This window comes from Oncorhynchus masou, chromosome 31, assembly GCF_036934945.1.
Source record: "Oncorhynchus masou masou isolate Uvic2021 chromosome 31, UVic_Omas_1.1, whole genome shotgun sequence".
Taxonomy (NCBI): Eukaryota; Metazoa; Chordata; class Actinopteri; order Salmoniformes; family Salmonidae; genus Oncorhynchus; species Oncorhynchus masou.
The window spans coordinates 32,128,761-32,238,896 of record NC_088242.1 but is presented as its reverse complement, the minus strand read 5'-3'; the positions used below and the strand labels follow the sequence as shown (position 1 = coordinate 32,238,896).

At 44.0% G+C, this 110,136-nt stretch overlaps 3 protein-coding genes and 1 long non-coding RNA gene across 6 annotated transcripts; 3 read left to right on the top strand and 1 right to left on the bottom strand.

Moving 5' to 3' along the window:
- Positions 1-28,282: 28,282 nt before the first annotated feature.
- LOC135523811 (LIM domain-binding protein 3-like) lies at positions 28,283-44,161 on the top strand. Of its 2 annotated transcripts, none has more exons than XM_064950739.1 (10): positions 28,283-28,513; positions 28,715-28,989; positions 35,658-35,809; positions 35,992-36,067; positions 39,745-39,767; positions 41,617-41,814; positions 42,116-42,145; positions 43,240-43,409; positions 43,606-43,642; positions 43,731-44,161. In XM_064950739.1, the coding sequence occupies exons 2-10, from the start codon at positions 28,894-28,896 to the stop codon at positions 43,834-43,836; spliced, it is 888 nt and encodes a 295-aa protein (XP_064806811.1). In that variant the 5' UTR covers positions 28,283-28,513; positions 28,715-28,893; the 3' UTR covers positions 43,837-44,161. The 2 variants fall into 2 exon arrangements, with proteins under 2 accessions (XP_064806811.1, XP_064806812.1); XM_064950740.1 differs by having other exon boundaries at positions 28,679-28,989.
- Positions 44,162-47,400: 3,239 nt separating this feature from the next.
- Positions 47,401-56,007, top strand: LOC135523810 (alpha-synuclein-like). 2 transcript variants are annotated; one of them, XM_064950737.1, is made up of 6 exons: positions 47,401-47,920; positions 51,915-51,956; positions 52,029-52,120; positions 52,926-52,949; positions 53,746-53,784; positions 53,896-56,007. In XM_064950737.1, exons 1-6 carry the CDS (start codon positions 47,800-47,802, stop codon positions 53,914-53,916), a joined length of 339 nt encoding a protein of 112 aa, XP_064806809.1. In that variant the 5' UTR covers positions 47,401-47,799; the 3' UTR covers positions 53,917-56,007. The 2 variants fall into 2 exon arrangements, with proteins under 2 accessions (XP_064806809.1, XP_064806810.1); XM_064950738.1 differs by lacking the exon at positions 52,926-52,949 and having other exon boundaries at positions 47,404-47,920.
- A 9,271-nt stretch (positions 56,008-65,278) lies between these two features.
- LOC135523808 (glutamate dehydrogenase, mitochondrial-like) lies at positions 65,279-109,757 on the bottom strand. The gene is made up of 13 exons (XM_064950735.1): positions 109,137-109,757; positions 103,694-103,774; positions 103,396-103,451; positions 92,574-92,637; positions 90,386-90,480; positions 87,876-88,055; positions 71,208-71,345; positions 70,910-71,047; positions 70,704-70,784; positions 70,372-70,495; positions 68,383-68,474; positions 68,219-68,281; positions 65,279-67,894 (listed from the first exon to the last, which is right to left on the bottom strand). Exons 1-13 carry the CDS (start codon positions 109,522-109,524, stop codon positions 67,775-67,777), a joined length of 1,620 nt encoding a protein of 539 aa, XP_064806807.1. The 5' UTR covers positions 109,525-109,757; the 3' UTR covers positions 65,279-67,774.
- On the top strand, positions 68,468-70,022 carry LOC135523809 (uncharacterized). The gene is made up of 2 exons (XR_010452872.1): positions 68,468-68,907; positions 69,055-70,022. It is a non-coding gene; the product is annotated as an uncharacterized LOC135523809 (long non-coding RNA).
- Positions 109,758-110,136: the final 379 nt, after the last annotated feature.

The following is a 110,136-nucleotide window of genomic DNA, read 5'->3' as shown; positions in this document are numbered from 1 at the left end:
TATGGAGTAGACGTGCTTTGCTAGAGCTCTGCTCCAGTTTGAAACAAATTAGTATTTATCTTAACCTCTCACGACCTATATCTTCAAACAAATATGACAAAGGGAAAAGGCACCAGGAAAGGGAGCGCTAAACAAGATAGACATCGAACCAATTTCAACGTCGCCAACCCACGAGGAGTTAGCTGAAGAGGCTAGCTTCCAAGAGTCTCCCACAGAGCCTACGCAAAGTGACATACTGGCTGCCATAAACTCACTAAGCAAGAAGGTGGACACAAGGTTGGCTGATATCTCAAAGAGTATTGGGACTTTGGCCGAAACTGTGAAGGCAACTCAGAGAAGGGTGCATGAGGTTGAGCAGACGACAGTCGATCATGGGGCCAGGCTACAGGACATAGAGAAACAGTGCGCAACGTTCAAAAATGACAACAAAACCCTGAAAGCCCGACTGGAAATGCTCAAGTCGCATTCAAGACGCCAGAACATCTGAATATGTGGCATCCAGGAGCACACTGAGAAAGGGAAACCCACTGAATTTGTCTCGGAGCTGACACTCCCTGCTGGGGAGTGAACACTTCAAAACGGCCATCCTGATCGACCGTGCACACAGATCTCAGGCAACGAAGCCGACCAAGGGCGGGCCACCAAGGCCATTCATTGTACGGCTGCACTATCCCCAGACCAGGGTTCTCATCCTCAAGCTGGCTAGTCAAAAGGTCCCCCTTAACTTCAACGGAGCCAGGGTGTCTTTCTACCCAGATCTTACCTTGGAGGTGAGGAACCAACGGAAAGAGTATGATGAGGTACGCAACAAATGCAGGGCGGCCAACATCCGATATGGATTCCTCTTCCCAGCCCGGTTTAAGGTGACAGTCGAAGGATCAACACGTACGTTTGACAACCCAAAAGAAGCCGATCTGTTCTTGACAAGCAAGCTCCCTGGCTGAGGATACAGAACGGCTGTGTCAGCCGGCTAAATGACCAAATACAGGCCAGGAATGTGTTTGGATTTCCGGGCTAAAGCTTTTCGATTAGAAGATCAGAATTTGGGACTTATGATTGGTGAGATGTTGTGGCTAATATAGAATTGTTTGGCACACATCATGTTTTAGCGCCACTCACCCCCTAACGTGAGAGTTAAGTGTTACGTGTTATTTAATATTAGCGTATATGCGGAGCATCTATAGACGATGAGTTAGTTCAAGCTGTATGTCTAGACACCCTAAGGGTTGTGTGTTAGCCAAGGAGTGCTTCGTTTGGGGAAGTCACTCAGTAAAGGGACGGGAGGGGGGATGGTGTATGTGTTTTATGTTCACGTTTATTATTAGTACAGGTGGCATGACAAGCTCCCGCACGGCGGGACGTTTTTCTTCTGAGTTTTGTATGACAGTAATAATTTGCTCTAAAATAAGAAATGCCACATAGTGACAGAGCACAGAGTAGACCAGGTGGATTTAAGATAGTCAGCTGGAACTGTAATGGCTTAGGGCATGTGGTGAAACGAGCTAAGGTTTTTTCTCATCTTAAATCACTGAGTGCTGACATAGTGTTAATTAAACGCTCCACTCAGGCCAAGCTACGAGTCGGCTGGATCGGTCAGATATACCAGTCTAACTTTGATGCAAAATCGAGAGGGGTAGCAATCCTGATAAGGAAAAACATTCCGTTTTTTTACTCATCCTCGATTTCAGATCCTAATGGTCGGTATATTATTGTGGCTGGTACACTGAATTCGAAACCAGTAACATTGGTCAATTTATATGGACCCAACTTCGATGATCCATCATTTTTTCAAAGGGTATTTAAGGACATACCAAATATCTCGGATACAAGTGTTATTGTTGGAGGGGACTTTAACTGTACGTTAGATCCTCTTTTAGATAAACAGCTATCAAGGTCACTTCAACAATCAAATGCCAGTGTCTGTCTAAATACATTGATGACAAACCTTAACATTGTCGATATTTGGAGACTGACGCACCCAACAGACAGGGATTACTCTTTCTTTTCATCAGTTCATAAATCATATTCCAGAATTGACTATTTTTTGTTGGACTCCAAACTAATTTCAGCAGCTGAGTCGGTTACCTATCACCCTATTCTAATTACGGACCACTCTCCTGTGTCCATGGTGCTGAACCTCGACAATATGTTGACAGGTCGGCGACCGTGACGCTTAGACGCATACCTGCTGAAAGATGAGGCTTTTTGTCAGTATTTGAAGGAGCAGATTGCCTTTTTCCTCTGAACTAACGACACGGGGGATGTTGACGACTCCACCCTTTGGGAATCTCTAAAGGCTGTGATTAGAGGTTACATTATTTCTTATACATCAGAGAGGAAGAAATGCGCCAATACGAGGCTAAGAGAAATTGAAAGAGAGTTAGGGGAACAGGAGAACGTTTTTAGGACGAATTCCTCGTATACAGTCCTTGAGAAGATCACAAAGTTAAAATATGAATACAATACCATCCTTTCAAAACGGGTGGGCTCTTTACTTGCTAGAACGCAACAAAGTTATTTTGAACTGGGTGACAAACCACATAAATTATTAGCAAGACAGCTAAGGCATGTACAGGCATCTAGAGCTATTCACAAAATAAAAGACAAGAAGGGCAAAATAGTAACAGATCCGCAGGATATTAATAAATGCTTTGCGCAGTTTTACTCAAAGCTATACCAATCAAAATGCGATGCTACTAATCCACAAACTATGGAACGCTTTCTCGCTGAATGTGAACTTCCTAAACTAGACAGGGGGGCAGCTTCTGCACTCTTTGGAGGAAATTAACACAGCGATAGCACATTTTCCAAACAGCAAGGCCCCTGGGCCCGATGGATATTTAATAGAATTCTATAAGAAGTACTGCGCCAGTCTAGCTCCACTTATGTTGCGAATGTTTAAACAATCCAAAGAAAATGCCAAACTCCTGCAAACACTGTATGAGGCTACAACAGCACTGATCTTGAAAAAAAGATAAGACGACATCTCCATGGAATCTCTATCGCCCCGTGTCGTTACTCCCCATAGAAAAGAAGGTGTTGACAAAGATATTGGCAAACCGATTGAAAACATATATTTCTGACATCATACACCCTGACCAGACAGGTTTTATCCCGGGCCGACATATACACTACAATTTGAGACGTCTTTTCAACGTAATGTATCACGATCATAAGGTTGAGGCAGTGGTAATAGCTCTTGATGCAGAGAAGGCGTTTGACCGGATTGAGTGGAAATATATGATGTCGGTTCTGGAGCACTTCGGGTTCGGAAAGGAATTTATTAATTAGATAAGAATTATTTATGCACACCCAATGGCGTCCGTGGTAACCAATCAAGAAATATCGCTTGTTCAAGGGGTGCCGACAGGGGTGCCCTATTCCGCCTGCTCTCTTCGCTATAGCCATGGAACCCCTTGCTACTCGCATTCGGGCATGTGCCGATATAGCTTCTGTTAAAATAAAGGACACACAGCATAAAATGTCCCTATATGCAGACAATGTTCTTTTGTTTTTGTCCAAACCTAAAACTTCTATTCCACCCTTACTTAACTTGATAAACACATTTGGCTCCTTCTCTGGCTACAAGATAAACTGGCAAAAAAGTGAGTTGATGCCAATATCACAGCCTGTGGATATGCAATTTCTGCAATCTACCCCGTTTAGAACAGTGATGGACAAGTTCACAAGCCTTGGCATTGTAGTGACAAGAGACCTTGATCAGCTATTGAAAGCGAATTGGGACATGAAAATATATCAGCTTAAACAAAATATAGATTTTTGGAAAACTCCTTGGTTGGTCGTATAAACGCTATTAAAATGGTTGTCCTACCCAGGTTTCTTTACCTCTTCCAACGTCTACCCAATTTCATACCACAAAGCTATTTTAAGAAACTGGATTCAATAGTAACTCCATTTTTATGGGATAACAAGGCAGCCAGAATTTCAAAGAAGCATTTATGCAAGTACAAAATAGCGGGGGGCTTTGGCCTTCCTCACTTTAAACTGTATTATTGGGCTGCTAATCTGAACATTGTGTTTTTCTGGAGGGAAAGTTTACCTGCGATGAGACAGAATGATATGCCTTCATGGCTTTTGATTGAGCAGGCCTCCTGTCAACGTTCCTCACTCCCTGCACTTGTTAATAGCCCATCATATGTGAAAAAATCCACTTATGACTCTAACCCAGTCATTTGTCTTACGCTTAGGATCTGGAAACAGATGAGGTATTTTCTTAACATACACACTGTATACATTGACAGCCCGATTTGCCTGAATCATGCTTTCCACCCCGCATTGGATGATGTGGTGTTTTCACAGTGGAGGGAGAAGGGGCTCACAACAATTGGTAATCTATACATAGATGGTCAGTTAGCTTCATTTCAACAATTACAGGGAAAGTTCAACATGCCAACAATACATTTTTTCAGATACCTCCAAATCAGGAATTTCGTAAGGACACATATCCCACAGTATGGCATGAAGCCAAATAGTCCTACATTAGATAGCTTGATCCTTGTCAAACCCCATTCAAAAGGGTTGGTCTCTAGACTGTATGATGTGCTACAGGCCCACATAGAGGTATCCACAGACGCCATTAAAAGGGCTTGGGAACAAGAACTTGGGTCAGAAATCTCAGATGAGGACTGGGTAGAAGCTCTCAGGAATATAACCCACAGTTCAGTGAATGCCAGACCCAACCTTGTACAGTTTAAGGTGATACACAGGTTACATTACTCAAAAGTAAAACTGCATAAAATATTCCCGGACACCTCACCACTGTGTGAGAGGTGCAAGCAGGATGAGGGGACATTGACCCACTTATTCTGGACATGTCCTAAGTTACATGTTTACTGGGCTCTCATTTTTGATTATTTATCTAGAGCCTTTGATAGAGTTCTAGCCCCAGACCCATTGACCGCTCTGTTTGGTACAGTTGATGGGAATAACCACGAAGGTAAAGCTGTCTCTCTTTGTACTCTATTAGCCAAAAGGCTCATATTGCGATTTTGGAAACTGGAGACTGTACCCACCTTTGAAATGTGGTTACCGGATTTAGGGAATGTAAGACATATGGAAAATATTTGATACAATACCTACAATAGAAGTCCAATGTTTGACAAAATATGGCAGCCGATACTGGATAAATGGTCTAGTCCCGCTTCATAACTGGGTTGACGATCTGTTGCTACTCTGTGCTGTACTCCACTCAATATTTATTTTTGGCTTAACTACACTGCTTGTAATGACTTTATGCTGTCTTCTTATACATGTACCACCTAATAGGATTTTGTTTTATTTTGTGTATGTGTGAGTTAAGTTTTGTTTTGTCCTCTAAATTGGCCATCCCATTCAACAGTACAATGAATGTCATTGTTAGTATTGCTGTCTTTTTTATTTGATTTTTTATTGTAAAATAATAAACATGTTATAAAAAAGGATCTGAGAATTAATCTACTGAAAGCATCAGCTACAGCGAGCTAGCACTACAGTGTATAAAATGCAGCGAGCAGTTGACTCAAAGAGAAAGACAATAGTTGAACAGTTTTGAACAAATTTAATTTCTTCCAAAATGAAGGAGAAGCAAGACCGAAATAGAGACAGAGATGGTCATTTTTTTTCAGTTTAACTTACTTAGCTAGCAAATGCAGCTAGCTAGTTTAGCCTACGGAAACACCCTGCTTAAACAGAGGGATGCTATGACGTTCCACCACAACACAAACTCTTCCATGTCAAGGTAAGCTTTTGGTATTACTAATTTATTGCCACAGACTCGCCGGTGTCACTGCTTACTGACTGTACACTAACATTACTGCAGGCTTACTAATGCCTTAATTCTATTAGCTATGCTGACTATGATGTTACTTTAGATAATATGGTGACAACGATGTACACTTTTTTTAGCGGTTTGGCTTGGAAAGGTTTTTTCACCAGGTCACATACAGCTGATGTGTTGGCATTGAAGTCCACAAGCGAAGGGAAGAGGTGAGAGGAGGAGAGCGCATGGATGCGAGAAGGAATACAACGTGGCTGCTATGAAAGTGACCTGTGTTTACGCGTGATCCGGGGTGTATACATTCTGCCGATTCTGTTGAAAAACGTTTCTTAAACGGAAGAAAACCGGGTAAGCACACATTAATTTGTTCAATATCAACTCTCGTTTGCAGCTGTTGGACTAATGATTACACCCTATATCAGCTAGATGCAGGTAAGAGAGTGCAAGGCAGTATTGAATGTCACTGTCTGTCACCTCAAACCTGTGTGCACCTACATTGTAGACTTTCATTCGTAGGCTAGGTTGTAGCAACCTCATGATGGGTATAGTCAAAATTTGAGTATCATGTAGTAGCCTAAACCTATCGCTGTTCCATTGAACTGGGTGAATGGAATATGAATGACAGTCATCCAATATGCTGTAATAGAAATAAGGTAATGCTCATAAATCATTTTCCTTTCTCTTAAATGGCACTGACCATAAACGGTTGCATTCATGAGTTTTATTGGCAAATGTTGAAACCTGATAAAAATGAATTTATATGAATGCTGTAAGTACAGAAATTGTTTGCTCAGTAGGATATGAATATCCAACTAGTCAGTGACAACTGTGGAGTACTAATGAATGCAGAAGAAATCGACTAATTCAATGGCACAACCAATAAGTCTGTAGGTCAAACGTGATGTTGAATACAATGTTTAAAAGGCGGTAGAGGTCAAAATCGTGATGGTGTCTCATTGAGTTAAATACCGTGAAACACACTTAAAGAGGAGCAAACACTTCATATTTTCTTTAGGAAATGTACTTTTGTAGTTTCTATTAGTTTCATAAATACAATCCCGTCTCTTACACTCTAGGTCGCAATGCTGGCTCGGTGGCCCTTCCCAACGATGGACGTCCCAGACCACCACCATCACACCCTTGGCTCCGTCATCCTCGCTGTCGGCAACACAGGCATGTACATCTTCTGCAGACAATAACCATCAACCAATCAACCAATATGGGTGCTATATCACTTTGTTGATACCACCTTTAATAGGCTTGTTATGAAACAGGTATGCACCTTCATTAGAATGCTTTCGTGTTTCTTTAACCCATCAGAGTCTAAGCCGGGGGGGTTGTTCGACTTAGCTACATGGAAGTATTAAACAAATATATAAAATACAAAAAATTGATGAAAAAGTATTTCTGGCCTTAGTGTTATAAGCCCATACAAACGCATTAAATAACAGATTCACTACATGGAACAACAGATAATCCCCCAAATATATCAAAAGGAAGTTTGTTCTGAAGTGTTTCTCCTATGGCTGAGAGATACACTACATGACCAAAAGTATGTGGACATGTGCTTGTCGAAAAAATCTAATTCCAAAATCATGGATATTAATATGGAGTTGGCCCCCTTTTACTGCAATAACAGCCTCCGCTTTTCTGGGAAGGCTTGGCACGAGATGTTGGAACATTGCTGCAGGCACTTGCTTCCATTCAGCCACAAGAGCATTAGTGAGGTCGGGCACTGATGTTGGGCGATTAGGCCTGGCTCGCAGTTGGCGTCAGGGCTCTGTGCAGGCCAGTCAAGTTCTTCCACAACAATCTCACGAATCTCGCGTTGTGTAAGGGGGCATTGTCATGCTGAAACAGGAAAGTGCCACTGTTGCGTTAAGATTTCCCTTCACTGAAACTAAGCGGCCTAGCCCGAACCATGATAAACAGCCCCAAACCATTATTCCTCCTCCACCAAACTTTACTGTTGACACTATGCATTCGGGCAGATAGCGTTCAACTGGCATCTGCCAAACCATCCGTCGGATTGCCAGATGGTGATGCGTGAATTACTACTCCATCATCATCATCATTTGCCAGCATCTTACCACTCTCCATCCCAACTGCTGGCTTGCTTCTGAAGCTAAGCAGGGTTGGTCCTGGTCAGTCCCTGGATGGGAGACCAGATGCTGCTGGAAGTGGTGTTGGAGGGCCAGTAGGAGGCACTCTTTCCTCAGGTCTAAAAGAATATCACAATGCCCCAGGGCAGTGATTGGGGAAGCTAGGGTGCCATCTTTCGGATGGGACGTTAAACGGGTGTCCCAACTCTCTGAGGTCATTTAAGATCCCATGGCACTTATCATAAGAGTAGGGGTGTTAACCCTATCCTGTTAACCCTGAGTAGGGGTGTTAACCCTAAATTCCCAAGCTGTCCCTCATACCATCATGGTCACCTAATCATCCCCAGCTTACAATTGGTTCATTCATCCCCCTCCTCTCCCCTGTAACTATTCCTCAGGTTGTTGCTGTAAATGAGAATGTGTTCTCAGTCAACTTGCCTGATTAAATAACGGTTTGAAGAAAATAACTCCTGAGAACGTGATTCCAAGGTCCAACGGTGGCGAGCTTTACACCACTCCTGCTGATGCTAGGCATTACACATTGTGATCTTAGACTTGTGTTATGGTTGCTCGGCCATGAAAACCCATTTCATGAAGCTCCCGACGAACAGTTATTGTGCTGACGTTGCTTCCAGAGGCAGTTTGGAAGTTGGTAGTAAGGTTTACATCCAAGAACAGACTATTTTGACATGCTACATTCTTTAGCACTCGGAGAGTCCCGTTCTGTGAGATTGGGCGGCCTACCACTTAGCGGTTGAGCAATTGTTGCTACTAGATGTTTCCACCTCTCAATAACAGCACTTACAGTTGACCGGGGCAACTCTAGCAGGGCATACATTTGACAAACTAACTTGTTGGAAATGTGGCATCCTATGACAGTGCCATGGTGGAAGTCACTGTGCTCTTCAGTAAGGCCATTCTACTACCATTCACTTAGGTAGTTTTTTGTGAAGGATTCAGGAATAGAAGTTGAACGCTACAACCATGTCTCTGTCACTAACAAACAGTCATTGGTGGGTATCTCTCATCTTAATTTGAAAGGCATGCTGAGAAATATACAGCTTTCCACCCTACAGTGTTAAAACAACACCCCCAGTGTTTTTTTATTATTATTATTTAAAAATATATATTTTATTTTTGGGGGGTAGATCAGCTTTAAAATGTGCAATATGCAGAAGTCACAGGTTGTAGAAATTCTAATAGTTCACCTAATTTCACTTATACCATCTAAACTCCTGTTAAATATCCTTTAAATAACCAAAAGTATTATATTTTCAGCTGTTTGAAGCTGGTATACAAAACCGAAAGTAAAAACTTAAACTTAAACAGGAAGCATAGAAATAGCTCACATAGAACAGGTCTACCGCTTCTTAGATTTTCTTTCAATGAGTGACAGATTTATAATTCAAATTTCTATGTGAATTTGGTCAGGTCACCCAAAAAGTGACATATTGCAGACAGATTGTAGGATCTATCAATTGAATTGTTTGCATAATTTCTAGTCCCTCTAATTTAAAAAATATTTTTATATATACTTTTCCCCCCTGCCCTACCATAATTGGAGTAAACTAACGGCGAACAATACTTCTACTGCTACCTCCAATGTCCACAGATTAAGCAATCTTTCCCAGTATAATTCCATTTTGCTATTTCCTTTTGCAATAAATACATCCATTTTACTATATTTTACGAAGGTCCTGAACCTTTCTATTTGTATTTTTTCCCCGATATTGCCCTAAAAATAAATACCCAAAAGTATCATGATATTTACCATTAACTGATTGTGGTTTCTCAGATCCTCTAACAATACTGTTTGACATAACGTTGAGATCCTCAGACCCCTTCTGAGACCATATGCTGGTGCGGTTTGCCCTGGGTTCCTCCATGCAAGACAATGCTAGACCTCGTGTGGCTGGAGTGTGTCAGCAGTTCCTGCAAGAGGAAAGCATTGATGCTATGGACTGGCCCGCCCGTTCCCCAGACCTGAATCTAATTGAGCACATCTGGGACATCATGTCTCGCTCCATCCACCAACGCCACATTGCACCACAGACTGACCAGGAGTTGGCGGATGCTTTAGTCCAGGTCTGGGAGGAGATCCCTCAGGAGACCATCCTCCACCTCATCAGGAGCATGTCCAGGCATTGTAGTGAGGTCATACAGGCACGTGGAGGCCACACACACTACTGAGCCTCATTTTGACGTGTTTTAAGGACATTACATCAAAGTTGAATCAGCCTGTAGTGTGGTTTTCCACTTTTATTTTGAGTGTGAATCCAAATCCAGACCTCCATGGGTTGATAAATTTGATTTCCATTGATAATTTGTGTGATTTTGTTTAAAGCCGGATTTGGATACAAAAACATTTCCCAAGCTTTAAACATCCCAAGGAGCACTGTGCAAGCGATAATATTGAAATGGAAGGAGTATCAGACCACTGCAAATCTACCAAGACCTGGCCGTCCCTCTAAACTTTCAGCTCATACAAGGAGAAGACTGATCAGAGATGCAGCCAAGAGGCCCATGATCACTCTGGATGAACTGCAGAGATCTACAGCTGAGGTGGGAGACTCTGTCCATAGGACAACAATCAGTCGTATATTGCACAAATCTGGCCTTTATGGAAGAGTGGCAAGAAGAAAGCCATTTCTTAAAGATATCCATAAAAAGTGTCGTTTAAAGTTTGCCACAAGTCACCTGGGAGACACACCAAACATGTGGAAGAAGGTGCTCTAGTCAGATGAAACCAAAATTGAACTTTTTGGCAACAATGCAAAACGTTATGTTTGGCGTAAAACCAACACAGCTCATCACCCTGAACACACCATACCCACTGTCAAACATGGTGGTGGCAGCATCATGGTTTGGGCCTGCTTTTCTTCAGCAGGGAAGATGGTTAAAATTGATGGGAAGATGGATGGAGCCAAATACAGGACCATTCTGGAAGAAAACCTGATGGAGTCTGCAAAAGACCTGAGACTGGGACGGAGATTTGTCTTCCAACAAGACAATGATCCAAAACATAAAGCAAAATCTACAATGGAATGGTAGACAAGTCAAAGTCCAGACCTGATTCCAATCGAGAATCTGTGGAAAGAACTGAAAACTGCTGTTCACAAATGCTCTCCATCCAACCTCACTGAGCTCGAGCTGTTTTGCAAGGAGGAATGGGAAAAAACTTCAGACTCTCGATGTGCTAAACTGATAGAGACATACCCCAAGCGACTTACAGCTGTAATCGCAGCAAAAGGTGGCGCTACAAAGTATTAACTTAAGGGGGCTGAATATTTCTGCACGCCCAATTTTTCTGTTTTTGATTTGTTAAAAAGTTTGAAATATCCAATAAATGTTGTTCCACTTCATGATTGTGTCCCACTTGTTGTTGATTCTTCACAAAAAAATACAATTTTATATCTTTATGTTTGAAGCCTGAAATGTGGCAAAAGGTCGCAAAGTTCAAGGGGGCCGAATACTTTCGCAGGGCACTGTATATACAGTATTTCCATTGTTGAGAGGTTAGCTTTTCAAGGCTAGCACTGTGTTAACCGTCCATGGGCAGCAAGTGACCTAGCATTTGGAGAGGCAAGCTGGCGGATTGCCAGTTCGAATCTCGGGTCTGACATGAAAAATCTGTCTGAAAATGAGCTGGCAAACATTGGGTTTCTGGTATCAAATCCTATATGCAATTGCCTGCCGTTGTGCATCCGCACCTCTCCAAAAACGTCATGTACACAGTGCCGTGAAAAAGTCTTTGCCCCCTTTCTAACGTTTGCATATTTTTGATCAGATCAAACACACAATCAAGTCTACATGAAAATGGATAGTTTTTTATTGGCCTGGTCTAAGTCCCAACTGAGATGTTGTGGCAGGACTTGAAACGAGCAGTTCATGCTTGACAACTCACAAATGTCGCTGATTGTCAAGCAGTTCTGCATGAAAGAGTGAGACAAAATTCCCCCACAGCGATGTGAGAGACTGATCAACAACTACAGGAAGCATGTGGTCACAGTCATTGCAGCTAAAGATATTTAGCATGTCCGTAAACTCTTGCACATGAACTGAGGACGCGGCTAGGGATGCCGTCTGGGCCGGCAACCTTGCGAGGGTTAACACTCTTAAAATGTCTTACTCACGTCGGCCATGGAGAAGGAGAGCCAAAAGTCCTTGTTAGCGGGCTGCGCCCGTGGCACTGTGTTTGTTTCGCTTGAACGTGTTTAGCTTGCCGGAAGCCAGATGTCCACGACGTGGCTGGTTTTCCCTTTGTAGACCGTGATTGTCTGTAAGACCCTGCCACGTATGTTTCATGTCTGAGCCGTTAAATTGCGACTCCAATTTGTCTCTGTACTGACGTTTAGCCTGTTTGATTGCCTTATGGGGGGAATAACTACACTGTTTGTATTCGGCCATATTCACAGTCACCTTGCCATGGTTAAATGCGGTGGTTAGCGCTTTCAGTTTTGCACGAATGCTGCATTCTAGCCACGGTTTCTGTTTTTTCTAGTTTTTAATAGTCACAGTGGGAACGACTATACACTTCCTGATGAACTCAGTCACCGTATCCGTGTATTCCTCAATGCTATTCTCAGAGGGTACCCGGAACGTATCCCAGTCCACATGATCAAAACAATTTGAAGCATGGATTCCAATTGGTCAGACCAGCTTTGAAAATACTTTAACAGGGATACTTCCTGTTTGAGTTTCTACCTAAATGGAGTACTGATCAGATTTGCCGAAGGGAGGGCGGGGGAGGGTCTTGTAGGCATTCTGTAGCAGTAGTCCAATGTTTTACCAGCGCGAGTACTACAGTCAATGTGTTGGTAGAACTTCAGTAGTGTTTTCCTCAAACTTACTGTGTTAAAGTCCCCAGCTACTATAAATGCAGCCTCAGGATATGTGGTTTCCAGCTTGCATAAAGTCCAGTGTAATTCTTTGAGGGCCGTTGTGGTATCGACTTGAGGGGGAATATACACGGCTGTTACTATAACCAAAGAGAATTCCCTTGGGAGGTAATACGGTCAGCATTTGATTGTGAGGTATTCTAGGTCAGGTGAAAAAAAAGACTTGAGTTTCTGTATGTTATCACAGTCACACCATGAGTAGTTAATCATGAAACATACACCCCCGCCTTTCTTCTTCCCAGAGGGTTGTTTATTCCTGTCTGTGCAATGTACTGAGAACCCAGATGGCTGTATGGATGGGGACAGTATATCTCAAGAGAGCCATGTTTCTGTGAAAAAGAGTGTTACCATCTCTGATGTCTCTCTTTATTATCCTGTGACTGAACATTAGCGATTAATATACTATGAAGCAGTGGATGGTGTGTATGCCTCCTGAGTCAGATTAAAAGTCCACTCTGAATACCTATTGTCCGCTGGCTGTGTTTTGGAGCAGCCTCCGCAATAAGCTCACTTGCCCTGGGGGGTACGAACAAATGATCCAATTCGGGAAAGTAGTATTTCTGGTCGTAATGCTTGGGGAGTTACCGAGTGTATGTAGTAGAGGTCGACCGATTATGATTTTTCAACACCGCTACCGATTTATTGGAAGACAAAAAAAAGCCGACGCTGATTAATCGCCGATTTTATAAAAATTTATATATATATATATATACACATTTTTGTAATAACGACAATTGCAACAATACTTAATGAACACTTTTATTTTAACTTTATATAATATATATTATGGGCTTTTGTATGGGTTTTCTTAAGGTGAATCCACAGATTGGTGGTATTTCTTGAATTAGCCGTTGCTGACCCCATGCTTATCTTTATCACAAATAAGACACCTTGCTTTCCCTGGTGCCAATTCCATTTAATAGTCCCGCTCTGCTCTGCTTTTCTCTGCCATCTGTAAAACACACACACAGCTCTGAAGTGACAATGTACTGGAGAGTCTGCTTAGGAGACAAATACTCTCAACTGTTTGAGTACAAATATAGTTTAAGTTGCCTGTGATGAATGTTGAAAACAAAAACTAAATTCTATATGCAGGAAATCCTATTTTAATAATGGACATGGTAAGAATTGACTACCAAAGTGCGAGTCATAATTCCCATGACACCTAGCAAAATCTGAAAAGCGGTTCCTTCATTAATTTATTCCATAGGATATTTTTAGATTCACTTAAAATAAGGTCTGTGTTTCGCGTAGGCTTACACCACCGTGCCAATTTTATAACTGTGTAGATACCCATAGGACAAGGTAACTCTGATCAATATTGGCTAAATATCTAGTTTTTTTCCCTCTGGTTGCATATGTGACATGCTGGTAGAAATGAGGTAAAACGGATTTAAGTTTGCCTGCATTAAAGTCCCCGGCCACTAGGAGCGCTGCTTCTAGATGAGCATTTTCATGTTTGCTTATGGCCTTATAGAGTTGGTTGAGTGTGGTCTTAGTGCCAGCATCGGTTTGTGGTGGTAAATAGACGGCTACGAATAATATAGAGGAGTACTCTCTTGGTAGATAGTTTGGTCTACAGCTTATCATAAGGTTCTCTACCTCAGACTTCTTTCAAATTAGACATTGCGCACCAGCTGCTATTGACAAATAGACACACATCCCCACCCCTCGTCTTACCATACGTAGCTTCTCTGTCCGGCTGGTACATGGAAAATCCCGCCAGCTCTATATTGTCCATGTCGTCTTTCAGCCACGACTCAGTGAAACATCAGATATTACAGTTTTAGAATAATCTTGATCGTAGGTCATCGATTTTATTTTCCAATGATTGCACGTTGGCCAATAGAACGGATGGAAGTGGGAGATTACTCGCCCCCCTACAAACTCCCAGAAGGCAGCCTGACCTCGTCCCCTTTTTCACCATCTTTTCTTCACGTAAATGATGGGGTTCCCGAGAAATCAGTATATCCTTTACGCAGTGGTGTAAAGTACTTAAGTAAAAATACTTTGAAGTACTACTTAAGTCGTTTTTGTTTTGGATCTGTACTTTACGTTACTATTTTTATTTTTGACAATTTTTACTTCACTACATTCCTAACGAAAAGTATGTACTTTTTACTCCATACATTTTCCCTGACTCCCAAAAGTACTCGTTACATTTTGAATGGTTAGCAGGACAGCAAAATGGTCCAATTCACGCACTTATCAAGAGAACATCCCTGGTAATCTACTGCCTCTCATCTGGAGGACTCACTAAACACAAATGCTTGGTTTGTAAATGATGTCCGAATGTTGGAGTGTGCCCCTGGCTATCCGTAAATAAAATAAAAAACAAGAAAATGTTTCCTTATATTGCTTACTATAAGGAATTTGAAATGAACTTTTGTGTGCTCACGCCGAACGTACTGTCCCATTCTATTCGTCCAGGCGACTGGTTCAAGTCATTTATCAGAAATTGACAGAGGGAAAAAAAGAGAATAATGTAAATGTGCATGTAGGATTACTAATCCCCTTCCTTCCTTCCTCCCTCTCTCTCCCCATCCCTGTCTCCTCTACCTCCACTCTCTCTTTCCCCTCCTCTCTCTCCCCATCCCTGTCTCCTCTACCTCCACTCTCTCTTTCCCCTCCTCTCTCTCCACATCCCTGTCTCCTCTACCTCCACTCTCTCTTTCCCCTCCTCTCTCTCTCCCCATCCCTTTCTCCTCTACCTCCACTCTCTCTTTCCCCTCCTCTCTCTCTCTCCCCCCGTACCTCCCTCTCTCTCCCCATCCCTGTCTCCTCTACCTCCACTCTCTCTTTCCCCTCCTCTCTCTCTCCCCCCGTACCTCCCTCTCTCTCCCCATCCCTGTCTCCTCTACCTCCACTCTCTCTTTCCCCTCCTCTCTCTCTCCCCATCCCTGTCTCCTCTACCTCCACTCTCTCTTTCCCCCCCTCTCTCTCTCCCCATCCCTGACTCCTCTACCTCCACTCTCTCTTTCCCCTCCTCTCTCTCTCCCCATCCCTGTCTCCTCTACCTCCACTCTCTTTCCCCTCCTCTCTCTCCCCATCCCTGTCTCCTCTACCTCCACTCTCTCTTTCCCCTCCTCTCTCTCCCCATCCCTGTCTCCTCTACCTCCACTCTCTCTTTCCCCTCCTCTCTCTCCCCATCCCTCTCCTCTACCTCCACTCTCTCTTTCCCCTCCTCTCTCTCTCTCTCCCCCCGTACCTCCCTCTCTCTCCCCATCCCTGTCTCCTCTACCTCCACTCTCTCTTTCCCCTCCTCTCTCTCTCTCTCCCCCCCGTACCTTCCTCTCTATCTCTAGGAGTAAGAGTTTGCGTACTCCGGCCAACATGTTCATTATTAACCTGGTGTTAACAGACTTCCTCATGTGTGTGACTCAGAACCCCATCTTCTTCATCAACAGCATGCACAACAGGTGGATCTTTGGAGAAAAAGGTAACCATAGAAATAGGATTATGAAGGTAACACCTTAGGAGAGAAGGGCAAATGACTTATTGGAGGTTTAATGTCAACTAATGAAGTCTATCTATTCATGAAGTTTAGACCGTAACCTTGTTTGGAGTCCTCTCTCTCTCTCTCTCTCGCGCTCTCACTCTCGCTCTCGCTCTCTCTCTCTCTCTCTCGCTCTCTCTCTCTCTCTCTTTATCAATCTTTCTTATTCTCTCTTTCCCTTTCTCTGGGGAGGACAGTGTATTGATGCTAAATAACAGGCCTCTACTCTTCCTTCTGAATTAAATCACTAATCAGTTGTATTGTGTTTCTTTGATGAACGTCATGCTATAAACCGACTAGAAGAGGCATTGTTTTCCTCCTACATCATTGAATGCATGATAGAACATAAAGATAAGTACTGCAATTGTTCACATTGCTGGATGCTCCTTGTCTTAAAACTCATACTGTCTATCGCTACGTGCATGCAGTCTGAGACTACCATCGTAGAAGTTGTAAAGTTGTAAAAACAAGTAATCAGCGATTGAATCGTCTCAAACCATCACTAAGCTCATGGCCTCGGGTCTGAACCCCACCCTATGCAACTGGGTTCTGGACTTCCTGACGGGCCGACCCCAGGTGGTGAAGGTAGGCAACAACACCTGAACCACGCGGATCGGGGTGCCCCACGGGGTGCCCCACAGGGGTGTGTGCTCAACCCCTTCCTGTATTCCCTGTTCACCCATGTATGTCACCAACTCAATCATCATGTTTCCTGTTGACACAACAGTGGTAGGCATGATTACCAAATACGACAAGAGAGCCTACAGGGAGGAGGTGAGATCCCTGGTGGAGTGGTGCCAGGAATATAACACATCTTGTTAATAAAATAATGATAAACAACACTCTTTCAAAATGCAATGTTGATTTAGTTATGGATCCATAACGAATTGCTATGGGAATAAATATCACTGATTTACAGAAATATTGGAACAAAGTTGTCTAATGAAGGCAAACCATTTAGAATCCTCCAATCCTGTAGCCTACGCCCAACTGTCACGTTGTACAGCGCCATATTTTCCATTCCATTCTAATGGAACCCTGAGGGTTTTGTCTTGTCATGGAATAGAAACACCATAATATTATTCTAATTAATTAAGCAAGTACCAGTCAAATGTTTGGACACACCTACTCATTCCAGGATTTTTCTATATATTTACTATTTTCTACATTGTAGAATAATAGTGAAGACATCACAACTATGAAATAACACATGTGGAATCAGTTAAGAACAAAGACAGCCTTCTCCTTCCTCCCTGTTGGGGGATTGAACCCCGGTCTCCCGTCCGCATGATACAGGGATGTTTTAGCTAAACTGTACTGCCGACCGTCATGTTGTTCAGCACCATATTTTCAGTTCCATTCTAACGGAAACCGTTAGGGTTTCGTTGTTTTTTTTTCTGAATAGAAACACCATAATATTAAAACTAGTTAGGGATAGGTGGGACGCAAATGTCTCAACTGGCCAATTGCCAGGGAAAATGCAGAGCGCCAGATTCAAATAAAATACTATAAAATTCAAACTTTCATTAAATCACACATGTAAGATACTCAATTAAAGCTACACTCGTTGTGAATCCAGCCAACATGTCAGATTTTAAAAATGCTTTTTGGCAAAAGCATAAGAAGCTATTATCTGATAGCCTGCACCATCTGCACCAACAGTAAACAAAGGAGTTAGCATATTCAACCCTGCAGGCGCTACACAAAACGCTGAACTAAAATGTAAAACATGCATTACCTTTGAGCTTCTTTTGTTGGCACTCCAATATATCCCATAAACATCACAATTGGTCCTTTTTGTTCGATTAATTCCGTCCATATACAGTGCCTTGCGAAAGTATTCGGCACCCTTGAACTTTGCGACCTTTTGCCAAATTTCAGGCTTCAAACATAAAGATATAAAACTGTATTTTTTTGTGAAGAATCAACAACAAGTGGGACACAATCATGAAGTGGAACAACATTTATTGGATATTTCAAACTTTTTTAACAAATCAAAAACTGAAAAATTGGGCGTGCAAAATTATTCAGCCCCTTTACTTTCAGTGCAGCAAACTCTCTCCAGAAGTTCAGTGAGGATCTCTGAATGATCCAATGTTGACCTAAATGACTAATGATGATAAATACAATCCACCTGTGTGTAATCAAGTCTCCGTATAAATCCACCTGCACTGTGATAGTCTCAGAGGTCGATTAAAAGCGCAGAGAGCATCATGAAGAACAAGGAACACACCAGGAAGGTCCGAGATACTGTTGTGAAGAAGTAAGACGTTTAAAGCCGGATTTGGATAAAAAAATATTTCCCAAGCTTTAAACATCCCAAGGAGCACTGTGCAAGCGATAATATTAAATGGAAGGAGTATCAGACCACTGCAAATCTACCAAGACCTGGCCGTCCCTCTAAACTTTCAGCTCATACAAGGAGAAGACTGATCAGAGATGCAGCCAAGAGGCCCATGATCACTCTGGATGAACTGCAGAGATCTACAGCTGAGGTGGGAGACTCTGTCCATAGGACAACAATCAGTTGTATATTGCACAAATCTGGCCTTTATGGAAGAGTGGCAAGAAGAAAGCCATTTCTTAAAGATATCCATAAAAAGTGTCATTTAAAGTTTGCCACAAGCCACCTGGGAGACACACCAAACATGTGGAAGAAGGTGCTCTGGTCAGATAAACCAAAATTGAACTTTTTGGCAACATTGCAAAAAGTTATGTTTGGCATAAAAGCAACACAGCTCATCACCCTGAACACACCATCCCCACTGTCAAACATGGTGGTGGCAGCATCATGGTTTGGGCCTGCTTTTCTTCAGCAGGGACAGGGAAGATGGTTAAAATTGATGGGAAGATGGATGGAGCCAAATACAGGACCATTCTGGAAGAAAACCTGATGGAGTCTGCAAAAGACCTGAGACGGAGATTTGTCTTCCAACAAGACAATGATCCAAAACATAAAGCAAAATCTACAATGTAATGGTTCAAAAATAAACATATCCAGGTGTTAGAATGGCCAAGTCAAAGTCCAGACCTGAATCTAATCGAGAATCTGTGGAAAGAACTGAAAACTGCTGTTCACAAATGCTCTCCATCCAACCTCACTGAGCTCGAGCTGTTTTGCATGGAGGAATGGGAAAACATTTCAGTCTCTCGATGTGCAAAACTGATAGAGACATACCCCAAGCGACTTACAGCTGTAATCTCAGCAAAAGGTGGCGCTACAAAGTATTAACTTAAGGGGGCTGAATAATTTTGCACGTCCAATTTTTCTGTTTTTGATTTGTTAAAAAAGTTTAAATATCCAATAAATGTCTTTCCACTTCATGATTGTGTCCCACTTGTTGTTGATTCTTCACAAAAAAATACAGTTTTATATCTTTATGTTTGAAGCCTGAAATGTGGCAAAAGGTCGCAAAGTTCAAGGGGGCCAAATACTTTCGCAAGGCACTGTATATCCAAAATATCCATTTATAAAACGCGTTTGATCCAGAAAAAAACAGCTTACAAAAAACGCAACGTCACTACAAAATATTTCATAAGTTGCCTATAAACTTTGTCAAAATATTTCAAACTACTTTTGTAATGCAACTTTAGGTATTTTTAAATGTTAATAATCAATCAAATTGTAGACGGGGAAATCTGTGTTCAATACAGGAATGAAAACAAACCAGCGCCACTTTTCACGTGTTGCGCAACTCACAAAAGTGTACCCAGTTCCTAGTTAGCCTACCTCTTCATTGCACAAAGGAATAACCTCAACCAATTTCCAAAGACTGGTGACATCCAGTGGAAGCGGTAAAAAAGAGATTCTTAACAGTTAGTCCTCCGGGTTTTGCCTGCTACATAAGTTCTGTTATACTCACAGACATGATTCAAACAGTTTTAGAAACTTCAGAGTGTTTTCTATCAAAATCTATGAATAATATGCATATCTTATATTCTTGGCATGAGTAGCAGGAAGTTGAAATTGGGCATGCTATTTATCCAAAAGTGAAAATTCTGCCCCCTAGCCCCAAGAGGTTTTAATCAAATGAATTCAGCCAAATTTCTTAAAATCAATCCCATATACTATGTTATTACAAAAATGTTTTTTTTTAATTCTCTGGTAATGCCAATATGGAATACTATCAAATGCTTCTCAAAGATGCCCTTTGAGGGTCAAACTAGCAATAACTTGCAGTAACAGAAAAAATGGTTGAGAATTAAATGACGTGCCACAGAATGCTGCGGCAGCATGCAACTTTTAATGGAGGAACCACTATAGTTCACTTTCATAGCAGCCACATAAAAACAGTATGATCACTTTCATCATTGTATATATAATTCCTTCTCACAACTATATACGCACTCTCCTCCTCTCACCTTTTCACTTCGCTTGTGGACATCAGTGCACAACACATCAGTCGGTGGCAATAAATTAATAAAACCAAAAGCTTACCTTGACTTGAAAGTGTTCCAGTGTTAGATAGCCATAGCCAGTTAGTTAACATCGCTCTCCGTTTGAGCTGGGTGTTTTCTTTTAAACTAAACTAGCTAGCTACATTTGTTAGCTAAGTGATAGTGAAAGTTTAAAAAAATACAACCAAATATAGCTAGCTCTCTCTCTTATCCATCTTGCTGCTCCTTAATTTTTGAAGACATTAACTTGTTCAAAACTGTTCAACTATTGTCTTTCTCTAACTTTGAGTCAAATACACATGTTATGCACTGCAGCGCTAGCTAGCTGTAGCTTATGCTTTCAGTAGTAGATTCATTCTCTGATCCTTTTATTTGGTGGACAACATGTCAGTTTATGCTGCAAGAGCTCTGTTAGGCTGGAGGACATCCTCCGGAAGTTGTCATAATTACTGTGTAAGTCTATGGAAAGGAGTGAGAACCATGAGCCTTCTAGGTTTTGAATTGAAGTCAATGTACCAGGAGGAGGACGGAAACTAGCTCTGGATTGATTGGATTGAAATGCAGCCCCTGCAAATAAACAGATCTCTTGCTGAAACTGACAGATTTTGATCGGGATTTATTTTTGTATTATATTACTTATATTGAGGTTAGGGTTAGGAGTTAGGTTAAGGTTTAGGAGAAGGGTTAGCTAACATGCTAAGAAGTTGCAAAGTAGCATAAAAGGTAATCAAAGTTGCTAAATTGTTGTCCGTGATGCGATTTCAACACTTAACCTTTGGGTTGCTAGACGTTCACATTATATGCTTACCCAGTTTTTCCTGATCTGGTAGTAGGCTAACCAACTCCGGACCCTAGTTGTAGCGTATGACATAGTAATACATCAGCTGTAAAATAATTCTATGGGCTATTATGGGAGCAGATTATGCTTCTATTCAGTAATGGTACTGTTATTTTAGTATTTTATTAGGATCCCCATTAGCTGTTGCGAAAGCAGCAGCTACTCTTCCTGGGGGCCCACACAACATAAAACATGACACAATACAGAACATAAATGAACAAGAACGGCTCAAGGACAGAACTACATACATTTGGTCATATGGTTTAAAACAAACAACAGCAAAAAACCCACCTGGACAAACATTACCCAAGGGAGGATGAAAACATTAGAACTCTTTACACAGACCGAGACCTCCGCTGTATGCAGGATTGCATCGTGTAGGCCTATCTATCTGTAATTAAAAAGGTTCTCATACAGTCTGTCATCACTACTGTAATAACTGATTCATTCCAGTCAATCGTTTTGGATGAAAAAGGCCTATCCACCGTAAGTGTGACTATAAACCACATTTGATCACTTTCACATTTTCTCCGGACACAAATAAACTGGCCTATTTTAGGCTATAGATACATAGCTTTGGTTATAAAAGCATGCTAGTTTCCCCTGGCCAGGCCTGGATGGGATCAGAGTGCATAGGCTACCTGCAGCTGTGGTTGTTGTCAATAGGCTACAGTTGAGCAGACTGAAGCACAGATTATTATGCACATTGACAAAGCAATTTATATTTTTTGGGGGGTGGCGGGAATTTCCATATAAAAAAAGCTTGTCACATTTATATTGGTTACCACAGACACAAAATCAAATTTGTCTAAATCATAAAAATTAATAAAAAATTCTTTAGCTTTTTGGTCTTAATTTAAGGTTAGGGTTAGGCATAAGGTTAGCAGTGTGGTTAAGGTTAGGGTTCAGGTTAGGGTTAGGTTTAAAATCCCATTTTAACCTCCCTCTCCTCCATATCTCGTAGGGGGAACAGGGCTTCAGTCACAGAGATCACTTCGTCTCGTCTCGTTTGAGTCAACTGAAATATAAAATCCTTTGTGTTTAGTCATAGTTTTGTTCTGGGTCTATTTAGCCAGTTATAGTCTCATCACTTGCCACTGAATAAAATGTAGAATATTTCCGTCACTAAGTTTGCATCTGCATTTTAATTGCTCCAAGGCTCCGGCTGCCAAGTGGACACAAGGCTGTTTGGCTCATCTCAGTCACAAAGAGGAATAACTTTGCAACTATTTCTGATTAATGAACAATGCCATGCTTGTGGTCGTAACGTTCAAATAAAAAACCAGCCCTGACACGAAACATAGGCTGAAATCAGACGGATCTACGTGAAGTGGGCAGTTCGGATCCTACTTTGACGTAAACAATGACTTTTTGAGCCACATTTCACAATGTGTATTTAAATACTGTCTACCCAATATAGCTCATCATAGTATTTCTACTACTGTATATTGTATTATTGATTCTTGACATAGCTTACTTTAATATAAATACTTCTATAGATATCATTCTTAGTTGATCTTGTGTAAATTATTATTGTATACATATGTACAGACCACAGGAAGCTGCTGATGGGAGGACGGCTCATAATAATGGCCAGTATGGTGGGAATGGAATGGCATCAAACACATGGAATCCATCCATCCTCACTCTCTCTCTCACACACACACACACACACACACACACACACACACACACACACACACACACACACACACACACACACACACACACACACACACACACACACACACACACACACACACACACACACACACACAGGCAATCAGTAAGTACATCCCATGTATGGGTGTGTTGCTGTGTGTTCCTAGCAGAGATCGTTATAGCAGCTTCATGTGCTTCACCCGTCGTTCAACCCTCACCAGTACATCTGACCCCTGCAAGACGGTCAAGCGCCGCTTCTCCTCCCTGTACAACAGTGAATCAGTCAGTCTTCCTGCCTCTCTCTCTTTAAACTTTAGGAACGTGGAGTCCTCTTGGCTCTCCCACCCCTATGAGGGTCCAGCTCCCGCTCATCCCAGTCAAAGCTGTTCTCTTTCCTCGCACCCCTACGGTGGAATGAGCTTCCCCCTAAATCAGGACAGCTGAGTCCCTGCCCATCTTCTGAAAACTTCTGAAAACATTTCTTATTAACATTGACTTTGTTGGTAGTGGCTTTATCGAGGACACATTTTACTTGCTATGACTGTGGTATGTTGTAGTCTTACCTAGCTTTAAGAGGAATGCATTGTCTGATAACTGACTAAAATGTACATGGAAATGAGTGCAACATCGAATGTATATCTTTGAATTGTTTGTGTGGGGGGGGGGGCTTTGGATGGGGGTTCTGTCTGTCTGTGTCTCAGGGCCTTGCGGAGGCGGAACTCTCCTCTCGTCCGGCCAGTCGTCAGGTGTCCAGTGATGTCACCCAGCTCCACCCTGCCTTCTCTGAGGTCAAAAGTTCATTGCTCCCTGAAGGTGAAAAGTCGTGACTCAGGGGTGTTTGAGAAAACCGACTCTCAGTCCCCCTCTGACCCTGCTTTCTTCAGCCTGCATCACATCACTGTGAGTGGCAGAATGTGTGTGTGTGTGTATCTAGGTATTGAACATATATTTACTGTGTGTTTCACAATCACAATAGCCCACTTAGCTAAAGCTCCCCACTGCTTTCTCTCGCCATATAGGAGATGGGACATGTCAGTTTCTTTATTATAGATGTCTATATTTAATCCACACACACACACACACGATACTCCATTAGTTGTTCTGTAATCTGGTGCTTGTAATCCCCATGTGATGCTTAACATTTACATACATCTATCACACGACCCACATTGCACTGTTAGGGTCTTTGTTCTTCTGCGTGTGTGTGCGTGTGTGTATGCTGACCATGTCTTTCCTTTCCAGACTCTGACAGAGCCAGAGGACATCTCCATATCTGAAATCATTGATTTTACCATTGTCCTTCCTGCCACTGTAAGTATACTGGCCAATCAAATAAGTTGTCTCAGTGCCCTGTGCAAATCCTGTAATGATAGTTCTGTCCAGTGGCCTATCCCATTAGTGAGTGCAGACGTATATACATGTACTGTATAGTTTAAACACTTTAGCAATCAACCAGTCAATCAATTAATCAGTATTATGCCGTGAGAATGACACCACACTGTCTCTCTCTGCAGCTGGAAGATATCAGAAAGGAAAAGTCTAAAGGCATAAGTGGGCGTGTCCCTTCCACATGCCTAAACTACGCAATCCCTGCCATCATCGTCACCTCTATGGAAATCCCCTAAATGGGTGGGGTCTGTTGTGAGAGAACTGCTGGATGTTGTGTGATTGGACAATGTAGGACACAGCTCTGTGTGTCGTTTCTCTCCTCCTCTACAGGGATCTACACTACCAGCATGGTATCTAGTGTCTGTGTGTCGTTTCTCTCCTCCTCTACAGGGATCTACACTGCCAGCATGGTATCTAGTGTCTGTGTGTCGTTTCTCTCCTCCTCTACAGGGCTCTACACTGCCAGCATGGTATCTAGTGTCTGTGTGTCGTTTCTCTCCTCCTCTACAGGGATCTACACTGCCAGCATGGTATCTAGTGTCTGTGTGTCGTTTCTCTCCTCCTCTAAAGGGCTCTACACTGCCAGCATGGTATCTAGTGTCTGTGTGTCGTTTCTCTCCTCCTCTAAAGGGCTCTACACTGCCAGCATGGTATCTAGTGTCTGTGTGTGTAACTGTATTGCTTCCATTCCGCTCCTCGCCGCAACTTGGGCTTAAACCAGGGACCCAAGAAGCATGGTTACCTATCGCTCCACAAAAGCTGCTGGGAAAACAACTACTTCAAGGTCTCAGAGCGAGTGACGTCACCGATTTAAACACTAGTAGCACGCACTGCTAACTAGCCAGCCATTTCACACCGGTTACGTGTGTGTGTTTTGTATTTGTGGATTTAGAGACATTTTCCATTGAGCTTGTAGAAAACACATCATCTGAAAACAGTTTCAGTCGATGACTTTCCTTTTTATGTTTTTAAACATGGAGGATTGTCAATGTTTTCCTCTCCACATTCTCTCCCTCCTCCTTTTCCCTCCCTCCTCCCCCACATTCTCTCCCTCCTCCTTTTCCCTCCCTCCTCCCCCACATTCTCTCCCTCCTCCCCCACTTTCTCTCTCCTCCCTCCTGAATTTATTTACACAAAGTGCATGTGGCCATTTATCCCCGTCTCCGTGAAGAATACACCGTTTTGCGGCCCCTCATGGAATTAAAGGCATTGTGTTGGTATTATTATGGGATCGAGGGAGTTTTTTACAATATTCATTCTCATTTTTTACCGTTCTACATTTCAAGGGAGAATGGCAGAATGGGTCATTGTCTATTGCTTATCACCATTTAGACCTGTCACCTAACTGTGTGTGTGTGTGTGTGTGTGTGTGTGTGTGTGTGTGTGTGTGTGTGTGTGTGTGTGTGTGTGTGTGTGTGTGTGTGTGTGTGTGTGTGTGGGGGGGGGGGGGGGAGAGAAGTTTCTACTGTATATGGTCCTAACCCAGTGCCCCAGACAGCACCATGTCGATAAGACAATAATGATACAGTAAGTGTATGTGATAAGGTGTGTGTGTACTCAATTGTTTTAATCGTAATTTCGGCACCATACACGGCCCTGCCCCAATTAATGTTTGTATGTGTGTGTGAGCACACATAGCCCTTATGCAACACATAACAATCCACAACATTTGAGCAACACTGTTCTTTTGGGAAATGTCCATTTTTCTAAATGGCACCCTATTCCCTAGTGTACTACTTTTAACAACAGCCCTATGTAGGGAACAGGGTGTTATTTGGGCCAGTGTATTTCTCTGCTGCGCGTTGACTCTATGGTTGTAATGATCTCTCTGGTGTGCAAATACAGATTTAGTTGTGGTTCTGAATATTGATGAGCTGATTGATTTGTTATATCTTATATTGAGGAAAATACAACTTTTCAGCTGTTATATCATTGAAATATTATTTATTTTTCTTTTATTTAACTATGCAAGTCAGTTAAGAACAAATTCTTATTTTCAATGACGGCCTAGGAACAGTGGGTTAACTGCCTGTTCAGGAGCAGAACGACAGATTTGTACCTTGTCAGCTCGGGGGTTTGAACTTGCAACCTTCCGGTTACTAGTCCAACGCTCTAACCACTAGGCTAAACCTATGTTCTAAATTAGGTGATGTTTTTTTGTAGATTTGTGATGGATGTGTAAAACGGTTTATTTTAGTGGTTTTTATGTATTTTTCTAAACAAATGTATTACTGGCAGCTGTGTGTTGGTATCTGGTTGGTTATAGCCTATGCACCATCAGCAGTATATGTGAGTGTTGAGAGAAGTTGGATAGAAAATAAAAGTTTGCTGATGTGGGATCAGGACTTTGAAAACACACCTTGTCATCGGCACAGTGAACTGTACACGTCAGCACTGTCTCCATGAGGATTAGCATGTGCCTCTCCTTATTAACCTGAGTGCAAGTTATTACACATTATAATCTATCTCTCTGTGTGTGTGTGTGTGTGTGTGTGTGTGTGTGTGTGTGTGTGTGTGTGTGTGTGTGTGTGTGTGTGTGTGTGTGTGTGTGTGTGTGTGTGTGTGTGTGTGTGTGTGTGTGTGTGTGTGATGTATTCTGCCACAGCATGACATGGGCAGAGAGATATGCACTTTCCATTGTGTATGTGTATACAATATCACAGCCAATCACGACATTGGTGGGTAAGTAATACTGTCCAACGCTATCATTCCAAAGTGTTCAGGGCAAGCAAATTGGCTTGTCCCACTAGTGGTGAGCAGAGTTGTTGTGACATATTTAGAGATATCTATCTATTATTTTGAATGCTAAAAAGTAAAGTATGTCATATATTGTATACAGATGTTTTTTTTTAAATTGCAAATATGTGTCGCTAAAATGTTTGTAATTGCTGCTACCGCCTTAAAATAATTCATTACAATGGTATAGAAGGACCTTGAGCATTCACACCAGTGGAAACTGTAATTGGGGGAGGGTCTATATTAAAGAATAGTATTAGCTAATCACACCCTTTTAGCATGTCATCAATTTGAGGATCCTATTGTTCATTTGGTCTGTCTAAATAATACGTGTCCCTGGAGTTAATCTGTTTAAATTAAGGTAACGGTCATTGTGAGCAAAATTATTAATCATAGCACTTCATGAGCAATCATTTTTAAAGGGTTAACGACCTTAGAGTTGAGCATCTGTGGCCTCAATTTATGAAAATCCTCAATAACCCACAATGTGTCATCGGTGTTACGATCATTAGTGTTACTTACTAATCCTACGCTATCATAATGGTAAAACACATTAAAAATCATTAAGCTGCCATAGTAGTGGATTAAGAATGGGAAGATATACCCACATTTCAAGACCTACCCTTTTTTTCAACTTTCTAAGTACACAAAAAAGCATGTACAGTAATCCAACATGTACAATTTTGAAATGTAATAGTTGAATGTCTTAACATACTGAGCTGTCAAAGGGTGGTAAAAAAAAGAAGCTTATCCTTTATCTTGTTGATCATGGAGACTGTCTCCTGGTAGAGGTGCTTCTCGGGAATCAGACATCAGACTTTGGTAATGTGTTGCTTCCCCTGGGAGAGAGAACACAGAGAGAAAGGGAGAGAGAGCGAGAAATAGAAAGAGAGAGTCAAGGAGTGAAAAAGTGATGCAAAGGGATATTGTGACACATTGAGAAGGTGAGATCACAGCAAAACAGAGAGAGAGAGAGAGAGAGAGAGAGAGAGAGAGAGAGAGGAATTGATTGATGCGAGGGACAGATAGAGGTAGAGCTAGGGGAGAATGTGTGAGGCTAAGAGGAGTCTATATCTGTATGTGTGAGTAATGCAGGGTGATCAGAGTGAGGCATGCTGGGGGTAGGATTACAGGCCTTATAAGGCCCCTGTGCCATCCGTCTCCGTCTCTGCTCCACGCAGCTATTCTTGTCCCGTCTGTCCCTTACCCTCAACTAAGGCAAGACCTCTCTAACAACACTTTTATACACATTTTAATGCATCATTCAGGTTTTCAGTTTTAGGTGTATACTAGACTAGCTGTTGTGTGGTTTAAGTTTGAATTCGTTTTGAGTGTGTGTGAGTGTTTTTAACACCTGTGTGTGCGTGTGTGTGTGTGTATCAGAAGCTTTTCAGCGCCTGCCCTTCCTCCCCCTATCAGGTGTTTGTCCCAACCGTCTGGAAATAACAGGGGGGGAGAACTCCGGGACGAGACTGAAGGAGGGAAATCAGAAAGCGAGTGCAAGAGGAAACAAGTACAAAGAGGACAGCGAGTGAAAGAGTAAAGCGCTTTCAGGAGGAAGCAGTGTGTGTGTGTGTAGGTTTTATCCAAAGCTGAAGATGGCTACATACACAGTATCTCTCAATGGCTCCGCGCCATGGGGTTTCAGACTACATGGAGGAAAAGACTTCAATATGCCACTTACCATCTCCAGGGTAAGACACTACACACTTTAAGCTTTTCCTGTGTTAGAGAAACAGACTTTGAGTGTGATAAATAGTGGTTATGGTTCGTTGCTGTGTGTGCGCGCACATGCTAAACGTGGGTCTTATTTAATGACGTAATGATTGATGACAGATGACGAGGGGTGAGGAATGACCTGCCAACTAGAGTTCTAAAACACACTCCGCTCCCTCTCTGTCACACCCCTCCTTTTTCCATCTAGACCTGTTGCTGTAGTTGTGTGTTATTGCACCTGCCAGTTACAATGACGTATTTCCAGTGGATCTGGAAATGGCAAATGGCAGTAGGGGGAGGAGGCACCAGAGAGGGAGAGAGAGGAGGAGAGGTGTGGTCATATGGAAAGCTGTGTGCTACCTAAGGCGTCCTGCTGGGCCTCTCGGATGCCATGTGTGTCTCTAAAGACATCCTCTTTGTCCATCTCTGGTCCTCTTACTATCTCCGGTCAGGTCTGAAGAAAAAGGTTACATAATGGTTGGTCCATTTCGCAGACCTTCTGGCTGCTTTGGAGCTGTGAACTCCCAGTCATCTCAACTCTGTCCTGTAGTCTGCGTCAGCTACCTGATGCTGTGTGAGGAAAGAGTGTGATCTCTGGAGAGTCTGATCTCTCCTCATTACTGTAATGATTTGGCAGAGGTGAGGTACAGAGCTAGCTAAATAGCCAGCTAGTGAGTGCTAGCTCATTTTGAGACTTTACCTTCCCTGAAACCTGAAGTGGTGTTCTAGTGTTGATGTTGATGAACATGATGGCTTCTGGAGCATAACGTTTTGTTGTGAATAGAGGATCACACTCAGTTTCCCCTTGACTGTGTGTGTTTCTGTCACGAGGGGGAAAAGCAACAGGTTTTGAGAATCTGGGTTGAGCAGGCAACGTGAAATAGAGGCAGACAACAAAGGAACAGTTTTTTTAAAGCATTTATTTTAGAGCATGATTCTTTCCATAACTTTGTTATTTTAAGTTGTACCAATAAAAGATTAAAACACACAAAACATAAGGGAGGAAAGAAACAAAAAGCACAGGAAGGGATACGGACCAGGAGGCAGGCGTCCATTTTCTATATGCTTCCGTTGTCCTCCAAACCAGAGATATGGATATAACGATGTGATACTTATGTCTCCACCCTAACAATGGGATTCGCTGTCCACAGAATGGAACCCATCAAGTTCCCGCCTATTCCTCTCTTTGGATTGGTGGATGCATCTCGTTATTTGAATACTTTTTTGAAAATTCGATGAGGGGTGTTGACCTCAACCGCCTACATTCAATGGAGAGTTAATATGCATAGACCTAAGCATCACAAAAGCTATATTGGATCAAATAGGCCTCATGTAGCAAATGAGCAATTACATTTTATTTTGACACTATTATTAACCTTCTTATAAAAAATACCCAGTTCCACTGCATCACTCTTTATGTTTCACACAGGCTGATTTTGGAGTGGAGTCAGTTCCCTCACTTCATCTCCACCTGTTTTTCAAAATCCACTTTGTTAACTCTCCCTCCTATAGAGCAGTGGGATTGGGTAATGGAAACACTATAGTGTGATGCTATTGCATGATAGCTACAGTATTAGAATGTGCGATTAGGCAATAGCTACAGTATAGAGTCATGTGATTGGTTTAGAGTAGCAATGTAGTGTCATGATTGGCAGCAGTTACTCTTCCTGGGGTCCAGCAAAATTAAGGCAGTTATACCATTTAAAAAACATTACGATACACTTCACAACAATCTTTTGGGGGCAGCAAGTAGCCTAGTGGTTAGAGTGTTGGACTTGTTGGACCGCAAGATCAAATCCCTGAGCTGACAAGGCAAAAATCTGTAATTCTGCCCCTGAACAAGGCAGTTAACCCACTGTTCCTAGGCCTTCGTTGAAAATAAGAATTTGTTTTTAACTGACTTGCCTAGTAAAGTAAAAAATATATAAATAAAAACAACACATTTCCAAACACATTAAGTGTGCACGCTCAGGCCCCTAATCTACTACCACATATCTACAACACAAAATCAGTGTGTGCATGTGTCAGTGACGGTTTGTGTTGCTTTATACAGTCCCCGCTGTTCCATAAGGTGTATTTTTATATATATATTTTAAATCAAATGTTATTGCTTGCATGAGTTACTTGATTTGGAATAGAGTTCCATGTAGTACTGGGCACCGACCATAGTCTATTCTGGACTTGGGGACTGTGAAGAGACCTCTGGTGGCATGTCTTGTGGGGTATGCATGGGTGTCTGAGCTGTGTGCTAGTAGTTCAAACATGTCATTGTGCATTCAACATGTCAGTACCTCTCACAAATACAAGTAGTGATGAAGTCAATCTCTCCTTCACATTGAGCCACCAGAGATTGACATGCATATTATTAATAGCTCTCTGTGTACATCTAAGGGCCAGCTGTGCTGCCTTGTTCTGAGAAAATTGCAATTTTCTTAAATCCCTCTTTGTGACACCTGACCACACGACTGAACAGTAGTCCAAGTGCGACAAAACTATGGCCTGTAGGACCTGCCTTGTTGATAGTGCTGTTAAGAAGGCAGAACAGTGCTTTATTATGGACAGACTTCTCCCTCTGGTCAAACACATTTTTTTCCAAAACATTACTAAGGGTTGGTAGCAGGCTGATTGGTCGGCTATTTGAGCCAGTAAAGGTGGCTGTACTATTTTTAGGTAGTGGAATGACTTTTGCCTCCCTCCAGGCCTGAGGGCACATACTTTCTGGTTGGCTTAAATTGAAGATATGTTACATACGAGTGGCAATATTGTCCGCAATTATCCTCAGTCATTTTCCATCCAAGTTTTCAGACACCGGTGTCTTGTCATTGCTGATAGACAACAATATCTTTCTCTTCCACACTCACTTTACGGAATTCTAAATTACAATGCTTTTCTTTCATAATTTGGTCAGATATACTTGGATGTGTAGCGTCAGCGTTTGTTGCTGGCATGTCATGCCTAAGCTTGCTAATCTTGCCAATGAAGAATCATTACAGTAGTTGGCAATGTTAGTGAGTTTTGTGATGAAAGAGCCATCTAATTTAATGAATGATGGAGCGGCGTTTGCCTTTTTGACCAAAATTTTATTTAAGATGCTCCAAAGCTTTTTACTATCATTCTTTATGTCATTTATATTTGTTTCATAGTGTAGTTTCTTCTTCTTTTTATTCAGTTCAGTCACATGATTTCTCAATTTGCAGTACGTTTGCCAATCAGTTGTGCAGTCAGACTTATTTGCCATTTATTTTGCCTCATCCCTCTCAACCATACAATTTTTCAATTTCTCATCAATCCACAGGAATTTAACTGTTTTTACAGTCATTTTATTGATGGGTGCTGCTTATTAGTAACTGGGAATTATTAGTCATTTCATAAATGTGTCAAGTGCAGCGTATGGTTGCTTCTCCTTAAACACCACGGACCAACACATATTCTTTACATCAACAACATAGGAATCACTACAAAACTTATTGTATGACCTCGTATAAACTATATTAGGCCCAGGCTTTGGTTTTCCTAGATATGGCTACTACATTGTGATCACTACATCCGATGGATTTGTAAACTGCTTTCAAGCTAATTTTTGCAGCCTCAGTAAAGATGTGATCAATACATGTTGATGATTTCATTCCTGTGCTGTTTGTAACTACCCTGGCAGGTTGACTGACAACCTGAACCAGGTTGCAGGCATTAGTTACAGTTTGAAGCATTCTCTTGAGTGGGCAGTATGATGAAAGCCAGTCAATATTTAAAAATCACCCAGAAAATATACTTCTCTGTTGATATCACATTCATTATCAAGCATTTCACACATGTTATCCAGATACTGACTGTTAGCACTTGGTGGTCAATAGCAGCTTCCCACCAGAAAGGGTTTTAGGTGAGGCAGATGAACCTGTAGCCATATTACTTCAACAGTATTTAACATGAGTTCCTCTCTAAGCTTTACAGGAATGCGGTTCTGAATATAAAACGGCCACACCTCCACCTTTGTCTTTTCTGTAGATCTTATAAATGTATTGCTGCCACTGTGTCATCAAATGTATTATCTAAGTAAGTTTCAGAGATTGTCAAAATACGAATGTCATCTGTTACCAGCAAATGATTGATTTCTTGAATCCTGACATGTTAACGTGGGTTATTTCTTAGCACTTTTCTGGGATGCTTGATTGTTTTTATTGCTTTACTGGGAATTTTAGCAGAGGTGCTCAGGTTATTTATGTTAGTGCAGGGTGAGCTGCACACAGTGGATTTCCTCAGTGCTAACAGTATAACTCTGGTTCATAGGCACATTATTACTGCATACAATAGCTGTAGGATCAGCAGAGGCATTCAGGGCAGTAAGAAGGACATAAATTAGGTTACTTACATTGTCTTCCAGCGCCCCTGGGATAGTGTACATTTTCTGAAGCATTACGACAACTCAGCGGCACAATGGTAGAGATTAAATGAGCTGGTCGTGGGTCATTGATAAGACATTGATAAGACATATCGCAGATAGTGTCTAGCAGATAGTGTCTAGCAGATAGTGTCGTGTGATTTTTGACTGGAAGATTAGATGTAGGCCTGTTCATCATTATTTCCATGTTCTCAAGAGAGATGGAATACATTGTTGTGTCCCATGGCAGAGTAATGAATATTTAAGGATGGATAACAAGACCGTGATTTGTCCGAAAGTTGGTTTTCTGATGGATGCAGTGTGTGTGTGTGTGTGTGTGTGTGTGTGTGTGTGTGTGTGTGTGTGTGTGTGTGTGTGTGTGTGTGTGTGCGTGTGTGTAGCTGATTCAGCATAAGCAGAGGCAGGTTGGTGAAATGTTAAGAGAGCAGATGCAGTTTAGGAGAGAAAAATGGTGCTGCTGTGAAGCCATCCTGAAACAACCAAACAATTTCACACACACATATACACACACACACACACACATACACACACACACACACAAATGCGGACGCACACTGAATAAATGAAGGCACAAAGGCAGAAGGCGTCACTGAGGAGAAAGAGGAAAAGAGAGCGGGAGCGGCGAAAAGAGATAGATAGAGAAGGCGGGCTTGAGTGGCACTAGCAGGTAGTTGGGGGCAGTTAGGTTAAACAGACTGATGCAGGAGGCGTCAACAGCACTCTTTATTTTTATCTCTTTAACGAGCTGCCTGTAAGCCTATCCTCTATTCCAGTCCCCAGCCCCGTCTCTCTGTCCATGCCCAGTCCTCAGTCTACCCCATACCTCAGCCTTGTACCCCAGCCCCTACTCTACCTCTGACTCCCTAGTCCCCCCAGTACTCCCTAGTCCCACAGACCTACTTACTCTGCCCTAAGAATTGTACAGAGACTGCTGTGCATCTATCTAATTCTGCAAATGTAGCAGACGGTGGTTTGTGAAATTCACTCTTTAGCCTGAAGTGTCGCGCCTTGGGCAATTGAAGAAGGCCTTTTCCAATAGCGCAATGGGTTGGAACGCTTTAGGAAGGCGGTCGCGTGTGTCCTGAATTCAAGCCTCTGTATGAGTTGAATCAGGAGGAAGTGGTACTTGCTAAGCAAGTAGCTTGACATCTTTTACAACAACTGTCTGAGCTGTCTGTACTGCTCATTCGGTGTTTCTATCAATGCTTTTCTCTGTGGTGTTTTTTTTTTAATGAGGAAGTTAGTTCAGATCAGCGTTTTCTCCTAGTTTTCTCTAGTCGCTGTTCTATCACGGCCCAGTCATGCCACTTGAAAGTTGCGTTTGAAAATGGTGCCCATTTCAATGAAACTATTTTGGATAACTGTTTTTAGTTGTTGTCGTTTCTAGAGGAGTATAGTATACTCGAGCAGGAGAGAACGAGACGCCAGTCCACTTTTGACAACGGATCTGACTCCTGCTGTTGTGATTGGTGCGTTAGAAAGCTGTGTTTCTTTTCTGGCACATCTGGACTCCATTGAGGTGTCTCCTGTGGAACATGACAGATAGACAGTTGAATTCTGTTAAGATGTTGACCTGAAACTATTCTGTATGTGTTAATACATGCTGATCCATCCTGGTGTGACAACTACAGCTGGTTATAAATTAGACACAGCTTTATCTGATTGGTTTGAGCGAAGGCAGATAACCTGACCGACACTAGGAATAACGACCTTATATACTGAACTAAAATATAAACACAACATGTAAAGTGTTGGTCCCATATTTCATGAGCTGAAATAAAAGATCCCTGAAATGTTCCATACACTATAATGCTTATTTCTCTCAAATTGTGTGTGTTTGAGCAGAGGTATCCATGTCAGTTTTTCTTACATAACCCTGCCTCTGTTACCCTCTCTCTCTCCCCACTGGGCACACACTGGTTGAATCAACGTTGTTTCCACGTCATTTGAAGGAAATTATGTTGAATTAACGTGGAATAGACGTTGAACTGAGTTATTTGCCCAGTGCCCAGGGCTTTCTCTCTCTCTCTCACTCTCGTTCTCTCTCTCATTCTCTTTCTCTCTCGTTCTCTCTCTTGTTCTCTCTCTCTCTCGTTCTCCCTCTCTCTCTCTCGTTCTCCCTTTCTCTCTCTCTCGCTCGTTCTCTCTCGTTCTCTTTCTCTCTCGTTCTCTCTCGTTCTCCTCTCTCTCTCTCGTTCGCTCCCTTCCTCCCCTCCTCCTAACTCTTCTGCTTTCTCTCTCCCCCTCTAGATAACTCCAGGCAGTAAGGCTGCAGGGGGCAGTCTAGTCCAGGGTGACATCATCACATCGATAGACGGCCTTAGTACAGAAGGCATGACACACCTGGAGGCACAGAACAAGATTAAGATGGCCTCCAATAAACTTGCCCTCACCATGCAAAAGTAAACATACGCACACACACAGGCACGCACACATACAAATGGGCGCACAAGCATGCATGTAAAGAAACATACACACACACACACTAGATCTTAAAATACTTACAAGATAACATGCAAAACTACATAACACATTTAATATTACTTACAAATGTAAAAGTCTGTTGTTGTGGCTATGCACCCAGGTCGAAACGTCCTACCCCTGTTCCCATGGCAACACCCAGAATGGACTCCCCCATGTCAGTTATTCCTCACCAGAAGGTAAACACACACATGCACGCACACACAAATAAAAGTTTCTGCATTTGAGTGTCTATGCGATTGCCTTTGAACAAAAGAAGACGGGATCAATTGAAGACTGGAAGGCTGTGTGTTGGCGCCCACTAGTGTTTCTATTGCAGCTGTAGCTTCCATATTAAAGAGCAGAGTATCAAGCTCTGGCCAAGGCAGTGACTGTTTATGAATGGATAAAGCCATCGATCATGTGACACCATGCATTCCTATGTGAAGACTCAATAGCTCGTTGAAGCCAAATTGAATCGGTTAAGATGCCATCTCTTGGAGACATAACATGCGCCGTTTTAGTTCATCCAGGAAGTATCGGTGCACGCGAGCTCAGTGCTGCTTCCTCTCATTGAGTTATTCAAGTTGAAGGCCAACTGGGGTACTGGAGGCTTCCATTAGCTACTCCATTATCCTAATAACTTCTTCTTTGTGCTATTTTTAAACCCATATAAACCGATATCTGTGCCCCTGCAGAAATCGAACTATAATAATAAAAAAACGACCAATTAAATCCATCTGTTTAAGCTAGAGAATTTTTTTGTTTGTTGCATGGGCTGTGTCTCAATCCCCCACATCCTCTGATGTCGGGCTTCCACATCTGCGGTGAAAAGTGTTAGAGCTACAGGATCCGGAGGCATCCCGAAAATCGATCTTCTCGCAAGCCTGTAGTGTCCGACAGCTGCAAGCTTTGAAGTCAGTCACCTGAAGTCAGTTACCGCCGATGTGTCAACTTCTGTTTGTATAGTCCGAATGGTTTGGGCTACAAACTATTATGAACCCCACCATCGAAAGGTGAGACTCTCACAAACACGTACATGTTTTGCTCTACGACGCCCACCAGCCTCACAAGACTCGTCTGAAGGCAACCCGGTGTCAGTTTTTTTTTAATGATTGGAAGTACATATGGAAGTACTTTAGTGCAACGAAATGCTTAAGTATGGGTAGAACATTTATTTTATAATTTTCTGAGCTTTCTTATATCTCTCAGATATAGGACAGACACTCCAAAACGTACTTCCTCTTTATAAATGATTTTGACTGGTTTGCCGCGCATTAGTATGTTATTCAAAGTGTTTCTATTGGCTAATAGCAGTAAAGCCAAATTCTATGTTTTATCAAATATCTGTTAAAATTCCAAATCAAATAGCTAAATGACCCTTGTTATTACCATCGTAAAAGAATTCCATATGTTAGCTTAGTAAAAACCCAGCCCGGACCCAAGGACATACATCTGGTGTATTAGAAGCAATGATAGAGGCAATGATACCATGATTGGATTTACACAAAGACTGTCATTTTTCCATTCACCATAATGGGGAGGGGGACGCTAACGCGGTCAGTCTTGAACTGCCGTGGCTTCAATGAAAGGGGGCAGTTGTTCTCCCCTGGGCCAAATAGTGAAGAGGATACACCATATCCTTCCTTCCTTCCTTCCTTCCTTCCTTCCTATCTATCTATCTATCTATCTATCTATCTATCTATCTATCTATCTATCTATCTATCTATCTATCTATCTATCTATCTATCTATCTATCATCTCCATTTCTCAGTTTTTCTGAGTCCCTCACTCTATCTCTCTTGTCATTAAGGAGGGTGAGCATGTTAAAAAAGAAGTAGAAGAAGAAGAAGAGGTGGAGGCGAAGAAGTTTGGGAGACTATTGTCTAAAAAGCCTGTAGAGCCGACCCCCGCCCTCCGTACACCCTCTCCGCTCCTCCCCCCCTCCCCTGCCGCTGCAGTGTCTCTCTCGAGCCAGAAGGGGCAGTATAACTCCCCCATCAGCCTGTACTCTGCACACAGTCTCAGAGAGATGGCCCTGCTGCAAGGCAAGGTTGCAGGAGATGGGGCAGGGGCCGCCAAGCTGGGAGGAGAGGGGGCAGACAGCGGAGTGCCGTTTCTAGGGTAGGTAGCCTGGGGCCATAATGAAATGGTACCCAGTTCCCTGTATAGTACACTTCTTTAGGCCACGTGTTCCCTTTATATTGCACTTCTGTTGACCAGAGTCTCACTGAGTTCCCGATCACCTCCTCCGGCAACAAAACATCCAAACTAACTAGGAGACAAAACACCCCCTTCTCTCCCAACCACGGGACCTACTGGAACAACGTCCTTGTTGTACTGTCCCAATTTTTTATTTCCATCCTCACTCTGTTCCTGTCCCCACCCCCTCCCCTGGCTATCTCCACTCTAGGACAACCTAGGGTATGAGCCGGGGGGGATCACACATCCCTGCCCACCTGTGTGCACATTAAACAGGACAGTGATCAAGAATACTCAGAACATTCCGTGATTTTACTGGAACACATTCTCCTGGCTCACATGCACACTCTCCGCCCGAAGTGGTAACATGCACACTCTGACACACACCTGGACTGTCTCCAGGTAACACTGCACCACACTCTGACACACACCTGGACTGTCTCCAGGTAACACTGCACCACACTCTGACACACACCTGGACTGTCTCCAGGTAACACTGCACCACACTCTGTGGATGACGACTACAGTCATTCCGCTGACGACAGGTGCTTTAGCTGTTAGGAGTTGATGGCCTTTGAGGGAGCATCGCTGTCACTTCTTTGCTAAACTCAGCTGGGCTGGGGGGTGAAGTTAGGTGGCTGTGCTGACCAGCATATGGTAAACGTGTCCGGTAAAGTGTCGGTAAGCACGACCGTATACTCACGCAGATCCCTGGTTCAGTACAGGCAACCCTCTTTTTGTAAGCTCACACGTACACAAACTCAGGAACAGCTGCTTCTCGGCATGCTGGAATGTTCCACTCGGGTTGCAATGTATCCCAAGCATCTCATACTGTATCACACACACACACACACACACGGGCGCTCACACACACACACACACACACACACACACACACACACACACACACACACACACACACACACACACACACACACACATACACACACACACAGTGTCCCGGGATAGATCCATCTCTATAGACAGCCCATGACACATAAGCTTCAACAATTTGTGTCCTGTGTGTGTCTTGGGGGTTTGGGCTGAAAGTAAAAAGACATTTCCGTTCTCTCCATGAAAATGAACAATAAAGTGCTCTTCTTCTTCTGTCTGAGTGTTTGTGCGTACGCTTGTGCATGTCTATGAGTGTCTGTGTACGTGTGTGTGTGTGTGTGTGTGTCATGTGATTGTGGAGACCCTGCTCCTGTCAGTTAGTCTGCTGAGTCACAGGCAATCCTGGGAAATATCACAGTTGATGACACACAACTGCCATTATAAACTGGGTGGTTCGAGCCCTGAATGCTGATTGGCTGAAAGCCGTGGGTTTGACAAAACATTTCTTGTTGCTGTTCTAATTACGTTGGTAACCAGTTTATAATAGTAATAAGGCACCTCGGGGGTTGGTGGTATATGACCAATATACCATGGCTAAGGGCTGTATCCAGGCACTCCACGTTGCGTCGTTCCCAAGACCAGCCCTTAGCCATGGTATATTTGCCATATACAGGGTATATTGACCATATACCACACCTTATTGCTTAATTATAACACACAGAATGACTCCTATAACTCCTATACCTTACTATCACTCTGGTAATATCTGCTCTCTCTCTCTCTCTCTCTCTCTCTCTCTCTCTCTCTCTCTCTCCTCTCTCTCTCTCTCATATTGTTACAGATTATTGCAAACACGGCTGGAAAGTCAGTACCGCCTGAATGTGCAGAATTTGCATGAACAAAGTTTAAGAGGTTGTATTTGTGCATGCTTAGCTGTGTGTACTTCATGAATGGCATCTTGCCCATAGTGTGAGCATTGATCGATTCTCTAGTGATGATGGTGTGTCTATTCTGAGCATTTTTGTCAGAATCATCCTGCCAGGTTGCTGTGTGTATGTGGCAGTACGAAGTAACACTTAATCACTCAATGTACATGCACAAACATGGATATTGAAACAAACAATTTCTAAAAAATCCACCTGCAATTGAACATGCTTGGAAATATGATCATGATGGGTGTGGTCTTGGTTCAAATTGATGTGCATGAGTTCAGGCCCCTGTCCTAGGAAAAAAATAGGGCCTCAAAATAAGGTCTTATGAAATACGGATGGTAGATAAAGAAGATATGAAAACATAATCGCTTAGGATCTCACTTGGTGAAGTCCATAGGACCAAAAACAGATGACTGCAATGTCTCTGTCACTAACAAATACAGTTAAGGGTGGAAACTCTACAATTGACTTGAAAGGCACTCTCTGGGAAATATTTGAATAATGCTTTTTTTTGTATTTTCTTTTTCAACTTATATTTAGCTAGGAAAGTCCGATAAGATTATTATTCTCAATGACAGCCTACCCCGGACGACCCCAATCACAGCCGGATGTGATACAGCCTGGATTCAAACCAGGGATTGTGGGGACACCTTTTGCACTGGGATGCAGTGCCTTAGACCGCTGCACCACTTGGGAGCCCTAAGCTATGTGTTAATGTATAACTGTTCCGATGTGTATGTGAGTCCACGGACTCCACACTTTCAGTGTTGATTTAACATTCTCTGTGTTTTTATTTGACACTGGAGAATTTGCTGTGTAGACATGCGTTCACAATATATTCCGTATGGAACTACACGTGTGTGTGTGTGTGTGTGTGTGTGTGTGTGTGTGTGTGTGTGTGTGTGTGTGTGTGTGTGTGTGTGTGTGATGTGTGCATGTACACATTGGTAGTATATGTATATTAGTAAAGCATCATAACTAACTAGGAATTTACAGTGTGTAAAGTGCAGAGTGTGTTTGCGTCTTACAGCCTGTTTAGTAGTGGCTTGGGTTGATTTGGTTTTCCTTGCTCGTCTGTAAAACGTGTCAGAGACATTGTATTTCTTGACCACTTTGAGATCAGTTGAATTTTCTTGAAGTCATGGCTTATGCTCAATTTACTAGTCCTGAGGTGACACTATAGACAATGTATTTCACATCAAATAAATAATAAAGTAAGTAGAAAAAGCGAAGTCACCTCAGTCTGCTTACATTGTAGATAGAGACTAGGTACAAAGTAAGCAGTGAGAGTGACGAGAGAGACAAACAGGTACTATACAATCAGATATCGCGTACAGGAGAGACAGACAGGTAGTGCTAGTGTACTGGAGAGACAGACAGGTACAATGTAATCAGTGGTACTGTAAATGTACACGAGTGAGATAGACCGGGAGTAAGCGAAGTCATTAGTAGTGTTTATCATGTGTGTGTATACCTTGCAGTACTGTGCAGTGTGTGAGCCCGCAGATAGAGGAAGGTAAGTGATGACTCTGAACCCTACTCCTCTTACACCCTCTCACCATCCCTGCACCTTTTTTTTCTCTCTTTCTTTTCTCCCTCTCTCCCCTTTTTATATTATCTCCGCCCGGTCGTCTGATTCCCTTACAACCTGTGAACCCAAATATGGATCCCCATCGCCGCCTGCCCCCTTCATCGCACAAAAACACGACCTACCCTCCCAAAAATGAACCTTTATCCCCGACCCTTGACCCTGTATCCCCCCCGACCATATCCCTCTCCAGTCAGGAGTATGTGCCCAGCTTTAACCCCATAGCTCTGAAGGACTCGGCTCTGTCTACCCATAAGCCCATCGAGGTGCGCGGCCCGGGAGGCAAGGCCACCATCGTTCACGCTCAGTACAACACCCCCATCTCCATGTACTCACAGGATGCCATCATGGACGCTATTGCCGGACAGTCACAGTCCAAGGGCCATGAGGGGTAGGAGAGCACACACACAATGCAGAGAATACATTTTGTGTTAAGAGGTGGGAAATCTGTCTGGGTCCTACTGTACTTCTCCACTCCCAGTTATCGTCTGTGTCAATCACGTCTTTCTTTCTTTTTTTCTATCCTTCCTTCCTTCCTTCCTTCCTTCCTTCCTTCCTTCCTTCCTTCCTTCCTTCCTTCCTTCCTTCCTTCCTTCCTTCCTTCACTTAATCTACAACCCACCAACCAATCAACCACCCCTGTGTTGTCATCCAAACCCCCACCTCGCCCCCCTCTGGTCATGTGACCTCAGTGAGGATGTACCTGCTGGCTCCCCCCTGGCGTAAGTATCACCCCCGACTCACCCTTTACTCACCGCCTACTCACTCGCCTCTCATATCTGATATGTAAATAACGTGTAATAAACTAATATTGGGCTCATGTTCGGCTTATATGCTGTAAGTCTAATAAACCGTATCAAACTCACATCTGTCTCATATGATATCATCTCATGATACATTTGCATATATCATATGGCTCTTGTATTTTTCACATGGCTCTATCCATGTGTCTAGCTCTTTTTCTGTCTGTGCGTCTGTCTCATGGTCCGTGTGTCCAGTTTCTTGCATCCAGAGGTGAACTGCGGTGTTTCAGGGGTTAACCAAGCTGTCTCAGAATGTTTTCAGGGGTTAACTCTGTTCTGATGACATAAAAGGGAATTTTCTGAGTATCACTTGTCTCCCCCTCCTGTTCTAAACCTCCAAACACTACACGATGCTCCTAACCCTACACACTAAAAACAAATGGTTCTATATAGTGACAAATAAGGGTTCTTTGGCTTGTAACCATAGCAGAACCCTTTTTGGTGCTCTATGAAACCTTTTTTTGAAGGTTCTATAAAGAACCATGCTCATGAGGTTCTAGATGTAATACATGACACACTAATAAAAAACTATCGAATTTTAACAATATTATATGGCTATTAAACCAGAATTTAAAAAAAAAACTGTTTGGTTCCACAAAGAACCTTTAAGATTGAGAAAGGTTCTTTATAGAACCATTCCACATAAAGGTTCTGTAAATAACCATGAAAAAATCATTCTATATAGCACCAAAAAAGGGTTCCGCTGTGGTTACAACCCTTTTTGGGGCTATATAGAACCCTTTTTTTAAATGGTTCTTTATGAAACCTTTATGGAGAATGGTCCTATAAAGAAAAATACCATCATTTTTATTTTTGTGCAAAGGAACAAGTTGAATCCGGTGGGTGTGATAGCTCTGAGCCAGCTGGAGGACGATGTGTAGAGAATTGAGAACTACTAACTTACTCCAGGGTTTAAACAAACTTGGTCCTGTGCAATGTGCATCGATCCTTCTTCTATCCCCTACGGTCTGCATTCCGTTACTAGTTACTGACATCATGTCCCCTGCCTGCAGTGGTTCCCTGCCTATGAAGGACCCGGTGGTTGACAGTGCATCTCCAGTCTACCAGGCTGTGATCCAGACACATGATAGAGACGAGGAGATTGCCGAGTGGGCCAGACGGGCTGCCAACTTGCAGTCCAAGAGCTTCAAGATGCTGGCCCACCTCACCGGCACCGAATACAGTCAGTACACCTCTACTCAACGACCTCTTTCTCGCGCTCTTGTTCTGTCTAGCTGTTATTCTCTCTCTACGCTCTCCTTCCCTCTTTATCTCATGTCTTCTCGGTCTCTGTACTTCAGAAATTTCTCCTCTTCATGTTTTATGTATCCTCACCTCTCTTCTCCCTCTCTTCTCTTCCCTCCCTTCGCTGTCCTCAGTGCAAGACCCAGATGAGGAGGCCCTGCAGAGGTCGAGGTGAGGCGCGCACACACACATACACACACACACACGCACGCGCACACACACTTTACCCTCCGTCTTTCTCTCTCTGTCTTTCTCCCAGGGATAAGTTTGAATCGGAGGTGAAAGGACCTCGCTTCCGCAAGCTGAAGAACTGGCACAACGGGCTCTCAGCTCAGATCCTCAATGTCCCTGAGACTCCCTTCTGATTGATCTGCCAGATCTATCCTTTATCTTAGGAATGATTATAATGTTTGGAATGGTTTTTGCTTTTCTTTCTTGTTGGTTGTTTTGCCTCTCCTAACTGATAGGGAATTGTACAAAAAAAGTATTTAAGAGAAATTGTAAAAGTGATCATGTAAACACACACTCGTGAACACGGACATGCGCACACATGCACACATACATGCACACACACACCTATGTACGCATGCTAACAATTAACAAAGATGCACACACAAATACATATGAATGGACATATACCCACACAATTTAAATGTACTATTATCAATGTGAATAAATATTTTCTTTAAATCAAAATGCCTATGTGAGTGTTGGTCATGTGTCTCGTGTGTCTCTCTCTGGTAGGTTTCTTTCAACATACTGACATAATCTCAGACACCAGGTGATCAACAGTTGAAATGAGATAGGTAGTGAGATACAGTGCATTCGGAAAGTATTCAGACCCCTTGACCTTTTCCACATTTTATTACGTTACAGCCTTATTCTAAAATGGTTTGAATAAAACAATTTCCTCATCAATCTATACACAATACCCCATAATGACATTGCAAAAAAAACTTTTTGGAATTTTGGGGGGAAATGGATTAAAAATAAAAAACAGAAATACCTTATTTATAGACAGTACAATACAAAAGTTTGGTCACACCTACTCATTCCAGGGGTTTTCTTTATTTTACTATTTTCTACATTGTACAATAATAGTGAAGACATCAAAACTATGAAATAACACATATGGAATCATGAAGTAACCAAAAAAGTGTTAAACAAATCAAAATAGATTTTATATTTGAGATTCTTCAAAGTAGCCACCATTTGCCTTGATGACAGTTTTGCACACTCTTGGCATTCTCTCAACCAGCTTAATGAGTTAGTCACCTGGAATGCATTTCAATTAACAAATCAGTTGTGTTGTGACATGTCAGTGTGATATACAGAATATAGCCCTATTTGGTAAAAGACCAAGTCTATATTATGTCAAAAACAGCTCAAATAAGCAAAGACATGAAGGTCAGTCAATCCAGAACATTTCATGAACTTTGAAAGTTTTTCAAGTGCAGTCACATAAACCATCAAGCTCTGATGAAACTGGCCCTAGTAAAGACCGCCACAGGGAAGGAAGACACAGTAACCTCTGCTGCAGAGGATAAGTTCATTAGAGTTAACTGCACCTCAGATTGCTGCCCAAAGAAATGCTTCACAGAGTTCAAGTAACAGACACATCTCAACATCTGTTGAGGGGACTGTGTGAATCAGGCCTTCATGTTTGAACTGCTCCAAAGAAACCACTACTAAAGGACATCAAAAAGAAGAAGATGCTTGCTTGGTTAAGAAACATGAGTAATGGACATTAGACCTGTGGAAATCTGTCCTTTTGTCTGATGAGTCCAAAATTGAGATTCTTGGTTCTAACCGCCCTGTCTTTTTGAGATGCAGAGTAAGTGTACTGTGGTAAATCATATTGATTGGACATGTTTTGGAAAGGCACACACCTGTCTGTCTATAGAAGGTGAGAGATGACAGTACATGTCAGAACAACAAAAAAAAACAAGCCATGAAGTTGAAGGAATTGTCCATAGTGCCGAGACAGGATTGTGTTAAGGCACAAATCTGGGGAAGGGTACCAAAAAATGTCTGGATTATTGAAGGTCCCCAAGAACACAGTGGCCGCCATCATTCTTAAATGGAAGACTTTTGGAACGACCAAGACTCTTCCTATAGCTGACCTCCCGGCCAAACTGAGCAATCAGGGGAGAAGGGCCTTGGTCAGGGAGGTGACCAAGAATCCAATAGTCACGCTGACAAAGCTCCAGAGTTCCTCTGTGGAGATGGGAGAACCTTCCAGAAGGACAACCATCTCTGCAGCACTCCACCAATCAGGCCTTTATGGTAGAGTGGCCAGACGGAAGCCACTCCCCAGTGAAAGGCACATGACAGACAACTTGAAGTTTGCCGAAAAGCACCTAAAGGACTCTCAGACCATGAGAAACAAGATTCTCCGGTCTGATGAAAGCAAGATTGAATTCTTTGGCCTGAATGCCAAGTGTCACGTCTGGAGGAAACCCTCCTCCATCCCTACGGTGAAGCATGGTGGTGGCAGCTTTGGAGATGTTTTCAGCAGCAGGGACTGGGAGACTAGTCAGGATTGAAGGAAAGATAAAAGTAGCAAAGTACAGAGAGATCCTTGATGAAAACCTGGTCCAGAGCGCTCAGGACCTCATACTGGGGTAAAGGTTCATCTTCCAATAGGACTACAACCCTAAACACAGCCAAGACAATGCAGGAGTGGCTTTGGCACAAGTCTCTGAATGTCCTTGAGTGGCCCAGCAAGAGACCGGACTTGAACCTGATCAAACATCTCTCGAGGGACCTGAAAATAGCTGTGCAACGACGCTACCAATCCAACCTGACAGAGCTTGAGATGGAAGAAACTCCCAAAATACAGGTGTACCAAGCTTGTAGCGTCATACCCAAGAAGGGTCGAGGCTGTAACCGCTGCCAAAGGTGCTTCAACAAAGTGCCGAGTAAAGGGTCTGAATACTTATGTAAATGTCATTTCATTGTTTTTATATATCATATATTTGCAAACAATCCTAAAAAACTGTTCTTGCTTTGTCATTATGGGGTATTGTGTGTTGGTTGATGAGGGGGAAAAATATTTAATCCATTTTAGAATAAAGCTGTAACAAAATGTCAAGGGGTCTGAATACTTTCCGAATGCATCGTATGTTAGGGCGGAGAAAGGGAGAAAGAGTTGTAGGAGATGAAAGCGGGAGACAGGACAAGTGATGATGCTGCATCTTCAAACTTGGCTGGGAAAGTCCTTAGTGTCCTTTTTTTTTGGGGGGGGGGGGTCGATTCCATGGATCTGCTGTGTCATGATGCAGTGTGTATTATGGTCACTGGAGGGAGTGTCTCAACCACGGACACGTTCTGCGCGTTGAATCTAGATAGATTTAAGAGAACAGCTCATAAAGGGGGGTGGGTTAAAGAGGGGGTGCAGGGGTGAGTCAGCATTCTTCACACAACCCAGAGATAGAAACGGACCAAGCTAATGACTATGGTCCATTTCTCACTTCTTCAAAGTGTGCACTCGTTCACCCCCCATGCATGGATTTAAAAGGATTGAACTGGACCCTCTTTGATTGGAGTGGTGTAAGGCAGCTTCCACCATGTCTTTGCCCCCCCCCCCGGATGTGAGGAACATGGTGGAAGCTGAGTGAGGTCAGAGGTGATGTCACAGCACACTGTAGATTCAGCTAATAATATGACAATATAACTGATCAATAAAACTGAAGAATCATCGTGAATATTTTATTCCCTGTTCAAAACCCCAGCAATCTCAAAAATCTCTGCAATCTACTTGTTTTCTCATCTAATGCACTTCTTATCAGTTTCTTCACATAAAACGTATCTCAGACAGATCAACCTGCGCATTAAATATGGAGTCAGCCAGCTTGAGGTCGCTCTTCCAGTGTGAGTGAGAGGGGAGAGAGAGAAGGGGGGGGTTGGCTGCAGCGTGACTTAAATATGCTGCAGCATCCAGCAGGTTGTGTCTTTCTGTCTCTCGTTCTCTCCATCGCACGCACGCCTGCTCTTTACTTCTCTCTTCCTCTCTCCTCTCTTTGCTCGGTCGCTCGCTCCTCTTCTCTCTCAGTCTGCATCCTGTAGCCCTGCTGTGCAGTCCTCTCTCCTTCTTTCGCTCTCTACATCTCTACTACTCTCTCTGCAACGCTATTGGAGAAGAAGTCACTGACACACACACACACACACAATCTCTTCCTCACACACAGTCTCTTCCTCACACACAGTCTCTTCCTCACACACACACACACACACACACACTTCGTCGCTCTCACACACTCTGTGCGACCAGCCCAGCCAGCAGGCCCGTTTCGGAGCAGGGGAGCCCAGTAGAGACCTATCCCAGGATGGATGTACTGATGAGAGGGTTCAGCATGGCTAAGGAGGGGGTGGTGGCCGCAGCAGAGAAGACTAAGGCTGGGGTGGAGGGGGCAGCCGCCAAGACCAAGGAGGGGGTCATGTATGTAGGTAAGTGTTTGTGTGTGTGTCTGTGTCTGTGTGTGTGCTTAAAAGGGCTCCCGTGGGTGCACCAGTCTGGGACAGTTACAGTGAGAAGTGAGAAGAAGGGGAGGTGGTTGCCAAGGAGCAGAGGCAGAATACTGCAGAACTGGTGCAGAGAGAGAGAGGGAGAGAGAGTGAGGAGGAGGAGAGGGGGAAGAAAGAGAGAGAGCTGGGGTGTGGTGGAGACAAGGATGGAGGAAAGAGTAGATGGAGAGATAGGAAGACATTGAGTGAGGGAATCAGAGAAAGAGAGGAGGATCGAGAGAGTAGACTGCGTACATTTCTATGAATAAGAGTCTGAGAAAAATAAATTAGCGGAGAGTGATGAGCGAAACGAAGAGGAAAAATGAGTGGATGAGAAAGGATGAGAGGAAGAGAGTAAATGGGAGGGAACTAGACGAGAGGAGCGGAGAGAGGGAAAGATGTAGTGTGACATTGGGGGATAGTGTGGCGGCACTGCAGCAGTTCATAAGAGCGCTATAACATGTTATAATCAAGATAAGACCATGCCAAGGCTGCTACCACCAGGTCATTAGATAGGGTCCAGTACTGTGAGAGGGGATTCTGTGAGGGGATTCACCAGTGTGTGTGAGTGTATTTGTGCGTCAGAGCTCAAGGTTAGCCTGTGTGAGGGCCAAAGGGTTTGGGGTAGGAACAGGGTATGCATGCTGGCACGTGCACACACACACACACACACACACACACACACACACACACACACACACACACACACACACACACACACACACACACACACACACACACACACACACACACACACACACACACACACACACACACACACACACACACCATTCTGACAGTTACAGCTAACACTGCAGAATATCAAAACAGACAGAAAAAACGTGATGGACCTGATGAAACGTGTGTGTGTGTTTTTGTATTATTTGTGACTGGGGGGCGGGGCATCAGGGACATGGAGCACTGCAGCAATCCTCTCTCTTCGCCCCCGTGCGTGTTGTGTGGTGTGTATGCGCATGCGTGTGTGTCCTCACGTGCTGCTGGCTAGTGTGTGACCGTTGATGACTAACTACCTTACTCCCCCTTCAGAGTATGTGCCCTTTACAACATTCATTCATAGCCAAATCAATGCCAATTTACAATTAAAAGGGAGAGAGAGATACACAGAGAGAGAGAGAGAGAGGGGGGGGTGTTATGTCATAGAGCTAGCAGCTTAAAGATCAACAGATGGTGAAAGAGAGGGAGCGAGATGGATAAAGCCAGAGTAGGGGATAGAGAGGGGAATGGCGATGGTGGATAGAGGTAGAGGATAGAGAGGTGGACAAAGAGGAGCTGTAGTTAGAGAAAGAGAGAGAAATGTATTCAGTGGATTGTAGAGGCTCAATGTCCCTGATCACCTACTGCATCTAATCTATCAACTGAGACTTCAAGTTCTCCGCAGAGTGTGTGTGTGTGAATGTGCGTGTGTGTGTTAGCCCATTAAAGGAGCAGAGCCAGTCCAATCGGAACGAATCACGTGTGGATTATTACTTCTATCACAAAATGCAAAAGCAGAATGCACCTCCTCGCTAACAAGGTCGTCCACTCAGAGCTTACTGGAGCAGAAGTGTGCGTGTGTCGGTGTGTGTGTTCTGTCCTATGGAGCGTACGGCCGTTTCACAGGTCATTGGCTGAAGAGGAGCGCTCTCCCTCAGGGGTAACCCTGCTGCTAAACCTTACAGCTAAAACACTGTATTTGGTCCTTGGCCTGGATAGTGTAGACAGACAGACAGGTCCTACGCACATACAGACAGACACACACACGCAGTCGGATATGCTAGATAGAGGCCGTACCCAGGAGGGGTGCTCCTCTGACTCAGAGAAGGAAGCGGTGTCATAGCCACGCTACAAATGGGTGTGTATTGGTGTATGTCTGCTGCAGTACTGCGCAGCTCGGCACGTGGCTCACAGACTACGGGGAGCGTGCAGAGAGAGAGAAAGAGAGAGAAATAGACCAAGATGGAACGAGAGGGGAGAGAAAAAAGGGGAAGCGAAATGGAGGAGGAAGCGAGGCATCTGCAGTTCTGAGACTGTGGAGGAGAGAGAAAGGGGGGACGAGAGATAGCGATAAGGCGAGAGTGTGCATCTCCAATGAACTGTGTGCGATGGAAATGTGTGTCATGTATGTGAAAGAGATATATCATTATTCTGGTTTTGTGCTGGATTTGCTCATGCATCATCCCTATAGGCTCCCTTTCTCTCTATACCCCTCCCACTCTCTCTATACCCCCCCTCTCTCTTTTTCCCTCTATCCAGCTGGTTGCATAACTACTATTTAATCAGCCTAGGAACCTTTCATACTGTAGCATCAGAGAAACACTGTCTATGGAGGAGCGTACTTATAAGATAATATCATCCATTTGGATTTTACAGAGTGTGACATACAGTATGCTGCTGAATTCTACACTGCCACCTGCAGTGCTCTCCCTGCTACTACAACTTCACCCAATAAATGAGCAAAAAAAAAAGAAATGTCCTCTCACTGTCAACTGCGAAAGAAATAGAATAATGTGTCCCTGAACAAAGGGGGGGGGGGGGGTCAAAAGTATTAGTCAGTATCTGGTGTGGCCACCAGCTGCATTAAGTACTGCAGTGCATCTCCTCCTCATGGACTGCATCCGATATGCCAGTTCTTGCTGTTACCCAACTCTTCCACCAAGGCACATGCAAGTTCCCGGACATTTCTGGGGGGAATGGCCCTAGCCCTTACCCTCCGATCCAACAGGTCCCAGACGTGAAATCCGGGCTCTTCGCTGGCCAAGGAAGAACACTGGCATTCCTGTCTTGCAGGAAATCACGCACAGAATGAGCAGTATGACTGGTGGCATTGTCATGCTGGAGGGTCATTTCAGGATGAGCCTGCAGGAAGGGCAAAACATGAGGGAGGAGGATGTCTTCCCTGTAACACACAGCGTTGAGATTGCCTGCAATGACAACAAGCTCAGTCCGATGATGCTGTGACACACTGCCCCAGACCATGACGGACCCTCCACTTCCAAATCGATCACGCTCCAGAGTACAGGCCTCGGTGTAACGCTCATTCCTTCGACGATAAACGCGAATCCGACCATGAGACAAAACCGCGACTCGTCAGTGAAGAGCACTTTTTGCCAGTCCTGTCTGGTCCAGCGACGGTGGGTTTGTGCCCATAGGGGACGTTGTTGCTGGTGATGTCTGGAGAGGACCTGCCTTACCACAGGCCTACAAGCCCTCAGTCCAGCCTCTCTCAGCTTGTTGCGGACAGTCTGAGCACTGATGGAGGGATTGTGCGTTCCTGGTGTAAATCAGGCAGTTGTTGTTGCCATCCTGTACCTGTCCCGCAGGTGTGATGTTCGGATGTACCGATCCTGTGCAGGTGTTTTTACACGTGGTCTGCCACTACCAGAACAGCTGTCCTGTCTCCCTGTAGCGCTGTCTTAGGCGTCTCACAGTACGGACATTGCAATTTATTGCCCTGGCCACATCTGCAGTCCTCATGCCTCCTTGCACAATCACCCTGATGAGCAGGGTCCCTGGGCATCTTTCTTTTGGTGATTTTCAGAGTCAGTAGAAAGGCCTCTTTAGTGTCCTAAGTTTTCATAACTGTGACCTTAATTGCCTAGCGTCTGTAAGCTGTTAGTGTCTTAACGACCGTTCCACAGGTGCATGTCCATTAATTGTTTATGTTTCATTGAACAAGCATGGGAAACAGTGTTTTACGATTTATCTTTGAAAGACAGGTTCCTGAAAAAGGGAAGTTTCTTTTTTGCTGAGTTTACATTACATAACGGTCGCAACAGATTTCTGTTTGCTGCACTCCTTCATTAACACAGTACTTCTTAGGCTGTGTTTATATAGTTAATCACAAAACTGATCCCTGATCATGTTTCATGGCATCCATTGCAATGTGATTGCAGTATATTGATCTGTTGACATGTTGTGATGTCTCGCCTGTCCTCAGGTTCAAAGACAAAGGAGGGAATGGACGCAGGAGTAAACAAAGGTGAGACACACACACACATTCTTGTGGGATCGGATTGATTTTTTAACTGACTGATCCATCTCTTTGTGTCAGTTGCTAACCGCGACCAGGCAAACATCGTCGGAGACCCCACTGCTGCCGGAGCTGACCTCTCGCAGGGTGGCATGGAGAACACCGGACAGGCGGTGAGTTACCATGACAACAGATGAAAGAATGATTGATCAATTAGTGACTGACAGGTCAATTTGAACAAGACTATTCAAGTGATCAATAACTGGTAAGGAGTAGCAGATTAGGACCATTGACATACTAATAACTAGACACCAAACTTGACATTGTCATTCAGGTAGCCTATGAAAGCCCAGGCTTCTGGCATCGCGAGACCCTTCAATCAGGTGGCACAGCACCCTTTTGAAACGATTACAATATAATGAGAAATACAACTAGGTTGAGCAACAACATGACTGCAGCATCAACAATCATAACAGTGTCTAAATCCTTCAGTTGGGCTCAGACAGTAGTGCTTTTACCTGCGAACAGTCTGCTGCTTGACCACATGGTGGCGCTATTTAATACAGTACAGCAGCACAGAGACAGACGGGAATGACAGCTCCTCTAATAGCCAGTGGTTCAGAGGCCCAGGCAGATTAGGTTTGACGGTAGGCCTATAACTCACTCCACATTCCCAATATGAAGAGGTCTGCGTTTTTCTGCTGTGTTGTGAATCGTGTGTGTGTGCGAAGGTGTGTTTTACTTTGTGTGTTGGCACCTTTCTGTGTGTGGCAGCCAGTTTCGATGTCCTACTGTTGTGATCCTGCTATGCTGTTGTGTTGCGATGCTATTGTGTGTGCTGAGAGTGTTGATATTGTGTGTTGATATAGCTTCTATTTTGTGCGCTTACGTTGCAATTGTAGCAGTGTTGTGTTGGCGTTGTGCTGCTAACCCTTTGTTGTTATTGTTGTGTTTGTTTCCTCTACGTTCCATTGGTAGGAGGAGCCTCAGCCTGTATACGAGGTGCCTATTGGGCAGGAGAAAGAAGGGGGGGGAGGGGTCAGAGGTTGCTGCATGATTCCGCCTAACATAGATCATCCCTAAGTGCACATATCATTCCTAAGGGGGCTTTCAAATACTGACTGCCTAGTGTGCTGTTAGGACCTGGGGTTACATTCTAAACCTGTTTTAACCCTCTCCTAACCCTCTCCTAACCCTCTCCATAACCATGTCTAACTGTGTTAAACTTCAGCTAGGTGTAACATAGATAATGATGCTGCATCTCTGGTGTAGCATATGGACATGCACTTACTCTGAATGGATCCCTCTGGTTAGGGTGCACAGAAAAAGAGTGTAACAGAGTTTGTTCCTGTGCCATGCTAACGACTGCCGACAAAAAGAATGGCTTTGGTTGGTTGGGGCAACATTAGTTCAGGTCTCAAGGAGGGCACCATCACATCTACTCTGCTAGCTATGGAATGCTAACCTCCGCCTCATTAGACACTTCAGCTCAGAGACTGGGACTGAGTGGCCCTGTATCATACTTAACCCTGTCATAAGCATGACATAAGGGATAATGTGCTTGATGTAGCTGTAACCTACTGGGTTTGAAGCCACGGCGTCTGCACGCCGCACGATTGCGCTAGCCCAACGCACCAAAGCCGAGGTACCAGATCTAGGAGCTAACACAAGTCTTCAGGTCTCAGGCAAGGTTACTCATCACATGAATATGGTTCACTGCTTGAGACCCTAGACCTCTCATGTCATCCCACCTTCATTTTCTTCCTTCCCTACTCTTACGTAAACTCTCTCTCTGTAGGCGGAATATGGAGGAATGGAGCAGGGAGGAGAAGGAGAGGTAAGTGACAACGAACCACACGTTTTCTGTTACTTTCTTTATGCATAAGATGGTGATATCATGACATGATTGTTGATACTCCCTCTCTCGCTCACTCTCACTCACTCACAGGGCTCTCAGGGCGGCTACTAGTCATTCCAGGGATCTCTTCTCCCCAGCCTTCCGTTTGGTCGCTCGCTACCCTCACCCTGCTGTTCCAGACTTCCAGATGTTCTACTTCTTTTTTTGTGACTTTATGGAACCAAAACCGATACAGACTCTTCCAGATACCCCCTTTGCCCTCCCTGATACCCTCTGTTGCTCCTAGCAGCCCCCTTCTGGCCCCCCTCTCCTGTATAGCTCCCTGCCTTTGTGTCGTTGTCGTCATGTTGTTCGCCCTAGTGTTATGTTCTCCCTATCGCCACCCAGTACTCTATCAAGAGGCCTGCGCACACACACACACACACACACACACACACACACACACACACACACACACACACACACACACACACACACACACACACACACACACACGAGAGCTGTGATGATTATTCAGGACTACAGAACCACAGAGAGATGTATCGTAGTTTGAATGCTTGTGTGTGTGTCTCTGTTAGACGTGTCAGGTAGTAGGCCAGTTCAGGGGTGTTCTGTCCATGAGATGCTGCTGTAGGGACATGTGCAATGAATTAGAGAGTGTGTGTGTGTGTGTGTGTGTTGAAGTGTGTTTGGTCACACATGTAACAGGGTCATATTAAAACCAATTAACTAGCCGGCTTATATTGTTGCACGTGTTAAGTCAAGGGGTCTTAGGCATAGTTTACTGGTCTGTAACCTGATTTGATGTGTGCATCGATATGAGAAGGAAGCGTATGTGACCAGGTGTTGAATGTACGTGTGCCCAGGAGACAGCCACAGTACTTAAGTCCAGGGCCAGCTCCTTCTTGACCTCTTGACCAGCCAGTCCAAGTGGATTATTACTTGTTCATATGGTGAAACATAAATATGTACAAAAACGAAAACAAGAAAAAGGCATCCCCAAATAAAGAAGTTAACTAACACAAAGAAACACACAAAAGGCTGGCAGAGAGGCTTCTGGCCTCCTCTCTTTCTCCCAGACAGCCAATCAGCCCAATTGGCTGCACCTGATGTTCTTTTCAAGGCGTAGCTCAGCACCTAGACCTGCCAGCTGCCACCTGGGGGTGTAGTGTGGGTGTATCCTAGATAGTGCGTTGCCTAACTGTGTGTTAACCCCACACTACCCGGCATATCAAAACAATATGTCTTGAGACACGCCAGAAAGCAATACACATGTACTGTTAGTGTGTGTGAGAGGAAGAACGCCCCTGCCACCACTGGGAATCACATAACAGCAGAAGATATCAGTATACACAATACACTACAGTGGTTTTGGTCTAGCCTGGGTTTAGTCTGGCTCTAGATATGGCCTGGGTCGACTGGCAGAGTTGGAAGGGAGAAAAGCAGAAAGTGATTCAGAATGATGATTACTTGTGAAAATATGTTGTTGCCGTAGTAATACCAAGCAATAGTCAGACAGATAGGTAGAATAGACGAATGCATAGGGAATAGGGAATGCTGGGAAATGTGTATTCAAAATTGATTTTTGATTCCCACAAAAAATAGCAAATTTTCTACTGTCATTGGTCAACTGCTCCTGTTGTCAACCATCTCAGCCCCTCAGAGGCTTCCTCTGCCCTGTCACTCAGTGTGTCCCGCCCTTCCCTGTGTCAGCAAGTAACATTAGAGACTAAAACAGGTCTGCCAGGTGCAGGTACAAAGTGTGTGTCTGTGTCTGTGTGTGTGTCTGTTACATATACAGTAGGTCAGTCCAGCATCAGTGTCTGTATTATAGAGCAGGTATGTGTGTATTATTACTTTGAGGTCAATGGAAACTGATTACTGCATGTTGCCTTATCCAGCACTCTTATATTCACACATCACACACACACACACACACACACACACACACACACACACACACACACACACACACACACACACACACACACACACACACACACACACACACACACACACACACACACACACACACACGCGCGTATCCGTACAAACCCACAATCCATACACACAGTACACTCATCAAACACACAGAAATAATACACAAACACACTCACACCTTGTTTAAGTTGGCATCGAAGCATACTTGCTGATTTTATAAACAGTACCAGTGAATTAAAGACAGTTTTGTTGAAATCCAAACTTGTGCCAGTCTTCATTTTCCTTTTTGAGTTATTACTTATTATGCAGTTTACAACAGTATGTATGGCCTACATTATGTTACCATGGAGATAATGTGGTGCCATCCTGGATATTTTCTATGCTCTGTGCAAGTCTTAGCAATGTTTGTGGTGTGTGTGTTTGTGTGTGTGTGTGTGTGTGTGTGTGTGTGTGTGTGTGTGTGTGTTTGTGTTTGTGTGTGTGTTTCTTTAACTATCCTTGTGGGTACCAGATAGTAATAACAAGGAAAATTAGGTGGTGGGGACCTTTTGTTCGGAACCGAGGAAACAAGGCTGCGCCCGGGGGACTTCAACGGATAGCGACAGTGAGTCAACGGTGAGTCATCCACTACTGAAGGTCGGGACCCTACCTGGAAGCCAGTTGAAAAATATGAGATATTGACCACATATGAACACTTCATTCTGGGTAAAAACCCTTCTGTCAAATGTCATGAAAATAGTCGCTCCAGTCTATCCCGAGTACGGGAATTCCTCCGCATTATGTCAGAGGGCAAGGCCGATGAAGGACTGTGTTCCCTGGCTAATTATAGACGTGTGTCTGAATGGTATAGCCAACGTGAAGACCATGGTTTGGCACCCTCCACGTTAAAAATCCATCGGGCTGATGTCTGAAGTTTTCTGAAGTATCTTCTGCAGTTCCGAGATGAGTCTGCGGGCTACAGCCAGTGGGATTAGAAAGGTGTTACTCTGCTTGGCAAAGATGGAGCGGCAGAACCAGACAGCGCACAGGGCAAAATTTCACAAACGCTGTAGAGACGTTTCGGCATTGGAAGTAAAGTGACTTTGACGAAGCATTGCTACAATGAACTTTAATCAAGGGTCGGTTACAGACCGCAGAGCCGTGGCCGACCATATGTGTCACCATATGTGTCACTCACAACATTTTTTTAAATTATCACCTGGTAACCCGTTCAATCACCAGGTGCACAGCTGAACATAATGTAATGAGATAGAAGTTTGGACAGTAATTTTACAGATTTTTGGGGGGAAAACCTTCCAAAATTACCAGGGGTGCCCTCTATTACCTGGGCCTGGGTGTGGGGTACTCTCTACCCGGTAATGGACCTCCAGCAGCCCACTAAAGGCATTAAAAAATGTTCACCTGGTAACCTGTTCAATCACCAGGCGCACAGCTAGACTCAGAAAATTATAAAAAATACTTCCTGAGGGGCAAGAGGTCACAAATTTGGACTGGTGCCCTCATTCGTGATGGGTTACAGTTACCCTCGCAAAGAACCCAGCCCACCCTGAAGCCATTTCCCCCCGCCCCCTGTTTTTCAAACCCTGTTGTTGGCTCGGTTGTGCGGTTCCTACTAAACCCTCCAGCTAGACAAAGACCTCTCGAGCAGCGCCCCGGCCCCCCTTAGCTTCGGCCACGGGCAGTTCAGGGCCTCCCACTGGGTGCATGGTGGATTGCACCAGGGCCTCCTCCCGTCACGGGGTAGGACCGTGACCTGGCTGTTCTCCGTGACGCGCCCAGGTAGAATCTCTACGTTGCGAGGTGCTACCTGGTTGATCCTGCCAGTAGCATATGCTTGTCTCATAGATTCAGCCATGCAAGTCTAAGTACACACGGCCAGTACAGTGAAACCGATTGGATGGTTTAGTGAGGTCACGGCCCTGGCAGAGCGCCGAGACTATCTGGAGGAAGGCCAAAGTGGAGAAGGGTTCCATGTGAACAGCAGTTGAACATGGCTCATTCGGTCCCCGAGTGGCAGAGACGGGCGCCGTGACGTCTGCCGTAACGCAACCGATCCCAGAAAAGCTGGCGGGAGCTTTGTGAATGGCAGGGCTCCCTGGAGTGGGTTCGCCCCGAGAGAGGGGCCCAAGCCCTGGAAAGTGTTATGGTTCCGGCGGCGTCCGTTGAGCTCGCGCTGGCCCTTGAAAATCCAGGGGAGAGGTTGTAAATCTCGCACCAGGCCGTACCCAAATCTGCAGCAGGTCTCCAAGGTGAACAGCCTCTGTCATGTTACTCGTAGTTTACCTGATTATGGGTCAGGATTTTGTAAGTAGCAGAGCAGCTCATTTGCTGCGATCTATTCCAAGTCAGATCTAAGCTTTTGTCGGGGACGGAAGGCGTCTTCCTCCACCTTCCTCCTTCTTTACTAATGGGTTACCAGGTGCACAGAGAAGGGCCAGGAGCCAGAGTACGAGAGGCCAGAGGCCCAGAGAGAGGGAGAGGGCAAGCAGGCGAGTAAAGGTGGAGACCCGGGTTGAAAGTTCCACCAGCACCTGGTAACCCATATGTGTGGACTTTATCACCAGGTGCACGCGGAAGGGCCGGAATATGAGAGGCTGGAGGCCCAGAGAGAAAGAGAAAGGGCAAGCAGGCTAGTGAAGGTGGAGACCCGGCTGGAAAGTTCCACCAGAACCTGGTAACCCATATGCGTGGACATATGTGTGGAGTCTCTGAGCGGAAAGCGGGTGGGTCACCCGGTTACCAGGTGCCTGTGGTTCGTGACAGCGGAGCTGGTTACCAGGTGCACGTGGTTCCTGACAGGGTGGCTGTATACTTTAGTGTCCGAGAAGGGGTGCTTAAGTGTGGGTGCCCCAGTTCTCCTGGTGGGTGAGGTTATGGATGGGGGGTGGCCCCGGCTGGGACTTATGTTGAGAGAGAGTGGTGTTGACCTATGGAGTGTAGGCCTGGAGGTCTGTAGTTCCAGGGAGTATGCTATACTCTCAGGCCCAGAGAGAGTGGTGTTGACCTAGGGAGTGTAGGCCTAGAGACCTGGAGGTCCGTAGTTCCAGGGAGTATGCTATACTCTCAGGCCCAGAGAGAGTGGTGTTGACCTAGGGAGTGTAGGCCTGGAGGTCCGTAGTTCCAGGGAGTATGCTATACTCTCAGGCCCAGAGAGAGGGGTGTTGACCCAGGCAGGGAGTGTAGGCCTAGAGGCCTGGAGGTCCGTAGTTCCAGGGAGTATGCTATACTCTCAGGCCCAGAGAGAGGGGTGTTGACCCAGGCAGGGAGTGTAGGCCTAGAGGCCTGGAGGTCCGTAGTTCCACTGTCCTTCAAGGGGGCAGAGCAGGCAGCCTCTGTGGAGGTTGGCTGCTCTGTCCCCCTTTTTTTTGGCCTACTGGCAAGGGCTGGCCCTGGAGCCATTTCCCCCATCAACACCTGGTAACCTGTTCAATCTGTTGATGTTTGGACTTTTTCTGAAGATTTTTTAAAAACCTTCCAAATGATCAGGGGTGCCCTCTATTGGCTGGGCCCGGGTGTGGGGTGCTCCCATCCCATCCCATGCATGGAGCCCTTCCACCCTCCTAAAGGCATTTTTAACCTGGTAACCCGTTCAATCACCAGGTGCACAGCTGGAGAGAAACGTGTACTCCAATTTTTCAGAAAATTATTCAAAATACTTCCCGAGGGGTTAGAGGTTCCAATTTGGACGGGTACCTTCTCTCGTGATGGGCTACAGTTACCCTTGGTGGAATAGGACCAGTCTACCCGGAAGCTATTCCTCCCACCCCCTGTACTTATTTTTATCACCTTCTAACACAAAATTATATTATAAAATGTTATTGAAATAGGTTTTGATTACATGGAAATGTGCGTCTAGGTGTGCCCTTTCATGCAAAAAAAAACACCATCCAGATTGGACATTTACTTTTTGAGTTATTAATGGTTAAAGAGCAAAACGGGGGTTAGGGGATTTGACCCCATCTGGTGGAGCAACACGGTAGCCATGCGGGTGACAGGGCTTATGTCGACAATTGGCCTGCCCCATAGTAACCCCATTCAGTTCCAGATGGACTAGACATGTACCGGGGAAATTTGAGAAACCTGGGTTTCGACAAACAGAGAACCATGTCCTAGAGATCCGGGAATGGTGGCAAACGTCTAGACCCGTGAGGATATTTAGAAATGGGCTGTTTCGAGGGTTCTGGGTCCTTCAGAACCACGGTTCTAACGCTCCTAAGGTGGCCATCCCTTCGGCAACTGATTGGTGGTTGTTTAGCCCCAGGGAGGGCCTGGTTATGTTCCCATGTCCTGGATTTAAAAAAGGCTGGGCCTTTTATCCCATTCCTTTTATCCCAATCCAAAATATGATTTTGGATTGGAATCAATTCTTTGGTACCCGCAAGGCCAGCAATACAAAACTGTGTGTGTGTGTGTGTGTGTGTGTGTGTGTGTGTGTGTGTGTGTGTGTGTGTGTGTGTGTGTGTGTGTGTGTGTGTGTGTGTGTGTGTGTGTGTGTGTGTGTGTGTGTGTGTGTGTGTGTGTGTGTGTGTGTGTGCGCGCGCGTGTGCGCGTAATGCACCAGGGGTTTAGTCAGGCTCTTTGTCCTCCCCTAGAAGTACTGTATGAAGCAACTCCCTCCCTCGGCATGCTGGGAGCTGACAGAGTCACAGAGAGGTCTAGAGGTGGTGGTGTGTATTCATGGAGGCCAAGGGAAGCCAGGCTCCCCCAAAGAATTTACCAAGAAAAAACGGAAAAAAAAACATTCTAAATAATATATCTTTCGTCTCTCTGTGTTTCATAAATTTCCTTCAATACGCAAGAGGCTGAATATATCTCACCGGAGAAAGCATCAGAGTGTCTCAGTGTGTGTAGCCATCTATCAAATTCTGTCTGGTCATAAAGAGTATGACATTGTTGTCGCCCGTAGCATTGAATGCAAGGGAAGCAAGCGAGCATTTGGCCTCCCATGATAAATAAAATTTAAATAATAATAAACAGCAAATCAGCATTAAGCTAAACTGAGTGAGCTCAGATGTGAATGGTCCTGGCGCACCAAAAAAAAGTTTCAAGGGAAGCCAGCTTGGATTTGGCTTCACACCAATCACATTTCATGAGAAGAAAAAATGTAATTGACCAATTTTTTTTTTTTTTTTTACATCTCGTTGTGTCATTGTCCTCCGGTGGTTAGCTGGCTAAAATCAGCCCTTTTCTAAATTATCCATGGCTGGACATAGGGATTTGAACTTTTGTTTTTTCTTAATTCTCCGTACTGGCCAATAATTATAACTCTGATTCTAATCCAACCATAAATTCATACAATGTGCTCCTGTCCTGTCCAAACTTTTGACTGGTGCTGTAGGTTGTAATATGTTTTTTTACTGTCAGCCTGGCCTCCTCAATGATTTTACCCACGCAGCACAACTGGTTAAGAGGTCAGGAAGAAAACAAAGCCAACGTAGAACCTCTAGTGTCATTGAGCCCAGTCCTAGGGCTCTATTCAGTCTGTATCGCTGAAGCATTATAGATTGTTCAATATAAATGTAAAGGTAATTACAGATTGAGCCGACATATGCATTGTTAACAGTGATGCAGTCTCCCCCAACGAGGCAACATTGCCTTTAAATTTCTATCACGCTGTAACGTTCAGTGGTCTAAAGTACTTTAAGTAAATATTCTTTAAAGTACTTTAGTAGTTTTTTTGGGAATCTGTAATTTACTATTTATTATATATATAATACAATACAAGGAAACGTACCGTATTATATAGAGACATGATTGCATGGAACTCCCTTCCATCTCGTATAGAGAAAGTGAACAGCAAAACTGGTTTCAAAAACCAAATAAAGCAACAGCTTGCGGCACAACGCCTCTCCCCCATTGACCTACTTGTTGTGTGTATGTACTGACAGGTATGTGTAACTGATAGATGCACATACACACACTACACGTGAATGTTTTTAAATGTATATAAATTGTAAAGATTTTTGTCTGTAACGTCTTTTCCGTTATTTGGCGGACCCCAAAAACATAAGCTGTCACCATTGGCGTAGGCTAATGGGGATCCTACTAAATCAAATAATTCCTAAAAAAATGATGTACTTTTTACTCCATACATTTTCCCTGACACCCAAATGCACTTGTTACATTTCAAATGCTTAGCAGGACAGGAAAAGGGTCCTCAAATTCATGCACTTATCAAGAGAACATCCCTGGTCATACCTACTGCCTCTGATCTGCTTCGTTTGTCATTTATATCTGAGTGCTGGAGCGTGCCACTGGCTATCTGTAAATGTTCAAAACAAGAAAATCATGTCGTATGGTTTGCTTAATATAAAGAATGTAAAATGATTTATACTTTTACTTTTGATACTTAAGTATATTTCATGAATTACATTTACTTTTGATACTTAAGTGTATTTAAAAGCAAATTCTTTTAGACTTTTAACCAAGTAGGATTTTGCTGGGTGACTTTCCCTTTAACTTGAATCATTTTCTATTAAAGTATCCTTACTTTTACTCAAGTATGACAGGTGGGTACATTTTCCACCACTGGTAACGCTGAACTTTAGCGATACGGTTTGAATAGAGCCATTAGTGTTTTAATGATCTTTCAGGATGACATGTAACCAGCCCAATGTTCCATTCACAGACAAGTCCTTAACTGCTCCACACACACTTAGATCCTGCGCCAGAAGACATTAAAACAGAGGAGTGTCTTGCCAGAGGTGGAATGGAGAGGAGCCACACCTAGGTGTGGTAGGTGTCACTTTCTCACACTCATACATACATACATACATACATACATACGTACAGCCAACACCCCTAAAGAATCCACACAAACACAGAGAAACAATCTATGAGAGAACTGTCCTGGTACGGAGTGCGTTCTATGCTGGTTTTTGGCTTGGCCCACATATCGTTGTGTTTGTTTTTATAGCTGAGCTGTTTTGACGGTCAGTCAAAAGGTCTGGTAACCTCCCAGGACATCACATCCAGTATTTCCTGTTTCCCATGCATCTTTATATCAAATAAATGAATTATTCATGTATTAATTGCATCTAATAATGTGTCATTTGCATCTTCACATTATGGATATCTATGAAGTGAATAGGGATTGTGTGTGTATGTGCATGCATATGTGACTCCCAAGTCCAAGTATCTGCATATCCTTCATCATTTTTGGGTCCTCAGTTCAAACAATGTTTGAGGATCCTAATAAAGTTAGGAGGCGTCTCCCGCCTACGGTATTTACAGTTCCGCTGCTGGGCATTTCCACTGACAACAAGTTTTCATATGGACACCAACAACAAAAGCATTGCGCACCCTGAGGTGTGTGTGTGTGTGACTTGAGGGGTGTGTGATGGAGGGGTGGCCTCTAAGCAGCTCTCCCAACCTCATATAAACCAATGCACACACACACACCCACCCACATCCAAAGGTTCTCACCCACTCTACCGCCGAGTACAGAACACGCAGAGATGGATCTTCTGAAAGGATCAGGGAAACAGGTGGATGCAGTCATCGACAAAGCAGGTGAGAAAAAGGCATCTATAAGATAAATTGATAATGGTGTTTGTTTGCGTGGTTGAATGATGGGGGACATTCATGTGGAGAATTAATCGTTTAAAACCAAACACACAGCAAAAATGATGTTTATATGCAGTAATATACAGTTTTGCTTTGATGTTAGTGTTCATTGTTGTGTTATCAGCCTTCAAAATGTTCAATCTGGACTTTGGAAGTTTAAGCGCATCTGCAGTTGATTAGCCAACAACATTCTTAAACCAAATAAGGAAGAGAAAAAAAAATCTTGGATCTGTACTTTATGGCACTGCTCATGTTTCAAAATGTTCAGTTGGATTTGTCTAGATTTAAAAGTGTGGGAGCTCATTTCTATAAGAAAGGGAAAAAATAAACAAAGATTCTGTGGCATCACATCATGAGTTCCAGCTGATACATTCTCCCTCACGAGACATACGATTTAATTCCACCAAATGTCTCGTCATGTCGAGACAGAAGGTGCATGTTTGACAGCCCCCTCTCTCTCTCTCTCCCTCTGTCTAGCTGGTGTGGTGAAGGGGAAGGTGGGAGATATGATTGGAGGAGGAACGAAGGAACCGAAGAAAGATCAAGGTGATCTGTCTATTCTGAGTTACAATGCTAACACGGTCATGTAGCCTCACCTGTATGGGTCTAGATCAGAGATGTCAAACGAAAGTAACGCAGTATACTTTCAAATAACTAAAACCAAATCCAAACTGTGTGGAAATTATAATAGACTCACATACAGTTTCTTGGCTGTGCCCAGCTCACTAAAAATCACAGAAATGAAAGCTAGATAGTAATGGACCATCGAAAATTCCAAAAACAGTGAAAAGTGGGACAGTTTTTTGCTAATTTTGATGACGAGGAAATATAACTAATGTTCAGTGTGACCCTCCGGACCTCGTTGAAGACAGAATGCGGCACCTGGGGAAAAATGAGTTTGACACCGCTGATCTAGACACACACCCACAATGTCAACTCTATTACTTGAATCCCTATCTACAACATTCAGTATGTTGCAGCCTCCTAAATGCGACCCAGGTGTAAGATGTATAATGATTCTGTTGGTAGTCCGATGTCTTTGTATGCATTGTTGGAATGGTATCTGATGATGTGGTTGTTTCTCCAGGTATTGGTGAAATGGTGACTGATGATGTGGTTGTTTCTCCAGGTATTGGTGAAATGGTGACTGATGTTGTGGTTGTTTCTCCAGGTATTGGTGAAATGGTGACTGATGATGTGGTTGTTTCTCCAGGTATTGGTGAAATGGTGACTGATGATGTGGTTGTTTCTCCAGGTATTGGTGAAATGGTGACTGATGTTGTGGTTGTTTCTCCAGGTATTGGTGAAATGGTGACTGATGATGTGGTTGTTTCTCCAGGTATTGGTGAAATGGTGACTGATGTGGTTGTTTCTCCAGGTATTGGTGAAATGGTGACTGATGATGTGGTTGTTTCTCCAGGTATTGGTGAAATGGTGACTGATGATGTGGTTGTTTCTCCAGGTATTGGTGAAATGGTGACTGATGATGTGGTTGTTTCTCCAGGTATTGGTGAAATGGTGACTGATGATGTTGTTTCTCCAGGTATTGGTGAAATGGTGACTGATGATGTGGTTGTTTCTCCAGGTATTGGTGAAATGGTGACTGATGCGGTGAAAGGGGTAGCAGCCAATGCAGCCAAGGACAGTGCTGCAGACAAGGCCAAGTCTTTCGGAAAGAGCCTTTTGAAATAATCACCCGACCTGGACTATACCATGTCCCCACTCCCCACGCCATCCCTACATGGACTCTACTATCTCTCCACTCACCCCTGAAGAGTTCTCTGGATACCTCAACCACAAACCTTCCTTCCCCTCAACCAACCCCATACACTGTACTGTAACTGAGATCTATATAAAGTTAATAGGACATGAATAAACATGAATAAAACACCTATCATCTTTCAGCACTAGTCTCTGTCTGTCTGTACCTCACATACTGCACCTATACATCACAGTCAAGCCACACTTGTGTTTTTGTCATAATTTTATTGGTTTTCAACAACAAAAAAGGAAATACACATTTCCCAAAGCAATTTCCATTTGCGGGCATGAACGGGTTATTGGAGAAGTAAAAGGAGAATGTTTGTTCCATTGAGTATCTCTACTCTCTCGCTCAGTGTGGGGTGGGGGGTTTGGAGGAGGGTCAGATTGGACAAGACAGGAAAGGTTGGGGGGACTGATGTAGTGGAGAAGGGTGTAGAACTTTACTAACAACCAAACACAGTAGAACCCAGTGTTCCTCAGCACAGAACGCTAACCATAACCCCTGACCCCTGACCTCTAACCCTGAGCCCAGGGCCCATATCAACAAAGCGTCTCAGAGTTGAAAATTGGTCATACGTGCTGAGAATAGAGATATTTCACTCCTACTATTATGAGTGAAAATAAAAGCTATACATGAAGCCTCTTTCGTCATAAGAGTCAAACCTAGTTGACAGATAATTAGGACACCTCATGAGCTGTCCTAACCAGTTAAGAGTTACCAGCAGGTGTCTTGATAACAGACAAATGCAGGCAGTCAGTGGTTCCTGCGTCATTTGCAATAGCTTTTGAGTTTTTAAAAGAACGTTTTGACATTTCATCAATTCCTAAATAATCTAGACCTACAATCAACAGTATCTCTTGCCCTTTTGACAATGATTTCACATGATATGCCTAAATATTTATAACCACTACGCTAATGAATAAACACATTTTCCTTTTGATTATTTAATGACCTACATCAAGTTATTTCAAGTTATCCATTTGGAACGCAACCTCACATAGTTAAAAAATGTCTAAATTGGGCAACCCTATAAATTGTGCAACTGTAGGCATCTAGTGCTTATGCAACCTTTGATTGTGTTCAATGAAAATGACAGACCTTTCAAACATTATGGGCAAGTGACTTGATGCCTACTGTGCCAAGCCATTTAGAGTTGTTAAACGGGAGTGACAATGTGTGTGTTGCTATAACGGTAATATTGTCAAAATAAAGCTTTTGACAACCATAAAAATTTGATTACAGTATTTATTTCATGCATGTCAACATATTGGGCAATAATTAAAAATATGCAAAGTGATCGTGTCAGGATGAAAATTATATCAAACGTTTTACCATTACAACATTTGATGTACGTGTTTGCTCTATAGAGTTCACAGCTGCCAATGCCTCATTGTGATTGGTTATTCCCCCATCATTTACAACAATGGCAATGAGCGTCATCACTATCTTTCCTTTGCAGAACCTCAAACCGTCGTGATAAAAGTTTTAGGAGTTGATTTTACTCCTGGCTCAGAGTTTGTCTGAGCAGTGCCTTTTTGTTTGTTTGTATTGTTCCCCATTTTTTCTCCCCAATTTCAATCTTGTCTCATCGCTGAAACTCCCCAATGGACTCAGGAGAGGTGAAGGTTGAGTCCGAAACATGAAGGTCGAGGCCGAAACATAAACCCGCCAAACCGCACTCTTAACACCCACCCGCTTAACCCAGAAGCCAGCTGCACTACTGTGTCGGCAGAAACACTGTTCAACTGATGACAGCCTGCAAGCACCCGGCCCGCAACAAGGAGTCGCTAGAGCGCGATGTGCCAATCAAAGCCCCCCCGGCCAACCCGGATGACGCTGGTCCAATTGTACGCCGCCCTATGGGACTCCCGGTCACAGCCGGTTGTGACACAGCCTGGGATCGAACCCAGCTCTGTAGTGACGCCTCAAGCAGTGCCTTAGACCTCTGCGCCACTCGGGAGGCCCATCTGAGCAGTGTCTTAAACTTATTCTGAGTTTGTTGTGTGTCTTAAAACAGGTTATAACAGGATTCCTAGGACCTTTTCTGAGATGCTTTGTGGATACGGGCCCTGACCTCTAACCTCTGGGAGGAAAACTGAGGAACACATATGATGTCATCTTTCCCTGTTATAAAGTTTTAAACTATTTCCCTTAAAAAAAAGAAAGTATAAGTCTAAAGTTAACATTAAATCGATTTCCTTTTCTTAAGTACAGTATAGGGGTGTATGTGCGTCTCTTCAGGTCAGAGCTCCGTCAGAGCTAAGGCATCTCCAGTGCTGTGGTCTGAAACCATGGCAACACCAGGGACAAACAAGACAAAAAGACAAGACATTGAATTCAGATAGTAACGGTGGGAGTGGGGGGGGGGGTGTCTTGAATCTCTCTCAGCATAGCTTGCTTCCTGCTACAACCTGCTCCTTTCACAATACACAAATAACTGAACGACATTACTGAAACAAAACGATACAGATATACTGAGTTACCGTCATGATAATGAGATACGGCGAGGTCATGGGACTCAGAACACAGTATGTTTCAGTGTGTGTGTATGCATGTGTGTCTGTGCGCGTGCGTACGAAGGGGAGGCGGAAATCTCTCATGTAAATGCTCAAATGTTCTAAAGGCTGATTGGGGGATGGGGAAGCGGTGGAACCAATAGCAGGGCAGTATGGGTGGGGTCTGACTTTGATAGGGTGATTATGTGACGGTGATGCCGGCCTCGTTGTAGACCTTGAACACCTTCTCGATGGCGTTGACGTACGCAGCCGTCCGCAGGTCCAGACCCAGGTTGTACTTACTGGCCGTACGCATGATTTGCTGCAGGGGGACAAAACACACAAACACTAGTTAGATACCAGTTACACTGGCAAAACCAGTCACACACACTGACACAAACATACACAGACACATGGTGGTGTGATTGAGAGGTGCCCCGGGCCAGGGCGGGGGCATTGTCATTATCACAGTCTGTCTCATAAAGAACATATGATTAAATACTAGGATCTGACTCATCGGCACTAACCTCACAAACACACGCAGACACACACACACACACACACACACACACACACACACACACACACACACACACACACACACACACACACACACGTATACATGTAAGCATGCTCACACTCTTACCCTGGCAGATCTCTCCATGGTGTAGGCCAGGCCAGAGTGAACAATGTCCTTCTCAGAAGCACCCTGGAGTGGAGAGAGGAAGGAAATATGTGTTATCAAACTGCCAACATATTACATAATTTGTGTGTGGTGTGTGTGTGTGTGGTGTGTGTGTGTGTGCTCACAGCAACTCTGGCCTGGAAGTCAGCGGTGGGGACAATGGGGATCGGTCCTCCCTGCTTTCCAAACTTCCTCTCCAAACTCTCCTGAACGGACACTGAGAGACAGCGAGGGATAGAGAGGGAAATAGTTAGATGGCTATTTTCAAGTATATCCAGTCGATCAACATTCATCCCTGAAGTTTCCTCTGGGTTCACTCACACATTTTAGATTAGTATTGTTTTCTTTTATTCAAAACCTGAACGTCAGAAAGGCGTATCTGTCTATCTGGCACGTCACCTTAAATGAACCTACGTTATATACGGGAGAGGCCAGCGGAAATATCACCGGTTACACTTCTTTCACGGTCATCTTTTCAGTTGTCCTTACAACTCTGAAAACACGGCGACAATTTCCAAGAGAGGACACAGTACTGTATCTCCTGCTACACAGAGGTTGTTAAAGGAAGAGGAAAAGGCTTCAGAACTGACCGAACACAGATCTTCTACAGACCGAGAGACGAGATCAGAAAGCGGACACACAGCTCTAGAGTGAGTACAGATTAAAGACTTCCAATATTAGTCAAGGAAATACAGGGCCCTGCTCCTAATATTTAACCTGGATTTTGTTGTAAAAGAGAATATGTTGTTAATGTGTGACCTAGATAATAAATACATTAACATTCATCTTTATTACAGGTGGTAGTAAACAAACAGTCAAAGGAAATCTATTTGCCACATCTAGAAATGGCAGAGGAAAAACAACAGAACATATTGCCCCCCCTCATCCCCTACCCTGAGGGGATGACAGATGAAAAGGAAAAGAAAATATATAAAAAAACACTTTTGCAGGGAGAGCCAGAGATGTTATATCGTGATGAACGAAAACATGCTCCGTGCAACCTCATTTTCTACACAACAAACGGTCCTACATGGGAAGAGGAAATACTGAAATACTATCCTGAGGGAAAACAGTGGATAAAAATTCAAGATGGCAAACAAATGAAAACGAAGGCAGGCACTATAAATGTGTATTATTCTGGGAAAATCATGGTGCAGGGTAACAGTGACACGCTAAAGATATTCCCAAATGATTTCCCAGCCTTGAGCGAGAGAGTGAGAAAGAGTGTCAAGAGCAAGCGTGTCGAGGCGACAGAGCATGTCGAGAAGAAAATGGCAGAGCTCGGCATTGAGGAAAGAGGAGAGCAGAGGAAAAGAGAGAGCGAGGGCATAAAAGAGGAAAACATAAAACAGGAAGCCATAAAGGAGGAGGTGGAAGGAGGTAACGGGAAGCACTGAACATTCCAGGGCAGATCAGAAGAGAAACATTATTTTAGGGGATGTATTATTTGATGAACAATTATGCTAAAGCCTGCTCTTCCTCTCACCGTATTTAATGTATTTCTTATCTGTTGTATTTTCTACCTTTTAATGTTGGTGTTTTTTATTGAGCTTGTATGAAAAATGCATTCATACGTGCTCACCATCATTATCTTGCTTTGGTTATAGTTTAGCACTTTCCCAATGATAAAGGCGCTTAAAGCAAAAAGGTGGTGGTCCCTGTGAATTTCCACAGCAATATGTGTTTCATTTTGTTTCAAAATGTGTGCTCTAAAATGTATCAAGATTTATTAAACGCACTTCTAATAAAGTTTGATTTAACAAGTGTCAGGAGTCAGGATGTACTATATATATATATATATATATATATATATATATATATATATATTGGGGCGGCAAGTAGCCTAGTGGTTAGAGTGTTGGGCAGGTAACCGAAAGGTTGCTAGATCAAATCCCCTGTAAACGAGGTAAAAATCTGTCATTCTGCCCATGAACAAAGCAGTTAGCCCACTGTTCCTAGACCGTCATTGTAAATAAGAATTTGTTTTTAACTGACTTGCCTAGTTAAATAAATAAAATAAAAAATATATATACGTAGGTGGTAGTGGGAATCTCTCTTGTATTGGAAGGTGAGAAGGTGGCTGTGTGGGTCAGAGGTAAGAGGTCAGGACTTACTGAGGAGATGGTAGTTGGAGTCTCTCTCGTATTTGAAGGTGAGACGTCCATAGCTGACATGGTTCAGGTTCTTGAGCCACTCAAAGTAGGACACTGTCACACCACCGGCGTTCAGGTACATGTCCTGGGGGAGGGAGAAACACACACAGGAGGGTAAACAGATAAATGTCTCTATCTGGGATTGTTGAGTGAGTCTTCAGCTTCTTGATTGGTTAATGAGAGAACTGCAGACACTGTGAATGTGTGCATGTCGGCCTTAACATGCAAATGTGTGTTTTATTCGTGTGTGTGTGTGTGTGTGTGTGTGTGTGTGTGTGTGTGTGTGCGCTTACAGGGATGACCATGACTTTGTTCTCGAGGAAGATCTTGTCAGCGTCGGGTGTGGTTGGGCCGTTGGCTCCCTCAGCAATGATCTAGAACAAACAACAACACTGGCTAGAGCAGAGGACTGTGGGTAGTGTAGTTTAAACATGAGAGGAAAATATAGGGTATTGTGCATAGTGTAGTTTAGATAGGGGTGTTGTCTGTAATGTAGTACCTTGGCCTTGATTCTGTGGGCGTTGTTGCGTGTGAGCTGCTTCTCGCTGGCGGCAGGGATCAGGATGTGACACTGTGCTTCCAGGAGGCTGCCCTCGTATGGCTGAGCCCCGGGGAAACCTACGATCGTACCATGTTGCTGCGCACAGACATGCAAAGACACAGGTAAGTATGAGAGAGAGAGGAAGCCTTTGGCCAGCTCATATTCAGAGCAAGAGAGGGAGGAAGAGAGAGGAAGGGGGGTAAACAGAAAGAAGAAGAGAGAGAGAGAATGCAGGAGAGTAAGAGAGTATTTTTACCAGTTTGTAGTCCTCCAGCTGCTTGGGGTCAATGCCCTCTGGGTTGTAGATGCTGCCGTCATACTCAGCGATGCCCACACACTTAGCACCGTACCTGTGGAGGTACCGCATGGAGTGGAGACCCACATTACCAAAGCCCTAATGATGACAGAAAGGGAGAGAAATCATTATGTCGTCATCACTACCACCACCTGCGCAGTAACACCCGACCAGGCCTGATCTCAGCTCCACTACATACACATGACACTAGTGCCCCCATGTGGCCCCCCTCTGTCACTGCAGAAGCCACAGCCACAGATTACTAGCTAATGAACTGAAACAGCAAATAAGCAGAGCGAGAGGACGGAAACCAGGTAATATCAAATATTATCCAAACCTGGTACAAATGGGAAATGTGGCTTTAACTATGACAAGTATATAACGCTGCTATAAGCCCTGCACAATAGATACTGTAGTTGAGAGGCATGTGTGTCCACAGCAGCAGTGGCCGATGTCTATAAATATTCAGAGATCAGCTCCTTTCCTCCGTCTATCCCTCCATTATCCTCACTTCCGTTTCTCTCAGTTATCCTCTCCTTTGTTGCAGTATAAATCTGACCACTCCTTTCCTCAACTCTCTCTGTCATCTGCTAGATACATGATGACATTACAGATCTGCATACTCACTAAATCTCCAAGAAAATCTAATCACACACACACACACACACACACACACACACAAACACACACACACACACACACACACACACACACACACACACACACACACACACACACACACACACACACACACACACACACACACACACACACACACACACACACGATAGGCAGGGCACAGGGTGAGCTCTCTCCACCTCACCCCTCTCCCTGCAACCACTACACACAAACAGACATTCCTCACCTCCAACCTCTCTCTGTTTAGTCAGTCAGTCTGTACATCAGGCACCAAGGCGAGATGTGAGTATATCAACAGATCTCTACTGCTGTTGCCATTAACTTTCATCCTAACTTAATCGGTAGTACATTCACCCTTACACTGAGTGACCTACACACAAACACATACTTTGTCGTACACTCTCAGCAGCTCATTACAGGGAAAGGGTGATAATTATAGACAGGCTTCCAGGAAAGAGGACAAGGCCATGGGGCCTGCAAGTGTGTGTGTGTGTCCGTCTGCGTGTGTGTGTGTACAGTCAGGTCCGGGCTTCTTCATGTGTCGCTCCGAAAGATATAAACACCTCTCTGGGAAGAAGATTAACTCATGGTGTAATCATAACAACATACCGGAACTCAAGTCCTTCTGCACACCCGACCTAGAATTCCTTAAAATCAAATGCCAGAATTCTTAAGGAACTTCACTGGACTCTATGTGAACTGGAAACCATATATACTGAGGCTGCATTTATTGTAGCTGGGATTTTAACAAAGCTAATTTGAGAACAAGGCTACCTAAATTCTATCAGCTTATTGATTGCAGCACTCGGGCGGGCAATACATTCGATCACTGCTACTCTAACATTCGCGATGCATACAAGGCCCTCCCTTGCCCTCCCTTCTGCAAATCCGACCATGACTCCATCTTGCTCCTACCGTCTTTATAGGCAGAAACTCAAACAGAATGTACCCGTGACGAGAACCATTCAACGCTGGTCTGACCAATCATAATCCACGCTTCAAGATTGTTTTGATCACATGGCCTGGGATATGTTCCGGGCAGCCTCAGAGAATAACATCGATCTATATGCTGACACGGTGAGTGAGTTTATAAGGAAGTGCATTGGAGATGTTGTACCCATTGTGACTATTAAAACCTACCCTAACCAGAAACCATGGATGGATGGCGGCATTTTCACAAGACTGAAAGCGTGAACCACCACATTTAACCATGGAAAGAGGTATTGGAATATGGCTGATTATGAACAGTGTAGTTATTCCCTCCGCAAGGCAATCAAACAAGCGAAATGTCGGTATAGGGACGAAGTGGAGTCACAATTCAACGGCTCAGATACAAGACGTTTGTGGCAGGGTCTACAGGAAATGACGGACAACAAAAATAAAACCAGTCATGTCACGGACACCGTCATCTCGCTTCCAGATAAACTAAACACCCTCTTCAACCGCTTTGAGGATAATACAGTGCCATCGTCGCGGCCCGCTAACAAGGACTGCGCCCCCTCTCTCCGTGACCGATGTGAGTAAGACATTTAAATGTGTTAACCCTCGCAGGGCTGCTGGCCCAGAGGACATCCCGAGCCGCGTCCTCAGAGCATGTGCCGACCAGCTGCCTGCTGTGTTTACGGACATATTCAATATTCTCCCTATCCCAGTCTGCTGTCCCCACATGCTTCAAGATGGCCTCAATTGTTCCTGTCCCCAAGAACTAAATGCCTAAATCACCGTAGCACTCATTTCTGTCATCATGAAGTGCTATGAGAGACTAGTCAAGGATCATATCACCTCCACCGTACCTGCCACCCTAGACCTACTTCAGTTTGCAAACTTCCCCAACAGGTACACAGACGATAAAATCTGGACAAGAGGAATACCTACAGTTGAAGTCAGAAGATTACATACACCTTAGCTTAATACATTTAAACTCAGTTTTTCACAATTCCTGACATTTAATCCTAGTAAAAATTCAGTTTTAGTTCAGTTAGGATCACCACTTCATTTTAAAAATGCGAAATGTCAGAATAATAATAGAGAGAATGATTTATTTCAGCTTGTATTTCTTTCATCACATTCCCAGTGGGTCAGACGTTTACATGCACTCAATTAGTATTTGGTAGCATTGCCTTTAAAATGTTAAACTTGGAAGACCCATTTGTGACCAAGCTTTAACTTCCTGAATGATGTCTTGAGATGTTGCTTCAATATATCCACATACTTTAACTCCCTCATGATGCCATCTATTTTGTGAAGTGCACCAGTCTCTCCTGCAGCAAAGCAACCCCACAACATGATGCTGCCATCCCCGTGCTTCACAGTTGGGATAGTGTTCTTCGGCTTGCAAGCCTCCCCCTTTTTCCTCCAAACATAATGATGGTCATTATGGCCAAACAGTTCTATTTTTGTTTCACCAGACCGGAGGACATTCCTCCAAAAAGTGCAATCTTTGTCCCCATGTGCAGTTGCAAACCGTAGTCTGGCTTTTAATGGCAGTTTTGGAGCAGTGGCTTCTTCCTTGCTGAGCGGCCTTTCAGGTTATGTTTCCGGTTCCGGGTTGGAGCGAGCGGTCGCATCTACACTTCGGTCTACACTTCGGTCCGCAGGTAGTATAACTTTTCATTACATTTTCATTACATTTCATTATAGTACAACGGTTTGATTTGTCTAATCTTAGCAATTTCTTCTTAGCTAGCTACATAGCCGTCTTTGTATCAAAGATAATTGCGTAATTATCGTATTTCGTCGTCCTAACGTAGTCTACACTGCTATCTGCCTAGCAGCTAGCTAACGTCCACCGTCTACTAGCACTGTAGAAACTATTACACTCAACTGAACGACTCGATTAGTGTAGTGTTAGCTAGCTACATAGTTGTCTTTGCTGTCTTCGTATCCAAGATAATTGTGTAGTTTAGAGTGTGTAGACTTAGAGTGATTATCTTAATTTACCGAGGTTAGCTAGCCAGCTATTTGTCGTCCTTAACGTAGGAGATACTGCTAGCTAGCTAGCCAACAGCTAGCCAACGTCTACCGAATTGAACTTCAACTACCCGGTCAACATTCCGCTTCGCTCCACAGGTAGTATCACATTTTCATTTCACTTCATTACAGTACAACGGTTTGATTTGTTTGATCGTAGCTAGCTAGCTACATAGCCGTCTTTGTATCTAAGACAATTGTGTAGTCTAGAGCGATTTTCTAGGTTAGCTAGCCAGCTATTGTCGTTCTTTTAACGTAACGTAACGTAATCAACACTGCTAGCTAGCCAGCTAGCCCCCGAATAGCAGCACTGTAGAAACTATTACACTCGACGGAACGACTTGATTAGTGTAGTGTCAACAACGCAGCCACTGCCAGCTAGCCTACAAAGTCAACAACGCAGCCACTGCCAGCTAGCCTACTCCAGCAGTACTGTATCATTTCAATCATTTTAGTCAATAAGATTCTTGCTACGTAAGCTTAACTTTCTGAACATTCGAGACGTGTAGTCCACTTGTCATTCCAATCTCCTTTGCATTAGCGTAGCCTCTTCTGTAGCCTGTCAACTATGTGTCTATCTATCCCTGTTCTCTCCTCTCTGCACAGACCATACAAACGCTCCACACCGCGTGGCCGCGGCCACCCTAATCTGGTGGTCCCAGCGCGCACGACCCACGTGGAGTTCCAGGTCTCCGGTAGCCTCTGGAACTGCCGATCTGTGGCCAACAAGGCAGAGTTCATCTCAGCCTATGCCTCCCTCCAGTCCCTCGACTTCTTGGCACTGACGGAAACATGGATCACCACAGAGAACACTGCTACTCCTACTGCTCTCTCTTCGTCCGCCCACGTGTTCTCGCACACCCCGAGAGCTTCTGGTCAGCGGGGTGGTGGCACCGGGATCCTCATCTCTCCCAAGTGGTCATTCTCTCTTTCTCCCCTTACCCATCTGTCTATCGCCTCCTTTGAATTCCATGCTGTCACAGTTACCAGCCCTTTCAAGCTTAACATCCTTATCATTTATCGCCCTCCAGGTTCCCTCGGAGAGTTCATCAATGAGCTTGATGCCTTGATAAGCTCCTTTCCTGAGGACGGCTCACCTCTCACAGTCCTGGGCGACTTTAACCTCCCCACGTCTACCTCTGACTCATTCCTCTCTGCCTCCTTCTTTCCACTCCTCTCCTCTTTTGACCTCACCCTCTCACCTTCCCCCCCTACTCACAAGGCAGGCAATACGCTCGACCTCATCTTTACTAGATGCTGTTCTTCTACTAACCTCATTGCAACTCCCCTCCAAGTCTCCGACCACTACATTGTATCCTTTTCCCTCTCGCTCTCATCCAACACTTCCCACACTGCCCCTACTCGGATGGTATCGCGCCGTCCCAACCTTCGCTCTCTCTCCCCCGCTACTCTCTCCTCTTCCATCCTATCATCTCTTCCCTCTGCTCATACCTTCTCCAACCTATCTCCTGATTCTGCCTCCTCAACCCCCCTCTCTTCCCTTTCTGCATCCTTTGACTCTCTATGTCCCCTATCCTCCAGGCCGGCTCGGTCCTCCCCTCCCGCTCCGTGGCTCGACGACTCATTGCGAGCTCACAGAACAGTGCTCCGGGCAGCCGAGCGGAAACGGAGGAAAACTCGCCTCCCTGCAGACCTGGCATCCTTTCACTCCCTCCTCTCTACATTTTCCTCCTCTGTCTCTGCTGCTAAAGCCACTTTCTTCCACTCTAAATTCCAAGCATCTGCCTCTAACCCTAGGAAGCTCTTTGCCACCTTCTCCTCCCTCCTGAATCCTCCTCCCCCTCCCCCCCTCCTCCCTCTCTGCAGATGACTTCGTCAACCATTTTGAAAAGAAGGTCGACAACATCCGATCCTCGTTTGCTAAGTCAAACGACACCGCTGGTTCTGCTCACACTGCCCTACCCTGTGCTCTGACCTCTTTCTCCCCTCTCTCTCCAGATGAAATCTCGCTTCTTGTGACGGCCGGCCGCCCAACAACCTGCCCGCTTGACCCTATCCCCTCCTCTCTTCTCCAGACCATTTCCGGAGACCTTCTCCCTTACCTCACCTCGCTCATCAACTCATCCCTGACCGCTGGCTACGTCCCTTCCGTCTTCAAGAGAGCGAGAGTTGCACCCCTTCTGAAAAAACCTACACTCGATCCCTCCGATGTCAACAACTACAGACCAGTATCCCTTCTTTCTTTTCTCTCCAAAACTCTTGAACGTGCCGTCCTTGGCCAGCTCTCTCTCTCAGAATGACCTTCTTGATCCAAATCAGTCAGGTTTCAAGACTAGTCATTCAACTGAGACTGCTCTTCTCTGTATCACGGAGGCGCTCCGCACTGCTAAAGCTAACTCTCTCTCCTCTGCTCTCATCCTTCTAGACCTATCGGCTGCCTTCGATACTGTGAACCATCAGATCCTCCTCTCCACCCTCTCCGAGTTGGGCATCTCCGGTGCGGCCCACGCTCGGATTGCGTCCTACCTGACAGGTCGCTCCTACCAGGTGGCGTGGCGAGAATCTGTCTCCTCGCCACACGCTCTCACCACTGGTGTCCCCCAGGGCTCTGTTCTAGGCCCTCTCCTATTCTCACTATACACCAAGTCACTTGTCTCTGTCATAACCTCACATGGTCTCTCCTATCATTGCTATGCAGACGACACACAATTAATCTTCTCCTTTCCCCCTTCTGATGACCAGGTGGCGAATCGCATCTCTGCATGTCTGGCAGACATATCAGTGTGGATGACGGATCACCACCTCAAGCTGAACCTCGGCAAGACGGAGCTGCTCTTCCTCCCGGGGAAGGACTGCCCGTTCCATGATCTCGCCATCACGGTTGACAACTCCATTGTGTCCTCCTCCCAGAGCGCTAAGAACCTTGGCGTGATCCTGGACAACACCCTGTCGTTCTCAACTAACATCAAGGCGGTGGCCCGTTCCTGTAGGTTCATGCTCTACAACATCCGCAGAGTACGACCCTGCCTCACACAGGAAGCGGCGCAGGTCCTAATCCAGGCACTTGTCATCTCCCGTCTGGATTACTGCAACTCGCTGTTGGCTGGGCTCCCTGCCTGTGCCATTAAACCCCTTCAACTCATCCAGAACGCCGCAGCCCGTCTGGTGTTCCACCTTCCCAAGTTCTCTCACGTCACCCCGCTCCTCCGCTCTCTCCACTGGCTTCCAGTTGAAGCTCGCATCCGCTACAAGACCATGGTGCTTGCCTACGGAGCTGTGAGGGGAACGGCACCGCAGTACCTCCAGGCTCTGATCAGGCCCTACACCCAAACAAGGGCACTGCGTTCATCCACCTCTGGCCTGCTCGCCTCCCTACCACTGAGGAAGTACAGTTCCCGCTCAGCCCAGTCAAAACTGTTCGCTGCTCTGGCCCCCCAATGGTGGAACAAACTCCCTCACGACGCCAGGACAGCGGAGTCAATAACCACCTTCCGGAGACACCTGAAACCCCACCTCTTCAAGGAATACCTAGGATAGGATAAAGTAATCCTTCTCACCCCCCCCTTAAATGATTTAGATGCACTATTGTAAAGTGGCTGTTCCACTGGATGTCAGAAGGTGAATTCACCAATTTGTAAGTCGCTCTGGATAAGAGCGTCTGCTAAATGACTTAAATGTAATGTAAATGTAATAAAGGACTTGTTTTACTGTGGATATAGATACTTTTGTCCCGGTTTCCTCCAGCATCTTCACAAGGTCCTTTGCTGTTGTTCTGTGATTGATCTGCAATTTTTGCACCAAAGTACTGTCACGGCCTGGCCATAGAGAGGCTTTTATTCACTATTTTAGTTATGCCAGGGTGTGACTAGGGTGGGCATTCTAGTTTCTTTATTTCTATGTTTTCTATTTCTTTGTGTTTGGCCGGGTGTGGTTCTCAATCAGAGGCAGCTGTCTATCGTTGTCTCTGATTGGGAATTATATTTAGGCAGCCTTTTTTCCTTTTGCATTTGTGGGTAGTTATCTTTGTTCGTGGCACTATTGCCCAAGTTAAGCTTCACGGTCGTTTCCCTGTTTTGTTGGCGACATTCATTTAAAATAAAGAGAAATGTACGCTCATCACGCTGCGCTTTGGTCCATTCCTTTCGACGAACGTGACAGAACTATCCACCACAAAGGGACCAAACAGCGTGGAGAAAGGGACTCATGGACTTGGGAGGAAATCCTGGACGGTAAAGGACCCTGGAGGCAGGCTGGGGAATATCACAGTCCAAAGGAGGAATTAAAGGCAGCGAAGGAGGCATGAGAGGTAGCCCCAAAAATGTTGGGGGGCAGAAGGGGAGATTGGCGGAGTCAGGTTATAGACCTAAGTCAACTCCCCGTGCTTACCGCGGAGAGCGAGTGACCGGGCATGCACCGTGTTATGCGGTAAAGTGCACAGTGTCTCCGGTGCACATGCACAGCCCGGTACGCTCGGAGCCAGCTCTCCGCAAGTGCCACGCTAGAGTGGGCATCCAGCCAGGCCGGATTGTGCCAGCTCAGCGCCATTGGTCTCTGGTGCGCCGTTTTGGCTCAGGGTATCCTGCACCGGCTCTGCGCACTGCGTCTCCGGTGCGCAGTGACTGCTCAGTGCGTCCTACACCTGCGCTCCGCCCCTGCCGGGCTAAAGTGGGCATTTAGCCAAGAGGAGAGGTGCAAGTGTTAAGCACCAGATCTCCAGTGCTCCCCCACAGCCCGGTTTGACCTGTGCCTGCGCTTTGGAGGTGCCGGGCTAAAGTGGGCATTCAGCCTGGTTCATCCTGTGCCTCCTCCAAGGACCAGGCCTCCAGTAGGTCTCTACAGCCTGAGTCCTGTGCCTGCTCAACGGGCCAGTCCGGGGCCCCCAGTCCGGGGCCGGCAGAGAGGGCCTCCAGTCCGGGGCCCACAACGAGGGTCCCCACACCAGAGGCGCCACCAAAGTGGGGGGAGCCAGAGGCGGAGGGTGGTCTACATCCCACACCAGAGCCGCCGCCGTAAGGGATGTCCACTCGGACCCTCCCCTTTAGAGCCGGTTTTGCGGCCGGGGGGAGGGTGGTACTGTCACGCCCTGGACATAGAGAGGCTTTTATTCTCTATTTTGGTTCGGCCAGCATGTGACTAGGGTGGGCATTCTAGTTTCTTTATTTCTATTTCTTTGTGTCTGGCCGGGTGTGGTTCTCAATCGTTGTCTCTGATTGGGAATCATACTTAGGCTGCCTTTTTTCCTTTCGCATTTGTGCGTTCATCTCGAGCAGACAGAATGCGTCTCCTTCCTGAGCGCTATCACGGCTGCGTGGTCCCATGGTGTTTATACTTACTACTACGTACTATTGTTTGTACAGATGAACGTGGTAGCTTCAGGCGTTTGGAAATTCCTCCCAAGGATGAACCAGACTTGTGGAGGTCTACAATTTCTTTTCTGAGGTCTTGGCTGATTTCTTTTGTTTTTCCCATGATGTCAAGCAAAGAGGCACTGAGTTTGAAGGTCGGCCTTGAAATACATCCACAGGTACACCTCCAATTGACTCAAATGATGTCAATTAGCTCATCAGAAGCTTCTAAAGCCATGAAATAATTTTCTGGAATTTTCCAAGGCAAAAGCCGCCGCTCTACTTTCCAGAAAGATTTTTGTTTCTGTCGGCGCGATGTGTGAAGAAACCAGCTGGCTGCATCGATTCCGTTAGCGTCTCTCGAGTGAGCCATGTTTCCGTGAAGCAAAGAACATTACAGTCTCTGATGTCCCTCTGGAATGCTACCCTTGCTTGGATTTCATCAACCTTGTTGTCAAGAGACTGGACAATGGCGAGTAGTATGCTAGGGAGTGGTGCGCGATGTGCCCGTCTCCGGAGCCTGACCAGAAGACCGCTACGTTTCCCTCTTTTACAACGTCTTTGTTTTGGGTCGCAGGCTGGGATCCATTCCGTTGTCCTGGGTGGAGGCAGAACACAGGATCCGGTTCGGGAAAGTCATATTCCTGGTCATGCTGATGGTGAGTTGACGTTGCGCTTATATTCAGTAGTTCTTCCCGACGGTTGATAATGAAATCTAAGATTACCTGGGGTACCAATGTAAGAAATAAAACGTAAAAAAACGAAACTGCATAGTTTCGTAGGAACGCGAAGCGAGGCGGCCATCTCTTTCGACGCCGGAAATAATAACTAAGGTAACTGAGCTAAACGACTACCGCCCCGTAGCACTCACTTTCGTCATCATGAAGTGCTTTGAGAGACTAGTCAAGGACCATATCACCTCCACCCTACCTGACACCCTAGACCCACTCCAATTTGCTTACCGCCCAAATAGGTCCACAGACGATGCAATCTCAACCACACTGCATAAACACATCTGGATAACAGGAATACCTATGTGAGAATGCTGTTCATCGACTACAGTTCAGCATTTAACACCATAATACCCTCCAAACTCGTCATCAAGCTCGAGAACCTGGGTCTCGACTCCGCCCTGTGCAACTGGGTACTGGACTTCGACGGGCCGCCCCCCAGGTGGTGAGGGTAGGTAACAACACCTCCACCCCGCTGATCCTCAACACTGGGGCCCCACAAGGGTGCGTTCTGAGCCCGCCCCTGTACTCCCTGTTCACCCATGACTGCGTGGCCACGCACGCCTCCAACTCAATCATCAAGTTTGCGGACAACGCTACAGTGGTAGACTTGATTACCAACAACGATGAGACGGCCTACAGGGAGGAGGTGAGGGCCGCTGAGTGTGGTGTCAGGAAAATAACCTCACACTCAACGTCAACAAAACAAAGGAGATGATTGTGGACTTCAGGAAACAGCAGAGGGAGCACCCCCCTATCCACATCGACGGGACAGTAGTGGAGAGGGTAGTAAGTTTTAAGTTCCTCGGCGTACACATCACGGACAAACTGAATTGGTCCACCCACACAGACAGAGTTGTGAAGAAGGCCCAGCAGCGCCTCGTCAACCTCAGGAGGCTGAAGAAATTCGGCTTGTCACCAAAAGCACTCACAAACTTCTACAGATGCACAATCGAGAGCATCCTGTCGGGCTGTATCACCGCCTGGTACGGCAACTGCTCCGCCCACAACCGTAAGGCCCTCCAGAGAGTAGTGAGGTCTGCACAACACATCACCGGGGGCAAACTACCTGCCCTCCAGAACACCTACACCACCCGATGTCACAGGAAGGCCATAAAGATCATTAAGGAAAACAACCACCCGAGCCACTGCCTGTTCACCCCGCTATCATCCAGAAGGTGAGGTCAGTACAGGTGCATCAAAGCAGGGACCGAGAGACTGAAAAACAGCTTCTATCTCAAGGCCATTAGACTGTTAAACAGCCACCACTAACATTGAATGGCTGCTGCCAACACACTGACTCAACTCCAGCCACTTTAATAATGGGAATTGATGGAAAATATATCACTAGCCACTTTAAACAATGCTACTTAATATAATGTTTACATACCCTACATTACTCATCTCATATGTATATTTATATACTGTACTCTATATCATCTACTGCATCTTTATGTAACACATGTATCACTAGCCACTTTAAACTATGCCACTTTGTTTACATACCCTACATTATTCATCTCATATGTATATACTGTACTTGATACCATCTACTGCATCTTGCCTATGCCATTCTGTACCATCACTCATTCATATATCTTTATGTACATATTCTTTATCCCTTTACACTTGTGTGTATAAGGTAGTAGTTTTGGAATTGTTAGGTTAGATTACTCGTTGGTTATTACTGCATTGTCGGAACTAGAAGCACAAGCATTTCGCTACACTCGCATTAACATCTGCTAACCATGTATGTGACAAATACATTTGGTTTGATTTTATTTTACTACCGTTCAAAAGCTTGGGGACACATAAAAATGTCCTTGTTTTCTATAAAAAACATACATGAAATTAGTTGCAAAATAAATAGTGAATATAGTCAAGACGTTGACAAGGTTATAAATAATGATTTTTTATTGAAATAATAATTGTGTCCTTCAAACTTTGCTTTCATCGAAGAGTCCTCCATTTGCAGCAATTACAGCCTTACAGACCTTTGGCATTCTAGTTAATTTGTTGAGGTAATCTGAAGAGATTCCACCACATGCTTCCTGAAGCCCCTCGCAAAAATTGGATTGGCTTGATGGGCACTTATTACGTACCATACGGTCAAGCAGCTCCCAGAACTGCTCAATAGGGTTGAGATCCGGTGACTGTGCTGGCCACTCAATTATAGACAGAATACCAGCTGACAGCTTCTTCCCTAAATAGTAATTGCATAGTTTGGAGCTGTGCTTTGGGTCATTGTCTTGTTTTAGGGGGAAATTGGCTCCAATTAAGGGCCATCCACAGGGTATGGCATGATGTTGCAAAATGGAGTGATAGCCATCCTTCTTCAAGATCCCTTTTACCTTGTACAAATCTCCCACTGTACCACCACCAAAGCACCTCCAGACCATCACATTGCCTCCACCATCCTTGACAGATGGCGTCAAGCACTCCTCCAGCATCTTTTCATTTGTTCTACGTCTCACAAATGTCCTTTTTTGTGATCCGAACACCTCAAACTTAGATTTGTCTATCCAAAACACTTTTTTCCAATCTTCCTCTGTCCAGTGTCTGTGTTCTTTATCCCATCTTAATATCTTCTTTTTATTGGCCAGTCTGAGATATGGCTTTTTCTTTGCAACTCTGCCTAGATTGCCAGCATCCCGGAGTCGCCTCTTCACTGTTGATGGTGAGACTGGTGTTTTGCAGGTACTATTTAATGAAGCTGCCAGTTGAGGATATGTGAGGCGTCTGTTTCTCAAACTATACACTAATGTACCTGTCCTCTTGCTCAGGGCCTCCCACTCCTCCTTCTATTCTGTTTAGAGCCAGTTTGCACTGTTCTGTGAAGGGAGTAGTACACAACGTTGTACGAGATCATCAGTTTCTTGGCAATAACTCGCATGAAATTGCCTTCATTTCTCAGAACAAGAATAGACTGATGAATTTCAGAATCAAGTTCTTTGTTTCTGGTCATTTTGAGTCTGTAATCGAACCATGCTCCAGATGCTCAACTAGTCTAAAGGCCAGTTAAATCTTTAATCAGCACAACTGTTTTCAGCTGTGCTAACATAATTGCAAAAGGGTATACTGACGATCAATTAGCCTGACGATCAAGGAACACAGGAGTGATGGTTGCTAATAATTGGCCTCTGTACGCCTATGTAGGTATTCCATAAAAAAATCTACTGTTTCCAGCTACAATAGTCATTTACAACATTAACAATGTCTACACTGTATTTCTGATCAATTTGATGTTATTTTAATGGGGAGAAAATGTGCTTTTCTTTCAAAAACAAGGACATTTCTAACTGACCCCAAACTTTTGAACGGTAGTGTATATTCAAGAGTCTTTTAACGTATGTTAAAATAAATAATTTAAGTAAGACAGTAAAAATTAAAACAGATAAACAGTTCTACAACTAAACATCAAGAATCAGCAAAGTGCCTGCCCTGCCAAAAAATGCTGAGTGCTACAGTTTCCTGTGGCGTATTGCACTAGCATCGAATAGTCCCCACCATTTACTTTTTAGGGAAGCCAGGAACCAATACACACAGTCAGTTAGGAAAGCAAAGGCAACCTTTTTCAAACAGAAATTTGCATCCTATAGCTCTAACTCCAAAAGTTCTGAGACACTGTAAAGTCCATGGAGAATAAGAGCACCTCCTCCCAGCTGCCCACCACACTGAGGCTAGGAAACACCACTGATAAATCCACGGTAATCAAGAATTTCAATAAGCCTTTCTCTACAGCTGGCCATGCTTTCCTCCTGGCTACCCCAACCCAGGACAACAGCTCCGCATCCCCTGCAGCTACTTGCCCAAGCCTTCCCAGCTTCTTCTTCACCCAAATCCAGATAGCAGATGTTCTGAAAGAGCTGAAAAACCTGGACCCGTACCCAGCTGGGCTAGACAATCTGGACTCTCTCTTTCTAAAATTATCTGCCACCATTGTTGCAACCCCTATTACTCGTCTGTTCAACCTCTCTTCCATATCGTCTGAGATTCCCAAAGATTGGAAAGCTGCCGCGGTCATCCCCCTCTTCAAAGGGGGTGACACTCTAGACCCAAACTGTTACAGACCTATATCCATCCGGCTCTGCCTTTCTAAAGTCTTCAAAAGCCAAGTTAACAAACAGATCACTGACCATTTTCAATCCCACCGTACCTTCTCCGCTGTGCCATCCGGTTTCCAAGCTGGTCACTGGTGCACCTCAGCCACGCTCAAAGTACTAAACAATATCATAACCGCAATCGATAAAAGACAGTACTGCGCAGCCATCTTCATAGACTTGGCCAAGGCTTTCGACTCTGTCAATCACCATATTCTTATCGGCAGACTCAACAGCCTTGGTTTCTCTAATGACTGCCTCGCCTGGTTCACCAACTACTTCTCAGATAGAGTTCAGTGTGTCAAATCGGTGGGCCTGTTGTTCGAACCTCTGGCAGTCTCTATGGGGTTACCACAGGGTTCAATTATCGAGGCCGATTCTTTTCTATGTATATAACAATGATGTCGCTCTTACTGCGGGTGAGTCCTTGATCCACCTTTACACAGACGACACCATTTTGTATACATCTGGCCCTTCTTTGGACACTGTGTTAACAAACTTACAAATGAGCTTCAATGCCACACAACACTCCTTCCGTGGCCTCCAACTGCTCTTAAACGCTAGTAAAACTAAAACTAAATGCATGCTCTTCAACCGATCGCTGCCTGCACCTGCCCTGACTTAGAATATGTGGACAACTACAAATACCTAGGTGTCTGGCTAGACTGTAAACTCTCCTTCCAGGCTCATATCAAGCATCTCTAATCCAAAATTAAATCTATAATCAGCGTCCTATTTCACAACAAAGCCTCCTTAACTCACGCTACCAAACATACCCTTGTAAAACTGACTATCCTTCTGATCCTCGACTTCGGGCGATGTCATTTACAAAATAGCCTCCAACACTCCACTCAGCAAACTGGATGCAGTCTATCACAGTGCCATCCGTTTTGTCACCAAAGCCCATTATACCACCCACCACTGCGACCTGTATGCTCTCGTCGGCTGGCCCTCGCTACATATTCGTCACCAGACCCACTGGCTACAGGTCATCTATAAGTCTTTGCTAGGTAAAGCTCCGCCTCATCTCCCCCCACACCTCACCATAACAACACCCACCCGTAGCACGTGCTCCAGCAGGTATATCTCACTGGTCATCCCCAAATTCAACACCTCCTTTGGCTGCCTGTCCTTCCAGTTCTCTGCTGCCAATGACTTGAACAAATTGCAAAAATCGCTGAAGTTGGAGACTTATCTCCCCCACTAACTTTAAGAATGAGCTATCTGAGCAGCTTACCGATCGCTGCAGCTGTACACAGCCCATCTGTAAATAGCCCATTCAACTACCTACCTCATCCCCATATTGTTTTTATTTACTTTTTTTGCTCTTTTGCACTCCAGTATCTCTACTTGCACATCATCACTGCACATATAGCACTCCAGTGTTCACATTTTCTAAATTGTAATTACTTCGCTACTATTGGCATATTTATTGCCTTTCCTCCTTACTTCATTTGCACATACTGTATATAGATTTTTATATTGTGTTATTGACTGTTTGTTTATGTGTAACTGTGTTGTTTTTTGTCACACTGCTTTGCTTTATCTTGGCCAGGTCGCAGTTGTAAATGAGAACTTGTTCTCAACTGGCCTACCTGGTTAAACAAAGGTGAAATAAATAAAAAATATCTTATTATTATTAATTCACGGCTCTAACGCTGATATTTTTATACAAGGAGTACATATGATGATATTCAGAGCACACAAATACATTCAGGAGCACGATTGAATTATTTCACTAGTTTAGTGATAAGAAATTTCTAAAAGTTAATGATTCCGGTTAAAGGGCCCCCGGACCGTTGGAATTTGGAAGCAAAATAGCCTCATAACATCAAAGATTCACCACTATATTTTAGTGTACACTTTTAGATGTAAAGGTGCCTGGAAGAACCTTTTTGGGTTGCCACACCAGCAGAACCTTTCCAGTTGAAAAAGGTTCCTCAAGGAACCCCTCTGAAATGGTCTTCAAGGCATCCCTACGCAAAGGTTCAAACTGGAATATTTTTTGGATGGAAGGGCTTACATTTTGAACCTTTTTAATAATATAGGAGGTGGCAGCCTATGAGATTGGAGGTGTGGCTTTCAGGTAGCTATTTCTGGACACCTGTTAGCATAAATGTAATTCCTGTTCATCATGTTAAATTTGTACACTGCTACCTAAAGCATTCCTTGAATATTTATACATATTACATATTCTACTACAATATTAATAATATTGTTGATTACATAGTAATAAAGTGGCAACTATTCCAAATTTGGGATTTGAGGAGCTCATACACCTCTATTAGCTCATTGAAACTACTAAACTGTCAGTGTTCAACCTTAACATCTGTATGACAAGACAGCAGAACAGATTCCTGGAATTACATTTTCTCTAGAGGGTGGCCAAAAAAAGCCACGCCCCTACTAGGCCATGCCTTCACTCCAGGGTCCCTTCTAGAACCCATTGCTACATCAAACCATTCAAGGTTCCTCCAAGATCCCCTCAACAAACCCAAGGTGAAAATATGAACCACTGACTAGCAATGGTTCCATGAGGAACTCCAGGGGTTCCTTGAGGATATCCAGGGTTCCTCGAGTCACCACCACTAATTCTAAGTGTCGGTATGGGGTTGTTTTCTGCATATGCATCCTTATTTAGACACCAAACCCACTACTGGCGTGCGTGGCCAAAGATCTCCATTTTCATGTAATCCAGCAAATGTAAACGCCTGGAGTTTGCTAAACGGCATTGGCACTTGGATCGGAGCCCGTCCTATGGTCAGATGACATGAAAATTGAGCTCTTTGGCCATGCACACCAGTGGTGGGTTTGTCAAAATAAAGTATGTGCGTGTCGTGTGCATATGCGTGCACGTATGCGTGTATGTGTCGGTGTGTGTACCTGGATTATGAATGTCTTGTCCTGGAAGCCGGGGGTCAGGCCCAACATGCTCATGTAGGAAGCCTCGTTGATGAAGTTCTCAATGCCGTGGAATACTCCGCGACCGGTGGCTGAGATACGACCGTGGATACCGCCCTGGCTGATGGGTTTCCCTGTCACACATGCGTGGGCGTTGATGTCCTGCACACACATAGACATTCCCAGAGACACACACAGAGACAGACACATTAGAGCATATGTTTGATTGGATTACATCTGTTGGCTGTTTGTCAAACTGTCAGATAGCATAATTATGAGAGTACCCATACTACCCTTGGTCCCGACTACTGAACCACAATACCCATACTGCTCTGTAGACCAGACTACAGAACTTCGGTACCCACACTGCTCTGGGGGTAAAACAACAGAACTATAGTACCCATGCTGACCTGACAAGATATGCAGTACAGTGCCTTCAGAAAGTATTCAGACCCATTGATTTTTTCCCCACATTATGTTACATTACAGGCTGATTGTAAAACAGGTATTTTGACATTGAAAATGTATATATAAAAAAAAGAAATACCTCATTCAAGTAAGTATTTAGACCCTTTGCTATGAGACTCAAAATTGAGCTCAGGTGAATCCTGTTTTCATTGGTTATCCATGCGATAAATACTACAACATAATTCCACCTGTGGTAAATTCAATTGATTGGACATGATTTGGGCTCCCGAGTGGTGCAGCGGTCTAAGGCACTGCATCTCTGTGATAGAGGCATCACTACAGACCCAGGTTCAATCCAGGCTGTATCACAACCGGCCGTGGGTTGGAGTCCCATAGGGCGGCGCACGTCCGGGTTAGGGTTTAGCCTTCATTGTAAATAAGAATTTGTTCTTAACTGACATGCCTAATTAAATCAAAAATTAATTGGAAAGGCACACACCTGGCTATATAAAAGGTTAACAGTGCATGTCAGAGCAAAAACTAAATCATGAGGTCAAAGGAATTGTCCGTAGAGCTCCGAGACAGCATTGCGTCAAGGCACAGATCTGGGGAAGGGTACCAAAATAATTCTGCAATATTGGAGATCCACAAGAACACAGCGGCCATCCATCATTCCTAAATGGAAGAAGTTTGGAACTTCCTAGCTCTGGCCGCCCGGCCAAACTGAGCAATCGGGGGAGAAGGGCCTTAGTCATGGAGCTATCCAAGAACCCGAGTGGCCAGACGAAAGCCACTCCTTAATAAAAGTCACATGACAGCCCGCTTGGAGTTTGCCAAAAGGCACCTAAAGACTCTCAGACCATGAGAAACAAAATTCTCTGGTCTGATGAAACCAAGATTGAACTCACATCTGGAGGAAACCTGGCACCATCCTTATGGTGAAGCATGGTGGTGGTAGCATCATGCTGAGGGGATGTTTTTCAGGGGCTGGGAGACTAGTCAGGTTTGAGGGAAAGTTGAACGGAGCAAAGTACAGAGAGTTCCTTGATGAAAACCTGATCCAGAGTGCTCAGAACCTGACAGGGGCAAAGGTTCACCTTCCAACGGGACAACGACCCTAAGCACACAGCCAACACAAAGCAAGAGTGGCTTAGGGACAAGTCCCTGAATGTCCTTGAGTGGCCCAGCCTGATCCCGGACTTGAACCCGATCGAACATCTCTGGAGAGACCTGAAAATAGCTGTGCAGCAACGCTTCACATCCAACCTGAAAGAGCTTGAGATGATCTGCAGAGAAGAATGGGAAAAACTCCCCAAATACAGGTGTGCCACGCTTGTGGCGTCATACCCAAGAAAACTTGAGGCTGTAATCACTGCCAAAGTACTGCGTAAAGGGTTTATTTATACATTTATGTAAATGTGATATATATATATATTTTTTTTTTATATATACATTAGCAGAAATGTATAAAAACCTGTTTTTGTTTTGTCGTTATGGGGTACAGTGTGTAGATTGATGAGGGGATAAAAACAATTTAATCAATTTTAGAATAAGGCTGTAACGTAACAAAACATGGAAAAAGTCAAAGGGTCTGAATACTTTCCTAAGGCACTGTATATGGAGTGTTCGAGGGGATCGGCCTGAGCAAGGCTCTGTGAGGATTCGCTAATCACATAATGAGTCGTTTCTTTTTTTAAAGCTATGTAATTTGTAGATGGAACGCACAGAGGGCCTGAGAGTTGGAATCTGTCTCCCTCTACACACCCTGCAAACTCCAACTAAGGGTCTTTACTACTGTAGTGGAAGGAGAACTAGAGAGATAAAAACAGAGAGAGGGGGAGGGATTTAGACGGAGAAAGAGTGACCACATATGCCCTGTACCTATTTTCACCTCTTAGTGGGGAATATGTAACCCTTTGTCAGTACCCAGCCTGGCATTAGGGCTGTACACGCACCACATTGTGAGGCACTGACTGGCCATAGGTTACTCTGAGCTCAGTATGGGAATGAATGGCCAAACACTACACAATAATGACTTTGGTCCTGTTGGGATCAGTGTGTGTGTGTTGTGTGTTGTAACTCACAGTGTGTGCAATGGTGTTGGCGTATGTGTCAGCGATCCAGGACATCTCTCTCTCTCCGGTGCTCATGTCAGGAGCAGGCACATCAATACCTGGCCCTAAGGGGAGGAGGGGGAAGGGGAGTAAAGGTATATGTGAGGAAGGGGAGCATGTACACACTCTACATATTTCTCTCCCGTACGTACGCACACAGCTTTTTTTTCACACAAACATACACAATCACGCACTACACATGTTTAAGATAAATGTATTAATACATCTCAATACTTGTACATAGGGTTGCAAAGGGTTAGAAATCTTCTGGTAAGTTTCCGGAATTTGGGGAATTTTGCTTAAATTCATCAAAAAAGTTAGCTTTTAACAGTGAACATTTTTTGTGGGATACACATAGGCAACTCTTGGTCTTCTGACATATTTTGGTTAAACTATCCAGAATTCAATGGAATTGCAACCCCCTGCATGCACAGTGCACTCTTCCATCTCATGTACAGCTGATTCTCAAGATCTTGCACACGATGGAGATGCTATTGAGCCCACACTACTATACTGTCTACATGCTTTCTGGTAAGTTTTGATTACAATACTGGATGGGGTGAATATATTTTATATGACATACATTATATTTTGTTAACTTGTAAATAGTAGCCTACATCAGTGTGTTTGATTCATTTAGAACTTGTTAACCATTTCTGCTCGTTAGTTTTTTACTGCCATGTAGGTTTTAGCTTGCTGGAGCCTGCTAACCGAGGAGTGTTAATTCACCTGTTTCCATACATGTTCCATTTTAAAACATTTATCATCTTACAAAGGAGTTGTTTAATCTAACTGCTTAGCTAATTATCTGTACATGGAATTGAATCTTTACAGGAACATGCCAGGGGCACTATCTGATGTGTGGAGACATTTTCCTGCAGCTAATGTAGAAGGAAAAGCTGTGTACATTTGCAAATACTGTGCCAAATCATATGTGAAGAATGCAACAAAGATGCAGAATCATCTGGCCAAGTGCATAAAGTTCCCTCACCGCTCACAACAAGCAACCTCTGGCAAAAGTCCCTCTACTTCTATTCAAGGTAAAAATGATGAATCAGACACCTTATCGTTCATGGTCCTTCTGGAATCAGAAGTTGTTGTTTTTTACTCAATGGAGGAACGTAGTCAGAGAAATGCTGACGAATGCCTTGCTCGAGCTGTGTATGCAACCGGTTCACTTCTGATGCTCACAGGCAATGTGTATTGGAAGAGATTTCTGAATGTTCTTCGCCCAGCATACACCTCTCCAACCAGACATACTTAACCTACTCATTTGTTGGATGCAGAGTTCAAGTGAAGGTGAAGCAAATCATAGAGAAAGCAGACTGTATTACAATCATCTCTGATGGGTGGTCGATTGTTCGTGGGCAAGGAATAATTAACATCATCATCTCCACCCCTAAACCAGTATTCTACAAGAGCACAGACACAAGTGACAACAGACACACCGGTCTCTACATTGCAGATGAGCTGAAGACAGTCATCAATGACCTTGGACCACAGAAGGTATTTTCACTGGTAACAGGCAATGCTGTGAACATGAAGGATGCTTGGTCTAAAGTGGAGTCCTACCCTCACATCACACCCATTGGCTGTGCTGCTCATGCATTGAATCTGCTCCTTAATGACATCATGGTACTGAAAACAATGGATACACTCTACAAGAGAGCCAAGGAAATGGTTAGGTATGTGAAGGGTCATCAAGATATAGCAGCAATTTACTTCACCAAGCAAAGTGAGAAGAATAAGAGCACCACATTGAAGCTGTCCAGTCACACCCGTTGGGGTGGTGTCATCATCATGTTTGACAGTCTCCTGGAGGGGAAGGAGTCTCTCCAAGAAATTGCCATATCACAGTCTGCCGAAATGGACAGCCCCATCAAGAGGACCCTCCTGGATGATGTATTTTGGGAGAGTGGTAAGCAGCCTGAAACCTATAGCAGTAGCCATTGCACCAATTGAGGGAGACAATACCATCCTGTCTGATGTTCAGGAGCTGACTGACTGGAAGAGGGGTCTACTACCCCATCACTATTATTACATGTAAGGCAGAGACATCTCTATGTGTTTTGAGTTAACACGTCACAGTCATTAGCATACAGGATCATAGGGGACAACTGGCTATGTAAGACTGTGTGAGGCACACAGTCACGCTTACCGATGAAGCCTTTCTTGGCCAGCTCAATGGTAAACCTCCTAGTGATCTTCTCCAGTTCATTGTCCTAGAGAGAGAGAGAGAGAGAGAGAGAGAGAGAGAGAGAGAGAGAGAGAGAGAGAGAGAGAGAGAGAGAGAGAGAGAGAGAGAGAGAGCAAGTTAATATTGTTTGGTGTTCTCACGTTTGTTTATTTCACTTGATATGGCAATGCAAACACGTTTCCCATGACAATAAAGAAAGGCCCTTTGAATGTAATTGAATTGAGATGAGGGAGAGGGAGCGCAATGGAGAGAGAGGGGAAATAAAGAGGGCGAGAGAGTGAGCGAGAAAAAGAAAGGGGAGGGCGATAAAGAGAATTGATTGATCACAGTATGCACAAGGAGAGAGGGGGGGGTGGGTTGAGAGAAGGGTTTCCTTTGTCTCTGCCAGCTGAAGGACATACTAGTGTAGACACTGTGGCTGTCCGACAAAAAATATTGGTCGTAAGTTCTTACCGTGTATTTTTGTTGTTGTTATACAGACACACAAAATCAACTATAGTGAGCTTGTCTGATGCTTTAAGCGAGCTGTTTGATGAAATAATTGAGATGGAGTCGCCTCTTCACTGTTGATGTTGAGACTGGTGTTTTGCGGGTACTATTTAATGAAACTGCCAGTTGAGGACTTGTGAGGCATCTGTTTCTCAAACTAGACACTCTAATGTACTTGTCCTCTTGCTCAGTTGTGTACCAAGGCCTCCCACTCCCCTTTCTATTCTGGTTAGAGCCAGTTTGCGCTGTTCTGTGAAGGGAGTAGTATATAGCATTGTACGAGATCTTCAGCTTCTTGGCAATTTCTCACATGGAAAAGCCTTAATTTCTCAGAACAAGAATAGACTGATGAGTTTCAGAAGAATGTTATTTGTTTCTGGCCATTTTGGAACTTTATAATCAAACCCACAAACTAGTCTAAAGAAGGCCAGTTGTATTGCTTCTTTAAATCTGCACAACAGTTTTCAGCTGTGCTAACATAAGGGTTTTCTAACGATCAATTAGCCTTTTAAAATGATAAACTTGGATTAGCTAACACAACGTGCCATTGGAACGCAGGAGTGATGGTTGCTGATAAATGGGCCTCTTTACGCCTATGTAGAAATATTTTATAAAAAATAATTTAAAAAAACAGCCGTTTCCAGCTACAATAGTCATTTAAAACATTAACAATGTTTACACTGTATTTCTGATCAATTTGATGTTATTTTAATGGACTTTTTTTGTTGCTTTTCTTTCAAAAACAAGGACATTTCTAAGTGACCCCAAACTTTTGAACGGTAGTGTACGTTGGCAGTAGAATGGCTTAACTGACGAGCTCGGTGATTTTCAACATGGCACCGCATAGGATGCCACCTTCCCAACAAGTCAGTTCGTCAAATTTCAGCCCTGCTAGAGTTGCTCCGGTCAACTGTAAGTGCTGTTATTGTGAAGTGGAAACGTCTAGGAGCAACAATGGCTCGCAGCGAAGTGGTAAGCCACACAAGATAACAGAACAGGACCGCCGGGTACTGAAGCGCGTAGCAACGTAAAAATGGTCTGTCTTTGGTTGCAACACTCACTACCGAGTTCCAAACTGCCTCTGGAAGCAATGTCAGCACAAGAACTGTTCGTCGGGAGAATCATGAAATCTGTATGCATGGCCAAGCAGCCGCAAACAAGCCCAAGATCACCATGCACAATGCCAAGTTGTCGGCGGGAGTGCCGTTATTGGATTCTTGAACATTGGAAACGCGTTCTCTGGAGTGATCTGGCAGTCCAACGGACAAATCTGGGTTTGGTGGATGCCAGGAGAATGCAACCTGCCCCAATGCATAGTGCAAACTGTAAAGTTTGGTGGAGGAAGAATGATGGTCTGGGTGTCACGGCTTTCGTTGTGGGAAGGAGGAGTGGACCAAAATGCAGCGTGGTTGTTATTCATTTTATTTTAATAAAGAAACGATACACGATAAACTAACAAAATAACAAACGTCCGAAAACAGCCCTATCTGGTGCAAAACACAGAGACAGGAACAATCACCCACAAACACACAGTGAAACCCAGGCTACCTAAATATGGTTCCCAATCAGAGACAATGACTAACACCTGCCTCTGATTGAGAACCATATCAGGCCAGACATAGAAATAGACAAACAAGACATCCAACATAGAATGCCCACTCAGATCACACCCTGACCAACCAAAACATAGAAACATACAAAGTAAACTATGGTCAGGGTGTGACACTGGGGCTGTTTTTCATAGTTTGGGCTAGGCCGCTTAGTTCCAGTGAAGGGAAATCTTAAATGTTACAGCATACAATGACATTCTAAACAATTCTTCCAACTTTGTGGCAACAGTTTGGGGAAGTCCCTTTCCTGTTTTAGCATGACAATGCCCTGTGCACAAAGTGAGGTCCATACAGAAATGGTTTGTCGAAATCGGTGATGAAGAACTTCATTGGCCTGCACAGAGCCCTGAACACAACCCCATCGAACACCTTGGGGATGAATTGGAACGTCGACTGTGAGCCAGGCCTACTCGCCGAACATCAGCACCAGACCTCACAAATGGTCTTGAGGCTGAATGGAAGCAAGTCACCGCAGCAATGTTCCAACATCTAGTAGAAATCATTCCCAGAAGAGTGGAGTCTGTTATAGTAGCAAAGGGGGGGGGGGGACCAACTCCATATTAATGCCCATGCTTTTGGAATGAGATGTTCGATGAGCAGTCCACATACTTTTGGTCATGTAGTCTATCTATGACATAATGTTATAACAGAAAGCCATAGCAAACAGCCCTAACGCCAAAGGATATAAGTAAACAGTATATCTTGCTCTGTGGTGAGTGTCTATGTGTAGAGAGCAGGAGAAATGAGGAGATGCTAAAAGGATAAGACTAAACCTCTGATTTTCTTCTATGCTGGAGGGGAAAAGACAGAAAGTGTGTGTGTGTGTGGAAAGGGGTCACTGGAATATATCACTGATGTGACAGGGAGTAATATATGCTTCCTGTGCATCAGAGCGTTCCCACAATAATCGCCTACTATGGTATGTGTGTGTGTGTGTGTGCGTGTCAGGGCTACATTAAAAAAAACAGTTAAAGCAATGAGTTTAAAGCAGCAGATGAAAATGTTTAGCTTAAAATATTGATCAACTATTATTTCTTCACATTATAAGCGCAGCAATGTGCAAAAGGAAGTAGGCTACGTACGAATGTTCGTTCCTTAATGCAATTAGTGGGAAAACACTGTTGTCAAAAGCTCACTGCACATGCGAGCGGTTTCATGCGGCAGATGAAAATATCCGTTTGAAATTTAGAAAAAAGGGGAAATCGAATCTGCAATAACTTGCATGGGTTGCTAATATGACTAGGATTCTGCCTTTGGCTCCTGGACAATGAAAGAAAGTGTATATAAAATAATTGCCTCCAGGGATATGGTCTGATTTTGGCTAGGCTACTTTGAGGCAAGGTAAGACATGCTCATAATATGTAGTACGGCATTCCGGTTTCAAACAATTAAATACAGTACCAGTCAAAAGTTTGGACACACTTCCTCTTTCAAGGGTGTTCTTTATTTTTACTATTTTCTACATTGTAGAATAATAGTGAAGTCATCAAAACTATGAAATAACACATACGGAATCAAGTAGCCTGCCTTCCGTTGCCTACAGCGGCTTGAGAAAGTATTCACCCCCTTGGCATTTTTCCTATTTTGTTTGCTTAAACCTGGAATTAAAATAGATTTTTTTTGGGGGGGGGGGGTTGTATCATTTGATTTACACAACATGCCTACCACTTTGAAGATGCAAAATATGCTTTGGGGGGAGGAACAAACAAGAAATAAGACACAAAAACAGAAAACTTGAGGGTGCATGACTATTCACACCCCCAAAGTCAATACTTTGTAGAGCCACCTTTTGCAACAATTACAGCCGCAAGTCTCTTGGAGTATGTCTCTATAAGCTTGGCACATCTAGCCACTGGGATTTTTGCTTATTCTTCAAGGCAAAAATGCTCCAGATCCTTCAAGTTGGATGGGTTCCACTGGTGTACAGCAATCTTTAAAACATACCACAGATTCTCAATTGGATTGAGGTCTGGGCTTTGACTAGGCCATTCCAAGACATTTAAATGTTTACCCTTAAACCACTCAAATGTTGCTTTAGTATGCATAAGGTCATTGTCCTGCTGAAAGGTGAACCTCCGTCCCAGTCTCAAATTTCTGGAAGACAAAACAGGTTTCCCTCAAGAATTTTCCTGTATTTAACGCCATCAATCATTCCTTAAGTTATGACCAGTTTCCCAGTCCCTGTTGATGAAAAACATCTTCACAGCATGATGCTGCCACCACCATGCTTCACTGTGGGGATGATATTCTCGGGGTGATGCGAGCTGTTGGGTTTGCACCAGACATAGAATTTTCCTTGATGGCCAAAAAGCTACATTTTAGTCTCATCTGACCAGAGTACCTTCTTCCATATGTTTGGGGAGTCTCCCACATGCCTTTTGGTGAACACCAAACTTGTTTGCTTATTATTTTCTTTAAGTGATTACTTTTTTTCTGGCCACTCTTCCGTAAAGCCCAGCTCTGTGGAGTGTACAGCTTAAAGTGGTCCTATGGACAGATACTACAATTTCTACTGTGAAGCTTTGCAGCTCCTTCAGGGTTATCCTTGGTCTCTTTGTTGCCTCTCTGATTAATACCCTCCTTGCCTGGTCCGTGAGTTTTGGTGGGCGGCCCTCTCTTGGCAGGTTTGTTGTGGTGCCATATTCTTTCCATCTTTTAATAATGGATTTAAATGGTGCTCTGTGAGACGTTCAAAGATTCAGATATTTTTTTATAACCCAACCCTTATCTGTACTTCTCCACAACTTTGTCCCTGACCTGTTTGGAGAGCTCCTTGGTCTTCATTGTGCCGCTTGCTTGGTGGTGCCCCTTCATTAGTGGTGTTGCAGATCTGGGGCCTTTCAGAACAGGTGTATATATACGGAGATCATGTGACAGATCATGTGACACTTAGATCACACAGGTGGGCTTTATTTAACTAATTGTGTGACTTCTGAAGGTAATTGGTCGCACCAGATCTTATTTAGAGGCTTCATAGCAAAGGGGGTGAATGAATACATATGCACGAACCAGTTTTCCGTTTTTATGTTAATAAAAATAATAATATTTTGATACAAATAATTTTTTCATTTCACTACATCAATTTGGATTATTTTGTGTATGTCTATTAGATGAAATCCAAATAAAAATCTATTTAAATTACAGCAAAATAGAAAAAACGCCAAGGGATGAATATTTTTGCAAGGCACTGTATGTATTTGCTGTTTGAGATGCTGTAGCAGCTCTCACGCTGTCTGACAGATTTTGCACTCAAAGGCTCTGTATGCCGTACACGTGTGATGAAAAAGATAGGACTACATAACGAATATACTGTACACACGCGGCAATTTAATTCCTCCAGAGACCGATAAGCATGCCCAGTCTAAAGTATTTTCATCGACTGGTATTTCCATCAATTAATAGGCTAACAATGGGATTTGTTCTTCTTCTCCCGGTTTGTCCGGCTGCAATTTTATTTATCTACTTTAAAAAAATGTTTTTAAAAAACAGTCTATTAACAGCTAACGGAAACCCAGTGTGTGTGTGTTTGTGGTGGAGAAGAGCCAGTAAGCAGGCCAATCTTTCACTACCAGTTTTCAGTCTCATGTCAGAATTAGACGTTAATCCTTGTTTCTCAAAGGTCAAATTTAAAAGTTGTTCCAAACATTTCTAAGCGTTTAAGGTTAAGTTTAACTCTGAATTTCTAAGGATATGGTTAAGTTCAGGCATTAAGGTAAGGGTTGTTTGGAATAGGCTTAAATGTTTTTAATATCAATTTTTTTCTCTCTGGATTCAAACTTGCAACCTTTGGAATCAGAGAGATGCTTATGCCCATCCACCATCCCCGCCCACAACACCTTCGCTAAACCAAAGCTAAACCGAAACCTACTTGAAGGTAACAGCACTCACTGTTGCCGCTGGTAGCAGGTTTCCACGTCATCTCCCTCAGCCATAGATGGATGTAAAATACTGAATACTTGTATCACGGGTGACCTGGCTGCTCTTTCCCCTACATGACAACTACACACACACACACACACACAAACACACACACACGTATGTGTGTGTACGTGTATGTACAGTGCATATGGAAAGTATTCAGACCCCATGACTTTTTCAACATTTTGTTAAGTTACTCTAAAATGTATTAAATAGTTTCCCCCCCCTCAATCTACACACGATACCCCAGAGTGACAAAGTAAAAACAGTTTTAGAAATGCATTAAAAATAACTGAAATATCACATTTACATAAGTATTCAGACCCTTTACTCAATACTTTGTTGAAGCACCTTTGGCAGTAATTACAGCCTCAAGTCTTCATGGATATGACGTTACAAGCTTTACACACCTCAATTTGCGCAGTTTCTCCCATTCTTTTATGCATATCCTCTCAAGCTCTGGCCTCTCAAGGACATTCAGAGACTTGTCCTGAAGCCACTCCTGCATTGTCTTGGCTGTGTGCTTAAGGTCATTGTCTTGTTGGAAAGTGAACCTTCACCCCAGTCTGAGGTCCTGACCACTCTGGAGCAGGTTTTCATTAAGGATCTTTCTGTACTTTGCTCCATTCATCCTTCCCTTGATCCTGACAAGTCTCCCAGTCCCTGCTGCTGAAAAAAATCCCCAAGCATGATGCTGCCACCACCATACCTTATGGTAGAGGGATGGTGCCAGGTTTCCTCCAGACATAACGCTTGGCCTTCAGGCCAAAGAGTTCAATCTTGGTTTCATCAGACCAGAGAATTTTGTTTCTCATGGTCTGAGTCTTTATGTGCCTTTTGGAAAACTCCAAGCGGGCTGTCGTGTGCCTTTTACTGAGGAGTGGCTTCCGTCTGGCCACTCTACCATAAAGGCCTGATTGATGGAGTGCTGCAGAGATGGCAGTCCTTCTGGAAGGTTCTCCCATCACCACAGATGAACTTTGGAGCTTTGACCATTGGGCTCTTGGTCACCTCCCTGACCAAGGCCCCCTCCCCCTCCAAACTTTTCAATTTACAGTTTTTATTGATTGCTTAAACACAAAAACTGGTTCCTGTAGCACAAAAACCCATACTCTTACATCATTCCCAAAAACACACACACACACACACACACGTTTCCCATAAGCCTAAACACTATTCACCTGTTTCCACACGTTTCAATTAGAGGTCAACCGATTATGATTTTTCAATGCTGATACCGATTATTGGAGGATCAAAAAAAAGCTGATACAGATTAATTGGCCGATATATGAATGAACACTTATTTTAACTTAGTATAATACATCAATAAAATCAATTTAGTCTCAAATAAATAATGAAACATGTTCAATTTGGTTTAAATAATGCAAAACAAAGTGTTGGAGAAGAAAGGAAAAATGCAATATGTGCCTTGTAAAAAAGCTAACCTTTAAGTTCCTTGCTCAGAACATGAGGAAAAATGAAAGCTGGTGGTTCCTTTTAACATGAGTCTTCAATATTCCCAGGTAAGAAGTTTTAGGTTGTAGTTATTATAGAAATTATAGGACTATTTCTCTCTATAGCATTTGTATTTCATATACCTTTGACTATTGGATGTTCTTATAGGCACTATAGTATTGCCAGCCTAATTTTGGGAGTTGATAGGCTTGAACTCATAAACAGCGCAATGCTTGAAGCACAGCAAAGAGCTCCTGGCAAATGCAGGAAAGTGCTGTTTGAATGAATGCTTACAAGCCTGCTGCTGCCTACCACCTCTGTCAGACTGCTCTATCAAATCATAGACTTAATTATAATATAATAACACAGAAATATGAGCCGTAGGTCATTAATATGGTCAAAACCTGGAAACTATCATTTCAAAAACAAAACATTTATTCTTTCAGTGAAATACGGAAGCGTTCCATATTTTATCTAACGGGTCGCATGCCTAAGTCTAAATATTGCTGTTACATTGCACAACCTTCAATGTCATGTCATAATTATGTACAATTCTGGGGAATTAATTATGGTCTTTGTTAGGAGGAAATTGTCTCCAACCAGTTCACAACGAGCCAGGCCGCCCAAACTGCTGCATATACCCTGACTCTGTTGCACAGAATGCAAGAGAAGTGACACAATTTCCCTAGTTAAAATAAATTAATGTTAGCAGGCAATATTAACTAAATATGCAGGTTTAAAAATATATACTTGTCTATTGATTTTAAGAAAGGCATTGATGTTTATGGTTAGGTACACATTGGTGCAACGACAGTGCTTTTTTCGCAAATGCGCTTGTTAAATCATCACCCATTTGTCGAAGTAGGCTGTGATTCAATGAGAAATTAACAGGCACCGCATCGATTATATGCAACGCAGGACAAGCTAGATAAACTAGTAATAACATCAACCATGTGTAGTTAACTAGTGATTATGTTAAGATTGATTGTTTTTATAAGATAAGTTTAATGCTAGTTAGCAACTTACCTTGGCTCCTTGCTGAACTCGCGTAACATGTAGTCAGCCTGCCACGCAGTCTCCTCGTGGAGTGCAATGTAATCGGCCATAATCGGTGTCCAAAAATGCTGATTACCGATTGTTATGAAAACTTTTGTCACGACCGCCGAAGTTGGTGCCTCTCTTTGTTTGGGCGGCGTCATCGGCTTTCTTGCTGCCACGATCTACTTTTCTTTGTCCATTTGTTTTGTCTTGATTGTACACACCTGGTTTCCATTACATTATAATTTATTCCCTATTTAACCCTCTGGTTCCCACAAGGTTTTGTGCGTGTTTGTTCTTTGTTAAGTGTTCGCTCGTTTGTGTAGAGCTGGATTTTGTATTCCCTGTATGGAATTCGTTTTTGGTCTTATTTTCGAGTAAAGTACATTTTTACTCAGTTCTGTGTCCTGCGCCTGACTCCATCCTACCTGCTGCACTCAGACACTTGACATCGGCCATTCCGATTAATCAGGCGACCTATAGTTTCAATATTCAAAACTCTTCCTGCAAAACCTTACACAAAAGTGGCCAAATAAATCCTTCATTGTACTATATATTCATTCAGAAAACACATGCTCTCAATATAATTTACTCAAGTCATCACAACCTAAACTCAAAGAGCATATCTTTCTCCAGGTGCAAACATTAAGCCTCAATCAGAATTGCAGAATCAATAAATAGGGCCTAGAGGCATGTCCATGTGCTTTGCAACAACGGATCCTAACAATGCCCAAGTTGCAAGACAGAGAGGAAGAGGCCAACAACAACAACAAAGACAAGTCATCTCTGATGATATCCATGCCACCCTAGTTCATCATGTGCTCATACATGGGAGGACTATGAGAGAAGCTGGACAGCTAGTGCAACCCAACCTAAGCCGTTACATGGTTTCATCCATTGTCCGTACTTTCAGAAGGGAAAACGGGTCATTTGCCATGTGTTACTATGATACATGTAATGTTGTAGTGCATATAGACTGAATCTCCACTTTGTTATCAGTGTAGTTTTTACCACAGTAATGGATGACCATAGGTCAGTAATGGTCCCATTTTATTTTTGCAGAATTGAGAGGCGATCATCTATTGGAGGTAGGCGGAGACTTCTCACAGCTGAGTAGGAGACTGCCCTGGTGAATATGGTGATTGCCAATAATGACATTCGTTTGAGGGAAATTCAAACCCAAATAGTTGAAGACCAGGTAGTCTTCCAAGGAATTGACAGCATCAGCATTTCCACCATGGAACAGATCGTTCAGAAGAAACACAAGGACAAAGCAGCTGTATCGTGTGCCTTGGAAAGGAATTCAAACAGAGTTAAGGAGCAACGATTCCAATATGTGCAGGTAATTGCTATACGGTACAGGTTTTTTACAGTATGTAGAGTACGGCCCATCTCTCCAGCATATCAATACATGACTGTATAGTAATGTGTTACAGTAACTGCAGTACACAATCTTTCATTCCAGTACAGTAGTACACTACAGTACTGTATTTGTAGTACAGTAAAATGTGTGTTTTTTTTTTGTTTTTTTACTTCTGAAGAGAATGTTTGAGCTAGATGCCATGGCTGACCCACAGTAGTACATCTTCATCGATGAGCCTGGGTTCAACCTAACAAAAATGCACAAAAGGGGGCGTAACATCATTGGTCACCATGCCATCATACAAGTTCCTGGCCAGAGTGGAGGCAACGTCACCCTATGTGCAGCAATCAGCAATCGTGGCGTCCTCCACTGCCATGTCAAAGTGGGTCCATACAACAAGGCACAACTCCTTCAATTTCTAGATCTGCACAATAACATTATTCAACAGGAAGGGGTGCCAGGGCAACCAGAGAAAGCCCCATATGTTGTCATTTGGGATAACGTGAGTTTCCATCAGATTGCTCTGGTTCGCGCCTTGTTCAATGACCACCCCCAGGTTCACTGTTCTTTTTTTTGCCAGCATATTCCCCATTTCTGAAGCCGAATGTGGAATTTTTCTCAGTATGGCGGTGGAGAATGTATGACCGCAACCCCTACGTACAGCAAAACCTCCTGAAGGCAATGGTGGTCTGTGGTGATGTGTCTGTGGAGTCTATCCAGGGTTTTTCTTTTTTTGCTAAAAAAAATGCTATCTTTTTTCGCTTTTTCATTATGTGTGTAGATTGATGAAGAATTATAATTTGTTTTAAATACATTTTAGAATAAGGCTGTAACAAAATGGAAAAAGGGGTCTGAATACTTTCCGAATGCACTGTATGCGGGTATGTTTGTGCGTGTCTGATGGACTTACAGAGTAATTTTTGACGTTGATCTTGACACCAGCTTTAGCCCCTCCGAAGGGTACATCTGGAGAGAGAATAAAGCTTAAAAATTGAGGCTTAAGAACACACACAAACACAGACACGCACACACAAACACGCACACACAAACACGCACACACAAACACGCACACACAAACACGCACACACACTTCATTGCTTTGAAAACAGCTCACCGAAAATGCTAAGAAAAAGTGTGTATATTTGCATGAATTCAGGAGCATCAAGGCATGAATGAGATGTGAACATAAAGGAAGGAGAGGGACTTACCGACCACGGCACACTTGTATGTCATCAGAGAGGCCAGAGCCTTCACCTCATCAACAGACACCTCTTCACTGTAGCGGATACCTGCACACAGACACACAAACATAGGAAGTTAACGCCCAACAATAACATAACAAAACTAGTTACGATTTTTACTTCCTCTAGATAGTCAAGTTTGATCGTCTTCTAACATAACACAGCACACAGTAAAGTTGACAGGAAGCCAGTAGGGAAGCCAGTAGGGATGTTATGATTCACCGATAAGCATCAGTCCGCAGACCACAAACCCATCCAAATGTAGCACGCATTGGTCTGAAAATCGATTCGAACATTACAAATTGCAGGTTCCCAATTTTTTGGGGCTCATATTACATTGTCTCTACCTTCCGAAAATAACTAATGCGACCTCTCCTTTAGTGTCAATCTGCATGTAAAATGTGAACAGTTATTGATCTACAAGTCATTTTGCATGCAGAACATCCCCAGGCAATATCAGTGGCCTAGTCAAACTGCGCACTGTGCCCAGCTTCACGCGCTGGCCAACGCGCGGTAAGAGGCCTGTTCCTGATCTGGCACATATGCGCGACACCTTCAGCATTCAAATGCTAAAATGGCTTACTGATAGGAAAATTATGATTAAATGACTGAACAAATCATTTTAAATGGAACAGTAACTAAGTAAACTTATGCTCTGTTTTATTATATCTGATTAACAATATGAGTTCATAAGAAGGGATTGTGTGACACAGACAAGGAGTAATTAAAGTTAATGAACACCATTCCAACTAGGAAGAAATAAATGGTTTGTGGATTAAGTAAACAGATAAGGTAGTTAACCTATGGTTGAACCGACGAAACTGAGCTCTGGGGTGTTTTAGATAAGGAAGTGAGTGCATTCCTAGGTTTTCTGTTAATTACAACTGTCAGTTAAGTGGTGATGAATAATGTTGAGGGGTCAAAAGTTAATTAAATTATGTTGTATGACCTAGGAGTGTGTTAGTAAGTTAGAATGAACTTTTAACCTCACTTTGTCCCGGTCGAGAGGAGGGTATTCTGTTAAGCAATGAAATGACGTCATGTTATTGTATATAAACTGTTGCTCGTGGTAACGTGGCAGCGCGCTCCGAGAATAAATTATGTTACCTATTATTGAAATGGCTGGTCTCCGTCTATTTTATGCAAACAAGAATCTTACAAATTCTCATAAAATAGATTAAGGGTTTTCAATTAATGAAAACACATTGGCATAATTCAATTACAGTAACATTTACGTAATATTAAGCTTTATTAGCGGAGTGACAACCTTTGTCATTTGCTATGTTATTATCTATAAGCTGTTACAAATGGTGTTTTAGCGGAATAAAAGTAAGCTACCGGAGACACTGCTCATACATGTTGAACATGTTCAGGTTCATCATCAGCAATAGTGTTTGCCCTCAGAGCAATCTCAGTTCGTCGGGCATGGACTACAAGGTGTCGAGAGCGTTCCACAGGGATGCTGGCCCATGTTGACTCCAATGCTTCCCACGGTTGTCACGTTGGTGGGATGTCCATTCTTGATACACACAGGAAACTGTTGAGTATGAAAAATCCAGCAGCGTTGCAGTTCTTGACACAAACCAGTGCGCCGTTTACCTACTACCATACCCCGTTCAAAGGCACTTAAAATATTTTGTCTTGCCCATTCAACCACTGAACGGAACACATAATCCATGTGTCAATTGTCTCAAGGTTTAAAAATCCTTACTTAACCTGTCTCCTCACCTTCATCTACACTGATTGAAGTGGATTTAACAACCGACATCAATAAGGGATCATATCTTTCACCTGGATTCACCTGGTCAGTCTATGCTATGGAAAGAGCAGGTGTTCATAATGTTTTGTACACTCAGTGTATATGTGCTATATATTCACCGGCTTTGTTGTGCTATACATTCATAGCTAATTTATAAAATATACGTATTTATACATTACTAGCTTAAGTTAATCTGCTAAAATGACAAGTTAAGTTACACTGTGGCCCGTGTGGATGGGGGGGTAAAGCCTACTCTGGAGCAGTGGATCCTCTATACCAGCGGCAAGGGGAAACAGAGTGTGTACGCATGGGTGTTTGAATGTGTGTGCTAACTTTGGTTGTGCTATATTGGGCTGTGACGCTGTGACAGAGACCTACAGAGAGACAAGGGCACCGAGCACTGACAGGAAACTGCAGCTAGCAGTTTCCTGTCAGAGGACAGGGAGGATGTGTGCATGTGTGACATCATCTCTAAGCGCCATACCGTGTACTGAAGCCCAGTCCAGAAACCACCCCTAGCTAGCCAGTAGCCCCTGCTGTGTTAGAAGGGTGGTGTTCAGCAGAGTAGAGCACACCATAGCAATTACATTTCTCCTGTTTCACGCCACCTAAACATGACCTTCAGAGACTAGATAACCTAAGACTACTCTAGGAGTGTGTCACAATAAGATGCTCAAAGGCCATGAACATTTTGCTGAGACTCTCCTTTGAACTACAGACACAGCACTGACTGAGCTAGGCTGATTCAATTCACTGAACATAAAATAGATATATTTGTATCCCCCATTCTCCCATAACCACTCCTCCTTTGATTATCTTCCTCCTCGCGTCCTCCTCAACTCCTCTCCCATCCCCCACTACTGCAGCAAAGAAAAAAAATGTTGATAAACAATCCAATGAAATGAGTCTCTGGGTTGGCTAGCTCTCACCCACACACACAGACACACACAAAAGAAACAAACTGCCGTGTATGTTGTGTATACACACACAAACATGAATGCAAACACATGATACACAGGAACAAACATACACCCACACAGACAAACCCAATTGCCCAAGAGCACAAATTCACTACGAAGGGAGCCCATAGTGGGCTGTTAGTCACACAGTGGAAATGAGACCTACTCTAACAATAAAAACGTAATTAGGCATAGACTGACTCAGACTCTACACCACAGGCTCCCTCTTCCACTTCTGCTTGGAAATGAGGAGATGTTAGAGATTTAGCAGACTAAACGTCCTTTGAGAGTGACATACTTCCTGAAACTCCCTAACACAGAATCACGCTTGCACATGCAGGCACACAGTTCTGCAGTATTCCAGCTAGAAAATGTGAGGTTCTGCAACTATTGTAGTAGGACCCGGTACTCTGTAGAGAGCCTTGTTAGTTTGTTTGTTAGTCTGTTGTATCTGCAGCAGCAGCATTACAGCAACAGCCTTTACACTTTGTCATTCACCTTGACCATCATATATAAGTCAGCAGGACCAAGGGTCTCTCAGCTTGATTATCAATCATTAAACCTGAAAATGAATAACAGCCATCAGCCCTTTACCCTCTCTAGTCCCTACCCCATTGTTAGATAGGCCTAGGCCTACACAGATAGCATCAGCCCTTAACCCTCTACCCCCCCCCCCCCCCACCCCTACACACACTGACTGTAACAGGCCTTTACCTCATCTAACACCCATTTGGGGCTACAGGTAGCCTAGTGGTTAGTTAGAATGTTGGGCCAGTAACCGAAAGTTTGCTGGATCGAATCCCAGAGCTGACAAGGTAGAAATCTGACGTTCTGCCCCTGAACAAGGCAGTTAATCCACTGTTCCCCGGTAGGCAGTCATTGTAAAATAAGAATTTGTTCTTAACTGACTTGCCTAGTTAAATAAAATGTAAAACAAATAATAATAATAAAAAAATAAATCTAGCCTCACCATCAGTTCTCTGTGTGCCAAATAACTGTGCTAGGTAGGGAAGTTAAAGTCTTCAGGTCCTAGTCAAGGTTTTCAATAGTGGTTAATTGAACCATCTCTGTTAAAAAGCTTACACTGACAGAACAACAATGTTGCTGGATTACACAGAAAAAGGGAACATAGAAGCCATGAGAAGTGCAGTGGCAGCTGAAGTCAGAGCAAGGGGGAGAATGGTAAGTGTGGCTGAGCTGCAGAAAGAGAAAAGAGTTTGAGGGAAGCATCTGTTCTGGTGGCATGTGACCGCGTGAGTTAAGCATGCGTGACGCACAGTGGCGATGTGTTGTGAAAGTGATTTACATCATTAATCATCTATACACCAGTGTTCAAATATTCTGTCAGTCAGTAGGTGCACTTGATTCAGCTTACCTAGCACCAAGGGTAGGTGGTGAGCTGAATCAAGTAAGTAACGCTTAGTGAACACTCTTCCCTCCTCCTAGCACAATGCTGACGAATAGGAGCACCTGGGTACATCACCACCCCTTCCCCTCCTTCACTCCACTCCTCTTCAAACAACTGTTTATCCCCCTCTCCCTCACTGTAACCCATCCTGGTCCTCACCACACAAAGCAGGGCTGCACCAGCCTACAATTATCTGCTTTGAACCCTGAACCACATAGCCCCCCTCCTAATACCACACACACACATTCACACCCTGCAGCCTCGCCCCAGCCCCTCCTCACACCTGACCTCTGCCTGAGCAGAGAGCACCATGCTGCTTCACTCACACACACCTATAGGCTGGGAGGGAATACCCACATCATTTGCCCTTCACTGTTGTGTGTGTGTGTGTGTGTGTGTGTACTATGTCCTATTTCTGTTCCTAGATTGGTTATGTATGGGGCAGCTGGCAGCATGTGTTGAAAGTGATACAGGGGTGCCCGTGCAGGGCTTGCCCAGTGAAATGCCACATGCCAAATCACATGATCAGCTTCTCTAGCCACCACATCTCAGCTAACACTAATTGCACACACACACACACACACACACACACAATACAGTGTAACACCTGTGTTATAGCCAAATATATTAACCCATCATTGGTTATTATTGCTAACTCTGTCAATTAGTGCCTACACAAGAACTATGCCAGAGCTGGCTAGTCAACAATAGTCAGTATAAATGTTTGTATCTAGGTTCTAGTTACTGAGAGAATGCATTGATCAGAGCTCTGTTACAGTATAGAGCTATCTTGGAAACCAGTATGATTCGCTGATTAGCCCTGATAGCCCAGTGTCCTAGAGCTGATCAGGGGGCTATACTAGCTAGCCATGTCAGCTGGCTCCTGTTACTGTATGACAGCTATCTCCAGGCTGCCTCACTAGGTGTGTGGGAAGGTCATTGATCCAGTGTTGCAGAGCTACACTCCCCGCATGGCATAGCCATGACAGGCAGAAAGCTAACGTTACACGCTGTCGAAATAACCATATTCCACATTCAGACGAGTGTTGCTGTGAAATTAAACCCATGTAAGATACGTATCTTGCATTATCTGCTTCACTTATGGCTACCATTAGCGAAAGAGAGAATCAGTGCAGTTGTTCTCACAGCTGGGTAATGGGATAACTAAGTAGCTAGCTACCTAGCTAGCTAGCTAGCTAGCCAGCCTAGCAACAAGCTCGCTGTCAAACCGCACAACCACTTGAAGAGTTGAGAACCAGGAAGCGGTGCTTGGCAGTATCTTACCCCCCTTGCAGGGCGTCCTATGCTGGCTGTGCTGTGCGCGGTAGCCCTCCACTACCTCCCACTCTCCGTTGTCCCTCTTGATGGGGAAAGAGACGCTGAGGACGTGGTTGCAGGGCTTGATGATGCGGAGAATCCCCTTCACTCGTTTCGTCTTCTGTTCGGGGGTCTCTCTGCTCTTTAGGTCCTCCACAAGCTTGTCCTCAACGATGGCGGCTCCGCGGTCGAAGAAACCCTCCACCATGCGAAAGAAGTTGGGGTCGTCGGGCTGCTCGCTATACTGTCGGACCCGCATTAGAGAGGCCGATGCTGGGAGAGCAGAGTCCACGCACCCCGAGGCCAGCGCACTGCCCGCCCCACGGGATAACAACTCCCCGAAGTACCGGTACATGATTGAGCTAGTTGACTAACCGTTTAACGTTAAAATACAAATAAAAAATAACAACAGATAAAGGGGGTAGCTCGTTTGGTATCTATTAATAACAGGGAAAGAAAGAGGGGGATGGTTGGACGACACAGCAGTAGTCCTTCCCTGTGTCTAGTATTCAGACTGAATGACGGTTGGAAGTGCGCGCCCGTTTGCTTTAAAAGGCAGCGCTAACCAACTAGGCGAGGACGACTCCGAGACCGGGATGCACGCGGAAGAGGAGAGCGCAGCTCTGTGAAGGAGGTTCATTTAGCGGTGAGCGTGCACACGTAAACAAAGCGCGCTCCCGTGTATGTGTCCCTTTGATACAGTATGCTGCCTGATGTCAAATGTTTATTGTGTAAGTGTAAATTAGATGCAGCTACTGAATCTCCCAATGAGAAAATTGTGGAGTCATTCTGATGGGATCCTGAGAATTTCATTTTGTGGTATTCTAGATCGCTGTTCTGCTCCCGAGTGGCGCAGCGGTCTAAGTCACTGCATCTCTGTGCTTGAGGTGTCACTACAGACACCCTGGTTCGATTCCAGGCTGTATCACAACCGGCCGTGATTGGGAGTCCAATGGGGCGGCAGACA

What these genes read in the sequence shown, in the direction of transcription:
- LOC135523810 (XM_064950737.1), top strand. Translation starts at nt 47,800, where the DNA reads ATGGATGTACTGATGAGAGGGTTCAGCATGGCTAAGGAGGGGGTGGTG. An exon ending in GGACGCAGGAGTAAACAAAG is followed by an intron (nt 51,957 to 52,028) that starts GTGAGACACACA and finishes TCTTTGTGTCAG; the next exon opens with TTGCTAACCGCGACCAGGCA. An exon ending in AGCCTCAGCCTGTATACGAG is followed by an intron (nt 52,950 to 53,745) that starts GTGCCTATTGGG and finishes CTCTCTCTGTAG; the next exon opens with GCGGAATATGGAGGAATGGA.
- LOC135523811 (XM_064950739.1), top strand. Translation starts at nt 28,894, where the DNA reads ATGGCTACATACACAGTATCTCTCAATGGCTCCGCGCCATGGGGTTTC. An exon ending in ATTGCAAACACGGCTGGAAA is followed by an intron (nt 39,768 to 41,616) that starts GTCAGTACCGCC and finishes ATCCCTCTCCAG; the next exon opens with TCAGGAGTATGTGCCCAGCT. An exon ending in GAGGCCCTGCAGAGGTCGAG is followed by an intron (nt 43,643 to 43,730) that starts GTGAGGCGCGCA and finishes TCTTTCTCCCAG; the next exon opens with GGATAAGTTTGAATCGGAGG.
- LOC135523808 (XM_064950735.1), bottom strand. Translation starts at nt 109,524, where the DNA reads ATGTACCGGTACTTCGGGGAGTTGTTATCCCGTGGGGCGGGCAGTGCG. An exon ending in TAGGACGCCCTGCAAGGGGG is followed by an intron (nt 103,775 to 109,136) that starts GTAAGATACTGC and finishes GTCTGTGTGCAG; the next exon opens with GTATCCGCTACAGTGAAGAG. An exon ending in TCAACGTCAAAAATTACTCT is followed by an intron (nt 92,638 to 103,395) that starts GTAAGTCCATCA and finishes CTCTCTCTCTAG; the next exon opens with GACAATGAACTGGAGAAGAT.